General features: G+C 44.6%; 1 protein-coding gene and 1 long non-coding RNA gene across 2 annotated transcripts; one reads left to right on the top strand and one right to left on the bottom strand.

Moving 5' to 3' along the window:
* Positions 1–1,064: 1,064 nt before the first annotated feature.
* Positions 1,065–104,897, bottom strand: GALNT10 (polypeptide N-acetylgalactosaminyltransferase 10). The gene is made up of 12 exons (XM_026118661.2): positions 104,539–104,897; positions 51,066–51,168; positions 50,136–50,274; positions 45,541–45,707; positions 27,400–27,585; positions 25,278–25,461; positions 24,265–24,382; positions 13,847–13,954; positions 11,546–11,767; positions 10,680–10,796; positions 8,347–8,496; positions 1,065–7,591 (listed from the first exon to the last, which is right to left on the bottom strand). Exons 1-12 carry the CDS (start codon positions 104,713–104,715, stop codon positions 7,424–7,426), a joined length of 1,839 nt encoding a protein of 612 aa, XP_025974446.2. The 5' UTR covers positions 104,716–104,897; the 3' UTR covers positions 1,065–7,423.
* Positions 84,645–94,055, top strand: LOC135330022 (uncharacterized). Its single transcript, XR_010391735.1, has 3 exons — positions 84,645–84,730; positions 85,162–85,583; positions 89,642–94,055. It is a non-coding gene; the product is annotated as an uncharacterized LOC135330022 (long non-coding RNA).
* Positions 104,898–121,896: the final 16,999 nt, after the last annotated feature.

Below are 121,896 nucleotides of genomic sequence, written 5' to 3'. Positions count from 1 at the left end.
TAACATATTTACCCACGCAGAGTAGCAACCAGCTATACTCAAAAGCTCCTCCCTATGGAAAGTTAGCTGTAGCTTGACCACGAGCTGGTCCCTATGGTGGATGATGCACCACTGTGTAGAGAAAGAGCGTCACAGGCAGCAGTCCCTACTCAGGGAATTTTTGCTTAGTTTTTTGCCACTTTATACAAACTCCTAATCACTGATTTGGGCATGGAGGAAAAAAAACCAGTTAAATGCATGCTTATTTAAAGACTTCTCCTCCTCCTCCCGCTGGCTCATCTTAGGCCAACCACCTGTCTTCCCCCCTTCCGAGTCTCAACTTCCTTTGCTTTTGCTGCAGGTTATGCTCAGTCTGTCCCCATTCCTCTGGTGAGGCAACAGCAGCACAGGAGGTCAGAGTTGCGTGTGTAATGATCTCTGTGCTTCTTACTGGGTTTCCTCCTCTCCTCTATGCTTCCTACTGCTCCCACCCTGGCATAGTTGCCAGCAGGCCACAGCCCCTCAGGGGTGTCTCCACCCTGGTGTGGGCCACACTTCTCAGGGCCGTCCCCACCCCAGCACTGGTGGTGGGCTGCTAGGGACATCCCCACCCTGGTGCAGGTCACTCACAGGTGGCAGTCCCACAGTGATGTCCCTGCCCCAGCATGGGTTGCCCATGGGCCGCAGTCCCTCAGGGTTGTGCCGTAAGGCCAGGAGTGCCTCCTCGCCCAAGTATGTCTTTAGCCGCACATCTCCTCAGCTATCTCTTCCTCCACATCTCCTCCAGCATCTCCCATGTGTCTCCTTTCTCCACATCTCCTATCTCCAGCACTCGGACATGAGCTAACTGGGCACTCGTGCATGGACACAGCAAACCCTGCAATTGATGGCCACTACAAAGGGCAGCAGGGAAGCAAGCACATTTCCCAACGGGGGCAGAGGAGAGCAGTGCACGACACAGCAGGAAACCTATGCTGGGGAAACACCAGACAAGGGTAACTAAGCTTGTTCTTTAAGCAGTAGAGAAAATGGAAGTCAATCACTGGAGTAGAACAGGCAAGGAGAGTCATATCTGCATACACAGCTTCAGAAAACACATTAACAATTTATTTTAAATATATTATAAAAGGAAGTCCATTCAACTTTAAAAACACTAGGCATTCTATCAATGATTCCCGATTTATGAAAACTACTACATTAAAGTGCTAGAGTCCTTTACCACCCAGATATTAGGCTGTTGATCCTAATATGCACAGAAATAAATATACACTGGTTCAAGAGACACCATCCAGTTTTACAGATAAAATGCATGCAGTACAAGGAATAGACAAACTTAGACCTTATCACCAAGATCCTGGAAATGCATTTTAAAACTAATTCCATTCATCACCCTAGAGGCTAAAGCTATTTGTTACTGTTATCATAAGGGCTAATGTTTTAGTCAGTTAGCCTGATGAGTTTTTATCTTGTTTCCTTGTCCAAGTTCACATTTGCTTGCTTGCTTGCTAACTGGGATTAGAACTTTTTTCCTAAAGTTGAACGACTAGCTTGGAGACCACAAAGATCCAGGGGCTTTAAATAAAACCTCCAAATCCCTCACGTCTGCTGAAACCATTGAAGCCTTCTGGGTAATACAGAAGCATCAAGAAAGCTCAGAATAAAGTGAATAAAGGAGCATACTCAGCTAGCAGAGGCAGAGTCAAAAAACAGACACAGGATTTTTATTAGGATTTCCATAATCTGTCATTGTCTAGTTTTATACACAGATCTGCAAGTTACAGCATGACACTAAGAACAATCAGAGCAGGATGTCAGTTTATTTCAGTTATACTTTAAATTTATAATGTGGATAAGGCAATCTGACTGGTTAATGAGGAATATGAAATGAATTGAATTGACATGTCAGTGAGGAATGCTGGCGGAAATTTCAGATCTCAGCTTTCCCATTTTCCACCCATCGAATCTCTCCCCTCCTTTCCAAACAGGTGAAGAACTGCAGCTTGCCTTAAGATATGGACACAACACTCACTAGGTCGGCAAATAAAACGCTTCAAGGTAAATATTACATAGGCTGGGAAATTGCAGCAGACTTGCCTTGCTTAGGATCAAGCAATAGGTCACTGAGGAACTGGGAGCAGATCCCAGTACTCCTGTCTCCCAGTCTGGCTCCCCTTTTACTATATCCTATGAAAGGCCTTTTAACCCTACCCTCCACAGACACTGAGATTAACCTAAAGCTATTCACTATTTTGACAACAACAGTTTGCTACCTATTTAAACTGCTTCTCATGCTAAATAATTCTGTTAGAATGGGAGCCACAACTGGACTGCTGTTTGTCAGATAACGACGGGTTTAGCACCATCAGGCTCCTTTGCTGCAGATGGTTACAGAAGTAGAGTACTGACATGAACCACAGCACCTGGAGTGGATGCAGATGCAACCTGAATCCTACCTGCTAGCAAAGCCAGCCTATATTAGACTTAACGTTACCAGGACTCTTTCTGGTTGAAAACATTACAGGCCAACTGCTCGAGGCTGTCTGTTCTCTCCAGTCAAAACCATTCAAATGTCTGTCTGTATCTTGAAAGATGATTTGAAATGAAAGCTTCTCTCTTTTTACACAGCAGTTATGTGATTGTCCCATATGACTTTAAGGGGGTAGGAGAAAGACCTAAGTGATGTAAGCCAGCGTAGCCACTATGATGCTTCTAGAGTAGCTACAAGAGCACTGCGTTCTTGCAGTACTACATACTGGTGGTGCCTATTTGACTTGCAATACACTGATGTCTCAACACAGCAGCTTCCTGCTAGGGGAGCAGGAAAGTTTGCTGACTGGAACTTTCCAGTAAAGGAACCTGCCTTATGCACAGAAATTGTTTTCTTGCTACTTCTGTATTAGAGACTAAATCACATCTTTTAATGTTTCCCTGTTATGCAAGGCATTGACTTTCTGAAAAACTCTTCTACTACAGATTTGATACGCCTTTGGGACTATTTCTGCTTTGGCTATTTAGAACATAAAATGCAGAATCTTGGATGTAGGTGAAATGCATGAGCCTTCACCATGAGGTGAAACATCCAAAAGCCAACCAAGACATCCTCTGGTCTAGCTTTAGTGATTATTCTGTACCAAGCCAAAATGAAGATACCATAATTTCCAAGTCTTCCTATTAAGAGTGACAAATCTCCCCAGTCACTACCGATATCAATTTAATAGAGAAACCCAGGAGCTTCCGAATTACTGTCTTTCACCAAAATTTTGCACTGAAGGTTGAACATTTAAAAAACCACACACACACACACACACACACACACACACACACTGCACAAGTCAAACTCTCTCATACACCCTTATGCCCCTAACCCCCTACCCTCTTCTCTCTTGTCCAGCAAGGCACTAGGAAATGGTTCAAGTTTAGGCATTTGCTGTACATTTACATGTTAAAAGGCACATCTTTATTTTAATGATGCTGTATTCCCCTTTGAGTAAGGCTCACGTGTTCTTCTGCTATGGTGTAGAAAAGAAAGTTAATTCCCAGGCATGAAAAAAGACACCTTGCACACGTAAGAGGACAAAACCTATTACTCTGTTTCTTGGCTTTAGAGATTAGCACCCATATAAATCAACAAGAGCTTCAAGAGCAAATCAAAGTATCATTATGTGACATAACACATATCCAGGGATCCCCCTGTTGTCTGGGATTCTGATATTTAGAAGTAGTAGAATTTATGCAGCCATGGATAGAGGAGTTGTTTGAATTCTTTGGGGGGGGGGGGGAAATGAAAAACATTTATTTTGCATTAGATAAACACTGGTATTTAATCTCCACTCTTGACGTGCATGCAGATGTGAAGATTTGCTTGTATATTCATGCTTTAGCAATTTTGCTTACAAATAACCAAAAGTAATTGGAATAATTAACCAGATTGCCCAGCAAAGGCTCAATTAAAGAGGCAGACGATGAAATACAGCTTCTATTTCTCCATCAGTGGATGGTTGGCTATATTAAGTCTTCTCATTAGTCAGCAAAGCCTCTAGGGTATTGAAAAGTATAACTGATGTAAATAAATTAATAGCTCAAAGCCCAGTGAGCCAGTCAGAATGGCACAGAATTTGTGGGGCACTTACCACACTCAGATCCCAAAGTTTGAGAAAACAGATCTGATCAGCCATACTGAGAAGAACACAGTGGGACCATTCCCACCAAAGCTCCAGTTTCCCTGTACTGGCAGCTGTCAAACAGGAACTGCCTCAATATTACCTAATCTTCTGGTGCATGCTGCTAAGAGCTGTCCTTTCTCACCAAATTAATATTACTAAGAGGTAAAAGACCTGCTCATTATTGTAGTTCTCTCTGAAGCTAGGACTCCAAAGCCCTGTTCCAAAGGTGAGCCCAAGTACAAAGCAAACCATGCGTTTTAGAAACAGAAGCTAATCCTCTCATTAGAAAACTAAGACACCCACTGTTGCAAGCTGCAAGGAGAATGACCTGCAATCCATTTATATATCATTTACTGACTGTGTCCCAATTATAATAAACTGGCACTGTCCATGGACAAACAGCTTCTTATTCCACAGGTCTTAAAACATACATGAAGACATCTAGTCAGGCCATTTAGCAATCCACAGTCAGCACTGCTAGACTAATGAGGGCATTAATAACTTTAGGAAAGCAAGAGCCAGACACAAAGCACGGGAAACTGGCATTCTCTCCCACAGGAATTAAAAGGGGTCCTAATGACTGACATATTGTAGTTATGGAGAACTTAAGATGTCAGCTCCATTTGACACTCTGTCCCACCTTCACAGAAATGCTGCTGCAAAACTGTCACAAAGAACACATAATCAAGAGACTTTTTATTTTCTTCACTCCCAAGATGCGAGACCCCCATATATTTGCCAAACCCCACTCCCAGTTGCCTGTGTTTCCCTTGCTCTGTGACTGCATGTGCCAGGTGAGTTGGTAGCACAAGTCAGAGATGGGCTCAGCTCAAGGACGCAAGAGGCAGGAAGCAAGAGGGAGAAGTGATTTTAAACCTAACTTGCAGTCAATGCATCAAACTTAGCAGCTCAAGAGGCAGCTAGTTCTGTCCTATTCTGCTCTCAGGTTCCAAACACAGGACTGCTCAGCCTCAAATGGGTCTGAAACATGGACAATAATCCTACAATTGGCAACATAAAAAAAGGGCTTACTTCTGGAACTCTGCATAGTGGGGAGAAAGCCTGCTTGTTTCTTGACCCAAGGCAAAAACCTCCTTGGCTTCACAGGAGAGAAAGATATCCCAAAGCAGAGCTTTCATGCCCCCCCCCCCCCCCCAAAAGAAGGAAAGTCCATTAACCATGTTGTATCAGAGTCTCAGAGAACTGTTTCACTCTTCCCAAGAGTGTTTCAGGCTTTCATTTCCACTGCATGCTGCCTCCTCCTGTAGCATTCCCGCATGGGCAGTTGGACAAAGTGCAGCCAGGCAATTGTTGGAAAAGGGCTAGTTTTATCGATTTATGCAGCATCTTTGCAAAAGGCTAACTGCATGCCGATTCACAGTTTTTACTAGAAAATATCACTCCTATTTTCAGTACAAGACTTAAGTCTCATGAACTACTGAATCTGCTTTTGTAACAATTCATCTTAAGTCAGTGTGGGGTTTTTTTTTTTAGTGTGCACTGACTTCAGATAGACTTGAAGCCAATGGTCTCCTATTCATCTCTCAGCATCAGTACTTTTTTCCAGCTCCTAGGATGAGACAATTCTGGTTCAGTATCTGACAGATCCTGCAGCCAAACCAGGAGGGTAAATGCCTTGCAGTGCTGATTGAATACACAATGGACAGGGTACTAAGATGATTAAGGGACTGGAGTATCTCTCATATGAGGAAAGGCTCCCAGAGCTGGACCTGTTCAGCCTGGAGAAGAGAAGACTGAGCGGGGAGCTTATCAATGTGTATAAGTATCTGAAGGGAGGGTGTAAAGAGGATGGGGCCAGACTCCTTTCGGTGGTGCCCAGTGATAGGATGAGAGGCAATTGGCACAAACTGAAACACAGGAAAGTCCATGTGAACAGGAGGAAAAACTTCTTTGCTGCCAGGGCAACAGCACTGGAACAGTTTGCCCAGAGAGGTTGTGGAGTCTCCTTCCTTGGAGATATTGAAAAGCTGTCTGGACACAATCCTGGGCAACGTGCTCTAGGTGACCCTGCTAGAACAGGGGCGTTGGAGGAGATGATTTCCAGAGGTCCCTTCCAACCTCAATCATTCTGTAGTACCAGTGGAACTGGCCCATCAATTCCATATCTCAGCTTAAGTAAACAGATTTCCAATCACACTAAACTGTACAGTGCTGTGGACACTGGGAAAGAAGCAGAGATTAACAGCACATTCCCTCAAGCCTAGCAACACCATTGACCACAGGACTCATGCCTGGAATAAACTACAGACTGACGAACAAACAGATAAAGACCAATGGTTAATCTTAGCCCAGACTTATTTAGCCTGAATTAATCTGCTCACACAAATTGCAAATTGAATTAGCCTTTGCACCTCTAAAGGAAAACTGGAGATTGCCTTTATGTAAATCTAATTCTGAGAAACTCTAGAGGTGTCCATGCTAAAAAAATGCTGAAGGAGAGGCAAATTTGGAACCTGATACCCAAAAGCTCTTAGTGAACTTGCAAAAACTGCATTCACTTAGAAGCCCTCTGTGAATTTTTCACCTTGAGGATTCAACAGTGAGCAACAAAATGACTGCAAAGTGAATGGACCAGAAACACAGATTCTTCATTGCTCATAACTACAGTGATATCTCCAACACTTGGCCGCACCACCTTTAGAGTGCATTCCTTTATCATTTGGAACATAATAACGCTAGACCTGTTTAAAATGTATTTTGGTTTAGGGCAAAAAAATATTCATTTCATTTTACATTCTGATGTAATTTTTGGGGGAGTGAGGGGGGATATCCATGACACTGGAGGACTGGAATCTTGAGTTCAAGATTTTACTTATATGGACTTTGGAAGGTAAAGCGTTTGTGTGTGAATGCTTCAGCAGGTGGTAAAGCAACTACAAAAAGTACTGTACTTCAGGGGTCATGGAGAACAGAATCATTTACACCAGACCCAGATGGGAAGTAAAACAGTGTAAAAAAAAAAAAAAGTTTGAATCATATTCAGGCTCCTCTAAACACAGAGTTTCTGTTCCAGTCTCAACACAGAAGTGGCTCTGGAAAAACCTTTTGAATTCCATCATCCCCAGAAGAGAAGGATGCAGCATCTTCACAATAAAGATTGGCCTGCTAGCTAACACCTTCTCCTGAGATTCTCCCTTTTACCTTCATTAACTGTTTAAAAAAAATTATTCTTAAAAAAATTTTTGTAACTCTCCCTAGTAAAAACTATAATTGTTTTATATATATATATATTTTTTATATATATATATATTCTCAGTCTTTTAAAGATCAATATTTCTGTTAAATTTTTCCAAGACAGTTGAGTTTGTGTGTTCAAATATCCACTGCTGTGTTGGAGATGAAGGATTGCAGCTATTCATAAAGATCTTTCGGTCACTCTCACTGCAGTCCATACAGCTGCTGCTTACTGGATGGTAGAGGGTCTTGTCCTGGAGAAGAGAAGTTTCAAGTGAGGTTGCCAACTGGCGAAGCACAGTTATTTTAAAATCAACAGAAAGAAGTCTAAAAGCCAAGACAAGCCATTTTATCATCTGCCATGTAACTGAAGAACTTGTTCCACACTTAACTGGCTGGCAAGCATGTACTACCTTCTCTTGCCAGTCCCCTACCCCCACCCAAAAGTATCCAGCCTAACCCTCATATTTGCACTGGGAAGCTCAAAAGCTGTTTCCAAAGTCAGATTCTCCAGCTGAGAGGTTCACATTCTGCTGAGGGCACTCTGTGGCACTATGCACACAGATTAAAAGGACTAGGACAGAGCACTTACCGAAAACTTACTCACCGGTTTACCGTATAAGCATTGCTTAGAAGGATTAATAAACTTTGGCATAATCTTCTGGTGTCCAAAAGAAAACAATAAACACAGCACACCTCGTTGCAAACAGGTTTTGTGAGGGTGTTGCACCACCTCACTGCCACCTGTGGACTGGACTGCAAGTAGAGTGTCCTTTGGCTTAGCAAACCCTGGAGGAATAGGGGCAGCATTTCTAACTGGAGGAACGGGGAAGCCGCCTCTTTCTAATAAAAGCTAGTTGATAACACACTGACAACAAACTGCCCACAACTCTTATCAAAGCCACATGAACAGAAGAATAAAACATGAGTGGTGCCATTTTAAGGAAATCCAGGTGCCTACAGACAATTTGACACGTTACTACACACACAGAAACACACACACACTCACTTTTCTGTATCTCCAGAGCTGGTTCCCCTTCATTCCATGACAGTCATAGAGGGTCACAGGGCTGCTGTGGGAAATGGCATCAAAACAAAACTTCTTGGTATGCTGAGGATCCCCAGGACGGATGTCTTCTCTCCAGCTGAAGGTAAATATCTGCTAGGACAAATAGGACCCTCAGGACAGCAGGTACAGGGAATGGTGCTTCCACTAGCAGAATGACATTCCCTCCTCTGCCCACAGGGTGAGGATCACTTCAGGGAAAGGACAAAACTCTTCCAGAGGAAAACTAATTCCACCTCTGGAGACAGGGACTGCTAACTATGGGGGTCTGTATCAGCTACCCTGCAGACTGTCACCCAGCATGCTAAATGAGGCTGTGCTGCTGCAAACAGCCATGCTAGTTAGCTTGGGTACTATAAGCAGCCTTGAGTGTCTCTGCAATGCAGACACACATCACGGATTAAGTGAGCAGCTGACCAATTACAGCACTTCTCAGCTAGCAAAAAAGAGCTAGAGCTACAAGAGCTCTGAGTTATACTGGCAGTAAATACCCTACTCTGCACAAGCGGCCTGCAGTCACCTTGAAAAGAGTCTGTCCCTGTGCCTTCTCAGGCAAGAAACCAGGAGGCCCTCAGCTCCCTGCCGCACTCCACGGGAGCACCAGAAGAGCAAACACTAGGGAAATGCTTCCTTGCACTCTCTTCTACTGATGCTGCAATGATCTCTCAGGCTTTCCTGATCCCTCTGTTGCAATGAAATGAAGGCGGGGAGGAGGAGTTATTACGGAAAAGAAGAGAAAGGGTGTTAGCTCTAGTAACTAGGTGTAACCTGTCAACACCTAGCAGAGTCTTGGCCTTGGTGTAAGCTGCCAGATACCAGCAGATGAGGCCTGGAAATCCCTAAGCCACAGTGTTGGAAGCTGGGAGGTCAGTGGAAATAACACCCCACACATACTCTGCTCCTAGTACTCTTCGCTTGGCACCTGCTTTTGGCCACTGCTCAAGACAGGTCTAGCTGCATCTTCAGTCTAATGTTTGTGGCTTGGCTTATATATTTTAAGCATTGTAGGACTAAATTCCACAAGAGACAAACTTGTTTAAATGCAGGTGCTGGTGTTTTGCTTTCCACTTTGACAAGAACAAACAGCATCTCTAGCAGGGTGCAGATGTCCTCCCACGACCAGCACTAGCCAGTGCAGTGCTGCCGGGCTACCAGCCTGCCTGCCTGCCTCCCTCGCCAGCCCTGAGGGGCAGGGGCTGTTCTGGGGGCTCCTTTTGGAGCCAGGTGGGGAATAGTCCTCTCTTTACAGAGATCTCATGGGGCAGTAAGAAAGATCAGTAAAGAACAGAGAACTATTATTTGAAGCAATGTGGCCAAAAACTTTTGCAAGAAGAAGCTACTTTGTTCCTGTCTCTCTTTTAAACCTCTCTTGCAAGAGAAATTACCACAATCATTTAAGCTCAGGCTATACAAAAATCCAGAACACATTCTCCTCCTAAACATAAGCCAGCACTAATTGTTCATGACCCTCCTGACACAACAGAGACTGTGCCCTAGTAAATTGATTTCATTTTTAGTTTTCATGCATCAAAATTGATACGCAACAACCCTTTATCTCCTACTACTGAAGCCATTCCCCTGAAGAACTATGTATGGCTTTGTAACAGAGGCACTGTTTTCTCCATCTTTTCTCAGCTCAGCTGCTACAGTTTAGACAAACTAATATTTCCCCCCCTTCTGTTATAATAAAGTTGTCATTTCTGGCACCTTATATGTCAAGAGGGTGAATCTATAGCCTGACTGGTTTCATCTCTCTCCAGCAGTGGTTGGGTGTTTATAATGCATTTGCCTCCTGTCAGAAGGATGATAGTAAGCGGTTATTGAATGCACCTGCAGGTTCATTAATATGCATGATGCTCCTCTATCACTTCTTTCAGCACAACCTTTGAAGTTAATATTCACTTTGTTACATATAACTGCTGCCTTGTTACCTGTTTCTTTTATTATTTTGGTGTATTGTTTTCTTGTGCTTTCTTTTGCTCATTCTGAGAACTTCAAAGTGTAGGGAAAAGCTCTGCCCAAAATCTGCCAGGCTCCCGACCCTGCCACAAGCACAAGCCACATCTTGCAATTGGGTATGATTAGTGCATAAGCTGTGGGGTGCCCAGCACCCCCCTGTTCGTCTGGCATAGTTCTGCACCTTGTTCCCTTGAGAAGTGAGGCTGTTGTAGCACTATTATCATGCTCCAGATGGATTTAAAAGACAGACACTTGTTTCTCCACATAACTTCTCAGAGTTTGTTTAGGAGCAGATGGGTTATCTGAGGGACTATTACCTGTACATTGTTCCATGCTGCCTCTCCTCTGTCCTTCACACAGCTTTCCAGCCTCAGGGGAGATCCCAGGGTTCCATGCTTAGTATCCACACACAGTCCAGTTCCTACATTGCGTATCTAAAATAATAAAGTAGTCATTAAGTCTCCTAACTCTTATCAAGCCAAAAATAAAGAAGGCTTAAACTGCTTCAAGTAGTGGCAGTATTTGTATGAAGACAGGTTTAAGATTCCTCACTTAATTATACAACTGAGCTGGCAGATTACAGCTGAAAGGAAAGCACAGGAACTCAAAATGGGACCCATTTCAAGTCATAGAATAACCTGCAGGACACAGCAAACCATCAGTTAGAGGACCACAGAGCCCACTATTTTGCTGTGTTCAACAGTCCAAGCTTTTTGATTCTTCTCCATAAGTACAGCTGACTTTCAAAACCAGATATGGCTTTCCTGGCTTACGGATGGGAAAGCTAAGGAGCAGAGTAGCTTAAAACAGTTGTGTGGCCCTTTGAAGATATACAATTTCTATTATTGCTCAGCTGCCTCCTAATCTTAGTCCTCTCCGTTGGAGTCTTTTGCCTTCTACTAAATACACAATGTGCAGAACAAGCCAGGTTTCTCCTTGTAGCTGCGCACTAACAGGAACTGCTGCATAAGCAGTTGCAACTGCTGTTGTCCTCTGAGCAAGGCCAACATAATGCTATAGCAATCCTGGTCTTCAAAACACACCAAGCAGGATCTTTATAAACACCCACATTGCTACCTTACTCACAGCAAACCGGGGCACAGGAGTAATGCTAGTTTAACAAACCAAACTGCAGCCTGTTTGCCCACTGCAGATTTCAGAGCAAGAAACTTGCTGAACTTGCCTCTCCCCAAGCAGCTGCTGGAGGCTCCACTGGTGGGTAGAACTTTGGCAAGTCCCATGCGACCTCATTCATGAACCATTTGAAGCTCTTGCAGTTGAGGTTGTTGCGAAGTTCCTTCTGAGCTGCCACATCCCCTGCAGAAAGATGCCGGTACTCTGGTCTACGCTGGTATATGTACTCTGCATATTCGTCCATCCACACCTCAGCCACGCGCTTCAAGTTCTGTGTGGGTAACGACCACAGGTGTGAAAATGAAGGGGGGAAATTACGTGAGAACTCTGCACAAACTGTTGAAATCAGTATTCAGAACAGTACTCTTGCGGTTTTGCTCAGAAAGGATTTTCTTTCACATCCACTCTCTCTCTCCAGCTTTAGGACTAAGATTATTTTTATTATTCTCTAGTTCCAAGGGAATTAGAAAGATATTTTCAGTTGAAGTCAAAATAGAATTCTGACACCTTGCCATTTTATCTAGTTCCTCCTGGCTAAGAAAACAACATTAGTCAAAAGTTATTTTTTTCTTTTTTTCCAAAAAGCAGCAGAGAATGATGCTGATAAATAGCACTGGATATTCAAAGGTCCTAAAAAAAACCAAAAACAAACAAAAAAACCCCGCTTTCCTTAAATCCTTCCTACTGCTTCCTCTATATCCCTCTGGGAATGGGATTTGCAGTCCCCCATTCTGGACAGCGTAAGTTCACAATACTCTCTCACTGCTTGTGCAAAAAACAATTTAAGAAAAACTCAGAGATGCAGTAGGAATGTACATCTTTCAGATGATGACCTTTCAAAACAGAAGCAAAGGATTTACTTCCTGTCAGCAGTATATTTCACATTGCTTTAGATTAAAACAAACCCTTAAAATCATGCTTTGCATATGAATACTAACTCAAGCTTTGTACTGGCTCTGCAATGAGACTTCTGTCGTCTCTTCTGGGAGAAACAGACATAACTGCACACAGTGAATTCAAGTGTCACTGCAACCCTAAAGCAGCGTTTTAATCCATGTTGTAATTCCAAGTCCGCAATGAACACCACTCTCTCGAGGTATACACCCTGCTGCTTGACACAACACATTCAGGAGACCTTCAGACTTTGGACTTTTTTCTGACAATGTCAGGTGCACTCTTGGTGCCTCGACAGGCTAATGTGACATGCAGTCACAGCTTCAGTCGCCCAGCAGTGCTGTCCACCTCTCGAAGGCCATTTACTACCAAGAAGACTAGGATGTTAAGAATGAGCAGCATGCTGACTCTGCTCCAAACACAGCCTGTGCAGAACAAGGCTAGGCGTTCATCTCAAGCTGACTTTACAATTTCAAATGCCAGGAAAGAGCCTTCCTTGCACCTGTCCCCCATCATCTTGCAACACTGTGGGAGTATGCAAGATCCAAATGCTTGATCAAAAGAAATACAGCTCCTTCCTGAAGAGAAGGTGCAGACAGGACAGCATTCTATCCTTCTGACAGGTCATCGCTGGCCAGAGGAATAAAATTCAGTTCTATAACTAGGGCAAACCTATTAAACTGAGGAACCTTTTAATGCTATGCAAGTCATAAGACTGCAAGAACAGCAGGGTCTCTTTCTGTAGTTTTTAGTTTTGCAGCCTTCTTGTGCCTATGATTTTTTTCTTCCACCAGAGGGCAATGTAAACCCTTCTCAATTTGGAAATTAACTGGAGAAAGCTAGTGCAGGATAAATAAGCAAGGGCTTCTTCTTCTTTGGGCTCCACTAAATTAAGAAATAAGATGGCACAGAAGTTTCCATCATGGAGAATTACAGCATGCTCATCCAGTGGACTGTGACACTTGAAGCTGAGAGGTCGTTCAATCACCAAAACACAGTCACTGTGCTGCAGCCTGCTGCTCATGCACAGCTATAAAACGTCAACTATCACACAAATACAGCCATATCTTGTTTTTACTGGGGTTTCCACAGGCAACGCCTGATTGCAAAGTCCCATCCTGACAATGTGTAATGGCTGGTATCCTGAGCATGGCAGCTGTCTGCACAAGAGACTGCAGCTCCCCTCAGCTCCCCTCACTTTGTGTTAGACATCCACTGCTAAAACAGCTCAGTTTGCCCATTGCGCAACTACAATGCCTAAATTTGCCACCCGTTGTGGGGTGACAGGAGACAACTGCATGGTCACGTAGCTGTGAGATGTGTCGCAGCTTAAGAGACGGAGGTAACAGAAGAGAGCTTTGCTTTGCAGAGCCTTCCATGAGGCTGGCATCTGATCACGCACAGGAGGAGGAGGAGGAGGAGGAGGAGGAGGAAGAGGAACATCACTGCCACTTACTCTTGCCAGGCTGACTCCTGTTGGAACTTTGTATGGAACATATTTTCTGTAGATATGGCCCACTCTAGAGCAAGGGATGTCCTCCATGCGACCCCCACACATCCATACCTGTGGAACAGCAGAGATAGATTCATTCTTGGTTACACAGAGGGGGGGAAAAAAAAAAAAGAGAGAAAAAAAAAGGCTTTCAAGACATGAAAAGGCTTAATCCAGATTTTTTACTTTAAGGTATGTTCTTTCCCAAATATCCTTCCCCCCTTCCATTAGTCTCAAATCCTATAACTACCTGCTCAGAACCATGCAAGCCTTGATTCAGCACAAATACTATCAAGCCCAATGTCTAAACAGTTTAATTTTGCATTCTTCAGAGAAAAGAACAGGAAAAAAATCCAAGCACCCAGAGGACAGCACACAGCACACTTTTTAAATGAACATATGTTATTACAGCAATGGTAACCATAATGATTAAACTGGACTGCCACAAAAGAGCTTAGGTCTAGGTTATGTAACAGTTCTGTAGAAGGGAGGCCATCTCTGCAGTGCAGGTCACGTGTTACACAAAGCACTCTAGGAAATTCATGAGGCTGCTTAAGTGCCAAACCAGAAAACACTGCTACTTCTTTTTTCTGTGGTTATCACTGCAAAGTCTGGGGTATCTCTAATATGGTTTTATTGCTGACAGATACTTATTGTTTTTGCAACCTTACAATTAAGTAGAAATCCCTGCCTGGTGAAAACAGCTTTTTTTTTTAAAAAAAAAAAAGCCCTTGGAAAGTCACTGGAACACATTGCTAGCTGAAGAATGCTACCTTGATGCTTGATTAATGCCTTGATTTGGCCAAGAAGGTTGCCCCCACCCCCCATCTGGAATGATTTCACTCTACGGCAACATTCTGCAACAACTTTCTTTTATTCCTTAGTTATAGCATGGATGTAATCTTTTTGTTCAAGGAAGTTAAGTCAAAGGACCTGTTTTCTGAACCAGCTAATCTGTTTCAATAGGTTTAAGAAATACATTCATATGTACTCCCCAGAGATACCTAAGCGATAATTAAAGAAAAAGTATCCTTCACTATGCAAGACAATCCTTCCTGAATTCTGGAAGCATGATGCTGTCTTGCCCTTCATTTTGTCCCTACATCTTATGTTATTTCCCCCAAAGCAGCCGTATGAAAGAAGGTCCGCTGGTGCTGCAAGCTGATGCAGTGTTCTTGATATCTCCATTCACTGTGGCTAATTTGAGCCTCCGCAGTTCACTGTACAATGAGCTTAGTCAACAGCTTCACACATAGTAGGCAATTCCATTAATATTCTATGGTGACAATATTAAATACTTAGCTAGGAAGAGAAATATTTGGCCAAGGCTGCTGCATAATTATTAGCACTGACACTAAAGTCCTCTGGAGTTTCAGCTCTGTCTACTGGCCCTAATAATTACAGTCATTTGCTGACTGTGTATAACTTAATGGAGGTTGGTTGCTCTCAGTTAGTGGAATATTTTTCACAGGCAACTTCCATAGTTCAGGGTACTTAATTACATGTCGCTATGGTAAGAAAGATGAGAAGAAAGTTGACAAACACTCCTACAGAATTTCATTCCTTTTGTCCTTGCTGTGTCTTAAGAAGCTGCTACAGAAGAGATGAAGATGAAAAAGGACAGACTTGCACTCAACTTATGTGAAGTTTCCAGTTATATTAGAAATAATTTTTATTCTGTAGTTGCTGTGATTTATTACAGAAGGCCACAATATAATTGCTCAGCCAGGACATTAACAGGAAGACTGAGAAACACAAATTTGGGGATGTTTTGCATTTCTATTACACAAATGGTTTGTGTGAGGCTTTAAGAGCTGCAACAGTTCTGCCTGGCTTTTGCAATAAGCAGCAAGTTGCAAAAGGTACAGAACCTGGGAAGCACAAAAAGCTGCAGAAACAGCTGGAGAAGTCTCAAGCTTACTTGCACAGTCACATGGGCTTGGGAGAGCTGCAGAGCATCCGTGCTAGCAGCTGTCTACAGTTCAAGGCTGAAGGATGCTTCAAGGCCAAGAAATGATGTTGCCTTCTTGCCCCATTCCAGGCAGCTAAACCAGCTGTGCCCTCCTTGGTGGGGCATCGATACTGCACGTAGCTCAGAAAAGCAGCAGAGACAGAGGTGAAGGTCCCGAACCAAGTTTACCTTTCTTTGTTTTCCATGGACTTATTGCCCCATCTCATTCACTCTGTGTACACACAAGAGGAATGAAAAAAGCAGCAAGAAAGCAGAACGTACAAGCACCAGTGGACCCCTTCCTTTCCTGCCCACAAGAGAACCACCACACACAGGAACCCCTGTGAAAATACAGCGGTAGTAGGTTTCCCCCAAATAAACGGAGACCAAGACACCGTCCTGTCCTTTGCGATCCTGCACACAACTGCCCCAACAACCAACATTTTTACACTGTGCACTGAACCCAGCATCAAGAAAGTCCTATTAGTTCAGAAGTGACTACATTTTAGTGTAACACAAGCCTGAATGAAAACACCAGTAGCTTGTTACCCTAGTGTTGATCCTTGCTACCTGCCTACACACTTCCTCACCTACCGTTGATCTCTAAGGCCAGGCTTTCAGGCAGGATCTCCTGAATGCACACTTCCCCAGAAGACCCAGTTTCCCTAGGTAACATGAGAAACACCCCTGCAGTCACTGCGCAGAGAGAGGGGAGAGCACTGTCCTAGTATTGTGGGTCTCCATCTCATGAAGCGGTACAGACAGCACATACCCGTAGTGCGGGAACATCGGGGACAAATGGGGCAGGGGAAGCTAGACGGAGCTGATGATATGCTGGACCAAGAGCTCCTAGCTGGCATTACAAAACTCCAGGCACACAGGAAGACATTACATAAACATATGTAATGATATGATAAGAAAAGCTACTTAACTGAGTTACCAAACAAATAAAATTTAAGATCAATTTTGCATGCTCTTTTTCTAACCATACTTTAAAATATTTACTCTCCAATGGCGCTGCAAATACAGTGCTGCATGGAAATGAGGGTAAGCTTGCAAACCAAACTCCTGCTAGCAAACCCCAAATGACCTTTCAACATACTTTGCCAACTCAGTGTCTTTTTAATATTTTCTCATGCTGCAAGTGATAGTGTGGCACTTGCAGTACAAATCTAATTTTAAAAGCATGCTTTCCATTCATTCATTGCTGCTTTGATTTTATTAGTGAGCTTCTTTGTGTGGTGACCGAACTCATTACAACCTCCATAAAGACAATTACCAGTCCTTATCTATTAAACTGGAAGGAGGAGGAGACAGGAAGAGTGTGATGCACATCAGTAAAACACGGCTAAAAAGCATTAGAAAGTTAAAGGTTGGGGAACCACAACCAATGGTCTGTCAAGGAGTAACTGCAAAGGAAGCAAACCCAAAATAGCTGTGTGCTGCCTGAGAGAACGCTTCCAGTCAATTAGCACTATTTGGTTGCTTTCAAACAAGGGTACAGTTCACAGGCGTGAGACATCAGAACTGACACTGCTAAAAATACCGCACTGTCAAACAGCTGAAACGGCTCTGTTCTGCGGGGCAGCAGCTTGTGCTTTCACAGCAATGCTGTCGCTTCCTGTGTCCTCCTTTGGCCAGCGGAGCTGCTTTCTTTTTGGTGTTGTTGTTTTATAATAGGGGGAGAAGGCACCTTACCTCCCTGGCTGGACACACTTCATTTCAAGCAGCCATTTATTAGAACACCCTAAGAACATGCGTTAAAGCTGGTCAGGCAGGCAGGCTTTATACAGCCATTTAATCAGCTCTTATTAGGAGGCAACAGGAAATTTCTCTTCCTCCTCAGGCATAATTTTACTAGTCTGCATTTTGAGGGAGGAATCTAGCAGCTGACACATCTGCTGGAACTAGAAGAAATCCTAGGAGAAATGGGAATACTGCGACAGACTTTTGTAAGGCCACAGTCTCACCCTAATCATAAGGGCATATACAGGGCAAGAGAAGTAAGATGACAATACAGGAGAGGATATTACCATCTTCTCAGTGGCCTGGAGAGCTATAACTCTATATTCATAAAGTGACTCAAGTGCCCTCAACTGAGCTAGTGTGCCATGAAAGCACAAGCTAATATACCACCTATTGTCTCCGTGGGAATGTTATGCCAATCCAATTCCCTTTCTGCCATTTCAGAGAACAGTGTCACATAAGACAGCTGAACCTCTCCTCTCAAACACACAATACAATACTGCAGTTAGTGTGTGAACACAAATTATCTGGGTAAACAAGGTTTACGGTTTCCACAGACTGCACCATGACAAGCCAATGCCTCCCTAGAGAGAAAAAACAAAAAACAAACAAAAACCCATAAAACCCCCCCCCCAAGACAACCCCCCCCCCCAAAAAAAAACAAAACAAAAAACAAAAGAATGAGTTAAGCATTGAAAAAGAGAGCTGCTTCTGCAGGCCACAACAAAAATAAAGACCATGGGATGGACCAGTGAAGAGAAGCTGGCCGGTTGCCTGAGCACCCACTGGAAGGTAAGAAGAAAAGGACACGGTGGATAAGCCCAAGGGGTTCTCTGCCTAACAAGGCAGCTGAGAGGATGAAAGCAAGGACAAACAGCGATTCAGGAAAATCTTAATCCTCTGTACTCGGAGCATCAGCTGCTTTTGCAGCTGGAACTTACTGCTCTATATAGGATTAAGGTAGCTAAAAAGGCCCGAGGATCTGTGTGTTTGCACAATGGCTTCTCTTGTACAGCATACACTGGCACGGCCCCTCCTTACCGTCTGGAGCTTTTTAGAGTAATGACAGCGCTCCCCAGTAAAGTGGGGGAAATCCCCCTGCATTTCAGGGGGGTTTCCATTTTCTTGCTGGTACTTAGTAGGCTACTAAGCAACCTGACCTATGCACGCAGGGTGAACTCAGAACAAAAACTCAAGTCAACAGTCTGAAACTGATCTCCACATCAACGGGAAAGGAAGGAAAAAGAAGCCATCCTGTACTGCAGCTGAGATCCTTAGAATTAAGCAGCATGTGCTGGCTTAAAAAAGTGGCAGAATGCCCAGCCTGTTTCATTGTGGGCAAACGTGAGCTGCTGGAAAGCGGTTTGGATATGTGCCTAGAATAAGCATTGAAGGCTCACCATCAGCACTAACTTCAGCGATGCAACTAGAAACGTTGTCAGAAGTGACCCCTTGGCAGCTGCATCCTAACTATGCACCTGCCAGGACACCAGCAGCAAAGGGTGAATCAGAAATGCGCCGCTGACACGAGGCAGAGGTGATGCAATGCATTAGATATGCTAACAGAAGCTGTGTAACACTTGGATTTGCTGGAAAATGCACAACCTGCCTTATGCTGTGGAAATTGGGAGAAACAAACCCTACTGATGCTTTGGGGAAAGGATCTGGAAAAACACAATGATGTGTGATCACCAGAATAAGCACAGTGGACATTTTGTTTTGCTGAAGCAAGGACAGAAGACCACAAGTACTGCTTATCTCTCTTTTGCCTCCTTTTAATTGTTGTTTTCAGGGCAATTCTCAATATGGCTTGTTTGCACCAATCCCTTCAAATTTTATAAGGGTTTTGGAGTCTCTATTTAAGTACAAACATTTCTAAAACTGAAGTGGTATGTCACCTCATGAGGGATATTCCAGATTCTCATTTTTTGCTCTTGAAGTACAACATACAATTAAAGGATGGAGAACCACATCACTCAAGGTCTGAGGTACAAAATACACTTATGCCTATACAAGTCAGAGCCACCCCTTTTTCTTGTGGTTTCCCCATACTCCAAAAAACAGAGATGAGATATTTATGGAAGAGAGAGGTGAAGCAGTTTAATGGGGATTATGTAAGCCAAGAAGAATGGGAGCCACAACAAATATCAGAAAACAGGCAATATGATAGCAAGTGGAAATGAGCATACACAAAGTGCTGCACAAAGTAGCACTTGCAAAAAGGAACAACCTAAATGCCCTCTATATACCACCCTGAATTAAATATGTTAATCTCAGAAAGAGAATGAAGTGGTTACATAGGCAGAATAGGGTAGGTATTTGTTGAGTATGCAGTAGCATCAGAAAAGCAGAGCTATCAGGTTGTGTTTAGAAGAGGAAAGGCACATTGTCCCCTTGGGTAAAGCGTTCAATTTGTTCACATCTTTGCAGAAAGATACAAAAGACTGAGAACAGCCACGGAAGGAAGAGGCATGGAAGTGACTCCCAAAGGACAAAAGCCTCAAAGAAAATCCACTAAACAGAAAAACTAGGTCTGCTGAGTTGGGGGGCATCAGAAAGGCAAGTGCCACAGAGAAATAGCTGCGCATGCTTATTGAGCCCTCCTCCAAAATGCAAATGAGAATACAATCACCGGGCAGCCTACACAGCTACTAGGAACAGATTGTGCCTCTACTACAAAGACCTAAATGGTTAATGTTTAACAGAAGTAAAGATGCTACCTCCTTCTCTACAAGAGGACAAATGTTTCAGTCATTTGGGGTTAAATCTCTCTGTCTGCTCAAAGTCCCAATCTTTTCTCTCCACCTTTTGTGGGGAAGGAGGCATGCAGGAAGCCTGCAGCTACAGACATGCTAAGCTTCCCTCAGCAACTTTCCATGAGAGAGAACTTGATGCATTGGATTAGGTAGCTCCTCAAAAAAGTGGGCCATCTGTTTAAAGAGATTACCTTATTGTGTCCAGCAACTATCTGCTCCATAAGCAATACCTGACAGTATCTCTGTTGCAGCAGAGCACAAAGAAGAGAGACCACATTTAGGGCCAGAATTAAGATCCAGAAAAGCTTTGATGCTGTGGAGACATTTCTGAGCTAATTAGCCCTGTTAAGAAGCAAGCCTAATTTTTTTCAAATGAAACAGCAAACTAACATGATTGCGCTTCTTTCAGGATCTGAGACAGCATCTCTGCAGGGCACTGGGTTGCCCTGCATAAATCAGCTCAGAGCTAGCTCCACTTTAAAAGGCACTATACTGCACTGGGTAAACAAAGCTGGAAAAAAGAAAAATTCCATGTCTAACTTTCCTAATCTATTATCAACTTAAAAACAACTCCCTCGCTTTTGATAGGCACTGGTGTTTTCCCTCTTCCAAATGGACAGATAATTTTTGTATTGTTTGACAGTTAATTGCTTGTTAATGAGCCTTGCTGCTCTGAGATCTCTTAGTCAATATGTTTCCATTAATGTAAAGCAGTTGATGAAAACGAAATATTACAGACTTTTTGCAAGAGGGGAGTTGAAATTGCAATGAAGTTGTGTCCTGGCCAGGGTGAAGCCTTCTCCTGCTACAGTACTCCCTCCTCTCTTGCTGTAGTAGTCCCCTTTACCTTCCTCTTTGGTTTCACCCTTAGCCTGCACTGCGAGTCCGAGGTTAATGGTCTCACAGCTCCGCACATAACAGGCTGTGGATCCGCAGCTGGCCTTCCTGGCTTTATAGTGGTAACAACCTGCCTGCACTGCTCCATGAAGCAACGGGGCAAGTGTTTCTAGAGCCACACAGACAGAACAGATCTGGTTTGCAGCTCAGAAGCACAAGAAGAGATACTCTTCAGGTGAAGACACAGGGAGGTGTAATGCCCATGAGACCCCATCACTTAAAGCTCTTGTATCGTAGTTTTTTTCTTCTGCAAGAGGAGAGACTGTTTTACAGGTGCTGGGACTGCTGTACTTTTTTGCAGCTCTTAAAGATCACTCTCTGCTTCATTTTTACAATTAGAAAAAAAAAGATTGAGAGTTACTCTCTTCCCCCCCTTCTAATCTCTCCAACAACCTTCTGCCCTCTAGATTACTACCCTTGCCCAGGGACCACTCAGCAACCTATATTGAAAGTAAGAGACCACGTACAGAAAAAGTTATAGTTCCTGGCCCTTGAAAAGAGTCATGAAGCATCCAAGTGAGGCATATTTCCTTTACGTTTCAGTATTACACAGTAGGTTAGTCTTGTATAATTCTTATAATTATTAGGGTTAGTGCCTGAGTTGGAAAATTTGTTTCTAATTTAAAGGTTGCCTAAATTTTCAATGCTTTTGTCCCCTCAGTATGCTGTGTTCCTTAAGTGATGTTCAGTGTACGCATTTCACCCGAAGAGCAAGGCTTGTATTAACAGTTTGATCCATCCTCTGGTTAAATGCTTTCCCAAGGGCTAAGTACTGATGGTTTCTCTGTTGGCTTGTCTTCAGCCTGAAAGTTTCTTCTCTGAAGGAAACAGAGCCAGCTGACAATGACAGAACTACATATAATCTCAAAACAGAAAACAGAAATGTAAGAGGCTCCTAAATAAACTTGTTTATCTCCAGTATCTCAGCAACAGAGCCCTGTATTTTGAAATAAAGGCAAAAATCTGTAAAGCACCATTCATATGTGGCCAACAAAGAAAAAGAATATGTTACGGGAAAAAAAAAAAAAAAATCTATCCCTGGCAAAGCTTGAGAAGGTCAGATTTGATTCAATGGTTCAAAGACCCACAGTACAAAAGAGTACCTGCACCCACAACTCCCAGGCACAGGAATGGAGTCTTTGTTAAAGCTGGGCTGTAAACTTGGCACTTAGAATCTGAAAGATGTTTCCCATTAGATAATAAATAATGTGAAAGTAGGTACTCCACGTCTAAACCTCAAGCTTTAAATTATTTGACAGTACCCCTTTAACTACAAAATCTCAGTCTGCTTCTAAAGGTAAAAGCAAAGCTCTAAGCTCGCCAGGAAATATCATAGCTTCATAAATTCTGCGAACAAACCTTCTATTCTTGCAATTCCAGCAGAATTATTAAATCTATCAGCTACAGATGAATGTATCAATTTATCTTAATTTCTGAAAATACACTGAGCCTCTTTCAGTTAAAACTTCATTTTTCTGTTGCACAATGAAAGAAAAAAGGGGGTCTTTGCAGAGATTAATTAAAGCAAATTTAGCCCTCCATAAATTACCCTCTCTGGACTGAAATAAAACACAGCGTGTTTCAGAGAGGATAAGCAAACAGCTGAATGAAGTAGTCTTATTTCCAGCGCGACTGTCTGCTGTGCCATTAGAGACAAAGGCTTGCCCAGCCGCTGTCATCACTCTTGGAAACCAGCAACGGCAAAGAGGGCCAAGGGAAAGAGACTGAGCGCTGTTGCTGCCCCTCCTGCAGCGAATGACATTGTGACACAATCTCACCGCATGCAACGCAAAGACTAAACGGCTCTAACTGCAAGGACATCTCCAAAGAGGGTGTTGCACCCCCCACACCCTTTCCTGCTACCGCTGCAGAGCTCAAGGGACCTCCCATGTGACTTAATTACTTAGCTTTTTGTAAGCAAACAGTGGAAGAAAACACATTGTTTGCTGTATGGTAATTGCCTGCTGAATGTAGTTTGATAGGCCTTTGAGCTGCATAAAGTCATGGAGATTTAGGAATCTGTTTTGAGAGAGACCGGTCATGACCGTGTGCAAGGGCGGACAGAGGAGGGATTTTAGCTGCCAAAGGTAAACTGTGCACTGTGTTAGCATTGCTACCATCTGCCAGCCCCACGCTGAGGCCAACTAGTTTAGTTCAGTGGCATCCAGACACCTATAAGATTATATATTCAATCTCTGAATGAGAAACCACACGTTGACTCAAACGCAGAGTTTGACCTTTCCCTCATTCCCTCTGGGAAGCCACCTGCCTTCAGTGAACTGGGACATTGCAGTGGGTTTCCTAGGATGACTATTTCAGAGGGTGAGGTTCCCAGGTAACACAAGTACCAAAGATCTTGGGGGCCACAGTGACTCACTACTGTAAGTACACATTTCTGGTGAACTGGCTAACTCTTCTTTTTAAAGCCCTCAAACTGAACAGCTTGGTCAATAAATAAGTAACAGAACTGTCCTCCAGACAGGCAGATAATGATCCAAACTCATTGCCAGCAACAACGCTATTATTCCAATTGTTAAGGATTTCTTACAAGGGAATTAATAGTCTCGGTTCCTTGCAGCCAGGAGTCAGATGGATTGACTATAGACAGTAAGTTACTCTCATCTCTGGGAATGCAAACTCAGGACTGATGCACTCAACTGGGCAGACGTTGAAAAGCCTGAATCATTTTTCCCCTCAGGAAAGAATATTTCATCTTCTTGCTAGGGTGGGTATGAGAAGCCTAGCAGTTTAGAGAACTCCACGCAAGCTGACCTACCCTTGCTGGGAAGGGGGCACATGCAGCTGAAGCGGGGCCCACACAACAGGGGACAGCCCAGTTAATCATTCTCCAAAACTGACCCTCAGAAATGACTGGTTACACCATCGCTGTTTCTTCTGCATGCTATGCTACTACTCCCAGCTCTTTCACCTTCAGTCACACGCAAAAGCAAGGACAAGATCATTCACATTCTGCGCCTCAGAACAATTCTTACTTTCCAAAGCAAAAGTAATTTCCAGAGAACATAGCTCACCTTAAAGGATATTTCATACTGTTCTCCTCCCCATATCTCCAGACCTGCATCATACCCTCCCAGCTCCCAGAACCACTTTCTATCGACTGCAAACAGTCCTCCAGCCATTACAGGAGACCTTAAGGAAAAACCAGACTCCATATTACAAACATATTCAAAGATACAGATCTCTAGCTAAACATTTAAAAAACAAAGCAAGTTTCACAAATATTCTTTTCACCACCCACTGTTCACAGTGCCTTTGCAGCCCTGTAGGAGCAAACATGTTTTTGCACTTTCTGTTAACTTCCCGCTTGCAAACAAGGGGGACTAGACTAGGCTCCCTTCAGAATCAGTCAATGCCTCTCCTCCAAATGGGCAAGAGAGTTGACCATTAAGTGACAGGACATAACCTCTCCCAGAGGGACCCACATGCTGCACATGTAGTGCTCTTTATCTCAGTGGCATGATCAAGTCATTGAGCTTGACCTCAAAAGGTGTGTGTGAGTTTTTTTGTTTTTTTTTTTTTAAACACTGCAGAAGTGTAAGGGACAGCAGAACTGTCTCAATGTTGGCAGGCGCAGCAACAGCAGAACATAACTTGATCACAGATTTAGTTCTGCAGCGCACTGCAATCATCAAAATTGATGTAATTATTCTGCTAGGTTTTCTTCTCCCCCCACCTAGGAATGACACATGAGCTGCCATTGGTTTGTTGTTTTTGGCAGAGCATTAGGGATACTAAGTTACGTTTGAAAGATCTCAGTAATAAACGATCACATTAAATGTTACACATTAGTTTTAAATGAAATGTTAACTTCTGCAGGAATTAGAGTGGCAAAAATTTGCAGTGAAAAGGAGAGTGTTCACAGCTACTACACAATGCATTTCATTTAAACCAACAAAGCAAACAGCTGCCAGAAAGAGTAGCTTACCACCAACTTGCCACTTCTACTACACTGAGGTGTAAAACAACACTGTAACAGGGTTTTACTTTGTTAGCCAGCTCTTCTCACTACATTTCAGTAACTTACTCAAAGGGATCACTGGGATCAGGTTTCTGTAACTCAGGAGGGATAGGAATCCTCTTGTAATACATCTCCCAGTCAAATGCACCTCGCATTGCATCTCCAGCCTGAGTCTCATATCCAAAGTGGTCATGATCAATAACATCGATCATGGGGCAAACGATAGTCTTGCGGTTTCGGGCAATACGATCTGAAGATTGGAGAAATATGTTAGAAAACTTGCACCAGTTGGTTCCTTTGACCACGAAATTAAGGAAAAGAGCATCAAAACATGAAGACAGACATAGCTTTCTTCCGTTTTGGTCTCTTTTGGGCAGACGCTCCAATTTGTGTCAGTTTATCTGGTATTTCTGATATAACTGAGATATACTAGCTAAAACTATTGCAATAAAAAACACCAAGCACTCATGCCACAGTAACTATCACCCTGAAGCAGAATAGAAAGACCCAGCCACACTACCACAGATACCTAAAACACCAGGCTAAAAATAGACAGTCTTGTACTTACTGAGTTAACATTACTCATTTTAACGAGTGAACTGGATGTGAACACCTTCTGCACTGATCCAAAGCCAGGGCAATAACCCATTGTACCACCTAGCCCCAATAAGCTTTAATTGCTGCACCATAAGCTGGCAGGAAGCAACCCAGACTAATGGCATAGCTACTCTTAGCACTCTCAAGAAATACATTTGCACCTCCTCCTCTCAACATTTTCTTCCACCCAAATGACACAAGACAGGATTAATTCCTGCGTAAACATCTGGAACTTCTTAAATACTTTATTACTGAGAAGGTCTCTTGCTGGAAGTTAACTTTCAGAGCACAGGCGACAAATGATGTTTCAGCTTCCAATGCATATCTAACAAAAATACTTTCTGTGCTTTAAAATTAAAGCATACTGTACATGTTCTCATTTAAACGGCATTTGAGCTAATTCCGTCCTCTCTCTCTGGGGCTCAAGAAGCTGCAAATGTTTTACACTATCCAAAATTAATACCAGATACAAACTGTTCTGAAAGCAACAGTGTTACCATCTAAGAACCAGCTGACAAATCTGCTGTGACTTGACTGTTGTTGCCACCGTTTATTCCACAAAGTCACACCTCAGAGAGCTTTGACCGGTGACGTGTGACAGGGCTGTGGAGGAGTTTGGTGTTCTGAAGGGTGAAGGTCCTACTTTCATAGAGCTCCTCTCTGGCAGCTAAGGTGAACTGGATACTGCCAGATACCCACTTTAAATAGTGTGGGGCCTGAAGTAGATACAACTGGAAAACCTGCTGGCTCCACAGCAGGGCACAGCTCGCATAGAAAACACCCCTCCAAAACAAACAAAAAATCCAGAAAGCACCATGCCACACAGCCAAGCACCGTACAGAACGAACAAAAAGGCAGCTTCCTACTTAAAACAGAAGCCTCCTCAAGAGGCAGCCAGGCAGTAGAGGCGGTGTTGGCCTGAGGCATGCACGTACTAGAAACAGAAGGCACTGTCCTTTTAATTAGTCACCTTTGCAAAGAACTGACATTGTAAAACTGATGCCTTCTTAACGATAAAGAACTGCCTTGGAAAGGACTGCACATGTTCCACAAATACATACCAGCAGCTGTTATTCACAAGAAGTATTTTCTGCAGGCTTGCAGACTATGAAGTTAAATATAGTTCCAGAGGGGGGAAAAAAACCCAACAAACCAAAGCTATTTAAAAACTGTATCTAAAGATCTGTTCTGTCTCATAAAGCAATTCCTTTCTGCAAGCTGCTGAATGACCATGTGGTAGTTTACTCTTCTTGCAAGCTATAAATTATTTAAAATTCCATTCAGTGAGGGAACAGAAGAACAGGATCTTTGCTCTTTAATTAAGCAAAGCATATTACAAGGCTATTGTACAGTGTAGGACTCCTGCACAGAAAAAATCTTGTATTAAAGACTACAAGTTGCCAACAATTCACCTGAGTGTTTTCTCCCTGGCTCTGCTCTGCTTTTAGATATTTCATCGTCTTTTTATCCACCTACACCATGTGGAAACAGCAGCAGGTGAAAATACAGCGAATTCAACACCAACATCTGTTGCCCGTTCTTTACCAGTTCAGCCTTCAGCTATGGGCAATACCTGACACCAGCTGCTTACCTAACAGAGGGGGCAGCCAGTTCACGTTGGCCTCACAGTGGGAATCCAAGAACGTGATGACATCTCCTATCGCCACAGAGGCCCCAAGCATTCGAGTTCTTATTAATCCTTCTCTCTTCTTGGTTCGGATGATTCTTACTTTTGGGAACTGGGCCATATAATCTTCCAGACGTTTCTTCAGGTGTTCTGTATGAAAATAAGAAATTAAAACATTGTAACAGATCATTTCTTAAAAATACAGCTTATTTTGTATTAAAAAAAGGTATCTTTGGAAGTAGGTTCTGAACACTCAAAGGCAGCCTCAGGAAAGCAGGAAGTAAGAATAATTTCATTTAAATCCAAGGTTTAAACATAACCTCTTAATCAAGACTTCTGAGGATACTCCAAAAGCTTAGGAATAATAAAAAAGGGAGGAACCAGGAAGAGATGGAGGAGTGCAGGACAGAAATGAAAGCAGCAGAGAAAGGGGAAAACAAAGAATAAAGAGCCCACTGGCAAAGCTCTGGGAGAACTTTATCAGAACATACTGCAAGGATTCTCAGACACTTTTGCAAGAGACTGACAGAGCTTAGAAGAGACACAGGACATATTACTATCAGAAGTAAATTGCACTCAGTGCATTTAAGCTGTATTTGATTTCCTCAAAACACAGAACACGACCATCCAGTCATGCATAAATAAAAAGCAACAAAAAGCCTAGTCAAACAGCCTTCTAAGCTGGCAAGGCAGGCATGGCCACTGAATATATTTAGGTGGCTGCATAAATTACTTATAAGAGGAAATATTTGTGTTTAAATATGGAAATATTTATGCTACTTAAAATGGAATGCAGCCGCATCTGGAACAGCACACGCACTTGTGGCCACCACGATCAGTAAGAAATCAAATAGGAAAGTTGTAGAAAAAGATTACTAAGTGATTAAAACAATCATAGCTTGTTTTAGAAGAAGAGATAAAAAGCGTAGTTTGCTTGATCTATATAAAGAGTGAGGGGCACACAGCCATCTTTATATCAAAGAGCAAAGCACTGAAAAAAAATCTAAAATGAGGGTAAAAGTTGACACAGGCCTAGTTACTAATAGGCTGACCTTTAGGCATCTTAAGTTTTGACTTACTTGACAGTCAATCCAAATCACAGCGTGCCAGGGCCACAACCAGTGTATTCATTAATGTGTCATACTACCTGTTGCCATCAGCCACTAGTGAAGGAGTCAAACCTCTCTAGGCAAAACCTAGTCAGTCAGATGTAAGCAATTAACTATCTAAAATCCCATCACAAAAGACTTGAATGGATGCAATCATTCAAATACAAATAGCCTAGCAGGCTTATTCGCCTTGGCTATAGGTGACAAAGCAGGAGCTTTGCCTATGTGCAGTAAGTTGTCCTCAGAAATGTTCCACTCTTCCTCTGCCAACTGATTATACAGGGGAGTCTACCGCAGCTCCCAAAGCAGGCATAAAAGGCAGGGGCTGAAAAGGCAGACAGCGTGAATCCACCTCTGAACAGGGCATGAGGAAAACTAAGTACTGCAATAGCTTTCTAGGAGGGGCAAAGGGGCAAATAAACATAATGAATTCTATGAGCGCTCCTGCATGGTGCTGACCCAGCAATTACGCCGTAGGGTAATGGAGGACAAAATGGGCAAAATCCCTTTGACTAACATACATTTGGCACCTCCCCTTGAAGCAGCCATCACCTGCCTTCATTCAGTGATCACCCAAATCAACTTCTCTTCGCTTTTGTGGTATTCCTAGCAAGCTTTTTACCTTTTCCAAAGCTATATTTAACATCCTCCAGGAGTTTTGGTTCACAAATGCATTTTAGTGTTTTGCCTCACAAGGCTAACTGTCCCACAATATCTACCTTGGTTATACTGCTCAACAGAGCCTTTAATACTTTTCGCCGTCTAGCACAGTTCCCTCATCCTTTTCAAGTCTCTTCTGAATAGATCCCCTCAAGCAACCAGAAATTTTGTCCACTCAATTACAGATTTTTCAAACAAGGGGCTTCTGCAGAGACTAGATATATGATTAGTACAGTTGCCTTCCTCATGAGGCAGTGGGTAGACTTAAAAAGCAAAAAAGAAGCCACCACCACCACTGCTCACTAACATCACGTATCATCTCTTGCCATCATTAGTTTATCATAAAAAGAGAAAAAGAGCCCTTACTTCAAGCATAAACCAGCTAAACCCTAGCAGCCATGAGGTACAGCTTAGTTAACCTACTCAAGACAGATAAATGTAAAGGAGCACTAGCAGTGTTCATCATAGTAAAAGGAAGGAACCATCATACAAAAGCTCTGGGTCTGATTCTCCTAACAGTGACCACAGACACGACAGCATTTGCAAGACAAGACCCCACAATAGCTCCGTTATCTAAACCAGACTTCTATAAAGCACGAGCAAGTCTTAAAAAGGCCAAAGCTCCAAAGAAATGGAAAAATATCCATAGCTTTCTAGTAACTTTTTATTTCAATCAAAACAAGAAAATGAGACAGTGAAAGATCCAAGAGGTTTGTCTCCCACCCGTGGTGCTAGTCATTTTATATTTTGGCATTGTCTCTGAACTGTCCTGGTTTTTTTTGTGCAATTTCATCTACAATGATATCTGAAGGCAGCCTAACACTGACTCCTCCAGTAGTACTAGCATGGCAGAGCTGAGGCTGCTCCAAGAAACAGTAGCACATTTTAGGACCTTGTCTTGCACGAGGAAACATGCTAGCACAAGAACAAGAAGTCCTATAGACTTGGCTGTATTTGTAGCAACTGTGATAATTGCTCTACTCTGTTCAGACTAGCTGAAGACAGACTGGTTTGTAGCAATTAATGAATAAGCAGTTAAGAACTGAGGGAAATTTCCCCAATTTTATAGTGTAACAAGAAAAGAAGGCATAGAAGCCACGGAGTTTTCTCAAGCAAGCACTCTGCAAAATGCATCAAAAGGTCTAATACACTACTTGCCATCTGCCCTACTCATCCCTGCTTCTGCATCTGCCATCACAAATTGCGTATGTTAGGTTTGCTTCTTCAGCACTCCTCTACTTAGTTTCTGTATTAAAAAATACCAAAGCACTTCATGCCTGCAGCAAGTGGCCTGCTGTGCGCTGCACTGGTAAGAAATGCCTCACAGACAAGGAATCTTCTTAGGACTCTCACGGATGGAAGATGCAAGGAGAAGCTATCAGGTACTGCATCTGCATCCCTGCAGTCTCACTGACGCAGGCAGGATCCAGCCTACCAAGTGCTATTCTCTTTGCCAGGAGAGGTGATGCTCAGATAAGATGCCCCAACAGCTGTAGGAAACTTCATGCTCAATCATTGTATTTTATAAGGTTAAGGCTTAGGTATCATGAACTGCAAGTTTGCAGGCTTTATCATATGTGCTTTCACTTACTAAAGAAGGGTCAAAGATGCTCAAACAACCTCACAAACAAATGACAAAACACAATGCAATGTACTTTTCAAGAGCATGTTTTCTCATTTCCTAATCCTGCTCTGTTCCCACCATCCAACCGGACCTCCGCAAACAAAGACGACAGACATTTGTTCCATTCTATTCTAAATATTATCATAATTAAGTCAATTTTTTGCTTTTAAAAGAAAAGCTCAAAAACAAACAAGTTGCATTAACTGCTACAAAATTTTATGAGGCTTTAAAAAATATATTATGGCATCTTGTCACACTGAGTAATTTTTATTACAAGGGCAATTTTCTTTAATGAAAGTTGTTAGGTGAACTGGATGGATTCCAATGGCTGCGTCTACTCTGGGCAAATAATACAGCCCAAACATATAAATGAGAGTTAGATTATCCGTAGATTACAGACTAGACTGGTAGCTTGCTAACAGACTTTGCAATAAACTTGATATACAGCATATACATTAACAGTACCAGTCAAGAACTACTTAAATAGTGTGCTTTCTTTATTTTGAGCTGTAAATAAAATTTAGTGCAAAGAATGAGGAGAAGCTTCAGTAGGAGGCCTGGATAACATAAGCAGTCCCAAAGCTCTCCAAAATAAGATGCCTTTTTCCCTACGCCAAACTCTTGGGGCTGCCTTACTGCATTTTTTCCTTCTGGTCTCAGCACCTGAGCAGGGCTGCCCTTAGATACCATTAGCTGGTGACCATCTGTAGCACAGCAGGGACTTTCCCAGATAGGATTTTCTTATATCCCCGAGTCTTCGCTCTGGCCACTGCATGTCTGCCAATCAAACAGGCACCAGTACAGCATGCAGGTCATTTTTTCTATAGCTTAAGAAAGCAAATGCTTGAGAATCAAGGCAACTTAGGCATGAATTTGCAACACAGGGACGGCTTCAATGGCACTGCGGTCCCAGATTCCACAGGGCTTGAGTTTGGTCAAAGCAGAAGTTACCTCAATACATTATTTCAATGAAAATCATGCAACTTCTTCTCTAGTCTGCAATGTCTGGATTCTCCCATCCCTTTCACACCCCATTGGCTCAGCCATATTCTCAGAGAGACTTGTGCAAAATCACCAGTGTTTGTAGCTTATTTTCGATCAACTTGGTTCAGACCAAAGGTGGTTTCCCACAGAATTCACTAGAAGAGATCAAGCAATTCTCAGGTTTATAACAGGACTTTAGAGAATTTTTTGCCTGCATGCTTTAAGCTAGACAGTTATTCCCTTATAACCTGCTTTGGGGTACAAAGGAACTTCATTCTCTTGAGCTCATATAGTTCAGATTTGTGTCCTTTCCTTCCTAAGCATCTACTTAGAAATAACAGCAAACAGGTTGGTTACCTTCACAATGGATAGCCACAAAATTCACTGCTATGTGGAACTTGTGCAGGCATCCAGGAAAACTAGATGCATGCGCCAGGCTGCTCCCCAGTAGGTTAAAGAAAAAAAAAAAGCAGCACCAGGCCTGCTGCTAATGATGGGTTCTTTTGATTGTTTTTAAGCAGAGACACTGTAGGAAGTGGAGCTGATGCCCCCTTCATTCTCTGAGACACAAAGATAGGCATCATTTTGCAGAAAATGACATGGCCCTCTAGAGCAAGAAGTTCATGGACTGGTGGCAGTTTGGGATGCCCCAGCACACAGATGATGGGGAAGAGCTGACCTTCACCTCCAGCTGCAGTCATTCTTGGGCAGTTCAAACCATAAACTGCCCTACACACATTTGCTTTTCGTGCTTCAAAGGATGCAAGTTGAACACTTTGAATAATTTGGCTATTGCTCAGACTTTTGACCCGTCAAGGTCATTAATTGATCCCAGGGCTGAAAAGATAACAAATTTGTTTATGTGGTCTCATCCCATTAAACCTTTATTTCCACAGATGCTTGAACTCAAAGGAACTGCAAACAAAGCCTTTACTTTCACTCAGGAAAACTGTCCTCTGCTAGAGAAGGACAAGGCAAGGCTTTTAGGTCTCAACAGAGTTCAGATGGCAATAATGTGGTCAGCATAAAGTCTTTTCACATGTGTCCCTGTAACATCTCTGCAGTGTTGGTACTGTCCTCCCTGCCAAACATTTGGGATCTTGAGTTAGAAATAACTTAATTCATTGCAAGTATCAATCAGAACCTGCGATTAGATTTATGCCCAGAGAATGGAGGGAGGACATCTTTCCCTCTCTTAGGGAAGTATTTCTGATTCATACCTTACTTTAGACCCTATCACCTTTGGCTTCTGAATTTTACACTATCTAGCACATCTCCAGTGATTACAGTGTGGCTGCTCTTATGAGTGCTATCAACCCTCCTCTTCTCACACCAATTCAAAATGAGCAGCATCGCAGAAGTCAAAAATATTCTCAAAACTCTTCCTACATTACTCAAATGCTACTGGTGAAACAAGTTCCCTCTGCTGTACTCAGTATCCTGCTTCCTGGTGAGGTGCACTGCTTCAGTTTAAATGTGGAAGGATGAAGAGAGATTAAGGAAGGAGGGACTTTACACGCTGGAAATTTGGAGAGCTTTTCTCCTCTCCTGCTGAGGGGCACATGACACAGAAGAGAACGGGAAGATGTGCAGAATTCATTTTCAAGCAACCAATGATAGTTTCTTTCCTAAAGGTTATTTTGGCTATTTTCCAAACACCAAACCCGAAAGTGCAACTGGTTTGCCTGGCATTTGTTTACAAGTTATCCCCACGCTCCTGTCCCTATCTTCCTAAAGAGAGACATGCTTATTTAAGATTACAAATGACTCCACTCATCTTTGCTCAGCTACTTGGTCCTAACATGCTGTTTAACACTAAGAATGAATTATACTCCTTCCTGAACCTATCACAATGTGCAAGCTAGGCCTCCCTGAAATAGAAAGCTGTTCATCGTTTCAATTAACTTCTCTCTGTTTTGGTGCAGATGAGCAATCCTTTTAAATAACAAAATATGCTGTTATACAAACAGGCAGCACTTCGACTAGTTTTAATTTTCTTTCAATGTTTTCACCCTCTGATCACTGAAGTTGGTGGGGAGGATAATAAACTGATTTAATAAATTGCACTACTAACACCAGTCCCAATAATAGCAACTGATTAAGCTGATCACAGCCTTCCAAGATGAATCTTCTTACAAACAAAGAAGAAAAGGCCTAAAGGGAGAAAATTAATATCTATTGCTTCGCTGATTATAGTTCTGTGGTGGAATGCCTGAAAAAGCCTTGCTAGCTCTCAGACCTGCGCTCTGCTAACAGGCTGCTGCTGAAGCAGGATACAGTGGCAAGGGGGCCCCAGTTTCCACTGCCTCTCAATACATCTTTGGGAAGGAAAACTAGGGAAGAAAAGTTTTACATGCATGGGACAAAAGCTGAAAATCTACCACCCCGCTTCCTAATACAGTAGTCATTACTGTTTAGATTATTATAAAGATATAAAATGAATAAATAAATAGAGATGAGGTTGCTGGAAGTCTCATTCACTTTGTTCTCTTCTTAGATGTTTATTTAGGAAAAACAAAGCTATTTTATGGATAATAAAGTGCACAGAAATGGCAGTGTGGGATCCAAGTAGTAAGCCAGACTGCAAAGCTGCTGGGGCAAAGACCACACTTGTGAGCCTGGGCTCAGTGCTCTGATAAAGTCACCACAATCAGCCCCAGGTTGCTTAACTTCTGCTGTGTCATCTGTATCACCAGTTACTTCCTCAATTTGCAATGGGAATTTTCCCATAGCTTCCTCCGTCTGAGAGCAGACTTTGTTACAAACCCCATTCAGTTATGGCTTCAGAATGCACCAGTATGAAATGCAGACACAAAGGTGTAATCTTAAAATGAGAAAAATTTACATTTACTGGCATAACATACAAGCACGCCCAAATGCTAGGGAAAGTTTAGTAGGCTGCATGTCCAAGCAGGGAAATACTCAGGGAATAAACTTAGCTACAGCATGACCTTTTAATCTCTCAGGAAACGTTCATTTGTGCAGAAAGTCCATTCCAACAGTTTCTTCCTGAGGGAATCCAGGAAAATCCATTTACTCTCTACCCATCCTTCCTTCATGCTGTAAGGTTTAAGCACCTTTTGCTCATTAGGAGCAATGGACCCAGCCTGTGTCATATGTTAGTCCTTACATCCTTGACATACTGACTCCCAGGGCAATCTACAATATCATTTTCTCTCCTGTGCCATAACCAATCTTTTCCAAGGGGAACGATGATTCTCATTAGTTGACTCTTCTCCCTTCCCACTCCATTAAATATGCATCAAGATTAAAGCACCCACTTACGTTTTTTCCTGTTCTGTTGACTACATTTGATCTAAAGAAGTGATTTTGTGACTCTCAGCCATTTCCTTGTTGATTGCTTTCAACATCGGAGAATGTTTTGCTGACATACAAATTAGCTACAGTTTTGGGGCTACACAGCCTTCATGGCAGCTGACACAGGAGCAAACTCCGTACAGCACACTTAATATTCAGCTCAAGTTTGATGTAGCCATGACGACTAGCAGGAAGGGCATTACAGTCTCAAATACTGCCTTCAAACTGGGGAGTCTGTGCCTTCATCTTAAGGACAAATAAGTGGCCTTGATTAGCTACTTGCTTAACCAGGAAAATGCCTGCATGCCTGCTCAATGCTAACCCACTTACTAAATTGATAAAAATCCTATGGGCAGATGAAACAAACAGTGAAAAAAAATTGAGAGAAGCCATCACACCAGTGGCGTTGACACTTCCAGCAATGAGAGGCTAATATATGCACCATACACTGATTCAGGATCCTGCAAACTTGCACACCACCTTTTCTGCTGGAGATAAAAATCATGAGAAGCCAGATTAGTCTTTAACTGTCTTTAATCTGCATCACCAACGGCTTTTTAAGCTTTCTGAGCCCTGGAGACACAAGCAAGGGTGCAGGAGTGTTTCAGAAGTTTGCTCACAGCATCGAACAAACCCGACTGAACATGACTTCTGCAATCAGCAGGCTTCAGGACAGATCAGGGGCACAGGGATGAGGCAGAGCAGGCTGCTGTGCTGGAGGGCATAGCTGCTTCTACTGCTGGTTAGCATGTCAGGATACTTGCACTAGTGCAAGTGATGTACTGGACAGGATATCACCACTTGAGTCTAAAGCCTATGACTGAGAGGAAAAAAGCTTGCCATCAGTTGGAGAGACACAGGCAGATGAAGCGTTAAGACATTTCATACTAAAATGTTTTGGAACACATCAAAGCTATGAGATTAAAGCCTTAAAAGTCACTGAATTTTGCTGGGACCCTCCCTCTCCCCCAAACCAGTCCTTAGAGATTCAGCTTTGCCTTCATCAGCAATATGTACATAGAAAGAACAGAGTATTTCCTCTGCAGAAAACAAAGAAAAGATTGCAAAAAGAGCACAAGCATTAGAAGAGAAATCTATTCAGGACTTTTGTCTTGTTAGAGAACATGCCATTTAGGTCCAAGATGTGACCCGCTTGAAAGTTGCTTTGATTTGGTAGGGACGCATCCTTTGGAGTCCAAAGGCTTCGATCTGAAGGGTCTACATGAGGAAGAACAACTAACTATGAAGCCTGAAACTAGTAATGTAGACTTACAGTAACTTTTCTTTGGGATTGCAGCCAAGCAGAATACTGGAAAAAATAACTGATAGGCCTTCATTCCTACATAATGCCACATATTAATAACCATGAACGATAAACAAAGCAAAACCATATTTGCCTTGTACTCCATATGTCAGAGAACAAAAAGCATATTTGGCACATGAAACAATTACCAGTACATCTGGAATTAAAAAAATGCACAGACATTTGACTTTATATTTTAAACAGTCACACTTTTTTCTTCTAGATCTTTATCATCAGTTCCCAATTTTATTTAATTTATTGGAGAGCAAATGCAACTATTCAAATAAGTCAGTCATCGACATCTGTCAGAAAGGTCAGTAAATCTATTAAATCACAAAGCACAAATCCAGGACTCTTAACAGCTGGGCTGACACCAAAACTAAAATAACTGATGGACAATATTGTTCTCAATTGACCAACTCATTCCTTTCAGCTGGATGACAGAGGGGAGTACTGAGAGCTGGTAGTACCGATAGCTGAAGGCACACTGCTTTTAAACCTGAGCCTTGGCTTCAACTGTTCAGCACAGTAAACTATCACATTCCACCAGAGACATCATCACCCCATGCTTAAGCTCATTGGTAAGAGGCAAATTTGGTCCTGATGCTAATTATGAATAGATATTGAGAGAATGAGTTGGACATTTCTTCATTGAAGAAATCCTATTCACTGCAATTAAAACGATAAAGAGGAACCTGTTCTACATTACCCATGTTAATTTTTAAATTGCAGAAGCATTACCTTTCAACTTTCTCAAAGCGAAGATGTTTCCGCCTTTAACAAAGTCCCTATATTAGAACAGCTGCTTTGTCAATGCCACCCAAAATGGGCATTTAAATAGCAGAAACGATGATTACTAATAATAGACATATATGAGCACTGGCAGAGGGTGTTCAAATCACATTTCTAATTAACTTCTATAAAGAAGCAGCTGTAAAGCATTAAAATGCTGATTCACACTGCAGCTGGCAGATATCTAGATTTTTGACGCCTAGCAGATGAAGACACTTACTTCAAGGTGAGGAGAACAAAATTAAAGCTGTTTACCTGCAAACTCTTACTAAAAGAAGCTACATGCATAGGGTTTCATAGTATCAAACAACATACTTGGATTTATTTAATGAGTTGTAATGGGAAGCCCTGTCCTTTATTTTTTTAAACACTTCAGTGGTCAGACATCCTTCACTACACAGTAATAAGTTTACTATAAACTGGATGTATTTTGTTCACTTCATCTCCTTTCAAGAAGATGAACATCAGTTGCTAGTGATGAAGGAAAGTACTAAATGATGATGAAAAGTGAACTGTTTGGATAGTTTAAGTTGTCGCAAAAGAACCCTGAAGTAAACAACTAGGTTGGGCACTAGCTCTTTACCTAGCAAACTTAAAATGTTCACCTGAACCAGCAGTATTCAAAGTAAAGCCATTTTCTATACAGAAGTCCATACCTATATAACTTTTCCATCGGAAGCATTTTAATCGTCAAAGTCTTAGCACGGTTTTTACTGTAAGTTTATACAGCTGATACTTCTGGTAGTTAAACCATAAGACACGTGACCAGGTCCACAAACTGAGCATCAAGTGCCTGAATTTTAACAGCATACACATATCAGGATAAAAAAATTAAGACAAAAGTACATTTATTTTTTCAGCCTTTCAGGTCTCCACACTTCAAAGAACCAACTTTCTACTATGTCCTCAAGGGGAGATCTCACTGACTTATTTCAGACCTGGTACAAAAGTCTAAATGGACCTGAGATGATCTGCAATGAATTCAAAGTGCAATTTACAAAAATACTCTTTAAGGCCTTTGAGACAGTAGTAACCACAACCTCTACAAGAGGAAGAACATTAAGGAAAGTTGAAGAGGTTGTAGAAAAGCATAGTTCTCTAAGAAAAGCTTGGCTTTTTTTTTTTTTTTTAATTTAAACAAATGCTTTAAGGTTGAAAGCTATAAAAGGATCATATTCAGAATTCAGTAAGAAAATGACCGTCACTATTTTGTCTTAAACAGTCACTCCACATTCAGAGATGTACTAACCAGATACATCTTAGTGCATTTAAAAGAAAAAAGAAACTTGCACAATGCGAGTGCCTAAAGATGAAAAGATAATCCCTTTAGCTGCACAAATCCCTTACTGTTCCATTTAAAGATCAAAAAGAATTCAAGTATTAAACACTTTTCTATTTCAGACACTAAGAACATGATTTCTTTCAATTAAAGTCTGGCAGATGCAGTTAATGGAACAGGGCTGTATTTGCTACGTACCTGATGCTGCACCAAATTACACGTTCACCATCCCCTGCCTTTCCCTTTCAGTACACTACTCACAACGACTTGTGCCCTTCAGACCACATTATGCTGCATGTGGTTCAGCCAAGCAGCCTTGCCCACATTTGTTTTTCCATTCAGGTTATGCCATATGGCTACCTCCAGAATTATTTTTCCTGAAATATAAAGAGATTTAAAGAGTCACAGGGATTTGTCTTTGAAAGGGAAAGAGGGAATTTGTCTATGGCTACCTCTGACACTCAGCGAGCAGACAAGCTCTGTGACTACAGCCTTCTCCCCGCCAGCAAACTTCCAAGCAACCTACAGAACCACGTGGAGAAAGCACAAAACGTCAAGGCAAGGACAGCTGACCCCACGTGAGGAACAGGACAAACAAAGGCAAAAAGAGTTGGTCAAAACTGAAATCTTTGCTGGAGGTGAAATCCAAGTGGCATCACTCAGAGAAAATGCTCCTTGGACCCCTCTGCTCACACACCTACAAGCCTCCCGCCGCCTTCCGGAGACGAGCAGTGAGCAGCACACGACCTTCTGGGCTCGCGATGCTTAGGCGTCTCCCGAACACGAAACAGCAGCTCTAACTCTAATTACACAGTCTTGCGGAAAAAAACGTACCTCCAAAAGAGTGAGTTAAGGTGGGGCAAGAGTAAGAAAAATTCAAAATGGGTGGGAAAAATAAATGTTTTCAGGGCTCCTAAACAGAGAGGGTTTTCACCAGTTACACTGGGGCTCAAGGAAACAGGGCAGGGTTGGAAGAAAGAGGAAGCCGAAGCCTGCAGCCTCCTTAACCACCCCTGAGGCCAGTCGGGACCCCTGCACCCTGCTCGTAACGAAACTCTCACCTCCAAATCAAACGTGGCCAAGCATGCAAGCCTCTTGGACAACCGGATCCTAAAGCTTACTGGGCTTTACTGAAAGGCCAGAAGGTTGATTGCACAAATGTCATTATCCTGTTGGGCTCAATATATTTAACTAACTCAGGTGAAATCATTACTGCCTCTCAATCACAGGTGCAGCTTTTGACCAGTTACTGTAAGCAGGATATTAAGGCTTCACACACTGCCAGTGTACACTCATACAAAGCCATAAGCCAGACAGCCCGGCCGAGTTACTATTTCCAGGATGATCCCGATGTTCAGCGACTGCAGTATGTGCAGTGCTGCCACACTCAGCTTTACTACTGCCTTAACATACTGCTTTGCATACAATGTACAAAAGCTTTAGTGATGACTGATGCTATGATTCTTGTTCCTTAACAAGGGACAAACTTGTTCTAAAACACTGTCATTTACACAAAAGTAGTCTTAAAAAGGAGCAAGAACAGGCTGTCAGTCAATATGCAAATAACCTAATGCTGAAACGTGACTTATGCATGAGATTTAAAGAGTGAGCCACAATCACCAATTTCCATCAAGCCAGGTAATAAAGTAATATTTACTTGAAGTACTTCTGAACCACCTGTGTGTTATATATGTTTTCTTATGCACATGGCTAACTTGAAGTACACGGCAAGATATTTCTTTTAAATGACATTCAGCAATTATGTTGCAGCCTTCTAGCACACAGCAAGCTTACCATGTCTTGAATAATTTAAAAATTTCAATTGCTGCAAAAGGTGAAAAAATAAAAACCTACTATATGTTTTACATTAAAGAAAGGGCTGATAATACCTGACCTATATTTGCCTGGAACAAACCGACAAATACAAACAATTACTTACAAGTTTTTAGAGGTATTAGATTTCCCTAGGCTGCTTTACCTTTTGATGACTAGACAAGGCAACTAGGGCAGTGGGGTATACAATATCCTCATACAGTCCGTTTAATTAGGTTTACCCTTCCAATATTACCTTATTCTGGAGTTTTTCTTACTTATAAAAGACAACTTGGCTTTCAACACTGGCTCCCATAGCATCCTCATGGACAAACTGATGAAGTGTGGGCTTAATAAATGGACAGCAAGGTGGATTCAGCTCTAGGATGACAGAGAAGCTTGTGCAAACGCAAGGATGGTTTATGCAAGTGTCTGCGAGTGAGAAAATTAGATGGAGACCAACAATCCTTTTTGCAGAAGACAGATGGTCACTAGGTGAACATCTTGATTTCTTATAACGATAGCCAGATTCAAATTGCTGGCCTAGAAAACTGAAGCAGCCCCTGAAGCACCATGAACTGCCTGTCTGATATCCACTGTCCACTAGCAGTGATAAAATGCTAGAGCTAATACAAAAATCTGCAGTGTTACAAACTGACCTGAGTTTCAACTTCTCTTCCCGTCCTCCTGTTTCTGTGATATAATGGAACTCGCCAGTCAACAGCATTATAATTAAATAATCAAAAAGCAAGCAAATTTCACATCTGACTGTCCTTAGGAGACAGCTGATGTACATTAGAAAAAGAATTTCAGTTTACTTAGGGCCACTTTGATAACAGCAAGCTCAGAGGGATATAATTAGTACCCCACAAGCCAGCATATGAAAGCTTAATTTAACTGAGATCAGAACTAAATAGCTAAAGAAATAAGTGAAGCCACAAATCCACGCAGGACTACCACAGCTAAGCATTTTTAGGATCAGGCATTCTAAAGTCAGAATTTGTGCATATTCCATTCTAGTTTCTGCTTATCTGGAAGGACTGATGTTATCATCTGTGACCCCCTGAAACAACTGAGATTAATCTGAGGTGGTCAGTCTGGGCATCTTTAGTAGTTCTCAGGAGTGAAGAGGAAGAGGCAGACAACGCCAGGCAGGTTAAGTCTTATTCTCAACAATACTCTGAGCTGGTGCCTCCCTCTAATATAGCCTATACTCTTCTGTGCACTAAATCCCTTCTTTTTTTTTTTCCCCCCTCCTTTTAAGTGCTCAAGGTCATGAGAGGAAAGTCCTTACATCATAGACTGCCCAAGTTTGAGGGGAAAAGCATATGCTATTATAGCAGTCTTACCGGGAACGCTATGCTGATACTAGAGACTATTATTAGAGAATGCAGAAACATCTCCATAATATTAGCCCATTGAGAACAATGACAGATGATGGAAAGTGTAGTTTCTTTTAAGCTAACCCATCCCAGATCACAAAGACATTGTCTAACGCGGGGTAGCCTCCCAGACAAAGGAAGAGCCAAATGTCAGAAAAGATACTGGAGGTGACAACATGGTCTGTAGCTCAAGGCAAACCATGTTATTACTGTACCACATCACACAGATCACTTAAGCTAGCCTTTCCCAGAGCAATGTCGCTGATGTGGAATCCAGCACTAAATTTGTTTGAAACAAGAATAGATTTTGATCATTTACATTACACTACAGGCATGCAAAGGAAAAACCAAAATCCAGGCAGCAAGTTGTACTAAGACATTGCAATTTTCAAATACAAAACAAAGGAAACATTTCAAAAAACATGACTACGAAAGCTTTTGCTGCTTGCTATTAAGATTAGCTGTCATCAGGACAACCTTTTTTGGTTGAAAAATGTTTATTGTTAAAGGTCACAGAATTGTCTCGAACAAATTAAGAAATAAATGGCTGTTGACACTTCCAGATGATGATTCATCTGAGAGCTCCAACGATGCAAAGCAACGCAGCTGCCTTTCAGGTATGTTGCAGATCACAGCAGCCACCAACTAACCTAGAAATCTATGTCTTCACTCTCATACCACTATATCAGCTGACTCTTCAACCCTCTTCATAACCACACCAAAAATTTCTTATTCTCAAGCTTGAAAATGGATGAAAGTAACATTTGTCAGGGAAAAACGCACACTACTTTCATGTGCGGTAGCCAGGTTTCTATATTTCTTATTTCTATTGGTAACATCCTCTTTACTTTATGTGAAATAAAGATTCTCCAAGAATGAGAACTGATTAGACACAGCTGAAAGAGGCTGAGGGACTGTCACTATAATCGCCACCTAAGTAAACTAGCAGAATACGAGAGCAACACTAACAGGGGAACCTCAAGGGCATCTAGGCAAATAGTCCAAGTTTTATCCCATCGCAGGTCAGCAGCACAGAGGGATATGGTCAGCTCGCCAGGGATAGCCAAGCTTTTGAAGGCAAGTTTTTAAAGGTTATTAAAAGTGGTAGAGGTATGTTTAGACAACCTTCAAGTGAAAGAGCACCATGAGGTACAAGCAGAGTGTATCTGATATTTTATCTTGTCAGGGTAATCTCTCGATAAAACATTGAATAATAGACTTTTAGTGTACAATTATCCTTTTCATCTTTTCAGTATGAGTTTATGACGACTGTTTACTGATCTCTTTGGGGAAGACACTGACATTTACTGTTGTTACTGTGTCTCACTGATCTCAAATAGGGCCTCCAGCTACCGCTACGTTCAACAGTGGTTCTGCAATTTCAGAAGAAAGATGCTGTAACAAATCTGTGGGACCAGCATGCGAAACCAATGTAGCACTCCACCTGGCAGACTTAATGCAGAGGACTAATCACTTACGATTTTCAAAGAAAATCAAGAGACTGCTCCACAATCTACTAACTGCTCAGTGTTTCTGAGGAACGGTGGTGATGATCATCAACTTGGACACAGGGTCTTCAGTTCCTGCCCAATTCAATCATGAGATAAACAGATAACCAGAGCAGCAGTCTAACAGAGTCCAAATCCAAGAAAGTGGCCTTTTCAAATATACAACACAAGAAGTAAAAATCTTTGCTGGAGCATCTGCTCCGTCCCACAGTTCATTTCAGGTGTTAAGTTTTCAAATCTCAGCCTTTTTTTTTTTTTTTTTTTTTTTTTTTAACTAAATACACACAATGGATAAATTAAAAACAGAATTTCCTAACCAGTCTTTCAAGTCAAGATCATGTGTTTAGGAATTTTAATGCTCTTGCCTCCTGGAGACTAGGGATCTATCTAGCCTCTGGGAGGGATGTGGAAACCAGCTCCAGTGTGGCTAAGGAAGAATATTGACTGTTGGAAAAGCAGAAACAGTCAGCAGGAAACACCACTATGCAGATACATGACTGACAGCAGGGAAGGAAAAATGTTTAATCCTAACCAGTAACTGTCCCAACACGCATGGATCAATTAAGCTAGCAGGAAAACACTGGTTTCCAAGAAAGGTTATCATCACTCTGTGTGCCTGTCTGCTGTTCTGCTTCCTTGACAATTTAGCTCACTGTCCAATACCAGTAGTCTTTTATATCCATTTATAAATAGATGCTGCATACAAATTAATCTCAGCTGCTTCTTGCAACCTTTGCATGAAAGATGGATGACTGATGGGGAGAGTTTGCATCTTATCAGAGGCTGGTGGAACAGAGAGAGAGCGAGCTGGACAAACAGCACGTGGGCAGACTGAAGAGGAGCAGAGCAAGAGAGCCAGGGAAGCGCTCTCTTTGGCCTGGTCAGAAGGCCACACCTAGAGAACAAGGAACACAGATCCACAGGAACAGATCTTATTACTTCCACTTCTCCCATAAAAAAAGTTATTTGCACAATTCAGTTCTGGTTACAGCATGAGCTTGTCTAATTTGCTTCTAGACTGAGTGACAATAAAGAGACCTTGCTAGGAGGGTGTTTCCCCCACCCCAGCTTAGTCTCAAAATTCTCTAAAGAAATACCTATTTCATATAACTGATTGATTTGGTCAAACCAGCATGCCTTGCTTTCAAGCTAATAAGAGATGTACTTTAGAACAAATACTACAGCTGCTGGGCAATGCCAAAAGTCAACATGGGTCAGAACACCAAATACTCACTACCTTGTTTCCAAGCTCATTTTATGAGTTTCAGAATCATAGTTACTACTTCCTACGAGTCAGATTTTTGGAGATATATCCTTTAGTATCCTTGTAGAGAGTGCTTTTCCCACTTGTGCAATCTCATCTGGTAGGACTTGAACTCTGCAGCTCATAATAAAGAAGATAAATATTCTTAGTAATTATAATGGAGGAAAAAATAGAGTTGCTAGATCTGATTATAAACCTTTAAAGTCACTGTACCCTCTTCAGTACAGGATAACACCATCAGCTCCTCCACAGACTTCCAAATTCCACATGATCTTTCTAACTATGCAATGTCTACAGGATGGGGCATTCATTCCTCCTTCACTTGATTACCTTTTTACACTGTAACACGGGTGCAAACTGCATATGTTTTATCTCAAGATGCAAATTAAGCTGTAGCTTAATTTATAACCACAGAGCATGTAAATGATTCAGAGAATAAGATCTCTTGCCATTCTGCTACAGTGTAAGTAAATTCAGCAGCCACATCTACAAGTTGCTGCTGTAACTACAAGCGATTGTTCCATTTGCTGGCGATGCATTATGCTGGCAATTACATGTCTTCACATACAACACCCTTAAGCCCAATTCCAAATGACTGCTTCCTGCTTGAGACTACGTTCCCTATTTCAGGCTTCACTGCAAGTCAGCAAGGGAAAGCAGTGAGAACTTTTCACATACAGATTTTCAGGAGCAGAAAAATCAGGAGAAAAGTAAGTAAAGTCCAGGGTGGAAGCCTTTTATCAAGGCTAGTTTTATAATCTGTGTCTAGAAGAAAATGCAAAATGTAAGGAGTGAGCTATTTTTATGATGCCAAATGTCAAACACCTAACCTTGATCAACTGGCTACACAGGCTCTTTAAAAGAATATTCAAACCAGTTTCCCTGCTCATCTACCTTGTTCAAAAGGCAGCATCGCTGATGCCATCAGCGGCTAAAACACAAACTGAATATGGAATGTGTTCATTTTTGCTAGACTTTTGGTTTTTCAAAGATTCATTATATACACATTTGCAAGTTCTTTGATCACTTAGATAAACATAGGTAGAGATGTTACATACAAGTTATCATACCTCTGTCACTGAAGTCATCCACCAGCACTATCTCTGCTATCAGCTCAGGAGGGGAGCGGTTTAAGACACTGTGCACTGTCCGGAGGAGAGAGGACCATCCTTCATTGTGGAACGGTATTATCACACTAGTGTTTGGAAGCATCTCCAGGTACAGTTTATTCTTGCAGCTGGACATAGATAGAATAAGGTCAATGGTGGTGCCAAAAAACCCACTAGCACTTCCATATTAATTACCATCAAGTAACTTATCCTCTGCAACTCAAACTGATGCAAGGTACCTGAAAAAACACTTAAGACACTGTTGGCTTGGTCTGCTTTACCAGACCAAAAAATTCTGTACAAAACAAGAACAGTTAATTGCCAGCAAGTAGCACTTCACAACACAAAGTTATCAGAAGGATCTATCACATGCTGAAGCTGCTTTTAAAGGAAGCGCCAATTACAGCTTGAGATGCAGAAGTCTAAACTACTTGTTCTTTTAAGATTTTATCCTTGCTCCTCAAAGATCACTAGGAAGAGGAATTTCTATGAACAAAGTGGTTTCAAAGGCTGAATGTGCCACTCCTCTTCTGGGCACTATCAATACATTGATCTAGCTCACTTATTCCCAGTTTTCAGAGAAGCCAGCCACTAATCACCTGTATAACACTCATCCAGCATTTTTTAAATGGATATACAAAGGAAGTAGGATTTTGTGTGAAAGATGCATTGTGAACAAGAGATGGAAGAGGGAGGATAATCTCATGGTAAAAAAACAGTTCAATAAAAAAAAAAAGCCCAGTCCCCTTAGTAACAAATCAGCCCCCAACCTCTGTAACAGACCTCCTTTGTCATGCTGGACAAGTTATTCGAATCAGACTTTTCCTCAACAACCAGTCATGTTTTCCTCATTTTTCAGTGGGTCTAATTTGATGCCATGGACCAGTTCTGCAGACTGGAGTCAAGAAAGCTGGGCTCTGAAAACAGAGCCCTACACAACTTGGATAATGCTGAAGAGTCAGGTCTGCGGCGTCCCCTTTTGGATCCCTCGAGTTTGTGGGTACTTCCCCACTCCGCTAATCTCTCCTGAATTGTGAAGTGGAGGTAACGCTCCCTTGCCTCGTGGGAGTATTCTCGAGGTAGTCTTACGAAGAAAAATTCAAACTACTGCAACAAGTGCAGTATCTATTTTCCTTGTTTGAATGCTGTTAAACGGGTAAGATCTAAGGCCATATAATGAACAACCACAGTTAAAAAAAAAAAATACCCAGCAGCTGTTAGCTAGAGGACAGATCTCTCTTATATTCATAGCACCTCATGCATTCAGCGCAACCCGGACTGAGGGGATAATGTGTTCTGAAAGCCTCTACTCGCATGAAAGGCCAACGTCCCCAGCAGGGCAGGCTGTATGCTTTACACTGTTAGGTGAAGGTCACACTCCAGTCACTTCCCAGCCACAAAACCAGACTGGTCACATAGCATGCACTAGAGATGATTTGCAGCATCCCTCCTCCCCAGAAGTTAACTATGCTATCAGTACATGTACAGTGCAGGGCATGCGTGCACATAACTCCCTCCCTGCTTCCCAGAAAGACAGATGGGAAAGAAAGTGGCTCTGACAGCAGCAGCTCTTTCCTGGTACCTTTCTCAGGAAAAGGATGCACCTATGTTCATATACACGCTCAATAAATCAGTGACTGTGGTGCCTGTGTGAAAGGACAGTACCGTACTCTGGGTCTAATGAATTGTCTTGGGGTGCTGCCAACAGCCTGCAGGCTATGGCTGCAACGCACAGATGCAAGAGGTGCAAAATAAAGCTGCATGGACTGCTTTCATCCAGCCCTTGACATTGCAACCTTAACAGGCTTCTGAGGCAGCTACTGGCTACAATTCTGTTACAATACGAAATAAGAAGTGCCAAAACCTCTTCTCACCCTTCTTAAACTAGAACTCTCATTTTCTGACCAGCTCTAACAAGTGGCAAACTTCAGCTGTTACCACTGTTAAGCATGCAGAGAAGCTGTTTCCCTCCAGTTATCACATCTACAATTGCTTTACAAGGTTTGTAAAATTAGCATTTAATATTAAAAGAACCTAGCAGCATTTAAGGAAAGTGTTAGCAGGGGGAAGACATAACTCCTGAAACAAAAGGCCACACATCTTACACATGCACTAGGTAGATCTAGTCCCCTGCCTACACTCCCCAGGTTTCCATGATTAAGAGAAGACAGAGGTGAAACACTATTTATAGTATACAGAACCATACAAAATGTCTCAGAAGTGAGCTGGGTCAGCGAGGAGCACGGACATTTGGAAACATCAGGGGAGACAGACCCTGACAGGTTATGCATCCCAGCTGGCGACCGTCTGAGCGAAGGTGAAAGCCAGTCAGAGCTAATACAGAGAACAGGGCTCACTGCTCTTCTGGGACTGAGCTCCAGCAAGGGCAGAAAGAGCCCGCTATCACACCGCGGCTCCAGCACCTCCACTTCTGCTAATGCAGTGGTTGCTTCCCTGTCCTTCCCCAGGCCATCTGCGGGGAGAGCCCCTGCTGTGGCCCCCCCAAAGCTTGGAAATTGAGAAGATGCTGCATGAGCAGCCACATTCACATTTGGGTAAAGGGACAGGGCAGATGACTGTTTCCCCCAGTTCTCCTTCTGCCTGTGCTCCCCTCTGCCTGTAAGCATATTCCCGGACTACAAAGTTTCTACTTCCTCTTCCGTGAAGTAAAAGGTTAGGTAAAATAAGAGTGGATGGCTCACTTCTTTCTATAGTGCTCTTTACAGACTTCATCTCAGCCAATCTTCACTGTAAATTGCCCTCATCAAGTGCCCAATAATATAGAACACACCACTTCAAGTACTTTTTTTTTTGTAAATTGGCAGGGAATGCACAGCAGACCTTTTCAATCATTAATTCCTTTACTCCAGATCTCCATTATACATAACCCTGCTCCTTTCCCAGCTAATCCTAGCATCCATTATATACATGCTGTTTATCTTCTCCTTGAGGCCTCCGCAATTACGGCTTGCTACACTGCCTGATTGTGTGTCAAGAAACAAGCAAAAGCAGCTGTAGCGCTATCATTAATCTCTGTTTAAATTGTTGGTGACCCAGACACTCCACTTATTAATTTTAACTGGGGACTGGAGTCTGAAGTTTCATATTTTTTAAAAGTTTAAGTAGCAGAATTAGCAATGAGGAGTCAGCAACTTCATGAAACATCATGGAACACGAGGCAGTATATTAAATCCTCAGGCGAGGGAACACCGGCGTTGTCTGAAACCTAAATTCTGAGAGCCCACAGCGGCCCGTGTAAGCGGAGGCCAGGCAGAATTTAGGTTAGCAAACGCGCAAACGGTATTTCCCACAATGCTGATCATAAGCTGACCAAACCTTTTCGGTACCTGATTGATCTCTACATTTAAACATTTCAGCTGCATGCCTAAAACATTTATGGAGCTGTATACACCACTCAGTTTACGAGTATACATTCAGAAAGCTAATCAAATACACTATCTTGACACCCTCACTGTGGCAACAGAGGCGGTGATCTCTCAAATGTGCAGCTGATGCAAATTGGAAACAAAGCGGATGTTGAATTCCCTACCCAAAATGGCTTTAAACAAAATGAGCTTTTTTTCAAACGTCTAATGAGGCCCTCAGATTTTAAATACTGCATGTGCAGCATTTAACAACTCCTGCAGCTTTGTGCGAGATATACATACATACACATACATATGTATGTTCAGTCCTAAATGAAGCACTTTTGCTAAAGAAAGACTCCTTCCTGCTTGCACAAAATCCAGTTTGATGCTATCCTAAGGGATAATGTCCCAAGCTAGATGAATTCAAAAACCAGCATTCAGCTGGAACTAGTTTCTATTCATCATCCTTGGTGATGTTTTTATGAAGACATCAGTTCTGACAAAACTTTTTCATACGTAGTTCAGTGGAGTTGCTCAAATCCTGTTTTGATATTCCATATATTGGTGTCTCCTCCTAAAGTCTTCCAGATTATAGAGATGCACTGAATTGGTGCAGAATTCCAGAGGGAAGCTCTTGATGCTATGTCACATTCAGCTAGAAGCCAAAGAACGAACTAGAGCAGGCATTTAGCAACAAAGTGATCATCTGACTACTCTTAGTGCATTTGTCAAGTAAGCTAGACTTTACAGACTTTACTAAGCTTTACATCACTTTCCATTACAGAAAGAAATTGCTTTATTTTTTTTAGTTGCTATAGTTGTTGGCTATGTCAGTGGACTCGGGAACTAAACTGGCACATGTTGAGAGAGATGAAAGGAAGTAGACACCTCAAGGTTAAGTGTATGATTACTTCTGTGCATGGCTGCAAGTTTTTGGTAATTTTAAGTTCCCTGGAATTGAAAGGGTTTTTCTGATCTGTCTCCTCCGCCTCCCATGACAATGACCACATGCTGTCCTTTATTAAGGAGGCAGCAGTGCTAACATGACCCCAGCTGAGAGAGGCTTGTATTTGACGGACAAAGGTGCAAAAGTCTAGAATTAAAAAAACCCCACAAACACACGCTCCTGCAGATGTGGTAATTTAGGGCCTGTAAACTTTCACTTATAGAAACAAATCAAGTACTCACTTTGGATGTCTGATGTCTGGAAGAGAACGATTCAGAGAAATTTTATCGCTCACAAAGATATTAAAGCCATTTTCCCTGTATGCCTGGTCCACTCGCTCTGTATCAGTCATTGGATAAGGTTTTCCCTGTTCTCCATTTCCTATGGATAGATAAAAAGTAAACATACATCACTACTACTAATTGGTACATAACTGGCCAGAAACTAAGCCATATATTAGAAGGACAGCAGTTACCTTATAGTTCTTTGATAATTTCTCTATTAGTTTTATACTCATAGGTAATAGCAATTCTATTCAATATGCAGTTTGGCTACAAACCACTTAGCTGTGCAAATCATAGAAGTTAAAACTCCTCAGTCTAGGTAGAGGGCTGATGGCAAGACCAGCGAGGATGTAAGGAATATTTTTTGGTTCACAGCAGGAGAACACACATAGTTTAAATTTCTCATCACTGCTGCTTTCTTCAGCACAGATGGATATGTATATTTAACAACCTGAGCTCTTGCGGAGAGGAGGTAGAGCCTTTGCAGACACACCAGTGTAAAGCTGTCACATTCAGAAGAGTTGCCCTTTTGTATGACGCAGGACAAAACCCAGGACTACAGAATAAAAAAGTCTTGCAAATGTAATCATCTAGAACATTTTTCTTACACTTCTTCCTTCCTGGGGCTCTCATCAGAGGCACAGCCGTACCTATCTTTTGTAAGCTCTTTAGAATCAACACTGCACCTATCAAAGATGTTACCAGCATCCTTTTATTCAAGATGGCTATTTTGGAGGTGGGCAAAAAGGCTTTAATTAACTGCAATAACTGTTGCATCATCACAAGAACATCATCTTCACCTAGAAGCTCTTCTGCTTTCAGCCTACCAAATAAAATCAAACTAATGTACGATCTATATTGAGACATATTTATAGTAATCTTACATACCTACACGTTCGGAGTCCCTCCTTATAGCTTCTTTGTTATGCCAGTCCTTTTTTCTTTCTCCATCAACAAAGTAAAGGTCTTTCTTTTGCCTCACATATGATGCCTTAAAAAAAAAAAAAAAGAATGGATATGTTAAGAAAAAAAAGAAAATCCCACACATGTGAAACCTTCCCTTAATTCCCTCCCACACTTCAACCTACAAAAGGAAAATAAGCATCTTCCTTAAGATTAGCACAACCAAGCAGTTTTTACCCTGAAAGGGGCGAGGGAAAAAGCAAGTTTTGTTTGCCTCGGAACAGTACTTTGAGTGTTAAAGTAACAGCTGTTAAGTGATATTTTTCAGTGCACTATCGTATACTTAGGACCAATATTCTTAATCACAGAATCTATTAAAAACTCCCATTTTCATTTTGAAAACATCTAATGCACCTCACTTCCTATTTAATTAACAATAAAGATTTAATGAGACCTCTATTGCAAGATCATTATTTATGAACATACTACCCTACCTGAATAAAATCAAAATAAGATTTAAGTGTCATTTATTAAGACATTTGCTGCTCAACTTAAAAGCAAATTTTACATGAGGCATGAGCCTGCACTGAACCCAATTAGAGATCATCTTTTCATGATGTTGTTCCTGAAATTCAAAAGCAATGGGTGCTTCGGGAACAAGATAGCAAATGAAAGATGGGGTGAATTCAGGATCAAAGAGACCATGGTGTGTGGAAAGAAAGCTGTGATACATCTCTAAGACTGTTATTCCCAAAGTCCAGGGGAAATGGAATTTTGTTTGTTTTTTTCAACAGGGATTAGGGGCAAGAAGAGGTGGTCTTCTTCCAGAATGACTTTTCAATTACCTAGTAATATATTAGTAAGCATAAATACAAATCACTTGTAGCAGCCTGACTCTTGACATGCAGAGTGAACTCCACAAACTAGGACTTCCTAGAAAGAAAAAAAGCTTCCTTTCTCAAAGGATGAGAGGTTTTCAGTCTCACTCTAAGGGGTCAATCAAACCAACCAAAGGCAAAAAGCAGTGCTTGGCATAGTAACCTTGCAAGGTTAGCAGACATGTCTTTGGCATTTAAGCCAGACCTTCCCACTCCAGCTCAAAGCCTTGTGCATTAGCTTACAAAACCATCAGCGAAGATGGGTTTCTGCCAAGATGCCAAGCTGACCTCGAGCACCTTTATGCAGGGCATGCTCTGCTCTGTTTACTCTGTTAGTTCCTCTGCTGAAGGTTACCACCCCTGCGCTAACACCTGCAGGTGTGCTGCTGTATTACTGGGCCACAGGGTTATAAGCCAGCACTCTAAGGGTAGCAAAGCTAGATCTTAGAAACTGTCCTGTACGCTACTAAAACTTACTGGGCTGTTCTCATGTATTAAAAGATTTAAAACAACTCTAGATCCTTTCAAATCAAGGGAGACAAAGTGATTTACGCTCAGCTTCTTGACTTATCTGGCAAGACATTTTGTAGATGGCGACACAACTGACAGAAGTCGTTTCATCCATGAAACTGGACGCTCAGTTACACCTTTTGATTAACTAACCTCAAAACACAGAGCGCTCCCCTTCCTGCAACTTGATTTTATTTGTGCTGAAGGAATGCTGACTGGCATTCAGAAGGGACAAAAATTCACACAGCTGGGACTTGTGACTTAAACATTAAGGAACTCATATTTGTGCTAACAAAATACTCCCTGAAAACACTTATGATACAGGAACATGGAGGGAGAGGAAGTTTGGTGTGCAGCAGAAGAGTGGACCTACACTAGGGGACGTAATTAACAGTGGTGGAAGCCAGACGATTGCCAGTAAAGAGCTGCTTAGACTGTGGATGGGCAGCAGTTATGTCCAGAAGCAGAGCGACTACCTACAAGAAAAATCCCAGCAGAGCTGAATTTAGGTGACCTTGCAGACTTCTTTTATATACCCCATGATTCTTCATCTTCATCTTCCTGTTCTTTTGTTCGTCTGTTCTTTTATTTTCCACCCTAAGTAATCTGTACCAAAAACAATAGCTCATTTTTACTTTGGTAATTACTGTCCCTTCTGCCCATAAACTCTTCCACTTATAAATGCCTATTTCTGTTCAAACACAGAAATTGGTAGTGTGCCTTCCAGTTTCACTTGGCACCTATTAAGACACAAAATAAACGCCGTCGCCAACAGTCTCATGTCTGCAGCTCAGCTCTGCTTGCATGTGTTGAAGAGCTGCATTTGCTGAGGCAAACAGGTTTCAGAAGAGGTGCTGCAAAAGCCTTAGCTATTCCCAACATGCAGAAACAGGTAAGTGCAGCTGGGAAAAGCAGAGCTGTGGTGAAGAACTGCCCTCTCCCTTCTTGGAAGGGCTTCCAACCATACCTGAACTCAGCAGATATATCAAAAAAAATTGCTTAATCTGCCTTGTGATTTTCTAGATGTCCTCTTAAGCACCACTCTTACCAATTCTTATGTAAATTTCCAGACATATTACCTGCTGCTAAAAGTACATTTAAGTGTCAAAATGAATGTGTGAGCCTGGAACCAAACGGGTGAAAGGAAACAATGGGAAGGTTTCAATAGCAGGTCAAACTGAACTAGCATACTGGGCAGCCGCTACTCTGGGGGGGCAAAAACGCATAAAGCTAGGCTTTGGCTAATCTCAGGCTGGTGACAACAATGCAAATACAAGACACCTTGGAAAATTTACAAGGTATAAACTAACACCAACCAGAACACCAATGTCGGTCCGATCCCTAGAAGGTTACAACCACTTCTGCATAATAGATGCAAATGGGGAGCAAAGGGCCAAATAACACCTCCAAATGAGGTCTGAGATGCTTCCTTTCATTGCAGTGAACCAGGACCAGCACAGAAGGTGGCTGGTGGTGGGGGACAGATTAAACTTCAGCATCTATTGATGGCTTTATCTGACCAAATGCTCACTTAAATAATTTATGCAGACAAGCTGACTTCTGCTAGCTAGGGAGAGCTATTACAAGCAGGGGTGAACAGCAACCATATGACAGGACAGAGCAGCAGTAGGAGGGGTAGCTTGGTTATTTTTGGCATAAAGCCAACCAGGTTTCCAGCATGTTTCTGCAATGGTCAGTATCTGTCTGGCCCACCACAGTTGTTTCCAATTTTTCAGACAACATACTATCCTATCGTCCCCACTAATTGATCCGTAGAATACACTACTGTTCGGTGAGATTTTGCTTCTGCTTCGCAAGATTTCTGTTTTGTCAGGTCTGCTCACTGGCTTGTTTCCTCTCCAGGACACTCCCTCGCCAAGAGCAGCCCTGGAGAGCTCTAGCAAACCACAGCACCTCCTTGGTGCTCTGTATTTTAAGTATATCAGTATTTTAAGACTCTTGTCTGCTGTTTAAGTGCTCTGGACAGAATCGGCACACCAGAAGACTCATTTACAAAGCTTCTTACCTATTTTACCATTTGTTGTGATTCAGTACTTGTTATAAAAAACACTAGAAGTTACTCTAGAAATCTCCTCCACTTCAGATGGGAGTATAATGGGACTGAGCCTCCTGACACCCACGCTGCACAAGGGGCTCCAGCATCCTCTGCCAGGTAGCCAGATCCCTCTGAAGGGGCCAGGGAAATTCAGGGACACCGAAAATGGATAAAAAAAAAAAAAAAAGCGTGCGCACACACACACCCCTATCTCCCTCCTCCCACCCCCAAACACACCACATAAGCAAAAAAGACATCCAAGCTGACTAGTAAGGAAATACAAGAGTGTTTTCCCCAGCCTGCCTTGGGACTCGGGCGACTTGAGCGAGCACAGCCAAGGGGCCTTCCTTTCCTGCAGATTCTAGCCTGAAAAGATGCCTTAGAAGAAGATACCTGCTCACTGCTGTAGGCACTTGGGTGGATTGCTCTCCTTTTCAAACATGCTTAAAAAAAAAAAAAAAAGGTGCTTCTTGAGCTCTCCCCCTCAAAAGAGCTCTGAGAGGCTAGGAGACAAGTTCAAGTTATGCCCCAGGGGGTTCAGATGCACCTCTCCAGCCTCCTCGGGAGAAGGTGACACCACTGGGCTGTTGGCTGTTTCAGGAGGGGCTTGTCCCTCCCTTGCATCAAGACTGCACCACAGTTCAGAAAGCACCCAACATCCATCAGGCCAAGAAGCAACCTAAAGCCACTAAAAAGCTGTGCTGCCCATCCCTTCCCAGGGTAAGCCCCTCCCGGCCCTGGGCTGGAGTCGCCCTTTGGTTCGTGCTCTCAGTATAAGGTAATGTGAATAGGGAAGTGAATTTTCTACACAGCTTCAAGTCATTCCCCAGAGAGGTCAGCAATAGCAATTTAAATACCCTCGGAGGAACGAGCCAAACATGCAGTTTAATCACACAGATACTGAACAAAAGCGGTAGCACACCAGCCTGCAGGTCTGTTTGAAAGTCCCGCCGTGCTACCTGCAGAGCTCAACGCAAGCAGAGGAACAGGAGACAGTCTAGGAGAGAGGTATATTGTATCTCTCAGTCCCAAATAAACTCATACATGAAAGTCTTTGAGCTGAGCTAAGCTAAACCCCGTCGAGGCCACATATGTCAAGTGCAAGAACTGAGTACTTCACAAACTTTAAATTAAGGAAGAGAAGAAATGATGGAACAGGGGCATTAGTTAACTAGACCTTTCCAAACTGTAGTATTGGACTTGGAGGCACACAGAATGTGAGTCAGGCTAAGTCCTGTACAGAACATATTCCTCAGCTCTCTCCTGGAGACTTAAAGAATTGATTTTTCTTTATTTTAGCACTAGCAAAGAAAAGAAAAGAAAAGACTGCATGGGCTGACTCATTACCCGTTCCTTTGCCTGATGTGCTTACAGTGTCACTGCCCTGCAGAACTGAAGCTAGACAGAAGATTCGCAGAAGACAAACACGACATCAATCTCCTTTAGAATGACATACCTTTCTGTAAGTACCATTTAAATCTCTAAGGCTAGACATATCTACAGATGGTCATGACAGACAGGCTGCATTCTCGAGCTTTTTTGTCTTGGGAAGGTAAGTTATATTAGTCTATCCAATTCAGAAGTGCTCCATTAAGTTTTAATTCAACTCGGGTGTTAAGGGTTTAGAATATTTTGTATAACTGCATCACTTGCAGGCAAACATACAACATTTATATTGGTTTTGCAGGTCACCATTAAAATATCGTATTTGCAAAACTTCCTGGGAGTCACTGACAAGTTCTGTCAACGTCTGCTGAGCACTAATTTTGAAGAGACTTAGTGCTAGAAAATGAATGTCTGTTTTTGCTTCAGTGACCTTTGCCAGCACCCACTATCAGCAGAGCCCCCCGAAAGGAAGAGCAGCTGCAGCAGGCTGACTGGCACAGCATTTCTTGTTATAATTCACAACCAATGTAAGCAGACTACCATTCCCCCCCAAAAAAACCCTCACAATGCAAATAAACATTTGCCTTTCCCTGACAGCAATTCTTATGCTCGTATCATCACTATTAGCAGAACAGCATGTAAAGTCGCAGGCAGCATGCCACCACGGACATCGGGAATAAACGCATGTATATGCAAAAGTCTGCCTCATTCCAAAAATGGCACTAGGCAGGATGCTGATATTGATGTTATTTTGGAAATTTCTCTTTTGGTAAGAGACATCTGAGCTCCAGAAGTCTACACACAGCACATAGGGACCAGACTGCTACTTTTTTTAGTGGTTTCCTTCAGGGATGCTGCATGGGATTTAATTATGCAAATTAAATAACTTGATGATATCCTTTCAACAGAAGCAGTAGACTGATATCTAAGCATTCTGCAAAACACAGCAAGCTTTCCAGCACTCACTTTTGCTTTAACTATTAAATAAGTTTCCCATTTAAGGGAAACTACATCTTACCTGTAATACTGCATTTCACATAAATTTGCACTTTTACCCTCAATTCTCATCAATTCTAATTACATAGTAAGAGGCATGTTATTTTTGTCCAAAACCTGCCACCACATTCTACCCTTACCTACATTTAAACTGTAAATACAAAGATCATTGTTTGAATTCTGCAGTTATCAACGCTGAATGTGTAGGCTAAATCAGCATTAAAGATTTGGATTTCTGTCCCTATAAAACAGGTCAGTAAATAGAAACGCCAGGCGACAGCTTTACAAGCCTTCAGGATTTTCTGTTTTTCTCTACCTTAGCTTCTTATTTTGCAAAAATCTGGTCACTTTTTAAATGGTCAGTTGTAAATAGCAATGCAAAAATAGAGAGACTTCAAAGCATGAAAGCTTCATCACGATCATCTAGTCAAGCTCTCTAAGTGCACACACCATTGAATTTCACCCATTAATTCTACAGCAAGCCCATAGCTTCTGTTTCAGCTCAAGCACATTTTCTTTTCCTTAAATACTGGAAGTTGTTTACAACTAAGAAGTGATTACTTCTCCAGCAATATTTTAAACTAATCTCCTGCCTGTTCCCATCCTTCATTTCTTTAAAACTGAAAATAAATTAGAGTAGAAAGGCATATTAAGCAACACATTGAAAATGGATTTAGACAGATTGCTGTAAATAAGCCCCTTCTGTTGTCTACCATGCTTTTACTTAACATTCCGCCAAAGGAATCGATTAGCATTCAAACGCCAAACACACAAAAATGGAATTTTAATCTTTTGTTTAATCACTATTTAGTGTGCCTGGCTCCAGACAGAATAAAGGAAGAGAGGATGGAGATGTAAGCCAACTGTTTTCTGTACAAGAGGAGAAAAGATTTGCTGAAGTACATACGCAAATCGTGATGCTGTACAGACTTGAAACTCTGCTCAAACATTTATTTTGCTGATTTTTGCCACATTCAGACCTAAAGAGCTATGGTATTCAGCGACAGTGTGGAAAGAGGCTGTTTCACTCCAGGTCTCTTCATTTATCCTACAATTTCAGCAAATACATCTTGCATTTGTGCCCTACAACAGGATGCTGAAGATGACAAATAATCTAGAAAAATATCCGGGAAAGGGCAGGGCAAACAGAAACCATTCTTTTATCCTCATAATGAGCAAAGTCACAACCTGAGGCAGAGAGAGTGTCTACATGCTAACTAGAGCTCGATCATAAAATAATAAACAGACAAGCTTCCTTTAGGAGCTCAGCTTTGGTTACGATCCCATAGCCATCCCTGACAACCGCTGGCTATTTTCAGCAAGTGACAGGATACACAAGAAAGGTTGGATTACCTCTTCTAATGTTCTTGCCCTTAGAAGCCAAGTTTGCATTAAGGAAGAGATTTCACTTCCCAGAAAGCTCTGCCTAAATAAAAGAAAGGAGAAAGAAGGGGTCTGTTCGGAGCTGCCTTGCAGCAAGCATCCTCCAGGCAGCGATCTCCCCACGCTCTGCCTGCACCAGCAGTTCAACAAGAAAGTCTTTCTCTGCCGTGCTGCAGCTCTCTGAACCTTGCACAGAGACCTGGCTGCGTTAACACACAACGCTTTGAGATATGCATGCTGGCACAAGCTACAGAGTTGGCAAGTTAAGGTTAACGTGGGTAAAGAATTCAGATTTCTATCATCATTCTGGTTGACGCAGTGGCAGATTTAAAGCAAGAACATGCACTTTGCGTACAACCTAGCTGCCATGATCTGTGCCACAGCAAAATGGAAATAAATGTCTAGCCTCACCCCAAGCAGCACCAGCTTCTCTCCAAGCTTCCAAAAAGCCTAAAACATGAGAGAGGCTTTGGAAGCCAGGAATCATGAGGGAAGACAGATGTATCTGAACGCCAGGAGGAATTCCCCTCTTGCTGTGACAAAAGTAGCCTATTTTTTAATGATTGTGGGACCATCCACGCTAAACATAGCTAAGTCTTTCGTAAGTAAATAGAGTCTTACTGCAGCATGAAGAAATAAAATTCTTTTTTAGCTTGTCAAATATCTATTGGAATGAGTTGACCAACAAATGGGTACAACATCCATGCAGAGCAACCAGCATCTATCCTAGGTACTGGTATAGAAAACAGCTGGGACTTTCAGATGCTCTGATGAGGTAAAAAAGCTTCCAACACCATCTGGAGGCATTCTTCCTGGGTCAGGAAGTTGAGCATAACCAGTCAATCAAAGGTCTTCATTTATTGAAACACAGATAGTAAACTATTTGGAAAGGAAGGCTGCTAAAAGCTTGTCCTGCAATCTATATAAGTGTTTTCAAAAGGTTAGTTTTTTGAAGCTATTTCAGTCCATCAAAAATTTAAAAGCCACATTAGTATAATCCATACCTTCAACATTTCAGAAGCTGTTAAAAGGCAATGCAGGACTAGATGGCAGTACATCATGTGGAATGATTAAGTGCTTTCGAAGACAAAAAAAAAAATCAAGTAAGTCTTCACAGCTGTGTTGTGACTCGAATTCAAGTGACAGGTTCAAATCAGACCTAAAGGTTTCCTGAATAATGCCAAGATCCTACTGTTTGGCCACCACATTCTCTCCCATCAGAAACACTGGTAAAGTTGAAATCCATATTCAGATTTATGCTTTTCTTCAAGAAAGTCATGCTTATGGGTATGGAAATAACTTGCCCAGGTCTGTCAGGAAGTAGAGCCACAAAATCTGCTACGCACACTCCTGACCAGGTCCCTATCCTGACAGGGAATTAAGGTGCAGCTAGACCAGAACCAGCTCAATGAATCCGTGCAGGAGGACACGGAGCAGAGCCTTGTCTGCAGAACACCTGGGGACACCTGGTAGCTGCTTGCAGAGCTATTAAGGAGATATGCTCCTTGCAGGAGCCCAGGCATGAAGCTCTTTGGTGGATAGGATGGCCTGCTGCTTTAGCATTACCCAGTTTTAGCTGTCTCTGTATGTTTTATGCAGAAAGCTTTCTGCATCAAGTGCTAGAGCACTACTTTGTTCAACTAAAACTCCCCCCCCCTTTAAATTTCTTCAGTTAACTGATTTCATTCAACTTCAATTGCTGAAAAACCCTTAGCACAGACAAACTTTTATCTAGGAAAAAGTCCTGGTTCAGCAGCTGATTAAGGTCTAAAGACATCAGCAGAGGACAGTGATTTGACATCTAGCTTAGTCATCTATCTCTACCAAATACCTTACAGTTTGTTCTTCACTTGCCTTTAGATATATCGTTACGGTCTTGCAGTGTTTGCTGTTCTAAACATACTGGCTGACTAACTTAATCTGGGCTTCCAAATGCACCATGCCTTTTCGAAGGCAGTGCACAGCATAAGCAGCAAACTCCTCCCCAGGTTTTAGCACATCTTGCGATAGCACAGCTGAAGTGCACACTATAGTTTCAGTCTCAGACCAGATTTCACTGGTTAAAAATCCAGCTGGCTTATTTTTAGACTTCAGAACAGAACTCATTGCTTTAATTTGCACACGACAGTTTTCTCTCATCTTTGCTGTTCACTAAAATGTTTAAAGCCCTTCAAATCTACAGAAATGCTCTATTTCCCACATAGTAGCATTTCCTAGCTATCTGCTCAAAATTGTGGAATAAGCTCCTGCAGGCATTTAGTTGCTTTGCAAACCTTCTCAGTTTCCCCCTCAAGCAATAGGCACATAACTTTGACCTTGCTTTAACATACAGCAGCACATTATAAAATTCCCAAACAAGACTATTCCCCGAGCTTTGCTCCTGTTGAGACAGAAAACATGACACATTAGTCACACTGCTTCAGGTGCTACTATGAGGTGCTTTGACAGCAAATGCGTGAAGTGTGGAGACTCAGATAAAAGTCATCTCTGAACTGCCATTCCAAATGAGATTAAAGACTTCCCTTCCTTCCTTCCCTCCCTTTCTACTTTATATGCTTTCTGGAAACTCTCAAAACTAGGTGAGCTCTCCCAAACAACTAACTTGCATACAGTGTTGTATTGCGCATCTAAAAGTTTCACTTTGACTACAGCTTTTGGAAGAAGCTAGAAAGATTTCATCCTTCAATATACACTTTGAATTTTTCCGCAGCATTTAGCACTATCTGAAACGATTGTAAGTGCAGCAAGCCAGAGAAAGAAGGAAGAACAAGATGGTTTCGAAATCAATTTGAGAAAGGCACATCTGAATACCAACAAGCAGCTCCCTATCAGATGTCTGTACATACCTGTGCTTCACTTAACAAAAGGCACACAAGCTGTAGCAGTTTACTACACGAACATACTTTGTAGTGCTACTTTGAAATCTGATTTATCAGCTAGATTTATAGATTAGTCAAGCATTTCTGCATATGCAGCATAATCTGCGTTAAGATTTAATAGAAATGCAGGATTTAAGACCTATAATTCCATCATTTCCATGAATTCCCTGTACTTGAGCTATACATTCCTCATCAGATTATAGGAATGTTGACCAATCAAGGAACGTTCCTTCCAAATATTTTGAATACTAGCAGAGAATCGCACCTTGGACATCTCATTAAAGATACCACAACAAACATCCTGTATGTCCTAAACATACCATTCTTTTCACTTCTGCATCATATTTACAGACTAATACAAGTTTACAACTCCACTTGGTGCTGCAAGTAGGTGGACTCCAAACATGTGGCTGCAAGCTCAACTTTGTTCAATTCGGGAAAAAAAAGTTACAGGATTTGTAGCTATCCAAAACATGTAGGAATTCCTGGAATTGCAAGTTCCATGAAACATTTGCTTCAGATGCCACAGAAAGCGTAGCAGCCATTTCTAACCTCAAAGGACAAGCGAAAGAAGTTTTCACAAAAAAGCTCAAGTGTAATAAAACAAAACAATACTGGAAAGCTGGATGGACAATAAATCCTTGGAAAAACCTGTTATGAGCACTGAAAAAAGGAGGGAGATGGGTACTGACGTTCAAATAAGCTGTGAAGTGAGGACAGAACAAAAAATCTATCCACTAGACCCCCAAAGGAGCAGGAGGAGGTCTAAATATTTTACATAGACAAGCAAATCAAGAGAAAAATCATGCTGCACAAGTCTGATACTTTGCTGATGTGCAAACTACACTACCAGGATACCTTGTGATTTGTGGTCACAATTAAGACAGACTGTATGATAAACATGCTTTACGAGGCAAGATGAACTACTATCGCTGTTCATAACAGTTATCAGAACTGTGGTCTGGATTTTACCTAGAAAAGTGAGCAGAGTACTGTAAGGTGGCCATAAGCATCACAAACTCTGTAGCAGACCGTTGCCAGAACAGCGTTAGTGTAGATCAGCTCGTTACCATACTACTTAAGAGTTGGGCTGATGCCAAACTTACTCCATTAAAATTCAAGGGCACATGACAGGAGTTTGATGCCCTGGTGAGTGGCAAAAATTTGTCAGGATGCAAAGTACACCAGCTTCAGAAATATAAATACCTTTGTTCTGAAACACTCCAGCAAGGTAAAATTCAATTACTGCTACTGAAAGCTATATACAATTCACAAAAACTCCCTAACAGAAGTTACTCGGAGATTGGAACAAGAACCATAATTCTTGTTTTATTTGTGTCAAGTACTCAGATTTCCAGTTTTATATCAGCAGACGGAGCTCTTCCCATAGCAAGCAGCATATCTAACTTAGAAATTGCTTTCCCCCAAAGAATTTTGAAAGGTTCTGGAAAAAAATAGGGCTGTATTTTAGCTCTTTTCTTGAGCCTTTATCCATCATTAGGAGTTATACATAAAATTATAGAAATATCTATCAAGAAATTGAAAACAGGCAAAATCTGAGAAAGACAACGCTATGTGCTGAGAAGTCAAACTTAAAACCAGAGGACAAACAAACCACTGGACTGCCAGCAGCATTTACCTGCTAGCACTGCAAATAAGCCCCAGACAGACTGCACCAGCTAGTCCTTTCTAAGCACATCACAGCTGCAGTCTAACAGTAAACCATCCTTGGGAGTGTGGATGGACGGCAGAGATGCCCGTGGAAGAACGAACCAGGCAAAGAAGATTTTAAGGAGAACCCAAGACATCAGGCAGCTTGCTGATACTTTCAGAGATTATTTTTCCTCATTGTCTTCTGCTATCAGGAATAATCAATCATATACAAACATAATACTTTAGGAACATCACATGAACAAAATAATTCCAACTGACTTCATTAAAGCAAAGAGAATTGTATGTTTTTCTATTTTATTTTCCACACTCCTTACTCAGGACCTGCAGTGCTGATGCTGCTCACTCACCTTCCAGGCTCAAACAGTTCCTAGTTCAACCAACAGTACCGGTAACCTGTGACAGCTTTGGTTTAGCAAATCGATTTTTTATCAGTTAAATGTATGTATTTATTACTACTTCAGGTGGCACCTTTAAGGAGTCCAACTCATTTTGCTTCCCATTTCATATTGCTAGCATTAGCCTCTGCAGAGCTATTTATTAGTAGCTATACAGTAAACCCATGCTTTTGTTTTTTTAGCAATGGAGTATCAGTATTTTCCTTTCAGATATTTTAAGAATTTTAAAGTAAATTCTCTACCAGCTTCCTGGCAGACTTGATGCTTCTTGACAGTGTTATGTTAAACTGAAAGCATCAGCACTAAAAAGCAACATTTAACACGCCTCTTCTTCCCCAAAAGTTATTTAACTGCTGCTCAAACAACTAGCACACAGGATCAAGCAATAGAAAATGCATTGGTCTATGCCAAGATTAATCACACTCTTCTCAGAATCAGACTTCCTGCTATTATCTCAGTACTTTAAAACATTTGAGCCATGCCACCTGCAATTTCCCCCTATTTATGCTGTCAGTTCATTTGATGTACTTGTCTTTTGTATGCATCTCCCAATTCTCCTTCGATGGGAGGTAGTAAATAGAATGAGTGCCCACAGTGGCGAAAAGCTCTGCTGCCTGCTGCAGCGCAGAGCAGCTGGGCCGCAGCTCTAGGAGACTACTGTACAGTCGCAGCGCCCCAGGAAGCGGTTTTCATTGTTGGGAACCATGGGCCGCCACTCAAGAGCAGGCACAAGCTGCATTATCCCACTTGGAACGTAAAGTAGAGCTGTGAGCACAAAAAAAAATTCCCTATTTCAAGCGTTGAAACTTCTAGAAAACCAAGCGATCAATCACGGTCTACAAAGATCTGCAGAATGCACACACCACACAAGTACGTACAAAATGCCCACCATGAACTGGCAGTTGAAGGTTATTCCATGAGAAGTTCTGAGCACCCTAAAAATGTTAGGTTTTCAATAATCAACTGCTACTTACCAGTTACATGCTGAAGTGAAAATGCGTACCCAGCAAGACAGCTTCTACCACCCTTCTTCCACTCTTCCCTCCATGAGGGAAGCACAGGCAAAGTCCTCTGCAACACTCATGTGTATTGTGTGTGCCATCTGATCACACTTCCAGGTTTAATACTTCTCTCCTAAGCAAGCTGCTGATACAGCTTGAGAAGTCTGCATGTACCACTTTTGAAAGGGCATGAAATTGTGAACTTTACACATTTTTATGCTGTCCCAAGCCTTCTGCTCTCTCTGCCTCCATCCTGGATGGAGACGAGACTGATCCAAGGTAAGGAAAGGATCAAGCACTCTATATGGAAACGCAGAAGCTAGAGGCTAGATCATAATTGGGTGCATTGGTCCATCCTGGAGATGCTGTCTAGTAGTGATCACCACTTGACATGAGCAGCTGGAAGTTATTACTATGGCAAGAAACTGTTTCATTGCTCATACTGCCAGTAGCAAGAGCGGCATAAGTCAGGTTAGGGTGCAATAGGAAAAAAAAATTACTAGTAACTGCTAAGAAAAATTGGTTGGCCTGGTGGTTGACAAGTCTCAGAGCTATTATTTCTGAGCACTTGTGAAAGACAGCTGAGATTACCAATAATTTAAAAAGGGCAAACATATCTGGGGAAATGTGGGAAAGTGCAGCTAGGGAGAGAACTGCCAGATATGAAATCAATGTATATGCTTTTAGGTGTCACCTAAAGGGAGGCAGACAGCTGCTGACCACACCAGTGTCAGGAACAAACCTAAGAGACAGGCAACTTCCTTCCAGGACAAGTAACAAACTACATAGACAGGAGACAAAAGAAACATCACTAAATCATGCAGTCATGAGTACACAACGGTCTGGTTAATGCCAATATAAAAATTGGAATTCACTCAAATTTAATCAAAACTTAAAAGTTTTGATGCAAACATTCAAGCCATGTTATCAGAACGAACTTTGCCAGTCTTTCTAGACCCTATAAAATTATCTATCGATTTCCATACTGAAACAAAAAGCATGACTGTTAAATCTGCTCATGCTGCCAGCTGAGGGAAGAATAAGATTAAAATTCAACAGCAGTCCTGACAAAACAGCAGAAACTGTCAAAAAATTTAGGATACAATTCAAAGGGTGAGTAAAGAATACATGAATTAACTGTACAAATGCAAGACAAGAATGACTTTTACACAGCTGTTCAACGGCTGTTTTATCATCATTTTTCACTGATGGCAGAGCATAAACTGCGTGAATCAGTGTCCCACTGCTTGAAAAAAGCCAGTTTCATCCTGAGGTATTTACAGAAGCATTATACACAGAAAAATGCAAACTAATCAGTACTGACTAGAGCAGAGATGACCAGGCAGAAAGGAAGGGTATTACAGATAGTCCTCATTTTTCAAGACTGCTGCAAAAAGGAAAGTGGAAAGATATGAAATTCCTAGAGTGCAACACAGCTGGAATTACAGAAGCGGCTTTTCAATTACAAGAAAAATTCCTATTTCCCATCTTAGGCCAAAAGGTAGCTAAGACTTTCAGAAGTCTCATTTTACTGCCGGGGTCTTCGAGAGGTCGGTCCCTCGAGAGTATACTGCAATCCTTGAGGTCTGGAAGTCTTCACTGACTCGATTCTGGAAGTTTAAAGTATGAAAGGCTGGACAGCTGGACAGTCTCACAAGCATTCAGTAGAATTCACATTAAAATCTACTACCACAATATTTTCCACTCTCCTAGATCTATACTAGTTCTCACAGAACAGTAGAAATATATTCTAAATAAACTGTGAACTATTTGGAACATTTCCTGTCTTTCAGGGTCATTACAAGCCATAGGAGTCAGCCTGATGATAAAACATAAGTTCTCTTCTCTACAGAGCATAGTCCAACTTCACTATAATGAAGCTCCATGGGACTAAGAAAGATTGCTGTATAGCAGGACATTCTCTACAATAAACATTTTGTAGCTTGTCATACCAGAATAAAGAACCACCCAATTTGACTTGAACATGTTTTATCTAGTATTTTATGAGCCTCACTTCATATTGAAAGAATACTGTTTAAGCATTGACCAAAAAAGAAAAATCAATAAAGAAATAAAATGCACAGCTGTACATAGGATACAGCAGAGAATGACTTATTTAAGCACTTCAGACTTGCTTAGATGCTTGTTTTATCAAATCTTATTAAACAGGCAAAAAGTCCATGTTGCTAGGGCTCCTTCAAAGAGGGTGTGCTATTAGCAGGTCTTGTTCCAGTGCATTTGAACAGTTCATTGTACACATGATTTCTCCTATGTCCTCTGAAAAATTTATGGTTGTAGCACCTTATATGACTCTGGCAAGATAGCACTGCTGCATGTCTTTTGTAGAGTGCACAGAGGCATGGAGCTCCATTTCACTTGTTTGAAGAAATTTTAAAACTGAACAGCTATTCAACCTTGGATAGAAGTACTTTAAACTATTTTAAAGCCTCCTTCTACTGGGAGAGGGGAATGAAATATCCTTTATCCTGGGTTTTGGGTTTTCTTAGAAAGGCGGGATAGTCGTCCTGGGGAGCATTCAGGTAAGACTTGGGCTCGGTAGGCTTGCCGAATGCCTTGTTCATTCTATACTAATCTCCTTAAGAGCAGTTAGAATCGAGAATGAAAACTTGTATTCTTGACTCCACTGCAAGAAAGAAAAACCCACAGAAAAAAACACCCCAACTATTGCCGCAGGCAGAGGACAGAAAAAGCACATTCCTGGAGCAGCATCTTCTGCCAACATACAAGCACAGTACCTTATTCCTCCTTTTCATACCCACTCCTTCAGTTCAAGAGGGTGAAATGTAGCTTAATACACATAAAACAGACAAGATGGCATATTTCCAGTGCTTCACCTGGGGATACAAAACTTATTTAAGAACAGCACTGTTTTAGACTCCTACACCACACTGAAGGATACACCCAGATCAACAAAAGCCCTGGACCATCACCAAATGGAAGCTCTTCAGATGCTGTTTCTGGTGACTGGATGTTCCCTCTACAAGGCCCAAGTTCACTGGCTTTAAAACACGCAAAGATAACTATACAGAAAGGTTTTATGGTTAAGGGCAAAACAGCACAATGTAGAGAAAGCAGAAAGTCCCAGTGCCTCTGAAGAATGAGGCTCTACAGAAGAGCATTAGGAAGATCATTGGTTTAACATGAAGCATTTTAAAAAGGTTTTTAAAACAGCCTTTGCTATGTTAGTGATATACTCATTTTCTCTCCCTGCACAAGCCTGGAAGCTTTGAAAAAAGGAGCACTCCTACAAGTCTAAAGCAGCATTTGCAACTGTGGTAAGCAGATAGGAAGAGTTACTGCCACCCCAAAGTTTAAATGGACACTTGCATTTAACACTAGTCAGACTTTTACTCAGTTCTGTGCCACGGCTGATTGCAGTAGAACAGAATTTCATTTGGAAAAGAGTTAATCTACTTCAAGCTCCGTGATTTTTAAACACTGACATTATGCATACCTGTTGAGTGGGGAGTCACCTTGAGGGAGTAAGCATGCTGAGGAAACCAGGACCAAAGAGGGACAATTAGCGATAATGAACCAGTCTTATTACCATAAAAGATGGAAGTTCAAAACTTGATCTGTGTCATAAGTGAATAAACAATCTGATTCATTTTGCCAATATCTATTCTTCAGAAATTCTTCAGGTTTTCATCACTGCTCAAGAAAAAGTCCTGACCAGAAGAGTGAGAGCACTAACCAGAGCAGCTTAGGACACCCAACACCATCTAAGACCTATCGGCCCTTTAGACCAATCTCCTGACCATGGCAAGCCTTCGGAAATCCCTTTGGTTCATAACAAACGCCTATTTGGCAGACGCTTCTTGTAAAGTCTCTTTAAAACACATTACTATCAGAGTACTACTAGATAATAATTTAAGATTAATAATGGATATAAGGGTTCCCTCTTCCTGCAAGTCAAAAAAATATTTTGCCATTCAAGAATCATTTTGAAGGAATCATACCACATATACAGCAGTAAAGCTTGTTATAAGTCCTTATCAGAAGTGACAAACTAGAGGCATGAATGTCACATCTTAAAACCTTTCGGCATAAGTGAATAGCTAAGAGTTCTGAATGACTTTGCCCAGGAGGTGGACACCACTGTGTGCTCCATCTGACCTTACTAATAATCGCTCAAGCTTCAAATCTGCTACTAAAATTTCTATTGTAAGCAATTATTTGCCTCTGTGCAAAAATGTTAATTTCATGCTCTGTAAACACATCTCCTTGTGAAAGACCAGCCTGCCTATAAAGATTGCTTTTGACAGCCTGATGACTATCTCCTGCAGCAAGGGCCAGAAACATCTTTTAGTAGGTAGCAACATCTGCTCTCCCCTCCCCAAAGGGGAGGGCAGACAGGCATGATATGCTTACAGGTGAACCACCTATAATGACCTTTCTAAAAGGGAGCTGGAGGGTTTAGACACTTACTTAACACAGAACAACCTGACACGGAAAGCGGCACCAGCAACTGCTTTCAAGTGGCTATAGCACACTGCAACAGTTAATCACCTAACTATTGTGGAAAACATTATCTCCGCAGTGCTAATCTTAGGGAAAGGATGCAAGAAGATGAAGGCTGGGATAAGATTACTTTAAGCAACAGCAGGAACCGCAAGAGGAAGGGTGGACACCAAACATCAGAAAGAGAGCCACAGTATTTAGCAGAACAAGCAGCAGGAAGTAGGAACTGTTCAGCCTCACCACAAAAATCAGCCACACCTGCACTTGCAATGAATGGGTACTCCCTATGAGAGCAGGGAACGCCATGCCACACGGCAAGTTACTCAGTAGCGCTAGTCTGAATCCTGAACTAAATCCACTAAATACCTACAATGCTAGTTTTGGATGTGGGCACATGCAAGACAAGATATACATTTTAAGACAATATAAAAAAAGCAACTGCTTTCTCAAAATACTACACATGAAAGTTACTACTTCTGCTAGAAGGGCCAGAGAATCATAAATATGCCAGGCATCTAATGCTACCAAACTACTCAGCTTCAAATAATGCTGTGCTATTAAGACACACACTGAATATGGATTCAGATCACATCTAACACACAAGCCCAAAGTCAGCCTTGGTATTACACAGCAAGTTGCCTGAGTGGTCTTTCAGATGTAGCTGAATTTGCTTCAATATTTGTACGAAGCGCTCTCTCCCCTCTTAATGCTTTTACTTCTCTCCCAATATTGCTTCACAGGTGCCTTTAACCAGACCTGCTTCCTGCTACCTCATGTTACAACACATTCGGCCCCTGGAGTATTTTAAGTGAACTAGTCTTTTTTACTTCGAAGAATATCTCTTGAAACGTGAAGTAACAAGCAAAAAGACTTCAGGATTTAAGGCTCCATATGACCCTCCCAGATTAGGAAATATTTATGTATTCCCATAAATTTACCGCTGTGTGAAGAGGTAAGGCAAGTTCACCATGCTGAAAGAGCAAAAACCAGAGCCTGGACAAACGCCAGCATTTCAGCATTCCTATGTAGGACTGCTGCTCAGAAGCAGCCTGCCTGGGAATGGGTTTTCACCAGTTTGCTAGGACAAGGCAGGACCAACGCTAACAACGAGATGTCAATCTTAGCAAAAGTAAAAAATAAGATTCTCGATACATGCAATTTAGCAGAATTACTTTCCAAAAACAAAACCAACCAAACAAAAGAAAACACAAAACCCCACCCTCAAGTATGCTATGTACTTTCAAGTACAACTCATCTTAGACTGATAAGCCCAGATATGTTTTTCCATGGTCTGGGGTAAAAACTTGCAGATTCTTTGAACAGACCGGGAGGGAAGTGGCAGACCAACAGCCTCTTTCCTCTACGCAGCAGAGCAAGGTCAGGTCACTGAGTTATGGTGCTGTTCTACGTTTGTTTTCTTTGGGAGCAAAGCAGGTTTAAAAGCTTTTTTTCTTGTTTTGAACCCAGCTCATTTCATTGATCTAGTTTACAGCACGTCTCCACAAAGAGCTGCATCAGCACAACTGAGGGGGGAAGGAAATGGCAAAGTGGGGGCAAGAGCATCAAATTGCCTCTTCCACTGAGACAATTTGGGTCAAAGCCCTCCTTAACACATACTGCTTGATTATTGGATTGTTATTCATCAGGTAGGAGAGTATATTAAGGTAATTCCCTTGCCATTCTTCCCTGCTGTCATTACCACTAACGAACTCAAATCCACACGCCTGTACTCCCTCATACAGCAATACATACCAGTTTCCACTTTCCCCTAACTTTTAGGCTTATTGAGCCAAAGAGGTTAAGCAGCTTTCAAAGCAGGAAGGTGCTTATGCAAAAGAGAAGGGAAACCTTCGTGCCAGCCTTAAAGGAATCAATAAACGCTTACTGCTAGGTGGGAAATTCAACACATTTTTGGCTGCTTAATTATACAGCATTTTAACATCTCTAGACAAGCGAATCTAGTTAGCTGCTGCAATTTAAACAATCATCTTCTCTGTATAAAACTTTAAAAAAAGCACTTGCTTTAGTTTTCGCAACTGCATCAAGCCCATGCGAACATTTAAATCTCAATGACAGCCGAAGAAGATCCCAATTAAACAACAATAGCTCCACAGCAATGCTGTTCTACTTAAATAATCTTCTTTGCAAGCTTCAGCAAGATCACTGCATGCAAAAAAGCAATGCTCATGTAGTTAAAAACCTTCATCACTTAATCCTCCATCTTCAATAAGACACATTCAAACTGTCTGGAATAATTTTACAGAGCAGCTCTAATTATAGTAAGCTAAACAGTTCATCTAAGAAAGTATGAAGAATCTATAGTACATGGCAATGCGGGAAAAATCAAATACTTTTACCTCCAAAATTCCTTTACAGGCATTTTCAAAAGCAGCAGTTGTTTCAGACAAGCCAAGATATTCCAGTTAGGCCACAGGGACAAGAAATCACCCCAAATTCCTTGAAATCAAACAAAAGCCACCTTTCTGCTCATTTCCAATAAAGGTAGGATCATTTTCTCTTCCTTAAAAAGGGGATGCAAGCCAAAATTCATAGCTACCAAGTACCTGAAAATATTCATATCAGTCCTGAGTCCTGCACAAAAATACTTGATGTTTCTGAAAATAAATACATGGACTGACTTGTCTTTCAATCAGAAATGCTGATCCTTAGAAGATGGCTCTTCAAAATGATGGCACGTCAGTGAGATAACTAAGTGACGTATCGGCAAGGCCGACTCTGCTTTGGGCTAAGCACAGTATCCCTTATTTGAAAAAAAAAAAAAAAAAGAAAAATCACAGCTACTTGAAGACATAAATCAAAGCGTGCAGAACATGACAGCAGCACAGCCTTGCCAGCTGTCAGACACCAACCGCGGCGACGCTGCCACTCTGCCCGGCGGAAAGCCGTAATTACCTCGGCAGGGAGCTGACAGCTCTCCCCAGCACGTGCGGCCACCTCTTCACGCAAGGGGAGGGGGTCTCAGATGAAAAGAAGCCTGGCCGAAAGATAACATGGTGCGGAAAGGGGAGGGGAGAAATCAGGACTTGCTGGCTCCATACACAGAGTGGCTGCTCAGCATAAGAGCGTAGGACAGCTGCAGTGGAGGGGCACAGGGCACTCTGGTCTCCTGATGAAGTTATGGCAAGAAACCAGAGCAAGCTCTAGAGACAGTGGAAACACCCAAGGTGGCTGGAGGGAAAGCTCTGGGAAGGTAATGGACCTCAGCAGAAGAGGAGGGAGCCCAAGTGGCAGGAAGGAACAAGCTTGCTGTTGTTGTACAGAATAAAAATGCATATGCATGTGCAGGTCTGGTGAAAAGTAGTATGTGTTTAGCCTGACCCTGACGCTCTTACTCGCAGGATAAGGCCAGAAGAAGAGGTGGGAGCACAGTCTGTGGTGCTGTGCAGAGGCACTCGGGAACCACTCCACAGCATGAGGGCAAAGCAACATACTTCTCCTCAAAGCCCGGTGCGTAGTTAACAGCATCCACTTTTCCATTACAAGGGAGCAGGTACTAAACCAACTTATCTGTCTCCCAACAAGCACCCACACTGGAATCGAGAAGCAGAACTAATGCTCCCACTAGTTGGTGGAAGATTTCCCAGTACCAACAACTGGGCGCAGCAGAAGCTGCGGGCAAGGTACCTGCAGGATAAGAGCTCTCAAAAGTTGAGAGGATCTCACTGTTCAAAGGATATGGTGGCCCAGCTGGTCATCACCTTGCCTCAGAGGTCTTTTTTTTTTTTTTTTCCATTCCCAACTACATCAAACATACTCAGGAATGATTCTGTAGGAGTGGTCTCTCTTACTAGGTTTCTTGCACTTTCACAGTCAGCGTTCAGGGAAGGGAAGGAGAGAAATCAATTGGTCTCCCTAAAAAGCCAAATCAGTGATGCTCACTGTTTCTTCATTATCCACCAAGTCTAACACTGAGCATTCAGACAGGTATCGAGCTTGGCTTCAAACACCACAGCTGTACTACTTGCTTTTCATGCTGCTTTAAGTTTACAGCAGAGCATGATGTCGACTGCCAACAGTCCAGTCTTTCTGCTGGTTACCACTGCTGCAGAAACTTGCCGGGATAAAAGAAAAGTTTCCAAATTTCCATGCTTATTTTACAAGGTACAGCCTTCCCTTAGCACATCTCAACTGCACAAAATGAGTTTCTAAACATTCTTCCTGTAGAGCTGTTTTACAGAAGTTACTGAGGTAGCTATTAAAGGCACAAGTCAGATATCTATGCTTTTCCCTTTCAAGCTTTCATCTTGCTTCTACCTTGCCAAAGGGGGGAGAGTTTTTCACATTTGAATGCATCATGTATGCCTATTACATCCCACACGGATTACATGGTTTTGTTATGCAAATGCTGAATTGTGAAGTAAATACAGACAAAGACAGGTCAAAACACTCAGGATAAGCTGGGATGCTCAAAGCAGGGTTCTTTGTGGTTCAGGTAAGCAATCACTGAGAAAAGGTACATACTACGAGCAGTAACTTTCAATTTAAACTTTCTCAGCAATGCTTAGTGAGACAAGAAAACATGTCCAACTAAGTGCACATAACCAATAGCTCTACAGCAACCTGCAGTTGGCAGAATTCCTCTCCCTGCCCACAGTATTTGGATATTCAGATTTAACACTGTCACTACACTACTGGAAAGCATCAAAACCCAACCTTTGGCTGAATGTTTCATTTGTTATAGCACACCAATACAAAGAAGCATTTTATGCTCCTGCACAAACAAAAATCAAGCAAAGAAAACTTCTCCTCTTTGCCAGGCATCAGTGAGTGCCTTTGTTCAGCTGCAAAAGAATTCAGCATAACCAGTTCATACTTAAAAATCAGTGTGCAACAGTGAACATTTGCCATCTCAAAGCACGGAGAGATTTGCTAGGAGGATTATGTCTAAGCAGTTTTAAACACTAATGTGAAGGAGCAAAATCCAAATCATTAGACTTGTATTTGCCTCATTCGGCTCCCTGCTGCAGGGCAGTGTGCCACGTTTCCTGAGCAAGCAGCAAGGCCCCTGCTCAAGTAGTTACCCACTGATGCTTGCCATCTCTAATCTTCTCCTGGAATTGTCCCCCAGTGCCAGGCAGACTCCAGGGTTTTCTTTGAGCACAAGTTGACTTATATTTAAACTAGTCCAAGGCTGGAAGAAGGCTCTTTAGGGGTACGATGCACGAGCAGGCAGATTCCCTTTGCTTACCTTGTGCTATACAAATCACATACATCGTTAACCAGGTAAGTACCTTGTTCTGAAATGCTTTTTGCAAATAAAGGAGAAAGCACAGAAAGCTATCGATAATGCTCAATCCCTATTTCCTTTTCAAACTTTCCAGAAAAGTTTTTGGCAACACTTCCCCTCTCCCCCATCATGTCACAGATTTATGATGAACATTACTTGAGGAACTACTAAGTATAAACAATTAAATCTGTAAGTGATGTGTTGCCTATTTGGAACCTCACTGTCTAAGGGCTATTGCTACTACCTTGTTTAAGCATCTAACTTTTAGGCACTCGGACTGTCCTTTAAGGACGCCTCTTTCCTTCCTTCTGGATTGACCAGACTGAGAACATAGGCTGCTAAATACTGAATCACACTGTAATGAGGTGTCTACAGCAAAGCCTATGAATTTCCCCTCTCTCCCCTACGCTATGGAAAAATGAATGGATTATGCAGTTGTGAGTCAAGCTATCTGAATTTTAAAAGGACACATGATACAATTCCTAGAAAGTGTCATCCTGTCCCAGAGGTGGTCAAATTCACACTTGCAAGAATTAGAGCTTAACTCACCACATTTCCAAGTGCCTTTCAGCAAACAGCTATCTTACAGTTCCAGTGCTTTCTGCTTGTTTATACACAACCAAAGAGCTATTTATTCCACGTTCATCTCAAACTTCACGTGCACATCTGTAACCAGATAGTCCCTCTTCCCCCCAGTGCCATACACCTGAACATGCAAACATCTTGTATCCCATATGAAAAGGCCCTTCTGGGCAAGTGTTCAACTCAAAGTAATGAAGCACAAAGAAGCACCAAAAAAATCTTTATTTAAAATCCTTTATCTTAATCCTGAGCAGAACAGCTGTAACATCACAAAATTTCTGTAGCGGAGGGCCATATCATTGTCACTGGTGCACAAAACTCAATGTTTCCATATATTTAAATAGATATTTCTAAATTTTTACCCTAGTGCTGAAAAGTGCTATGCTTATATCCAAATACTGAAATGAGATTTATAATATCTGGTAATGCTCTACCAAGCAAATGTTTATCTTCCAGTACTAGCTACAGAGGACCAGTAAATAGCATACTCTGTAAGACCATCCATGGCGATATTTGTCCTAAGGTCTATACCTGTCCTAAGGTCTATACCTGTCCTTACTAAGATCTGTGTAGGTCTCGCAAAAGAATGTTTTCAGCTATCAAATCCCTGGACAAGGGCAGAAAGCAAGTTTTCTGGATTCGGACACTGAACATTTATTTCCCAAAACTTTATTTTCAACATTTCCTCCAAATACACTGCATGCAATATTTAGAGCTGCTGGCTTCCAGGAGACATTTGTCAAAGCCCATTTAGAAGCGATAACATCTAAAACATCTGCAGCTGGTTATAATGCATCAGGAAAATAAAGTTGTCTGGCATTAGTACTGTGCCAGGATTTGAAGGAAAAGAAAAATCAAAACCATATGCCTGCTCTTAGTTTAGTCTCAAGTGATCTATATTTTAAAAATTAATGGTAAGTTACCTTATAAAGTCCCAGGAATTGAATTCTACTAATTGGACTTCTTGGGCTTTTTAAAGCATAAATAAAAAAGGACTTCTAGTTCCTATAATCCACCTGGTTTTGATCCTGCAGGTCACATATCCAAAATCTTTGCAGTAAGAGGCCTAAGCTCCAGAAGTTCTCCTGTAAGAGTGCTATACCCAGAACACCTTCTGCTCCCCCAGAAACCTGCTTCCCGTGATTCTTGTTTTATCCAGGATACCACCATTAAGGGTGCACAAAATGATGCGTCTCCCCCCGCCCAAGAATAATTTATATTATGGTGTTCAAATTTAAACACCATAATCTCAAATGAATACTGGCTTACTGATTCAGGTAAGATAAAATGGAAGTAGGGATTTTAAATGAATCAGAAACTGAATTCTAACTCAAGCCTCTCATTTCCTCTGGAAACCATCCAAACATGAGGTGGTACGGCTTTCCTGCTCCAAAGGCTCAAGGTACACGCACCAGTCAGCTATAAGGTACATGAACACAGAGATGGCAAAGCACAGCGCCTTGTGCTGTGGGCGCAGTTGAGACTGCAGGGCTGATGACTTGCTTCCAGCAATACAGGGACAAAGTTGCAGCACTGCATCCGCAGCGTGCTGCTGAGAGGTGCTCTGGATGGGATCCTCCTTCTCCTACAGTGAGTTTCTGTACAAACCTTCATCTTCCACCTGCTCAGCATGTTTCGGCTCATCTGCAGAGCTTACTCATCCCAAATTACTGTCTGTCTGTCAAGCCTTTCAAGGTTTTGGCTTTCGAGATTACTCAAGGGAAAGTCTACATTCTGGAAAACTTGAGGTATTTCAGCAGTTCCCAGCAGTTCCCTTTGCCTTGGCTGCCCTGCTCCCCCAGCCCAAACAGGCATTCCCTGCACGTGGAGGCTGATCCAACTGATACACTCCAGTGCGTGTAACCAGCAAGCTCTCGGCACCAGCTCATGGCCTGTCTGCAGAACAGCCCCATGTTCTTGAGGCCAGGCCACCATCCAGGTCCAGAGGGAAAGGACCGGGAAAAGGAAACACTGCTGGTGGAACTCCTCAAAATAAACAGAACTTTTGCTTCAGATGGCAGTGAAATGGTGCAAGAACCATGTTAACCTCCCCCCTTCCTCACCTTCCCAGTGTCTGCACTTCTGTTGGTCAGAGACAAGCAACTGTCACACAGCTCTCAAACCATTACGCCTTTCTACTATAAGCAGCCCTAAACCTCCTTCTACTCATGCTGCTCTGGAGGAAACATGCTTCACAAGCAAGGCAAATTTGCAAAATGCTTTCAAGAACACAGCAGGAACAGGGGAGCAAGGCTGGAGCTAAGAACCGACCAAGTTAGAAATTTTACAAAGGAATTTATCAAGTAAAGTGACAGAGAGGCTGAACACAACAGTTTGGGTTCACATCTCCTGGGAAACTTCAGGGAGATGTATTTGAACAGTCCTGTTATACCCTGTTCTCCAAAGAGAGGAACGTTCTTCCCCAGCTGAATATAAATTAATGCACTTGGTTATAATTACCTTCGCTGCTTAGCGTCTGACCTCAGTGTGAAGTTCTTGTTTGCACTGTGGGAATTGCCTCCCATCCTTGCTTCAGAACACAAAGAATTATTAGCTCTTTAAAATCACCTTTAAAATGTAAAAAAACAATTACCTATAACAGATTTGGAAATATAGTAGACTCAAAGCTCTCTTACACTGCTTTTAAGCCAAGAACTCTGTTACGCTGTCACTGAACTTGACTTTGATACACAGCTTTTTCGGCAATAGACTACAAAGACTGGATTTTGGTTGCTGATCTGTCAGCACCTTCATTCCAGCACAAAGGGATGCTTTCTGTCCACAAACCGTCCCTTCTCCCTGCAGCCAGGAACCATGGCTGACAGCCTACAGTAGTCCAAGAGCTTAAGCCCACCGTGTATCTGACCTGATACGCTGAAGTGCTGCTCAAACGCTGCTTCTGTGCTAGAGCTCCTGGATAAGGCTAGCAAGACGACTGTGCTGGGAAGGGCTGCTGAGTGGTTTTACCATCCCAGCTGCAGAAGTGGGGTTGGCGAGACATGACTGCACACCGACCCAGCCACGTTTTGCTGCAGAGACACAAGCGAGCCAGTCGCTTCTGATCAGCAAACCACCCATCTCCACAGCACTGCCACACTGGCTTGTAGCCTTCCAAGTTTGGTATATAGTTTGTAGGGTCAAGAAAGTTGGGTATAGAGAATATAGCCAGTTGGAGTATGGTTTTTAGAATCATAAAACCCTAACTGAAAAACCCACAAACAACAGCACAGTTCAACAAAACACTCTACCATGCAGGTATGCACATTAAGATAAAAAACACCACGGTGTTTAGACTCAGGGCTCTAACCCTTATTTATAATGGGAGAGAACCACCTCTTCTCACTGATCCTAGCACAGACAGGTCAAAGACAGCACAGCTTGTTTTCAAAGGCAAGTCTCTTAAGCACTTGCTTTCTTCAAATCACCTAAACAGCATATTAAATTTCTAGCACCACAGCTGTACGGGCTGCCAAGAACTCCACACAATGCAATTTTTTGTGAAGTATCATGCATCACCACTGAGTGTTTTAGAAACAGCCACAGGCTGCGCTGAAAGGCATCTTAAACAGCTGTTAGTCTACGCGTTGCACTGCCTTACGCAGCACCATCTAGTCTGACGCACCGAGGGATTTTGGAAACACCCTCTATGGATCACTAGATGCCTTTTTCCATTCCTGCTAAAGAATCACAACTCTACCACTGCAAAATCCTGAAGAGTGACTTAATGGCAGCGTCAGTTCACAAAAAGGCAAACTCCTGCAAGGAAAAAGAACCCCACTTCATTTAAACTTATCTGTAACCCACCAGCAGCACAATATTACTCGCAACCCATAACAGGCAATAGATCAGCTCTGGAAGGAATGTACAGCCAGCTTGCAAAGTCTCCTGGAAAATGCCTGGAACATTTTAATAACTTAATTCTGACTTAAAGAAATCTTTAATTAAGACAGCATTTAGAAAGTATTTTCAGAACAATCTGGAAGCCCGTGGAATGTGTTACGGCTTCCCGGGAAGCCTGCCCTGGCTACGGGCTGGGATCAGCCCTGGCTTAGAGAAGGAAAGCAACGGTCAGAAGCAGCTCGCACAACCCAGCTCTTTGCATGCGATTTGCCAGTCCACCATGTCAGTATTTGGCACCAGGCTCACCCTGCCTACCCTTTATCACATACATTCGAGGAGTTTGCCATATTTTTCGCACAGAGCTGACATTACCCAAATCACAGTCTTACAGGACTTGACTTACAAGCATTAACTACTGCTTACTTTTACACTGGCAAGCCACTACTAATCCATGCCCCACTAAAAAAGCAAGCAAATTAGGTCAAGGGAGCTTATGCTCTACTAAAATATGTTGCAGAGCATGTTATATCCACAGCTCAGACAGCACCTCCTCACCAACAAGCAAGCAGCAAACAGTATCAAATCAAGTCTAGACGGTCAAAGGGTCCTTGGATACCGACAAACTTTCCTTTACTCTTTAGAGAAGGCTTATGCCCCCCTTGAAAATAGTCTGTTTATCGAGTATGTGCAATTCCTCAGAGATTACGTTGAGTATATTATACCCTGCTGGGGTGGTTTTATAACTTCAAATATAACTTTCTGAAGTACAGCAGATACTTTTCCATCAAAAGAAAAAAAATGCAGCACTGAAAACTGTAGCAGAGAGGAGACCTTTTCTCTTTCTGGATGGTCTTCAAATGACTGCCACTGTTCACCAGCAGGTCCTCAGAAGAAAGCTGCCCATTGCTCTGGTGCCACTCTGTTCCTAGATGCTAAACTGCACTGTAACAACATCAAAACGCTTCAACATTTCCTCAGCGCTACTCTTCCAGTTTCTGCAATATATACAAGAGCAGAGTGTTCACGTGACAGACATTTTTTTTCAGTCAAACCGTAGACCACGAGAGACACTAAAGCTGCTCTAGCACGTGACAGCAGGAGAAGACACCTCCAAGACTTTGGCTTTAGCATAAGTGCTTCCAGCTTCAGCTGTGCATTAACCTGCTATGGTAGAAGTTAGTCCCCACCATGGTGCTGGAGTAGAGCCTGAGGAGCACATATCCAGGCACCCTGCCTCAAACCCCCCACCTCACCAACTTCAAAAGGAAAAATTAAGACCACTCAGGCAATTCCATTAACATGGATTAATGGTGATGTCAAACACGGTGTCAGATCCACAGGATGCCAGCTGTCTAGTACGACGAAACTGCCAGCCTTGTTAGCGCTACTGCCAAGTCTTTTTCCAAACGCAGCCCATTCTGCCATCTCGGTTTGGGATCAGATGTTGGCTAAGGACAAGATGAACAAAGGGACATCATTTTCTTCTTCACTTTAAAGTCCACTGCTCCAGAAAAGTGTGTTCAGTCCCATTCTCACAACAGCCTAGGCGGTGGGAGGGGAGAGCACTCATTTCCTATGGTCGATGAATAGGGAACTGGCAAAAATTATTTCAGCTCCGTTACTGGCCTATTTTGGACTTGTGTGCAAGCCACCACCAAGGGCAAGAATCACTAAACTAGCACCCCATTTCAGTCTAGGCAAACAGCTACATCCCAGATGTTACATTTACCCAAATTTATCTCACCTCTTTACCTAAGCTAACTCTTGACTAACTCCTGCTAACTATGCCACTTTCTCAAACATTCAGCATCCTGGGATACAAGCCAGCGTTTGTGGCTACTGGTTGAGCGACAGTAAGTTTTTGGCTGTTCTGCACCTCTTTTGCTGAAGAACATTATTTAATGCTTCCACCATTTTGGCTGCAGATCACAGTAATCTCTTGCATACGAGCCACAGGTTGTCCACACCATTCTGCAGACTAGCAAGGAAGCAATTTTCATAACATAACCGAAAGCCAAGATTGCTCTGAACCACAAGAGAAACTTAAAGACTTAGAAGCTTCAAGAAACCAGCAGATATCATTGCAACTGTTGCCTTTCCCTCTCTGCTTTTTCAAAAATCAGTACATGTCTTAAGATCTTTTGGAGAGATTCCTTGTTACATAGAGAGTTTAGCACCATTTAGATACTAAGCAGAATTGCTAAGAGTCAACATTAAATTCACAAGCCCAGACATGCAATTAAAGCCCTGGATTATATTTCATTAAATTTTTAAGAGTACTCTATAACTAAGCAGCTTTCAGGAGTCTTCTTGACTAACCAGGTTCCTCACTTGAGGAGAGGCTGAGAGTTTTTACAGGCTTTGGCAGCTTTGTACTTAGTGATTTGAAACAAAATCCAGGTGCATGAACTCATCTCCTCTTTATTGAATCCGTAACCCTTACACTGACTGTATGTACCACAGAATCAAGAACAGATTACATATATGGTGAATTAGTGATGCTTTACACACTGTTCTCTTTTAGAAATGCAGAAGAACAGCAGCCTAACTGCATAATCCAGCAGCACTGAGCACATGCCCAAACTCATTCATGTTGAAGTGACAAAGTCTATAAATAGAAGAAAATGTTCTTTGGTGTTCTTTTCCATCCTTCCAGATGGAGGAGATCCCTGGAGTATAGGCACTGGTTTTCCTTAACAATGCACAAGACACTTCATGAGCAAGATGCACAAGCATCTTAGTTTCAATTAACTACCACCAGAAGAGGAGGGATGAATACAGTGCTTCCCTGCTGATCTTCTGATCAGCACCATGACCTTTCCTTTGCTGCCCAGAAACAGCAGCCTTTGGAAGAGCCACTTGTATGCATAGCTCTGCTAAAATAAAATAAAAATCCAACACCACCCCCCTCCAATGCACACCTATACCTGCAGATACAGCCAAAAGCCCATGTGAACTCATCACTAATGAATACAGCTTCAACCAGCTTGAAAACATTTTGCTGAAGACACTGTTATTGTGAAGGTATGACTCATAAACGAGGTTAGCCAGTGCTCCTCTTAAACGTTTAGACCTCTAACAATTGTAAAGAACGAAAAAAGGGGACAAAAAAGTCAAGGCTCTAAAATCAGATCCTTTTACAACTCTGACAAGCAAAGGAAGAAGAAACCAGAACCAGGAATCTCATTTCTGAGCCAAAAGATTTAAGTAAAAAGCAATTACAAAAGCTAGAGACACACTCTGCACATCAGAAAACTGAAAGTGCCTAAGATCTTTAAACACTGGGTTCAGTCACCAGGGAAAATCCAGCTGTCCCTTTCAGAAAGCCACGGAGTTCTTGTGACACTGTATAAAGTCAAATTATTGTACTCCTGGGAAGCTGCTTTTTTGGCACAGGTTCCAGCAAATAAGCTGTTTTTTAAGGCACTTTCTATAGAATAACTATAGGGGAAGAAAAGTAAATGTACTTTCAAGTGATGCTACTTTATGAGAAACATTTTTCCTTTGGGTGTTCTTTTTTCTTACAGATTTCTGACCGCCTCCTGCATGCTACAGAAATACAAATCAATTCTGATGAAGCCACTTTCCCCTAACGGGCCCAAGAGTTACCCAAAAGCCAGAATGTTATAGGCTAACAAAAATAGACCTAAAGTAGCTTTAAAAGCTGCTAAGTGTGGGGAAAAATTTCTGCACCAAAAAAAAGGGGAAGACAGGTAAGTTACAGTGGTAGTGAGGTCAAGACAGAGCAATTTTGTAACTTGGATTTAATTGGAAATAACTTAGCTTCTTGCATTCTTTTATAAAAGATTAATAGTTTTTGTGGAGTGGACATCTGATGGCTAAGTCTAACTTTTAGACTTGCAATATTAAAAGGATAACATTACAAAGAAGTCTGATGCACTCTTCTCTAACCACACATGACTTTCTTTTAATCCAAGGTATATTGCTTTCCTCTGCCAAAAAGATTTCACAGGAGAAAACAAGCAGTTTTTATAAACAAACACTGCCAAAGTTCAAATACAGAGATCAACTGCGAATAAAGGGAGCAAGGCATTCTCATTTCGCATTTGTACGGAATAGAAAAACCCAGGCATTTGCCGACATAACCGACAACACCTGAAGAGCAGGGCATGGAAGGAGAACATCTGCCGCAGCACCTGACTGAGCTACGCCCGTGACGTAGAGGGCTCAGCCCACGGGGAGCCAGGACATTGCGGCACGGGGCATTTCACCCCTCGGCCTGCAATGCCCACAGTGGGGCTGCAGCCTTGAGTAGGGCCTGTAGGTGCCTTCAGGATCAGACTCAGAACTGCGCAAGATGGTAGGTTTTATACCTCACCTTTCTCCAGAGCTTCAGTACATGGCCCTTACCTACAAGGCAGGCCCTGTATCTCTAAAGAATCAAGCATCCATCCCCATTCCCAGGCTTTGATGTCTGGACTATGCCTTTCCAAAGTCCCGAAGAGGGGTTACTTGGAGAAGCATGGCCAAAGCAGGGGAGTGAAGTCACCTGCATGCTTCCAAGGAGAGTGCCGTAGCTACACCACGGAAACACTGACAATCGTTGCAGAAGGGGAAGGAGCTCCCCCAAGTCTGTGCCCTAATTGCTAACGGTGCCAGACAGGAATTACAAAGCTGTAAAAAAAGCCAACAAAAAAAAAGCACCATCGTCTTCTGCACCCTGTCACAGCCTCAGCAGAGAGTGGACCGAGGCCACCTCAGTAGGGCACATGAGGTGCACTGCTACTGAGCGCTCAGGAAGGACCCGATCCCACATCTCCCATTTCCTTGGCACTATTAGGCCACAGGATAGCACAGCACCATCCTCTTCCTCCCCTACCATGCTTGAGCGCAAGTAAACAGGGTCCCGCGTGACTCACGCAGGACCTGGGTCAGACAAACACGCTCCAACCCGGGCGTCTACGGTGAGAAGCGATCAACTCTGGGGACCACGGCAGGCCGTGGACGAGAGCGAGGCAGGAGCCACTGAGCCCCGCACTGTGCGGAGGCAGGACCTGAGCAAGCCTCAGGGACCCGAGCGGCAAGAGCTTTGAAACTGTGAACTCCACGTTCAGAGAGGATTGCTGGTTTCCGAGGATCACACTCAATCCCTTAACCCACTTAGGCCTAAATCCTCAAAAGGAGTCAGGTACTTAAGGCCCTCACTTTTAGGGCTTTCTATTCACCCTGGCATAAACACAGCATGCAAACACCCAACACCTACATTATATACACTGTGACAGATGTACAGGGCAAAAACCAGTTTTCTGAATGAAAGGGAAACTACAGGAAACATGCACAGAAAGGCGTCTTTGAGTTGTCTGCTCATTTAAACATTTAAACCGATTTGCAAGAAAGCACATTAGTTCCCAACAGACAACCCTAATCTTACCTTAAAATAACTGTATTCCTTTCCTACTTTAAAACCAATCCTTAAACCACTACATTCCTTACGTTTTGTCCGTTCAGCTTTTTCTACACAACCATATTTCTCCCATTTTATCCTGCAGCACTGGTCCCACTAATCGCTACCATATGCTCAAGCGCAGAGCACTTCCCCTGGCGTGCTTTAAAAAGAAGCAGTGTCACCAGAGCAATATAAGCACAGGCAAATACTGTCTGTCAGGTTCTGTTTTCAAGACTATAAAAAATAGTCTTCACCGTAATAGGCAGGAAAACTCACACCCTCTGGAAATAAATTAAAAAAGGAGTTTTCAGATTGCTTGTTATTTTTTCCAAATATCCAGAGATAAAATCGGAAGTTTTACATTTCATTTAACATTTTCAGGTGAAGCCAACACTTGAGTTCTCTTGCACGACTGACGATGCCTAGCTGATTTATCCGCAGGGCCAGGGCTTGCTCCTCATGTGCATTAATTCGCAGCTTCCTCTCAGAGACATTTCTACTACGAGCAGCCTCTTATTATAAGATATCAGCACTTGTAAAAGCCACAAGCACATTACTTTTTCCAGAGCTTGAGGAAGCCTTTCACCCACTATATGGTGCTCTGCAGAAGAACGTCAAGGAGATGGGCGACGGAGACTAGCCAGGCTGCCCCATGAAGACCAGGACAGACTGTTTGGCACATCCCGTTTATCACAATCTCTAGCTTGGCTTGCTTCAGTACCGCAATATCACGCGATGATCACGAGTTCAACATCACCCCATGATGATGAAATCACTTTGCTCATTGTGCATGCGCTTATCACATAAAAGCCTATTAGCTCCCCCTCCCTGGGTTCCTCACCATGGACCGACGCTCAGCAGTGCCAGGGACTCTCCCGCTGCATGACCACCACGATCGGGAAAGCCTCAGGGAACCCCTGCACAGCTACAGAGGTAATAAATGCCTTACAGTGACCCTTGTCTGCGTTGTATTTGTGTATCCGTCCTTGCCGGGAGTCCAGGCGGCGCCCCCACCTCGCTCTTACAATGGGCATAGCGGGCAGGACACACAGATAACGCCGTGGTCGAAAAAGGCGAAGGGGGAAGACAAGAGCCAGAGGGAGCCTGCTCGCCCTCGGCTGCCAGGATGGCCCCAAACCAAGCGATGGGGGCTGGTAGCCGCGTTGCTTGCCACGTTGGCCATCCCAGAGGATTAGCCAGAGTTGGCAAGGGGGGAAGATGTCACCCTGAGAGCAGCTGAATCTGCTTTGCCGACTATGCCCTTTTGGGCTGCCTCTGAAGCATCTTGAAAATTAGCGGGGCGGCCTGGATGGGCATTGTTGACTGGCATTAGGGCTTTGGATAACAATGTAGTATTCTTGCAGCAGCAAGTGAAGAAGTTGGAGAAGGAGACAGGAGATTTGCGGACACAAAGGCGATAGCCCAAGAGGTGATTACAGCACAGGCTGAGAAGAGCCAGGACTTGGCACATAAAATGGAGCAGTTGGCACTACAAATGGCCAGTAAGCACCAGTCTCTCTCAGGTGCGGGCAATTATAAGTCAGCCATCCCAGAACCCACAGGAGTGGGACAGTAACATTTGGAATACCTCATCTGACTCAGAAGTTGAGTTTGACATAAACAGGAACCTGTTGACACCCAGGTACAGCTGCTCATCCAAATGCAGGGGCAACGGCAAGTGGATGGAAACACCGTAGAGCAGTCAAGAACTTGCACGCCAAAAGAGCTACCCGAGTTCTTGACTACATTCCAGCAACAACCAGGGGAATCGCTGCTGGCTTGGCTGGTAAGAGCCTGAAATGCTGGGGCTGGATCGTTAACATTATTAAGGGAGGAACTGAACCTAATGAGCCCGTTATCAGCAGGTGCCCAAGTACGGTATTATCTTTCTCAACCTACATTTGCACAAGATAGTGCCGGTAACCCTATAGCAGCCCCTTCGTTATATCAATGGCTATGGGCCACTGTGGTAGGAACCTACCTGTCCACGGGTGAATTGGCTGCAACGTACTATTGAGGAAGGGATAAACATGCTGCGGCAGTTGGGGGTGGCTACTGGGTTAGTGGATGGTGATGGGCCTGATGGCATAGAGGTAACCCAGCAAATGAAAACCCGGTTGCTAAAAGGAGTCTCAAGTGCCCTGAAACTGCTCCTACTGGGGACAGTGATGCCCACCACTAGGACAGTCAGGGTGTTGGTGAATAATTTGAGACGCCTGGCATTAGTCAGTGGTCCAAACTCCAAACATGTGAGGGTGGCTCAGAAGGCCAAAGTGAAAATACTAGGAGGAATTACTAAAGTGAGCAGAAAGGTTACACAGAGACAAATGTGGACTGACTTGTTGCAGGCGGGGGTGTCGCAGAATGATATAAATGGCTTGCCCACTGCTCATTTATTCAAGCATTGGCAGCGACTGCCTGCTAATCAGCAAAACCAAATTAAACCTACCGCCCTACCTGCACCAAGCACCCTATGGAAGTTACCTGCTACAAAGCAATGAAGGGGAGGCAGGTCCCCTGAAATCTGAGTGTTGGTTGCAGCATATCGCCCAGGGGACTGACGCCCATATGTACCCCGCGAATCAGATGGTGCTCGGGAGGGGAGATGGCTGTACTTGCTTTGGTAGATACAGGGCAGAGGTCACAGTATTACATAGTGCAGTAGCCCCTGAAAAAGCAACAACACATATATGCTGTTTGGGAGGATCTGCTACCCCCACCATGCAAGCGGGGGTTACTTTAGCAACTGGGAAAAACCCTCGCTTTTCCACTCCTGTTTTATTGTCACCCATTCATGAATATGTTCTAGGCATTGACATGTTATCGGGTTGAGATGTATATACATTGCAAGAGTTATTTTCTTTTGGAAGGAGCCCTTCACTACCACAGGTGCAACTGGTTGCCTTAATCAGAGGGTATCCAAAATGAGATCCTGTGGATCTGCCCATACTGCCCACTTTTGTGCAAATAAAACAATATAGAATCCCAGGGGAGAGACAGAAATTCAAGAAGCAGTAGATGGCCTCTCGTGTGCGCAGATAATACGCCTTACTCTATTGGCCTTCAATAGCCCAACACGGCCTGTAAGGAAGCTGGATGGCATGGCATATGACTGTGGATTAGAGAGAATTAAACAACATTGCCCCACACTTAATGGCAGTGGTCCCTGACATGGTGACTTTATTAGAGGGGGTGGGAAAAAGTTTGCAAGAATGGAAAGCCGTAGTAGATCTAGCAAACGCCTTTTTCTCTATTGCCATATCCCAATTGTTGCAAGACCAATTTGCTTCCACATGGAACAGTAAGCAATATACGTTCCAGGTCCTTCTCCAGGGGTACATGCATAGTCGCGCTATATGCCACCAGATGGTGGCCACTGATCTCCCAATTCCCCTTCCAAAGTGTACCATTCACCATTACATTGACGATGTTTTAATAATGAAACCATCTGAAACTCAGGTGAAAGAGCAACCAACAGTATAAACCTGCCAGAACAGAGAGTGGGCTGTAAACCCAAAAAAGATGCAAGGGCCAAACAGCAGTGTGCAATTTCTAGGAACAGTATGGAGAGCACAAACGGAAGCCGTCCCTGAAAAGGTGCACAATACTATTCAGCAGTATCGTGTTCCCACAGCTGTAAAACAATTGCAAGCCTTTTAGGATCTCCTAGGATTCTGGCAAACTTTTATACCCCATTTAGCATATTCAATGCGACCTTTGCAGTGTTTGACTAAGAAAAGTAGCCAGTGGCAATGAACTAAGGAACAGCAAGCCTCTGACCTGTGCAGGGAAGCAGTGGTCCAACATTCTGAACTGTTTACAGTGTAGGAGAGACAGCCTTTCGAACTGGAAGTCACGGTTATGGGAGACACAGTGTCTTGGGGGTTGTGGCAGCAACGTGCTCATGCATGGCGAGAGTCCATAGGGTTTTGGTCTTGCTCTTTGCAAGACACCACAGCAAATTATACTCCTTTGAAAAAACAGCTTTTGACTGTGGTGTGGGCTTTGCAAGATACAGAATGAATTACAGGGCATGACCTCGTAACAGCGCATACACCTATCCCAAACCAAGCATGGATGAGTGATGATACAGCCAGAGCCCATGTGGAAGTAGCTCAAGCTGCAACATGGTAGAAATGGAAGCACTATTTGCAAGCTTGACTGAAGGGAGGAAGAAAGGAGTTGGGTACCGCGCATGCAACTTTATCAGGAGAAGTGCAATTTGGACATATGCCATTACTATCTGAACCAGAAGGTTCACCTCTTCCTGCTCCCCCGATAGAGGCGTCACCTGTACAAGAGGCCCCTTCTTTCGAGATGTTATCCCCTGAGCAATGAGAGCGGGCTTGGTTTCCCGATTGCAGTGCAGTGTATTCTTGGGCAGAAGAGCGACCCTGGCGCTCTGTAGCGTATAATCCTGCCACAGAGACCATCTGTTTTGCCTCAGGAATGGGGTACTCAAGCCAATGGACTGAATTAAAGGCAGCAGCTATAGCCCTAGATGAGGCAGATGCGTGCTACCTCTATAAGGACAGCTGGGTAGCGTACAAAGGTCTGCGCTCTTGGTCACCAACATGAGCCACCACTCAGTGGAAGATACATGATAAGGACCTCTGGGGGAGCTCCTTGTGGAAAAAAATCTGGAATATTGTACAAACTAAAGTTTTATCTGTGCAGCACGTTGACGCCCACCAAAAACAGACTCCTGAAACTCAGCATAACGCAGCGGTCGACCAAATGGCAACTCCCTCAGAGTTAAAAAAAGCTTGACAAATGCATGAGTGATCAGGGCATCGTGGCCCCATCACAGCTCAGGCTTGGGATTTATTGCAAGGCCATCCTGTGCTGGCACCACACTGGTTTAAAACAGTGCGTGCTAACCGTCTCGCTTGCATGAGGATAACAAAAGCGCCTCTCACCAGCACGTATGGTCGCATTAAGCAAAGCGAACAACCTTTTGCAACCTGGCAAGTGGACTATATGGGCACATTGCCCCCTTCACAGGAAGGGAAATATATTTTGACTGCTGTGGACACTTTTATACGGGCCTCATGTACGCATATTCTACTTCTCATGCGAATCAATCCTCTATTGTGTGAGGTTTAGAGCCACTCACGTATACTTACGGTATACCAAAAGAGATACAAAGGGATCAAGGTACCCATTTTGTGGGCTATGTAGTGCAAGAATGGGCAAAGGAGTTGGGGATCACTTGGATTTTACATACACCATACCACCCTCAGGCTAGTGGATAAATGGAAAGATTGAATGGCTTGCTGAAAGAACAAATTCAAAAACTTACCCCTATGCAGACACTGACGGGGTGGATAAGCATGCTGCCACAGGCACGGTTTATACAGGTGTGTGGGAATACTCACTCCCTACGCGCGAGTGCAAATTAACCCGACCTTAGCACCCCGCACACGTGCCGCAGGGGAGGTAGAGTCCTACACACCTGAGCAGCTTTTGATTACTGAGCAGAAAGCTATAAGCCTACAACGAAGACTTGACTGGCCTTCACAGCATGTATGGCTATTCACACCTTTAATATCTGTTCGAATAGCCCCTCTTTTATTAACCTCTGCAAGGTTTACATCTTTTCAGGTATCCGCACGTACACCAGTGAATAGATCACAGGGAGCACCAATACTGCAAGGAGTTCTCATCTGCAATGCTGGAGTGCCTCAAATTCAGCAAATACCCTCAACACACTCTAGCCAGCGTGTGGATATATACTCCTCAGAAAGAAACATGGCCCGGTACTATTGTAGCACATGGCCCAGGAGCCACCGTCCTAGTGCTTCCTGATGGCAATACAATACCTTTTTATCTTCCTGTTAACAGGTTATCCTGCTGGCATTGATAAATTATTGCTGATATGCTGCCTCCTGTGGCAACCAACAAGCACGATTGACCTACAAGATCCTGCACTACATGTGAACACATGGATCTGGCTAGCTCAACGATCAGCTAACTTATCCACTTTCTGCATTGCGGGCGGGCGATCTGTCAATGATGTGCTAACCACATGTTATATGGGAATACCAACTCCTCTTCGAATATTGCAAAATTACACATTTTTGAGAAACTTTGATATCCTCCACATCCCATTAAATTTATATGGCATGGGGACAGCTTCTCCCATATTAACACCCCGGACATACTCTTTCCGAGTAGCTAATGTGTCTAAAGCAGATTTGTGCTTTAGCTTTGTAAATGCTACCGCACCAAAACACAACATGACTAATACACAATTAATGTGCAACAATACCATGAATATAACCTATGCCTCTGCCCACCTCATATTACCTTTGGGATGGTTTCTCTTGTGTGGTACCACTGCTTATAGCTATGTGCCAGCTAATGCTACAGGTGGCCCTTGCGCCATCGGTCGTGTTACCTTGAGCATCCTCCCATTTACGACAAAACGGAGAAGAAGCCCAAGGCATATTTTAGATGCCTCATGTGATCCCCATATAAACCTCTTCTCCCACAGAGAAGCCCTGGGATTATTAAGTCTAACTGGTATCCCGGACGTGGTAACCCATAATTATGAACAATTGAAACATGTCGCTTGTGCTCTGGCGCAGGTATTAAACTGGACATCCAGAGCCACTGCCTCCCTAAATACAGAACGGAGTGCAGTGCGGCAAGGCACGCTGCAAAATCATTTGGTAATCGATTATCTCCTGTTGCGGCATGATCATGGATGTCATGATTTTGCCAGTATTTGTTGCCTCAACATAACTGATGAATCTGCCTCTAATGAGACTGACACTGATCATTTACAAAATATCATTCAACATATTTGCCAAAGTGATGGCGATGCCTAGTTAGCTAATTGGTTTGGCTCCTTAACTGGATGGTTAGGCCACTTAATACAAGAAGGGCTTTTGTTTATTTTTAGTTCTGTCCTATGTTATGTTATAATATCAATACTCTGTAAACTCCCATGCCCACACCTTTCATGGTCTCATAAAGATGGGGATAGTCTGTGACCAGTACCCCATCGCGGGGGTGGAGTGTATGGCATACTGCAGAAGAACGTCAAGGAGACGGGCGACGGAGACCAGCGAGGCTGCCCCATGAAGACCAGGACAAACTGTTCTGCACATCCCGTTTATCACAATCTCTGGCTTGGCTTGCTCTGGTAACCACAATATCATGCGATGATCACGAGTTCAACATCGCCCCATGATGATGAAATCACTTTGCTTATTGTGCATGCACTTATCACATAAAAGCCTATTAGCTCCCTCTCTCTGGGTTCCTCACCATGGACTGATGCTCAGCGGTGCCAGAGACTCTCCCGCTGCATCACCAGCGCCATCAGGAGAGCCTCGGGGAACCCTCGTATAGCTACAGAGGTAATAAATGCCTTACAGCAACCCTTGTCTGCGTTGTATTTGTGCATCCGTCCTTGCCGGGAGTCCAGGCGGCGCCCCCGCCTCCCTCTTAGACCCACAGTAACCAGTACTATTCTGTGCTGATAACAGCTTTGGCCAAAATGCAAGGAAAAGGATCTTGGCACAGATGGGAGGTTCAAGACACTTTTTGTTAGATTTTAACTGGCTTTGCCAAGGACTCTTTCTGTAGTCAGCTGGCCAAAGTTCATGTTTGCAGAAAATACGGAACTATGCTGAAAGACAACCTATTATCTTTTATATGCAGGCAGTCTGCAGCAATTGAGATCAAGGACAATACAAGTAGCACCTTCATGCGTTTCAGATAACACTTATCCAATCTCCCACACACCCATTCACAGAGCACAGCCAGAATCTGTGGATCAGAAACAATCCCAGGCAGAATGGGGAAACCTCTCCACCGAGTCAGCTAAGAGACTGCAGTTGCAAAAGAACAGAGTTATAAACAGTAAATTTACATCAGACCCTGGAAAAGCAGTAGTCTTCTGAGCTAGCTGTCTAGGCTCCACTGTTGCGCCTGTGACATGTTCTGCAGATCTCTAAGAAATCTGAATTTAAGAATTAGTTTAAGTGATGGAGTATGTGGCTTATCCTGCTTAGAAGTACTCAAGGAGAGGAAGAGGAGAACTGACTTTCTCTGCAATCAATTATTGTGACTTTAACTGAAGAAGTTTAAAGCTGTATGTACCAGAAGCACTGTTTTTCTTTCTTTGGGGGAGAGAGCAGAAGGCAGTGACGGAGACTGTACGTGCATCTGTTAACGCTACCAAGGAAAGAAAACCTCAGCTTCCATCTTCTGGTCAAGTAAAGACCCTCCCTCCACCAGAGGTCTGCTGAGACCACTGGAGAGAATAGCTAAAACCAGGCAAGCTTAAGAGCCTGAAGAGAGGCACTTTTGCTCAGGTGGGATGGCAGAACACCGAACACGGTCCAAGAGGACAGCAGCGTCCCAGGTACGTCAAGAGACCCCACAGGGAGGGCTCCTCAAAAGAAGTACCTGCATCTGCTGCCAAGGGAGGAGCAAGCACAGGACCCATCCCTGCCTTGTCAGGGCACTGCCTGCCTGCACCAGAAAACAGGAATCCTGTGAACTGAGATAGAAGACAGATGTTGTAACAGTTGTTTGAAAGCCTCAGTTACAGGAATGGTAAACATTTGATATTCTTCATAATACATTTTAAAACCTCTGTACTACAAGCAACAATGACAAAAGTCAGGACAAAGAACAGTTCCACTAACAGTATTTGTGCAAAGCTGCCTTCGGTTCTTATATGCGGTTTTGTCTGGGATGTTTTGATAAATTGTAACTACTTGGTGTAGTGGAGATGCAGCTTTTGCACGTGCTAAATGCACTTCAGAAAGCATTCGCCAGGTTTCACTACAAAGATAAGGAATTACTGTGCATATGCTCAGCTAAGCACACAATTCCCCTCTTCTGCTTCTCTCCAAAGGAGATCCATGTCAGCCATGATTTCACAGCTCCTTCCACAAAGCTCAACAACCCAACGGGACTGATGCAGACTCTGAAGACTAGAGTTCATCTAACCCAAGAGATTCGCTGTGAAGAGCTGGGCCCGGTGCATCGGCGCTTTCAACGCCACAGCCCATTCTCCCAGCTTTACTAGCGCCTTTTTCTGTAGCTGAAACTGCTCATGCTGGAAGTCAGCTGTTTTATGAAACTTGTTTATTCCTCAGTGCATCCTGAATTTGAAAAAACATAGTGGGTTTAGATGAATAAAGGAAGAGTGAAGAAACACTGTACGCTGCAATTGCTGGGACAATTTACCCCTTACAGGTTGACCTCCCTTCTGTCTTTTCAAAGGATCAGCAGCAATAGTAGAAAAACAGTAGCAATAAACATTTTTATAGTCCTCTGGTCTCTATAAATATATGCAAATATTCTTTTGTTTCTGTATTGCAATCCCAAGTCTTCCAATACTCTGCAGCTGTTTTTATAGGTTACTTTCATGCCCTCCATACCAGCCAGGGAAAATAATTTTGGGAAATCTCATTGCAAACACTTTAATTGTGCCAACATGACTTCTTTGCCACTGTGAACAAGACCTGGGAACAGATACTGCTTTCTGAAGCGAGTCTTTTTTTTAAGCTAGTTCAGTTCCTTGAATCAGTTTCCAACACAGCCACAAAATAATTAGGTAGCATGTTACAGTAAGAAAAAAAAAAGAAAAAGAAAAAAAAAGAAACATCGATGGGAGTTTAAAGTATTTCCAAAGTATCAAGATGCAACCTGAGAATGAGACAGAAGTGGGAGTACAAAGTGTTTGGTGGATCAGCAAAATTAACCTACGCAGAAGTGAAACAAAAAGGTTATTCCTTATTATCTGGATACTGTAAAATAAACCCTGGCAAATATATTACCTGGAAGGTAAACAAGAAGGAATGTAATCACAGGGTCCATCTTTTCTGATACACAGAATAATCCTGTTAAGCAGTGGCTAACATGAACTGACCGGCTAAATTTGAGAGACCTCCTGTACTGTTCTAGGAGGTCTCTTATTCCACAGAATAATTATAGAATATACATTGCCTAACTTAAGACCTTTACAACAGAGCTATGTCTATATTTATGTACCTTTGGAGTTCTGATTTTCTTTAGCAAGCTAATGTTTTGCTTTTATTTATCTGAACTGAAAGCAGTCTCTAAAGAGAGCCACTTTCAATGAAGCAAAGTTAAGATTAAAGTCAGCCTGAGCAGAAGTGAAGTTGCTCGCTCTTCTAAAAAAAGAAAAAAGAATAAACCCAGACAATCTTATGGGATGCCAGACTTGGCTGTGTGTATTTTTGTATTGTACCCTAGATCAAAGTCACTAAGACTGATTTTCAAAGGAACATCACACACTAAAACATCTTTGAAAACTTTGGTCTAAACACTAAGAACACTCAAACTTGGTTTCACTTGAATTTTACTTAATAAGCAACAAGCTCATGCTTACTAGGACCCAGGAAAATATTTCTCTTCAAGACTTCAGCTAAAGGGTGAGAAACATTAGGTACGCTCAAGAAAGAACAAACTACCCTTTTTTCTAGCATCATGGAGAAAAATCGTTTTGTTGCTACTGTCATGAACTAAGTAAAAGTAACTTCCAAAATGAATTTGAACACCAGTAAAGATAATTTATATAATGACAAGCCTACGCAATCTGTCACTAGAAAAACGAGACTGGATATTAGAGATTTTAAATGTTCAGGTCTTCTTGTGTAATCATAAACAAACAATGATGAAAAAGGGAATGACTTTCCTTTGAAAAGTCACCTTAGCTTGCACCTATAACAGCAGACATAGGATTTCAGGCTCTAGAGATCAAGCAGAGCAAAACTTCTCGTAATAACCCAACTCTGTAAAGGCAATTGTTCAAAAGGGCAGAAGGAAAGCAGCTCTGCATGCAGGAGGGACAGGTGACTGTTTCCACATAAGCTTCTACAGAAAGCCCTAAACACAACCAGACTTCGACCAACAAAAAAAGCTTTGGTCTAATCGAACTTTTGGAAGGGGAGAGTAGTCAGGTGAGAAGGTAGATTTCACTCACCCATAAAGTTCTGGCAGGAGACAGACTATCATTTACTGTTATTCTGCAACTCCATTGCTTTCATTACTGAGTGCAAGCCCTACAGCAGGCAGGCAGGGTTCACTTACAGACATCCAAGTTTCAGAAGATGCAAGCTCAACTATTTGTATTTGGAAAAAAAAACCTTCAACATCTGTTTTAAATTTATCCCCTTGGCTGGGCATTAAGTGTTTCAGAGAACAGCTGCTGTTTCCATGCATTGAGCAAAATCCTCTGAAAAGCTTTTTTGGAATTTCGACTTCAGCGCTCATTTTCTGAGCGTCCTAATAGACAAAAGAGCTCAAGTTCTGCGTTTGAAAGCTACAGCAGGGAAATGCATCAGGTCACTGCCACATCTGCTAAGCCTGACATACAAGAAACACATGCAAGTGTTGAGGGGAGACATTCTGAGCAGAAATTAGTTGTCTTACTGCAAGATAGGGATGGATGGATGCCAGTACACACTGTTTTGAAAGACAGCTTTTAGAAGTTGCTTTCTGCTACTTGTGGTGCTAATCAGGAAGAAAGGAGTATTATAGTTGGAAAATTAATAAAAGGTTGAGAGGGAAAGACACAGTCACCGATTAAGCATGAAGAGTGGCCTCCTCCACCACGCTGGGCATCACTGAGCTTTGAAGCCCTTGCTGACTCCATCCCCCTTCCTCGCTTTCTATTTCTGGCTGAAGAAAGAATCACCGTTCCCACAGGAGAAAGTCACATCAACTCACTGAAATTGGGTCTTCCATTTTAAACCCTTAATATGTTTAACTGCTTCTCGCTTCAGCATTTCTCAACGCTACAGAAAAGCTGAGGCTATGGAAACACAGACCACATTCTACAAAGTGCAAATTTTAAGCCCTTCAGCTACTATTTACTAACTGCCCACAAGCATGCTCTTATCTGTGGTAGTCTACGTGCTCTCGGAGGCCTTGCAGCTAAGTGAGGGATTTCACTCCCTGACTTAACCTGGTGGTAACACACATGTGCTTACGCCACGATCTCCAAAAGAGCAAAGCCTGCTGAACGCCACGTCTACACCACCTTTGGTACGGTTAACTAAAGCACAACTTTCATTAAATCACTGCAACTTCGCATAAGTGAGCCCCAAAGAAGTCAGGCCTTGGAACGGGATCTGCTCTCAAACCTCAAGCTTGCCGAGCGTACCAACAAGGGACACCGCTCATAATAGCTGGCAGCCCGTAGTCCCAAGAAAAGGGCAGGCAGAATAAATAAAAGCAAAATCTTTTTTCCCCCTCTTGTGAGCTACAGAATACGTGCCATTAATGGTCAACCACCTTAAAAAGGCAAGCTGGCAAAGTGGAAAGGCATGACATAGTATTACAGGGAACCTCATGAGTGGAACAGCAGAGAGTTTAGTTATAAGCAAATCAGTAGCTTTTCACTAAAGGAAGCTTTTTCCCTAGGTATTGATGGTGCTTGGGCACTGCTTCCACTCTTCTGTAACTGTGGTTAAAAAGCCTTAATTATAGATGTATGCTGTGGAGAGCTCTCTTTTAACCCCCGAGCTAAGATTACAGAAAGGGAAGCAACTGCAAAAGGGCAAGGAAAAGAGCTAATTATTTAGAAAGAAAAGCAAATTTAAGGACCAAAAGATGGTAGACCTCCCTTTAAAACTGAGATTGAAAGCTTTAGCGAGTTTATGAACAACAAGCAGAAATGTCAAGTGACATATTTCCTGTATTTTAGGGGGCACACAGGACAGATCTCAGACACAGGAGAAGTTAATTTTCTACCCAAGCATTTAAAAAAGGTGGGGCTCCCTGGTGACTTACTGTGCTAAGTTATTTAGTTATCGCTAGCTTTTTCCAGTCATTTGTCAGACCTTTTAAGACAAGCAAAAGAGGCAGAGTCTGACAGGCCACCCACAATTTGATATCCAGTACTGCTCCCATGCTTAACAAAGCTGGGAAGACAAACATCCCCATCCTGGTGGCCTGCCCACCACCTAGCCAGGGTAGCACAAAGTGCCAGAGGAGCAGCCATGGGTGCCAGTTACAGTGACCGGAAAGACAGCATTAGCACAATGCTTCACGTTGAGCAAAAGCAGGACAAGTGAGACTTTCTAGCTCCTTGTTTTCTAAGGAGTCATAGGCAGCGTGCCAGATCTGAAGGTAAAAATCACAAGTTGACTTTTAAGAAGGCAACTCTAAAGTTTAGGCATGTCAAAGAACATAGAAGACAGTCCATACGGAGAACAGAAAAATTCAAAATCAGAAAGGGAGGTGAGAGGGACTATATTATCCCCAGATAGGGGAATAGAGCATCGCATTTACTGTTATGCTCTTTAAAGCGACTTGAGCGTTAGGATTTGTTCAGGAATCTCTGAAATCCAATAAACAGATTTACATTTTGTTCACTGCTGATAATGCCCACCGATAGCTACCAGTTTCGCAAGCAATCTGGAATCTGAAGTCAAATCAGAATATTTTTATAATTCTCTCTAGAAGCAGAGGATTTCCCGGCCAAGTTACACCTACAGGGAACGCACGGATGGCCTGACTTCATTAGGATTGACTGAAATGGTTCTGTCTGGGAGATTAACGCAGATTAAGACAAAGTGCAAATTTAGGGCTGAATGGCCACTCCTGGATTTTATTCCAGAATAGGAAAAGACATACAAAGTTAATAAAGAATAACCATTCAGCTTTTACTCAATCTACCATCCTCTGATTTAAGTAATACTTAAATAATATTTATATGAATAATTATTTAAATAATCATTAAAGTCTTCTTCCCATCCCCGTATAGCCCATCAGATTAGTCTGTTTTTAATCCAATCAGCTATGAAAAAACCCTTTCCAGTTTTCTAGCAAAGAAAATTGACACATATATTCAGGTTATATATCTGTAGAGTACCCATCTACTGCTATTGAAAGATTTCATAAACACAAAGTTACTAAAGCCACCTCTGCCTGTGTCCATGTATCACACATTATTTATGCTATCAAACAGTCTAAAGCAGCATAACTTACTGAGCTTACTCTACAGAGCCAGCAACATGGTGAACATGAAACATGATGGACACTAGAGAAAGTATATTACAACAGAGTCTTACGATGGTAAAGACCACGATAGCTTTGTTCATACAAGCATTTACGCCACCCTGAAGTAGACTATACTGTAAAACTCAGTATAGCACATTCTGGTGAAGGTGCACCCCGTAAAAGCCTACAAATGACAGCTCTACTATACTCGAGACGATAGACAGTACCAAGTTAACACACTCAAAAATCTGTTTTTGTAGTGGTTGCACAGTTTTTTTTAAAAAGCTATTTTGGATCAAAATAAATTTTTGCAGCACAAAGTTTCCCAGTGATAGCTCAAGCACACAGTGCAGTACCTCCTACCAACTCCTGACCTTCTCCACCAGCTTTTTACTTTCCACAAAGGTCTTTAAAGGCTACCCGCCTGTGCTGTCTGGTGTACGAAAAGGTTACAGAGAAACCAGAGTAGTGCGCAGACACCTTTTCCATCCAGATAACAATTCCCTCAATGTTTAACCTCAACAGGATCTGTTCCTAAGCAATGTAAGCAAAGTTATAGTTGGCTCCAATGAGAAGCAAATACAAGAGCGACAGGAATGTTAACTGCTGTTCCTTTATTTTTCATAGTGACACACAATTGTATTTAAACAGGAAGATGATAACGCATAGCTAGAAGTCTGGTAGAAAGCATTTTCCTGATTAAGTTCACCAACAAGCTATCACTGGAATTAGGAAACTTTCCATTAGTTTATCAACCGATTTGGTCAAATGCATGGCACCTATCTAACAGGAAATTTGTAACTACAGTTACTCATAAATCTTGCTATCTCTCATCATCTGACCCATATTCACACAGAAAAAGCAAACAGCTTTACAGATCACTGTCTGATTATGGTTTTCACTGGCAGTCTAGCAAGTGGTCCAGATGTTAGCATCCAAAAAAGTTCTCTCCTCCTACTAAAATCTTCCTTCAGTGAAGGGAGTTAATCGCTGCAGCTTTTTCAAACTGCATGCAGAGCGTGTTTCAATGGCTAAAAACGGAACCACTTGTCTGATTACCAAGGAGCAGATGCTCCTGTTCAGAGATAAGCCCCCTTGAGAACAGCCAGTATGACCACCCTGCTAGGTTCACGTGATATAAGACACCTAGAATACAGCTCGTTTGTCCATTCAGCTCCATATAACTTACAGTCATAACCATGAGAAGGAGGAAAGAGACCCAGAAGACAGACGACCAAAACCTCCGTTTTCTTAATCAACATCTAATCCAAATTTGACTTTGAACTTCATTCCTGCAAGGCAGTTTAGCCACTTTGGGTGCTCCAAACTCATGTGGAATCCCACCAGTATTTCCTTTCTACTGGGGAAAGAAACTGGGCTTTCCCTTAAGCTCACTCTGTTAATCAAGAAGTGCTACGCCACACTTATCCAGCCCAGGAAAAGCTGCTTGCTCCATAATCGCACTGAAATAATCAACTTTATCTATACTAGCCTATGCTGGGAATAAGTCACTCTTAAACAAGTTTGTTCAGCTCCAGCACTTGGACTCCAGTGCTTACATGCCAATCGTTTTACACTGTACTTAGCAAGATAAGCTTCCAAAAGTTTCCATTTAAATCAGCTCACAAGTGCCTGTTAAATACAACTGACAACATGGTATCTCCAGAAGGTCTGAAAGGAGCCAAGTCCCAGAATTCAAAAAAACCAGCACCGTCTAGGACATGACCAAACAAAGAAATCTCTGCCCAGGAGTGAGATAAGTTGGCCGATCTATTTATCTATGGCTGGCAGAGAGCAGCAAGATTTCCTCTCACTCTTGGCAAGCCCTTCTTCTCCACCCCCAGTTTTGGCTGCACAAAAAAAGTCTGCTAAACCACCCTCTTCTGGATGAGTTTTTCCCCAAAACACCACGAAGTTGACAATCCGCGACAGTTTCGTAGCTGCCCGGGGGTCAAAACCGCAAAGATGAGGGTTTTGCTCTCCTGCTCGCAGAGGACAGGAGCAGCAGGAGCCCAGTTTGGAAGGCAACACTGCATTGCTCCCCGTTCCCGCCACAATTCAGGCCGCTTCTTCAACACCACAGCCTGGAAACGTTAGGCTTAATTTTTACTGAAGGCAAAGCTCATGACCTCAAACTCTGCAGGAAGAGCATTCTTGCAAAACATTTTCCAGTGACAAGCTGACAGTTTCTCTTCCGTGACCTATCAGGAAACAGGTACATCTGACTTCACTCCAGGGTACTGGCAGCAGAGGGCACCACACAATCAGCTATGTGATTTACGTAAATCCATCATACGCGCAAGTGAGTTTTATAGAGCACAAACTACTACAAGCTACGAGGTGACTCTATAAAGCATGCATCATATCAGATAAAAATGTATAAATGAAAGGTAGCTGATTTGCCACAATAAATTACCTTATCTGGCAATTCAAAGAATGAGACACTGACGTCTAAGATCTTGCGCAGTTCAAGGGTCACGTTCCTTTCGACGGTACGTGGCACGCACAGCACATCTCCAGCCTTATTGCAGGGATACAGGGTGGTACTGCTACCGCAGTGTTAGAAATCACGGAAATACTTGCGTTAGCCCCAACATAAACCACCAGCCCACAAACCAACTCAGTGCTTTATGTACTGCGGGACTGCACATCAATTAAACACTTCAGCTGATGATGGCCACTAGCATTGAGGCAGACGGTGGAGACTTAAAAGACAACAGGAATCGCTGAATTTATCTCTAGCTTTTTCCTACACCTACCAACTGTAGGTTTTGACCTATGAATGTCTGGTGGAAAAAGATGAAACTACGCAGAACTCAATCTGTATTATGTGTGCATGCTGAGATATGCATGCTAGTTGGTTAAAAAAAAGTAGGTGAAGTATAGAAAGAACAAAGCATAAGCAGCTACTGAGCTAATACTTTTGCTGGTTGTCAGCAGAAGCACTTTAGCACCTAGATACCATCATCCCCACATCCCCACTGCCTGACAAGCGACTGTAAGGCCTGGAGGATACAAGGACGCCTCCGCGCGTGCAGTCGCGGGGAAGAGCGAGTCCCAAGCGTGGCCGTGGCTCGGCTGCCTTCGGGGCCCCCCCTCCTCCCAGGCGCAGGGACCTGCCACCAGGGCTCCAGGACAAGTCCAAAGGCAGCAAGACAGAACACAGACCTCATCGGTGCCATTAAAGCAATACATTATTTTCAGCCAGCATTATGTTTCACCTGAGCATATAAATACAGAAGCAATTAGCTTCCCAGGCACTTCTGCAGAAACAGTTTAGCATAATTTTTCCTAGAATGTATTTACATGGCTTCTGATTGCTTAATTTTCTGATACATTTGTCTCTGGCACTAGCAAGATTAAAGAAGGTAAAACCCCCTATGTTGATTTGTTGTTGTTTTGAAGGTAACATGCAGCACAAGGAACACTTGGACAAACTCCTAGTATGATTAAAGTTTCATATCTTTAGCATTGCAACTTCATGTCCTGCATATGCAGCTTTATTTAAGGAGCTGCTCCTTACATTTTAAATCCAACTGTTCCTTAAAACTTTTTTCTCCTTTCCCAATTACTCCAAAAGAGAAAATTACTGAGCGAAATCAGTACACAGCATTCAAAAAGAAAGAATGAGACTGGACAGAGATTTCATTGAAAAGCTCAGCTCTGTATTACATCTGAACTGTCATCAATTCAAAGATTAGGTGGCACAAAAAAGCAAATTAAAGCCAGAAAAAGTATCTTCTGGCTCCTATGTACACCTCTTTTTTGTGAGATAGCCTCCTACCGTCTTAAACTAGAGTTTTGGTATTCACAAGCCAGCTCTTCAGCATGGCTTTGTGAACAGGCAGACACAAATAGCATATTCATTTACAAGCTGGAATTTGATCAATAAGTACAAAACCCATGAATGCTTGTCAGGACCAAGAAAGAGAGGCTGTAACCATCAAATCTGAAAAGCCCAATAAACACTCTGTAGTCAGCTGACAGATAAGGCTGTGACAACAATAAAAAAACCCCAAACCCAAAACCCACACATTTGCTTTGTCTTTATTCTGCTTCATCTGAAGTTACTTCTACCACAACAGCACTTGTCTTTTAGGGTTTGTTTTCCCCCTCTTGCTCAATGCAAAAGGAGCTATCATCTCAGGGCCCGATCCTTCAAAAACATATGCATATATGGTACAGATACATCTTTCTCACAGACCCACTGCACCCACAGAACTGCCCCGAGTTAATCAGACTGGAAGATCAAGCCTTCAACCTAAAACCCAGTAACTCCAATTCACACAAGTGCAAAGAAGTCTTATTTCGAGTTCTCCTATATGCTGTGCAAACATTGCCTGCCCTGCTCAAACTATGGTCAAAATAGAGGCATGCCTCAAATTACCGGCAGTTGTCATGCTTCAGATAAAGGCAGGATAAAGAAAAACATTCAACATGGGTACAGCATGGGCAATACAGGATTCCTAGGCACTGAGAATACCTAGTATGCATGCAGGAGCCTGTAGTGGTGCCCCGCATGGTAGGAGCTGCCTGGCTTACAGCTGCTCCAGCCCAAAGGCCACCCTGCAGGGACAATTCTCCAAGACCAAAATAAAAAGTCATCTTGTTCCTGTTTTCAGCCCCTAGATTTAACCAGAATAACTACGACCTCCAGCAAGGAACTTTGAAGCCTCCTAAGAACATCTACAAGCTTTCTCCTTTGCAATCTCCAAAAAGCACGTGATTTTACATTGCCCTTCATTTCGCCATAACACCAGCTTACGTGAAGCTGTGGAGCAGCAGACTACAGGACTTGATTTTATCAGTCATGCAAAACAGGCTCCCTGCTTGCCACAGACCTACAAGCGTAAGGCAGTAGCATCAGGAACTCCAGGCATGTAATGGTCACTGTACACATTAAAAAATATACTTCTGTGCAGATTTGAGGATTCACCACACATTCACATGTAATAGCAGGTACCAACTGACCCCTTTCACCATCAGCATTACAAGGACACGATGCCAGCCGTGCCTGCGCTCCCACTGAACACCCGCATCCGAAAAACGTTTCCTTCTGGGAAGGAAGAGCTCAACCTCGGACTGACTGCTCCTCACATGGAGGACACTCTCTCTCGCTGAGCCAAAATTGTCACAGTAAGCTTCCCCACCTTCACGGCACAGTCATAATGGCAGGTCTCCAAGGAGGGAGAGATTTAGACAACTAAGAGTTTAAGTGGTTTTGAACAAGCAGAGCCTGGTAAAGCAGAAGCTGAGCTGGGAGTTACACGCTGACATTTCCAGCTTTTGGGTCCCAATCATTCTTAATGGTACCGAGCCAAACCAAGAGCGAGATAAAGCAATTACATCGCCAAAATGAAACGCAGCTAAATTGAGCTTACAAATGTCTAATTTGGGTGATGTAGCATTCCCATCTCTCATACTGAGCAGAAGGGTTTGTCTGTTAAATTTGCCATTGCAGCAGCGGGCCAAGAAAGGCAGGTGGCGGGGGGCCGCGAGACGCTCGAGCCCCGCGCGCCCCTCCAGCTGCACCGGGACCTCCGGCTGGCTTCCACCATCAGCCCCGAGGGGACCCAAAGTACCCGGTGATGCCGGTTCCCCAACGCGGTCCGAGACAGGGCAAGAGAAGGGGTGCAGGAAGCACAGCTTTGGGAAGGAATGACCGCTTCACTCTGCTCTCCTCTTCCTCGGGGCAAAGATCTGGGCTTTCTGGCCAAGCTTGGTGGGGGAACAGAGCAAGCAGAGCTCTGGTCCCTGCACCCACAGGCTGTAAGGAAAGTGCTCACCTCCCCGACCCCGTGCGACCACGGGAAAGTGCCTCCTTCCCCGGGGCAGAGGGCACCCTCGCCCCCACTCCCCTCGCCCCACGGGGTGGCCACAGCTCCTCGCCCCCCACCCCAGCCACCGCAGGGCTCCCCTCCCGCGAGGGGGTCTCCGGCGCCCGGAGCAGCCACCCCGGCACCAGACGCTGCTCTCCTCGGCTTACGTAAGGGCAGCTGCTGCCACCGCTCCCGGGAGCATCCGCGCTCCGGCGCTCCCTCGCCCGCGTGCCCCGGTGATGGGCAGCCCCCATGGCCGGCCCCCGTGCCCTGCGCCCACGGAGGGGACAAGCCCCCCTCCCCACGCGCTCACAGGCAGGAGCGCATCCCAGCCCCGCGCCTATGGGGGCAGCGCTCACCCCCATCCCCTACTGGGGGGGGGGGGGGAGACTCTGGCCCCCCCCCGTAGGCAGAAGGGCTGCTCCCGCTCCCCGTCCCCTATACGGGGGATGGCCCCATCGCCCATCACCACTGCTCACGCTGCACCCCGCCTTACACGCGCAGACCCCCTTGCACACGCAGACCCCCCCCCACGTACCCTGGCCCCCCCCAAACCTTCCATGCAGACACCCCCTGCCTGCACACACAGATTCCCTCGGCTTCCCTGGCACATGCACACACCCCCCTCCACGTCTGCACCCACAACAGCCCCACAGCCCTTGCACACACAACCCCCCCTACACGTGCAACCTCCAAGTACTCTTGCACGCGCAGCCCCCCCTTGCACGCGCAGCCCCCCCTTGCCCGCACGACCCCCAAGCACGGTGCACACGCGGACCCCCGACGCCCGCATAACGCGGGCAGGGCTGAGCAGCCGTGGGCGCACACGTGTGTCCACACAGATATAGATATTACAGATACACACACAGAGACCCGCCCGCAGCCCCCCGCGGGACCCGCCGCCCCCCGCGCGGCGCCGCCACTCACCGGCGCGTCGGCGGCCGCAGCCCCCGGCGGCCCCGCGGCGCCCTCCCCGCCGGCGGCCCCGCCGCCCTCCAGCTGCCGCTCGCGGTAGAGGGACCACAGCCCCACGTTGGGCAGGAAGACGAGGGCGGCGAGCGCCAGCCCCACGGCCTGCAGCAGCCGCTTCTGCTTCCGCCGCATCGGAGCCGCCGCCGCCGCCGCCAGGGAGCGCGGGTCCGCTCGGGTCCGGGCCGGGCCGGTCCGGTCCGCTCGGGTCGCGCCAGCCGCCGCCGCCGAGCCGCAGCCCAACTTTCCCCGCGCGCGGCAGCGCCGGGCGGGCGGCAACTCCGGCACTTCCGCTCCGCGCCGAGGGGCGGGGCCCCGCCGCTGCCCCGCCCCCCGCCGCCACACCGCCCCGCCCCCCGCCGCCACACCGCCCCGCCCCCCGCCACACTGCCCCGCCCCGCCCCGCCCCGCCCGGCCGCGCCGCGCCGCCAGCACCGGGCGCCGCTACCCCGCGCGCCCCCCGCCCTCCCCCGCGCCGCGGCGCCTAGTGGTACCGCCCACCCCACCGGCGCCGAGCCCGCCGCTGCGCCCGCCCCCCCACACCCCCCCGGCGCTGCCGCGAGGCGCCGGCCCGGGCGGCCGCTGTAATGAGGCGGTGACAGGGCGGTGACAGGGCGGTGATAGCGCCGCAACCGGCCTGCAGCAGTTCCCCACCAAGCCTGCGGCCCTGCCGTAATAAGCCCCTAACAGCTGTGTAAGAGCGCCGTAGTTACTATGTACTGACGGAGGCGAAACGGCCCGCGACGCCCAGGCCCCTCGCTTAGGCCGCAGAGCGCGGGGCCACCGCTCGCGCCGTGCCTGGCGGGTGCCTGAACCTGCCCTGCGAGCCGCCCGGGAAGGGGCCTCAAATGGCACCCGGGGGGAGTAAGGCCTCGCTCGTAGGGCGAGGGGCCCGGCGGCCGCGGCTCGACCTGCTCCTTGGCATGGCCGGCTGCAGCCCTTGCCCAGCCGCGGCTCCCGCACGCTGTTCATTAGGGCACCAGTTAAGTGGCTCCGAGACTAGATGATTTATACTTAGGAAATAGCATTGAGAAACAACAGCTGCGGCAGCACAGCTTTCCAAAAACAGGGAACGGATTTATTTCTTAAATCAGAGAGCGAGCGACCCTCCTCGCTGGGAAGGTGCCCAGCGAGCGGGGCAGTGGTGTGGCTGACGCAGATACCAGAGCTGCGACAGCGCAGCATCCTGCTGGGGCCATGGGTAAAATAAATACGAGATCTCTTCCAGTGTAAGCCGCTGCGGGGACGTTTTTATTTCCTAGAACAACAACAACAGAGAGTCTATGAAAAATGCTATGGAAATCCAGCGTTTGCAGTTCTCTTTCCACCCTCGCCCCACACGTGTATTTAAACTTAAATAAACCGCCGTGATCCGCTAGATGGCATCTTCCAGCAGATTTCAGCCAAATTACCCAGGAAAGCGTTGAATTTGGAGAGCAGGTTACAGTCCCCAAGCCTCGCTCCGTGCTGAGGCAGCTTGTACTTTCTTTTTAATTATCTATGAGAATTTGTCACCAGCTTCTTTCTTTTCTAGAAATGTTAATGTTTCCCCTGGGCCTTCGGGGAGGGGAGAGACCAGCTGGTGACACCGCTCCGCTCCCGCCGTCGGAGCAAGGCGCCTTCGCTTGCCCATGCCCGACCTGCCCCAGCGGCGCGGGGAGCGAGCAGAGGCCACCAGCCGGCACTGCATCAGCACCGTCACTGCATCAGCGCCGCCGCGAGACCCGTGCGGCAATAAAGCGATGTGTACGCGTACTGCTTCCCCGGCGAGGATCGAGGCTGGGAAGCCACACCGCCTCTGACTGAATACCGCGGTGCTGCACGGACCCTGGTAACAGCGCCCACGCGCCCTTGCCTCTGCAGTGCTCTTTCGGAGGCGGCTGGGAGACGGCAGCAGTTTTGTAAGCGTGCTCACAGGGTTACGCTCTGCCCCCGGCAGAACGGCCTCGTTCGTGTACAGAAACGACAGCCGCAAAGTTTGGGAGTTAATTAAAACAAAGCTACGAGCTGGCTTGACATATGTTTAAATTTAGGATTCTGAGCCTGCTTGCTAAATTAAATGTTTGTCTCATAAATTGGCTTGTGCAGAGCTGCGTGGGTTTCTAAGCAGGAGCAGAACGTGCTGCAGGTAGAGCAGGATTTTGTATTTGAGGGTGTCTCGCTTCCCGAACGATCAAACAGCCGAGGTGGCTCATGGGAGATGGAGTCTGGCCCTTCCTTGGTGAAGGCGCTGGAGATGGACGCTTCTCATTTTATCTAAAATGTCATTGCAGACTGTCTGTGAGCCTTTCCTTCCAGCTGAGGCACAGAGCGAATCTCCCGCACCTTTCTCCCCTGGAGTGTTTTGGTGGAGGCAGGGCACTAATTTTGGCCTGTTGGATGCAATGCATGGGGGGGTTAATTGGTTACATGCAAAATAAACATGGATTTCTGTTGCTGAGAAAGAAGAAGAAATGCAGCTGTGAAGCCCCTAGCTGGCGATGGAAAGGGCATCCTTTGCAGAGGCACCTTTGCAAAGCAAATATTAGGATAAATTAACAATGGCACCGTCCCCGTTTGGAAGCTCTCGCGGAGCATGCAGCTCCAGTGCTGAGGCGCTGCCGGCAGAGTGCGGCCAAGGCGGCGCAGCCCGGGTGCGCTCCGTGCCCTGGGCGCTGCACCATGAGAGCAAGTCGGCTCCTCCGCTCACTCCTGGGGCGGGTCTTTGGAGGCGTGTTTGTAAGCTGGTGATGCTTCCTCTTTTCTGCAAATCTCATTTTTAACCATGAAAAAGAGAAAAAAAGATCTTTAAAAAATAACCTCAGACTGGCTGTGACACAATGGGGTTTTTATTTCATGGTGTTTCTTTATCCTTTGGTGTTTGTTGGCTAAGGTTTAGCTCAAATCTCGTGTAAACAGAATTGATTTGTTGGGGTTTTTTTCCCTCTTTTTCTTTCCTGATAAGAGCACTGCAACTGGGCCCAGGAACTGGGCCCCTGCTGCCAGGGGTGACCCCGTCTCTGCTCCCAGCAGGACGGTGCCGCCAGCACAGCCCGCCGGCAATCCTGCTGGGCTCCCGGAAACCTGGAGCTGCAGGTGAGTCACAGACCCGTGTGCTGATTTTAGCAGAAAAATAAATAAAATAAAAATGCCGCTATTCCCTGTGGATCCACCCAAGCGAACAAAATCCCCGCGGTCAACAGGGAAATCGGCTCGCGTTGGCTTTGGACAGCCCTGGCCCAGCGGCGCGGGGCGGCGCGGGAGGAGCCGGCTGAAGCGAGCGGCTCCCGCGACAGAGCCCAGCGCGGAGGCGGCACGGGGGCTTCCTTGCCAGCAGCGCCAGCACGGGCTCTTGCCTCTCCAGCCCGGTGACAAGTGAAAGGAGGGGCCAGGATCCTCTGCAGCCTGGAGGGGTGCAAAGGCAACTGAGCCGCTGGAAGAGTTTCCTGGAGCGTAACGCCCTTGTAGCTCCCCTGGCCTTAAATTAGCTAAATAAGGTCACTGGTCTCCTGTGGCAGGGGGAGCTGCTTGTCTAGGTCCAAGCGCAAGCCCGGAGGGAGAGATGGCGACAGCTTGCTGGGAGGGTAAACACCAGAGTAGAGCACTCACCCAGGAGGGACGCGAGCCTCATCCTTTCCACATGGCGCAAACAGTTGCACGAACACCGTGAGAGATTTGCTTTGCACGGGAACATCCTTTTTCCCCAGAAATAACCCGAATCTGCTGCCCACCTCTGGGACAGGCTACAGCACAGGCAGGGACATAATCAGTTTGGAAACCGATTTGGAAATCGGTTTGGAAACCGGTAGGAAAAGGCCTTGCTGCGCTGTGCCAGCGCAGGCGGCTGCTGCAGCAGCGCCCAGCGTGGGCAGCCCCGCTGCCGTGGGGCCCAGGGACTGGAGCAGGGCTGGAGCTGTGCGAGGCGCAGCCTTGGCGGCAGAGCTCAAAATAGAAACGTGGGGTTGAGCGGTCCCTGCTCTCCCCGCAGCCCACTGGGCTTTTGCTGTCAGCCAGGACCCGCTTCTCCAGGCAAAGCTGTCCTTGCCCCAAACTGTGTCAGGCTGGTTTAGCTCCAGTGCTGTTTTCTCAAAGCAGCCCTGACAGTTTGTGCATAATTAGCAGCACAGCTCAGTTTGGAAATGAGGAAAGAGAGGGTCTTTTCCTGGCTGTCTACTCAAGTAACCTTATTAAAAAAATGAAAACCTTGACTGTTGCAGTCTTTCTGCCTGGAATAGGCAATGAGCCTTGCCTGTTCCCTCCGCTCTGAATTCAGCGATGCTGCAATGAATCGGACCGCTTCCAAGTTTGGCAGAGCTAGTGAGCCAGACTGCAGTAAAGATGCCCCCAAACTCCCTGGCTTCTGCTTCTTTGAGCATACCATGAATTTTTAGGCCAATATTTTCTGTGCTTCCCAAGGGATTCGCATACTCACTGTCTAAACAGCGTGGCAGCTTTGAGCATCTTAGCCTTCAGTCTTGCTTTTTTGATTCTTACATTGTCTCCCATAACTGATGCTAGCGCTTGAAATGGGCACTGGCTTTCAAAATGTGCTCGCAACAGGCTCACACACTTTTAATGGGGAGGAACCTAAGGCAGATTCTCTAATGTCTGAGTGAGAAGCAAGGTAGAACTGAGTGTCAAGGGAGATTTGCAGCTTTCCTATGAACAACTGCTTATGACTCGTTTGCGCAAGACCAAAGTGAACCTGAAGGAGAGGTCTGCTGTCCTCCCTGCTCGCTGGATGTGCTCTGGGGGAGAGAAGCGCTGCTCGGGTCTGTGATCTTCCTCAGCATGGATCTGCAGTGGATCAAGAACACTTATGCGCTCAAGCTCTCTTTTGATTATTTGCTAAGTGTGATAAACTCTGCTAACACCATTAAAAAATAACCTTCTAGAAAGGGGAAAGAAGGACAAAGATGCTTAACCCAGCACTAAAATGTCTAACGCTGAAGATAGCTGGGGGATGGGGGGGAAGGTTGGTTATGGGAAAATTTAAGTGAAGTGCGTAAAAACTTAAACAATACAGGTAATGTCATCCTGAGTTACTGCACTCAGCCGCACCAAGGGGGAAGGAGCGAGGGCTATAAAGTGGAAATAGAGGAGAATCAAATTCAGAACAGATGTCAAGAAGTACCTTCCCAGTTGGAGGACCATAAATGCTGAGAATGACCTACCAGACAAGGTTGCTGGAATGAAAACGCTGGGGCCTTCCAAGGCCTGGTGGGATGGTGTCCTGGGAGCACATGCCTGGAGCTAAGTACAGAGCGAGAAGCACGAAGCGGTCTCTGCTGCATCCTGCCCTGGCTTTTGCATCAGATGTAAAGTCAGCTTGAAGATCTTACATACTGAAAAAAAGGGACTGCCAGCTGCAAGGGGAGCCGGTCAATCTCTTTTCATGGGAACCACCTGCCTCTTTGGGCCTGTGGACTGAAAATGTCAGATGTTCAGCCCTGGAGGAGGTCTGAGCCACCCAGCATGTGCCCTTGCACATAGCTCTTTTGGTGCCCATCCCAGGGAGAAGGAGGCACTGGGGGAGCCACCCCAAGCAATGACCGTGTGGTGGTGGGTACAGCAGGCACTTCTCCTCAGGACACGCATTTCCCCACCTTCTCTGTGAATCCTGTTGGAGTGTATCTTGCACACATTGATTTCTGCCACTGTCAGAGAAGCATTTGGCGGCTGAAGTGGCTGCTCGCACGTGTCTTAAGTGCCTGACTGGAGGGCATGGTGCTGAGCCTGCCCTTGCTGAGACATTTTTCCAGTGGGGGGGAAGGCTCTCCTTTCTTAAAATAGGTCCTCTCCAAGGGCTCTTGTGTTCAAGAGCCAGAAGAGAGCCAGGCCTTTTCTCCTTTATTTTCCATCCTAAAAAGAAAGGCAGAAAACTCATTGTATTTGAGAAGAAGAAAAGCAAGGCAGATGCTGTGTAGGATGGAAAGAGGAGACAGGAAGGGCAAGTACTTGCCGGCATTGTGGTGGTGACCCACAGCTACACAGTGGGAGACTTGAGAGCTCTGCACAGTTTGGAGCTCACTGTTCAGACTGGCATGGTGCAGAAGCAGGTTGCAGCGGTGGTGATTTATATTGGGTCCTGCCAGCTCTTCTACTGTACTGGACCTCAAAGACATTGCCCTCCATATCTTCAGGCAGCAGAACCAAGCAAGCTTCACATGCCCAGGCTGCTGTGTGGGACAATGTAGCCATCAGTGATGGAGCTGCTCACCCGCTTGGCACATTTTCCCATTCCTTTATCTTTTAGAGATCAACTCATATCATAAAGTTGGAGTTTTAGATACCCTCTTACTTTCTTTTTTCTACCAGTGGCGTGAGGGCTGCCCTCATTCTTTCTATCAATATCATGGGCCATTTCAGAGCCTGCTGGTGCTTCTGGCCTTAGGGAGACTTGGCACTACTGCCAAGGCTGCTGGTGCTGGTGTACCAAAAGGCACCCCTGCACCTGGTTATTTGCTCCAAACCTCTCCTCAGCCTTGTGTCTGGGGGTGATTCCTCTTCCCTGCACATCCGGGATAAGGATGCAGTGGCGAGATCCGCTGTTGCCTGTGCTTCCCGTCTCCCCCCATGGCCTTGCCAAGCTGGTTCATTAGCAGCAGGGAGCTCGCAGCAGCCTGAGTGAGCCTCTCTTGCACTTCGTTTTGGTGCAGATACCCATAAAACAACAGCCCAGGTGTACAGGAGGCTCCTGAGACAGTGAAGAACAACTTTAAGTGGCTGCATGTGAGAAGCAGTGATTTACCCGGGACTGTCAGGAAAACTCACTGTGACAAGCTTTCAGTGCTGGTAATCAGCGTGCGCTCTCCAGGCTCTTCCTGTGAGGAGCAGGGCTTGGAAGCAATTAGTTTTGAGCTGGGGCGAGTATGAAGGGAGGAGGCAGGTGCACAGCCCTGCCCAGACGCTGCCTTTGGAGGACCGGGCTCCGTCAGGGTCTGGGCAAGCCCTGCCCCAGCTGCTGCCTTTAAAAGCTCCCACGTTTGGCTGCTTTGCTGCATTTTGGCCTCCTGTGAGACTCAGTGCTCAGAGAGAGGGAGGCACGAAAGCTGTGAAACCTCTGGAGCTGGGGTTGTGTGTAGACAGACACTGCCACCAGAGGGGACAACCCCTGCTGGGACAGAGCCCTGGTGGCCAGGAAGGAGGGCTGGCTCCCAAGGGTGGGCCTGGAAATCACGAAGGAGCCTGGGTAGCTAAACTTGGCTACCCTGGTTGCTTAAATAGCTGGTTAGGGGTGTGCACAGCCTCTTCCACAGCACCCACTCATGGCCTTAGGTAGGAGAGGGGTGCGTGTAGGAGGACATGTGTCAACATTTCCATGCAAGCAAGTGCCCACAGGCAGATGCCATTTTCAAACCTGGAATTAGAAAAAACCTTCCACGTCACTTCCCAAGATCCAGGCTGGGGCTGCTGCAATGTGTTCAGTGGCTTCAGAGCGAGAGTGATGCACATCTCCGGAGCCGTGAGCACGGAAGGCACCGCGTGCCGGCTGCCCCTCTCCTGGGAGCGGGGAGCAAAAGATTCACGGGTCCCTCAGCAGCTCGCCGGGCTGCGCAGGCACAGCAGAACGGCAAAGGCATGGCAGGGCACAGATATATCAGCCCTTCCTGACCCTCCTGCTATTAGTACTAGGCTGGCGCTTGCTCCTGGGCCTGTTAGTTCGCACGTCACATTACTCTGAGCGCGCTGATCACTTCTTCAGCTGTTCTGCCGCCAACTGCATGACGTTGCTTTCAAAGTCCCGGCTCTGGGTACCTGACAGGCGGCTCTTCCTGCAGCCTGGAGCTGAATTCTCTCCGAAAGTGAGCTTTGCAGATGGAAGTGTCTCCGATCTGGGAAGGTGAGTTTGCAGGGCAGACACTAGAAACCAGAGGCATCCCAGGTTATAGCTGTCATATCACATCTCTGCTGCTGTGCTGGTGAACTGTAATTTGGTAGCCCCAAAGACCCCTCAGCTGAGACTCGAGCCCATTTTGCTAGGTGCTGTGTAGACATTTCTGCCTTATTCCCAGAGGACATAGCAGCATGAAGATAACTGACAGCTTCTGCAAGTGTGATAATAACAATAACTGCAGCAGTATCTTCCAAGAAAAAGCACTTCCAACAGGGTGCCCCCACTCTCTCCCACCTGGGAACCACACTGGAAGGTGTCAGAGGAGTCAGAAAAATTCATCTTTCCTGGGAGACCTGAGACTGTGCTGTGCCAGCATTACTGTGAGGCAGCACAGGGGTAACAGCAGGCCCAAATGTTCCTCAGCTGAAGCAGGTCTGGGCTGAGCAGGTGGTTTTTGGGGTCCCCCTCTATTAATGAGGGACAGGGAGACGGGACGCATTCTTTGCAAGGTTCGCAGCCTGCTGTGCCCCAGTGCGCCTAGCTGAAGATCTGGTAGGTATCTGCTTAATTCCTTGGAAACTGGGAAGTCAGTTCTGGGACTCCCAGGTTTCAGCCTGGAGCTGGCGTGTGGGTTTCCCTGGAGAAGGAGTGAGGGAGGAACCTGCGTAAATCAGAGTTCGCGGAAAGGCATCCCGCCTTGCTGTTGGGCTGTCTGAGAGGGGAAATGGATTGCCATGCTTTATCCGGGTTTGAGAGCTGCCTCGGCTCCCAGCCAGATCCCGGCGGAGCCGCAGCAGTGCCTGCTCCAGCCCAGAGCAGAGCCGTTTTCTTCCTCTCCAAGGTGTTTTATCCACAGCTCATGAAGCAGGGCTTCACAAGCGCACATGGTGACTGTTTCCAGCTCCTGGGAAGAGATGGTCTTAGCTGTGAAGCTGCATTCCCCTGCTCCTTGTGCAGGGATTGCAGGGACGTGGTCTGTCCTGTGGATTTTTGCAGACTGGTTTTCCAGCCACCAGCTCTTGCAGCGTGTCTGACTCCCCCTTCCCTCCCATAAATAAACAAATAAATAAAGACAGGCTGAGAAAGAGCAGTGCAATTGTAAACATTGTTAGAGAGATGTGTCAGAGCCTCATAACTGTCTAACGGGGTATATGCAATAAGACTAATGAACCTCTGCCACGAACTCATGTATGCGTCCTGGCTGCCTCTGAAAGCATCGTCCTCCAGCACCCTGAAGGCAACCGGCAAATAATCAAATTAGAACAACATTAGATAGCTCTGCAGCTGGCTGTCAGTTCCCAGCAGGAAGATTGTCGCTGTGTGTCAGCAGCCCCTGCCTGGCCAGCTCTCCCTGGGCCGGGGTCCCTTCCTTGGGGTGGGCAGAATCAGCTCTCCTCCCCGCGGGTGCAACTGGTGCATGAGGGACCAGGTGGGAAGCGCTGCCCGCAGGCTTCTGCGCAGCCTCTGTCTGCAAATGCCAGCTATCGGAGCCAATAACCACCTGAGCAGCACTGATGAACCGCGGCGCGGAGTAATGCTGGAGATTAGTCGGGTGGGAGAGGGGAGCCAGAGAGAGGCCTCCCTGGGGGGAGCGCGCGGGGTATGTGTCTCTGCGAATGCTTTATTTCCTGAAAGAAAGTTATGGTGACCACAGAGCTGCCTGGAAATGCTTCAGCAGAATGTGTTTTTCCCCTTGGAGACTGCCAATTTGTTAAAACTGGATCATTTTGCACAGGCAGATTTCAAGGATGTTGTGATGAACCTCAGGCCGGTCATGGGCCTTCGTGTGCTTGGTGGCTTCGCACTGCAAACTGCCCTGCTTCCTGCCAGCTTGCCTTCCTCCCGGCTCCAAAACGAGCCTGCGTGGCCAGCACTCCCCTGGCCCCTGCCGTGCAAAGATCCCGGCTCGGTTTGTGTCCGGGGGCCTGGCAGCGAGCCAGCAGCCGAGGAGCGCAGCTCTGCTCTGTGCCTCCCCCGTGCACCTTGTGTTGGAGCACTTGTCCCACACGGGAGTGTTTTGAGATGCACAAAGTTGCCCCAGCCCAGTGCCACTGACTCTCCTTATGGCTCTGTGCTTTTCCCCAGAAGATCCTTGACCCCGCTCCTGAAAACTTGGCAGGTTCCTCCATTCTTTTACAGTCTAATTCATCACAAACTAATTTATGTGGAGCTTTAGTGTTGCTTTTGCTGTCTCTGCTGCCATGCCGAGCTCCCTTCCCAGGCCGTGCTGAGCGGCGGGGTCTTCCCACAAAGCCGTGTGAGGACCGCCTCTCCGTGCGGCTGCACCGTGCTCCCCTAGCAGCCCCGAGCGGGCTGGCCAGCCCCTCTGCGCTCCGGATGGGCTCCATGCCGGAACTGCTCTGGTGGGAAGGACGGGGTGGCAACGCGAACATCTGCACTGCAGCTGCCAAAGCCACCTCTGGCGTTGAGGAGCGAACACTGAGCCGTGCAGCTGGGGAGGCATCCCCGCGCCACCGCGTCGGGAGGCAGCTGGGCCCAGATGACGTGCTCCAGACCCCAGCCCGTCTGCACCCCCAGGTGCTTCGCGGGAAATACTCTGTTATTTTGCTATTGCTGTTCCTCCATGGCTTTCCACGTGCCCTGCGAGACTGCGAACGGGGCAGAGTGTGTGAGAAGCCGGCAGGCTGGTTCTGCGGTTGCGTTAGGGATGGTGTCCGCCGTGGGCACAGAAAGCCATCCCTACCGCAAGCTGGTGTGGGCCAGCGTGCTGGCAGCCCAGGCCGGCCACGGGCGCTGGGGCCGGGAGCTTGCCTGCAAGGTCAGCTCGGACTTGGGGAGACACATCTGGGGCCTCACCTCCCCGGGTGAGGAGTTAACGCGGGTGCTGTTGGAGCAGCTGAGCAGTGCTGGGTGTTGAATTTTATGGGGCCACATGTCTGGTGTCCCTAAAACTCCCAGGCGGGCACGCGGGTCCTGCTGAGTGGCAGGAGCTGGGTGGGTATGGCTCGCAGCCGCCGTCTCCGGGCGATGGTGGAGATGAACTCTTGAGGGGTTTCGCTCTCCCAGTTTCGCTTCTTCGCTAGGAAGGAACATTTCTCCCCCTATCGTAGGGCTGATCTTCATCTTCCTAAATTGTGCCTCTAAGTGCCTGGCTTGAGGTGAGCACGGGGACGTGTGGCTGCTGGGCTTTGTGCTGCCCCTCTGCCGCGGCGGGGCCGGATGGCCCGGAGGGCTGCCCCGGCTCGCAGCGCACGGCCGCACCACGTCTCAGCAAGGCATGATAGCTGCAGGATACCTGTGGTTTTTCCAGCTAAAAAGACCCCACGCTGGATAATAAATCAATACACTAATTTATGTTCCCCGAATAAGAGCTCTGCCGGGAAGCAAGGACGTGCAGGGCTGGCAGAGCCCTTGTCACAGGCAGGAGATGGGTGTGTTGGGCTGCAAAGCAGGAGCCAGGCACAAATAGCTCCCAAGTGTTCAAACCAAATAGCCCTGAAAGAAATAGAGAGGTGAGAGAGAGGTGCCACGGTGCGGTGTGTGGGGCGATGTTGGGAAGATCAGATTCACACTCCAAACAAGCCTTCTGCGTTGTGCTTAGGCTGCAGCCAGCCCAGCGCAGTCTCGTCTGCCCCGGCGTAAGTCAGAAGAAATCCATGTGCTGGCGAATAAGCGGTTTGGCTGAGAGAGGCGCTGGCCCTTGGGGTACAGGCAGGCTTCAGGGGCTCCCGGTGCCTGTGCTCATGGGTGGATCACATAAGCTGAATATGCAGCACATGCCTACTGAATATGCTCATAGTTATAGACAGAAATAGGCTGAGAAATAAATATCCTGGTAGCCTTCTCTTGCCCTTCTTTGAGGGATCACAAGGCACTTCACCAAAGAGAAATGCTCTGGTTTTCACGTTGGCATGCGCTTGAGACACTTGCCAACCCCTGCAGAGCACTTCAGTGCAGACGGGGCTGTGAACCAGGCGTCCTGGTGCCTGGCCATGGGGCTGGTCCCGAAGTATGCTATTGTGTGCAAAAAAAAGAGGACAGCAGCGGGACCTCCACGAAAGCCTCCCGTGGCAGGTCCCGTGCCTTGTCCTGGGCAGCCCGGCTGCCGGTGCCTCCGTGCAAGCAGCAGCAGCCACAGTGGCTCTGTGAGTCCCGTGAAACAGAGGGAAGCCTCTTAACAGGGGATGTGGCGAGGAGGCAGCAAACACTGGACAGGAGAAAAGAAATTAAAACAATAAAAAAAGCAGCTGACAACCTTCTTTTGAGCTTTCCCAGGCATAAACCCTCTGCTCGGCAGACGCTTGGGTGTCCCTCATCAGCTCCCGTTGTTTTGTGCCTCTGCACATTTCTCGTTGTTCGGATGAAGAGAAAAGAAATGTTACAGCAGAGAAGAAGAAAGATAGAGGAAGACTGCAAAAAGCTGTGAGCTGCCAGTGTGTTTTGAGTTGCTTTATTCTGAATCAATATTGAACGGGAGAGGAATTATAAATCTAGCAGATTACAGCTGAAGCAATGCCAGAGCATCTGTTTCCAGATATTCTTCTTCTTCTTTTTTTTTTTTTTACTAGCTAGAGCAGCTGTTTTTACAAGAATCCACAGTAAAAGAATTATTAAAACAAAGGGCGAAAAGAAATAACAATAAATGGGAGATATATAGCAGACGAGGTGTAGTAGACACATGGGGCTAGGAATTAAATGGAAGAGAGAAGGAGGAACCCAGCAACCAACAGTTTATAACTTGCATCAGGTGCTACAAAATGTGGAAGATATTTGTTTTACACGATAGTGGTCCTGAGCTCCAGGATTTTGCTTGGTGATTTATGATGTCTGGCAGCTGTTGCAGAGGTTGAACTAAACACAACAGAGAGATAAAAGTGGAAATCACCCTTAGCACTTGAATGTTGCTTCCTAATGGGAGGGGATTTACTAGTAGGGAGCAGATGGGGGTGGCTGGGGGTACTTGGAGGCAGCTGCCCAGCTCTGTTGCTCCCCCATCTAGGATCAAAATTCACCTTTGATGAAATTCAGATTACAGTTAAGGGTGTGGGCATATAACTGAGGGCATTAGTGTGGCTTAAAGACTTACCGCCCTTCAGCTGGGATGATGTAAGTGACACAAGTGTGCTCATAGCCTGGCCAAGGATGAAATAATACATGGTAGATTAAAGCACCATGAGATCATGAAGGCAGTTATCATAGCTTTTACTGGCCACCACAGGTCATCGGGAAGGTGCTAGCCCGCTCAGCCCTGCCAGCTCAGGCATCGCTGGTCATGGGGCCAGGACGGTGCTGGAACGCCCAGTCTGCCCATCTGTCGCCAGCCTTCGTGTTTCCAAACCTCCCTCATTCCACTGCTGAGCACCTGGGGAAATACTCTGTGGCCAATTTTCACATTTTTCAATGAAAGCTAAGTTTTGATTCCTGTGGATGAAAGTAGACCTCCTCCCCTCTCCCAGAAATTGCCATTTGTCATCCAGAAGTATTTTGGAGGGGAGCTTCTGAGCAGTGCTAACACTGGGAAGATGGGCTTGGCTTTCTGTCTGCTTTAAAAACATTACCTTTCAAAACAGAGTATCTTTGGGAGGAGACCCAGAGCTGGTCACTTAAACGTGGTCACCTTCTTGCATGGACCAATCCTCTAGAAACGGGAACGGGTTTTGGGTCGGAGCTCGTCAGCTGTGGCAGCATCAGTAGACAAGATCCGGCAGTCGGCACGGCTGTCCCGTTGCATCTACTTGCCTGCAGACTTGTAGCTTCCGTCACTTTTTCTCACTACCAGTTCTTTAATTTCAGCACATCCAGCTGGTGGTGCTCAGAGCAGGGCTGGGGCTCACACTCAAGGAGAATTTCAATTTCAGCATCTGGCTCGGGTGGATATTTAGATTCCCACTGAAGAGCTTATGTTAGGAAAGGGCTGGGGGATAACGATACAGACAAGACTTGTAGAAGTTTGAAGCGCCAAACCTTTAAGTAATGTAACAGATTTCTGCAGAAACTATTCCAAGATATACAGAATTTAACACAAAAATGGTGTCCCTCCCATGTTTTGATCTTTCTCTACACATCACCCTTTCATGGTCTCTAACTCTCTAAAGGATAGCTCAAAAATCTTCAAAAGCTTCTGCTTTTATAGTGGCATTTTGCAGGATTTACCCTGGTGCCCTTCTAGTTAAATAGTCCCTGATGCCCAGGAGCTCTGTCTTAGCACGTGATAGTTGACACCTGCTTCACCCTGGCTGTATTCTCCCAGTTCTGTATTTTGTAAAGCACAGGAAACACACTGAGCAGGAAAGGTGCCACCTGACGCTATGTCCTATTCAGTGTCAGCCTGTGCTGCGTTTAGGTACTGTGTCTAAACATGTGCTGTTTTATGCACTTGTCTTGAAATCAAGCAAAGATACATTTTCCAGGAGTAGTTGATCCTACAAACAGCAGCTCATATTCCTCGCATTCCTTTAACAGCACCAGTCGCCACAGCTTGCGTCAGGGTGGCTGAGAAAAGACTTTTGACTTATATCTGAAGTCAGGCCAAAGCCAGAAAAGAAAATTTCAACTGTCCCCCCCATCAAGCTTAACTTTTTTTCCCGGGAATGAGCCTTGCCTTTCCAAACAGCGCTAACCTGATAAGCGCTGGGGTGATGCGCAACCCAGCACCCACTGCGGGCAGCACAAAGCCGCCCGTTCAGATTGCTGAGGATTTGGCCTTGCGTTTTCTTTGGGTTTATTGATTCATTTTGCAACAATGCACCATAAATAGATTCATTCTTACAGTTATAACTGAGCGGATGAGAGCTTGGGAAGCGAAGAGGAGGCTGGAAGAATGGTGAATAGAAATCAGCTCTGAGATAAGACACCTGGGGAATGAATATTTCTCCTCGGCGGTAAGAAAGCGGCATAAATGTTTCTCTCCCTATACATTGCACTGGATGCAGCCATGCACGGGGTGTCGCGTGTAGCAGCTGTGCTAGATGATGTGACGCCTGATGCCTTGGCCACCCCTGTGCCCTGGGGGCCTCTGCCCCTCGCCGCCTTCCCTGTGTGCAGGTCTCGTTTCCTGTGGGCCGCACTGCCCATCCCCAGCTGCACCCAGCGGGGCGGCTGTCGCGAGTGCCGGCTGGCTTCGGCCTCCAGGAGCCACCGCTGCTGCTGGCCCCGCGGGAAGTCAAAATCCCCTTCGTCATCTGGATGGGAGGAAAGAAAGTGCCGGGGAATCCGAAGGCCAAAACGGAAAGAGGAAAGTCTGCAGCACTTGGTTCCCTGCCTCTCTCCCACCATCACTTCTGTCTTATTTTAAATATTAATCAAGAAAACCACAGTGTCTGCACAGGGAAGAGACCATGGAGGTCTCCCGTCTTTCTCTTTCAATGCAATATGCTATTGCTCATGCTGTGGCCACTGAGCTTGTGGAGGAAAAGGCACATGAGAGCAAAAGCAGCCGGGCAGGTTTGGGTCCCACTCTGGGAACGGCGAAGGGTTTAATTTGCTGCTTTGCCACAGTCTCCCCTGGTAACCTTGGCCAAACCGTATCACAGGTCATCACAGGCACTTAGGTGTCTAACCCACTGAAACCAGACACGCGTGACTTCAAATGTGTCTGAAAACCTGATTTTTAATCTCTTTTTTTGCTTCCACCCTCTCCATTAAATGAGCAGAATCAGGATGCTTTCCCCCCCATTTCTCTGGCTTGTGTCTTCAACTGTTAAATCTTCTGGGTAGGGATCGTCTCATCTGAAGTGTCCAGGGGGCACCAAGCGCAAAGGCCCTCCAGTCACTGCCAGGGTCCCAGGATACCATCCAGAGAGAAATTATTCACAGAAATTTGCAGTCAGTTCACAGAAGCTTGCTGAGCAGGAAAGAAGCAATCTTCACCTAGTCCGCAATTTGATGCAGATTATTCATACAGTTCTGCTGAAGAGTTAATATACGTGGTTGGGACAGACTGGAAATGATGCCTACTTAATGTGACAGAAAATAAATAGAATCTGCTTTCGAAGGATGCATTGACCTAGCTGTCGTGTCTGATGCAGGGGAGACAAGTGCCTACAGGCTTCAGTTAAATGTAGCGTGGAAATGTATTGGGTTGTATTTAGGCCCATATACAATACTTAACTGGCTATTGTGCTGATTAAATGTTTAATTGGCTGTCTGTGAGATGAAGTGCACCATTAGTCTATAGGGAATTAAACTGTTCCTTGTTTCTGCTCTTAAATAAAATGTGTAATTCGTTGTCACTTAAGCATAATGTTAAGTGCCCATTAAGGTGACGTTTCCAAAGGAAATAAATACAGAACTTAGCTGCGGAACGGAGTCAGGTGAACCCACGCGCGCGGAGGTGTGAGCACGGCACTGGCTGGCGTCCCTGAGTTGGTTCTGGCACCGATCCGCAGCGGGATCGCTGCCGGCCGCTGTGTGGCTCTGGAGCCGGTAAAGGACGGCCCCAGATGCCGGCGAGCTGAGTGGCCAGGTCCGGCTCTTCTCGGGGTCTCCGCGCGTGCCGGTGGCTCCCGGCCCTGTGCACACGCTCCGGAGAGGACGGGCTGGGAAAGCTCAGCCTCTTCTCCGGGTGTCGCTGCCAATGAGGAGCACGGCACGGAAAGGTCCCTGGGGTTTTTCCTACTGCTGGATGGCTTTCGGAGCTGCTGGGCATTACAGACAGCAACTGCTATCAGCTACTTTTGATCTGGTCTTTAGCAATACGGCTCTTCTAGCTGCTGGGGCAGATGGAGGGGAAGGAAATCTGAATCCTGCTGAATTCAGAGTTTCACCGCAGCCAGGATTTCACCTTTGGCCTATTGTGCAAGACAAATTACAGGGCGAGAGGGGATGGGAGCAGGACGCCATCTTCAGCAGGAGACATATCACAGTCCATCACCTTGGTCTGGGCTTCAGCAGCTGCTCTTTGCCCACGAGCTCCCTGGCCAGGGCATGCTCCAATCCAGCATCAGCGTCCCCGCGTGGCCTGTTCAGTCCAGATGGACCTGAACCAAATCCAAAGGCAGCTGGCAGTGTGTCCCGATCCAATATCGGGAGGGTTTCGTTATGATCCCAAGGACGAGATTAAGATGCTATAACCGGTAAAATATCGTACAACCTCTTAACTTTATTTTTCACGAAGTGGGAAGAAAAGGTGGGGGAAGGGTGAAGGGGAGAGGGGAACAAGGGCAAGGGTAAGAGATAGAGAAAGTTGGGAAAGGAGAAAAGAAACTAGCTACCGCCACTCCGAGTCCGATGATGTTCCACTGACTCCATTCGAGATCTTCAGTCGTTACAAGCCCCCCCGGCGGAGGCAGTGGCCATGGCCCGGCCGTGACAAGCGTGGCATTTGGTGCGCAGGTGCCCGCTCCGCGGGGCTCCTTCTCCCCTTTATTCACACAGTTTGCAGTTTTTATAGGTTTTTGCCCTGCCTCGGGAGGTGCTTCCTCACTTCCCATGCAGATTAGCTGTCGTGCACAGTTCGCCCTCTCGGAACCTTCCAGAAACGGGCTGGGGGCTTCTGCGGATCTCTTGTTCATGCACAGATCGCAAATGTGTACGTGCGG

Source organism: Dromaius novaehollandiae, chromosome 15 (genome assembly GCF_036370855.1).
Source record: "Dromaius novaehollandiae isolate bDroNov1 chromosome 15, bDroNov1.hap1, whole genome shotgun sequence".
NCBI classification, from domain to species: Eukaryota; Metazoa; Chordata; class Aves; order Casuariiformes; family Dromaiidae; genus Dromaius; species Dromaius novaehollandiae.
Note: the sequence above shows the minus strand (reverse complement) of the source record. Positions and strands in the feature narration are given on the sequence as shown.

Bases quoted from the DNA above. Each gene is read 5' to 3' on its own strand.
- GALNT10 (XM_026118661.2), bottom strand. From the start codon at position 104,715: ATGCGGCGGAAGCAGAAGCGGCTGCTGCAGGCCGTGGGGCTGGCGCTC. The intron at 27,586-45,540 runs GTATGATAACTT...ATTTTCATACAG, and splicing joins GGATGACTTCAGTGACAGAG to AACACCTGAAGAAACGTCTG. The intron at 7,592-8,346 runs GTGAGTGTGTGT...TCTCTTCTCCAG, and splicing joins AGCTCTGGAGATACAGAAAA to GACAAGACCCTCTACCATCC.